Source organism: Excalfactoria chinensis, chromosome 11, assembly GCF_039878825.1.
Source record: "Excalfactoria chinensis isolate bCotChi1 chromosome 11, bCotChi1.hap2, whole genome shotgun sequence".
NCBI classification, from domain to species: domain Eukaryota; kingdom Metazoa; phylum Chordata; class Aves; order Galliformes; family Phasianidae; genus Excalfactoria; species Excalfactoria chinensis.
In genome coordinates, this window is record NC_092835.1 from 12,862,725 (window position 1) to 12,984,620 (window position 121,896).

At 40.9% G+C, this 121,896-nt stretch overlaps 1 protein-coding gene across 2 annotated transcripts; it reads left to right on the top strand.

Moving 5' to 3' along the window:
• The first annotated feature begins 6,785 nt into the window (after window positions 1-6,785).
• Window positions 6,786-114,625, top strand: NKD1 (NKD inhibitor of WNT signaling pathway 1). Of its 2 annotated transcripts, XM_072346799.1 has the most exons (10): window positions 6,786-7,109; window positions 7,250-7,282; window positions 7,475-7,635; window positions 71,524-71,581; window positions 89,849-89,955; window positions 92,492-92,587; window positions 101,105-101,252; window positions 102,293-102,377; window positions 107,577-107,707; window positions 108,425-114,625. In XM_072346799.1, the coding sequence occupies exons 1-10, from the start codon at window positions 7,085-7,087 to the stop codon at window positions 108,997-108,999; spliced, it is 1,419 nt and encodes a 472-aa protein (XP_072202900.1). In that variant the 5' UTR covers window positions 6,786-7,084; the 3' UTR covers window positions 109,000-114,625. The 2 variants fall into 2 exon arrangements, with proteins under 2 accessions (XP_072202900.1, XP_072202901.1); XM_072346800.1 differs by lacking the exon at window positions 92,492-92,587.
• The last annotated feature ends 7,271 nt before the right edge of the window (window positions 114,626-121,896 follow it).

Below are 121,896 nucleotides of genomic sequence, written 5' to 3' on the forward strand. Positions count from 1 at the left end.
TTTATAAGTACTGCCTCAGATAGCAAAAAACTTATGCTAATTTAAAAAAATAATAAAAAAAGCAAAACGAGGTGCTATACTGAACCAATGCCCACTGAATCCAAGCTCTTCATGGTACATGAAAGAGTTTTCCAAAAGCTATGATGCTGAAAATCAAGCTTTGTTATCTGGCAAAATCTGTAGTTTCAATCTGCTGGTTCCAGAGGTGGAACCTAAATACAAAACATAGCTACAGATACTGGTTATTACCTTCTCTTTTCGAAGTTCACAGCTGTGGCAGTGTGTGATAAAGTTTATAAGACTTTACCAGGCCATGACTGGAAACAATAGGACTCTGATCAACTCTTTCCTCTGCTCCTCTGTAGCTGTGGCTCTGGTGCTCTCTCTGTCTGTCTGTAAGGTCTGACTGGTCATTTTGTTCGTCTGTGGGTTATTTTTTGAGACCCTTTTCTTAGAAAGTCAGCAGCAAATAACAAAAGAAAGCAAAAATCCATCTTCTTCTAGTTTAAAAAATCCCTGAGAACATTCAGCAAGCAGCACTGGGGTGGAGGAGCTCAGCTGGCTTGCCTGACAGTAGTCATTTGCTCTAATACAAGACACATTTCTTTTGTCCATGAGCAGAGTATCCTCTAGAATGGATATGGAAAGTAATAGGGAACTGTATGATTTAATGGTGACCCTCCGTGCCATGCTTTGAACAGATCTGTGCTGTCTGTGTTGTCAGCTGTCAGGAGAGGGGCTCTCTTCAGTCATCAAAGCATTTAGCAGAGTTTACAGTCTGCTGTTTACATTACTGGCCAGTACTTTCCTGTCCTGAATACAGTTTAACTGTTCCACCACCCCTGCGATGAGTGTTCTTTTCATTTGGCAGCAGCCGCAGCCCTCACGAGAAAAGCCTTGGAACATTGTTTTTGGACACAAACATACACAAGTTATTAGAACACAAGATCAAAGGAGGTGTCCCACTGTCTTCCTTTCAATGCTCCCATTGTGCTTGTATGCTGAAGCCTGCTAGAGTTAGAACCAGGGAAGGGGGAGGAGGGGGAAAACCTTTGTACAAAGGTACTTGTCACTGAGAGAAGCCCATAAAAGATGATGTGAGAAAAGACACCAGGTGGAGTATAAACCACCCTTATTGTTAAGAAATGCAAATAAAAATCCTCTCCTATATTAAAACTTTCTCACTTGTCATTTCTTAGATGCTAAAGGAGAGGTTCTGATTATTGAAGTCATGGCACTACTTTTCACATTGATTCTTTTCTTTTTATGTGTAACATACTGTACATGATGTCGGCTAAAGTTATTTTTCCACTTTCTCTGTGTACTGTTATAGTTGTTAGCAAATTTTATTTCATAGCAAAATACCCACTGGAAAAATCCTGCAGAAAAATCACACTTCAAAATAGCTCAAGGATTGCCTTTTTTTTTATGAAGGACACCCACAGGGTTTCAGATTTGTAAATAAACTGCAAGTCTACTTCATTTGGGATAGAGCTGTGTTTTCCTTGGGGAAACTTGACAGAAAAAATCCTGGTAATTCTATTCAATCCTTGAATTCTATCTGGTGGCTCTTCTAGTCAGATTCCAAGTAAAAGGCATTTTCTTGATCTAACAAGCATTAAAATCTACTGAAAGATCTTTCAGATTGCTAGGAAAGCATTAGAAAGAGATCTCACAGCATTAGAGTCTCACTTGCTATTAGATCCTATTCAGTGTTGAGGTTTTTCTTCCATCTTGCAATTTTCTGATGAGCTGAAGTCTGGTTTATAGAATTGGATGGGCAAAGTCAGTTGAAAGAAAATTTGCAGGACAGAACAGGAGGCAGTTAACAGGTCACAACAACAGAGCACTTTAGCAGAAAGGCCTTCCAGCTCCATCAATGCTCAAGTCTTCAGTGAAAACAGTAGCTGATGGGGCTTTCACAGTAATAGGCAGTGAGAACAAAGTTGGCATGAGGCTACACCCCCACATCACTGTGAATTCTTCCATTTGGAGCCTTTAGATTCAGTTTCCTGAATGCAAAGCAAAGAAGTGGTACTACCTGAAAGGCGGATTTAGTGGAGATGGCACAAAGGACATCTAGCTGTCTCTTGGTCATCATCTTAGGAAGCATCTTATTTATTGAACACAACAGCTCTTTCCACATGATGGTTTTTCTCAGCTTTGAAGAGAGGTGAAAGAGAAAAAACTTTGATGGTGGAAACTATATCCACAGTAGTATGGACATAGCTTTTTAACAATGATATTTGCCAGAGATTTCTCTATCCCATCATCACAGACTCTCAGAAGAAGTATTATCTTAAAGAATACCTGGAAAAACTTCTCATGGTACCTAGGCAGGTACGATGATATCTGGCACCCTTGCACAGAATCCCTCCCTCCTCAGCAAGTGATGTAGCAAACTTGCTCATTTGTGATAGACACCTTTCTCCTGCATAGGCACTGTTTGAACTTGCTGATCAGTCTTCCTCTCTAGGGTCAGGGCAGTTGCTGACATCCTGAAAAAAAACCCAAAAAACAACACAAAGAAAACCTGTGAAGCAAGTAGGTTTGGAGCTGAAAAGATGCCACAGTGCACATGCATGCCAAAGCTTTGAAGCAATAGGCCAAGGCTGCAAAGTTGCTAAAGCTAGTAGGTGCTGACATGCCAGACAGCAAAAATGCCTGAGGCAGAAGTGCTGAAAAAACTGCCAAGACCTTAGGTACCAAAGGCAAAGACCCAAAAACTGGAAGTGTCTTTTGACAGGCACACCATCTTGGGAATGAGCAATCAGAGCACTCATATGGTCACCCCCAAAATTTGAATGCTATTAAATGGATCCATTGTACCTGCAGCCCCAGGATTGTGACCCTAAGTTCGTTAGCAGCAGGAGAGCATCTGATGCAATTGTTCAAGAGGTGTCATTGCTGTGAGCAATTATTTGTATATGGAGTAACAAAGGAAACTAACTGGAAGGTGGCTGGATGGTGGTTGAGTGGAGTTTGTGCCTCTCATGATTTTGAGAGCAATGGAGATCAAAATTCTGTATCAAGTGGACTCCCAAAATCTTCCAAACTTCTGTTTCAACTCATCACAGGCAATGGTGCTGAGAGCACAAAATTCACTTCATTTTCTCCTTCACAACTAAGCAACCCTTTCTTACAACATTTCTAGAGATTTTTGGAGAATTACAAGCCCTTTTTTTCCACTGAGAAGCACAGGTAGTCTAGCAAGGCCTGCATGACACATCCAAGTGGAAGAGGACAACACACATCTGACTTAGGAAATCCAATGTCAGATTTCTCACAGTTTCCAGCCTGGCTGGAGAAGGAAAAAAAATAGAAGAAGAAGCTGAAGAACTGGAAAGCTCTATCCTATTCTGCTACTGTTACTCAGACATCAGCTGCTTGTATTTGCCCTGCTGGCAGAGGGGTTCATAACTGCTACCTCATCTCAGCACCAAACAGAGCCAGATGAACACTGCCAGCAATGCCAATGGCACATGGCTTGTGTGCTGGGCAGGACTTAGACTTCTTGCTGGCCACAGGGATTTTCCAAGCTTACCAGTTAGGTCTTCCTAATGAGGAGGTGAGTCCTATCAGCTATTTAGGACTATTGTCCTGTGATAGGCTAGTGTGAGAGTCCTATGTGTTCTCTGACTAAATTTACCAGTCCAAGGGCAGGTACATGGTCTGCAAGTTGTGTAGTATTTCCATCCCTGCCTCTGAACAACTGCTTTGGGACACTTGTTTTCAGGACACTTGTTTTCAGGTAGCTTTATACCATGCTTAATTGTCTCTGGGTACATGTTTAATTTGGTTCTCTTACATGCTAGCTTACTTTACTCACCGTACACTAAGTCACCATTTGTTTTTGCTTTCTCTTCTGTAACTAATACACAAAGAAAGAATCAAACTAGACATTTTTTTTGGTCTAATATCATGGTGCAGATGGGAGCTCTAGATGAGTCCCCATTCTTTGTTGGGACATCAAAGCAACCTTCAGTAGTACAGAGTTCCTCTTAATCTAGCAAATGATAAAAGTCTTGCTATTGCAAGTTTTGTCATTAATTTCACTATGCCATTGAATATTGAAAATTAATTCCCAGAGCGGTCTTATGCACTTGTTTCTTGGTAAGATACATTTGTTTCCTATCAACCAGATTGTTTTATAACAAGATTCAAAAAGGTTTTCCATCCTCTGAAAAATTAGAGCGTAGTCAGCACTAATGAAAGGGCAATGAATAATACTCTACGTCATGGCTTTCAAACTTTAAAAATTCCACTGGGGTCACTGGGTTGAATTAGAGACCCTTTAATCATCCGTGCAGTTTTATGAATGGTGTACTTTACTCTGATATTTTACTAGACGTCACTACTTAACACACTTCTGGCTCCATGGAAGGAAAAACAAAAGGCTTTGTGTGCCTCAAAGTCCCTGTAGTTTTGAGAATCGTTATGATTCTACTGAGCCAAATCCTGAGGTTCCCTTTTTAGTAGTCACACCATTCTAACGCCTCCTGAAATCAACCAGAATTTGTCTGATCCAAAACATACCCAGAATCTCAAGATTTGGCCCTTTAAGTGTAGCTAAAACTTTCCCATGTAGAAGAAAACTTCTCACATCCACAGAATGTAAGCAGTCTGCATCTCATTGTTCCTGAGCCCAAGCATCATGACCACAAGCACAATGGATGCCCAGACTGTTTGAAGTTTGGGATTTTGGGGTCAGGTTTGCTCTGGGTTTTCAGGGTATGTTATTAATCGTAACTGAGAAGGGCTTATTTTAAGATCTAGTCAATGCTGCATGTATGAAAGCAATACGGGACAACAGTGACTGTGGTACAAACACACGTCCCTTGGCCTATGCAGTGGTGACACAAGTGGCCCTCTGTACTCTCTGTGAAGGTGGGGGCTCTTTCCCCAACATGCTGGGCTCGAACTTGTGACGTTTCTGAGGCCCCGTTGCATTTCCGTGAGCTGGATAATGGGGGCACCATTTCACAGAAGAAGTTAATAAGGCCATATCCTTATCTGGAGGGCACATCCAAAGCGGTATCCTCTGCTTCTTATAAATAGTGAAGATAAATGATAACCCAAATGAAATGTTTGCTGATGAAGTAAACAAAAGGGTATTCAAGAGTACAGGCTGAGCTGAGGAGGAAATGAGAGTATTACAATTTCAAATGTCTTAATATCCATCAGAGAATTTTTTACAAGTTTTCACTGTCTAGGTGAGGCTGATGCCCCAAGGAGTCTGCTTCATCTAAATCTCTTTCTTTCCCTCCTTCTCCTCCCCAAAATCTTCAAAGGAACAAATATGTCACTTTAAATACGCAACATAAAAAATGGGCCAAATAAATTATTAAAATAGATAAAAAAGAAAGAGATTCAAAAGATGCATGCTATTAGTTATTTGACAGGCAATTGATGCTGTTGCAATGGCTGCATTTCACAACGCGAGCGTTTTCTTTGCTAGACTGATAAATAGCTGAAATAATGTGAGAAATGACTTTGCAGTCATCCCAAGAACAATTTGGCGTCGCATGGCTCATGTAATGGCTTTCCAATGGCTGTGTTGCACAGTTGCTTCATACCGGACCATCACCACATCCACGTGCTTTGGAATTTCTTCTGAAAATGTGCTCTGAGCCTGACCCTCCTCTCCCCATCCCAATCCCATGCAGAAGCATTACTCCATGTGCTTTGAATCTCTAGTTCAGATGAGCTCCCAAGTCTAACTCCTTCCTGCCTGTGTTTGAAACGTATGGATTTGAAAGCACAGATGTGGCCTTGAAGTTTTGGACCAGGTCCATCTGGGTCAATCCCTACATAGCTTTGCTGGTAGTTTCTTGAGTGAAATTCTCAGAAGCCTTCATTTTTTTTCTTGTTTTGAGTCTACTACACACTCTCCTTGCTCCCTTTTATCTTTCCTAGTTCAACTAGAAGGATCTCAAGGGAGACGTGATTTTCATAAAGAGAAAAATAATGACCAGCCAGAGGAAGGAAACAAATTTTTAATGACTGTGAGAATTCTCTTTGTAAAACACCAAGTAGCCTTTTGGTTTACTCTATGTGTAAAAAAATACACCATTCATAAACTGGAACAGAAGGGGAAATGCTTTTAAAGTCTCATTTACTCGATGAAAAATAAGAAGAAAGCAAAGCCATACAGTCTTTGTCTTCCTGCCGCAAACATTTTGAATCGCTCAGAAGCGGCTGCTGATCCGACCCCCAAAACTGCCTTCTGGCATGACCAGAGACTTCAGCCGGATCACTTCCGCGAGCAAAGATGTGTGTGGAAAACAGTTTGCAGGACCAAGTCAATAGAGTAACTGCTTTTCCAGACACGCCGGCTTTCTCCGTAACCGAGCTCCCGCCAGGCAGGGACAGGAATCCCGCACCCGCGTCCCGGGGGTGCTGCCAGGCGCTGCGATCCCAGCACGAGCGGAGCGGACAACCCCGCGGCGGTGCCCGGGCGCTGCTGCCGGAGGGGAGCGGCCGAGGCTGCCCGCAGCCGGCGGGGGGCGGCGCTGCCGGCCGGGCCGGGCCAGCTGGCGGCGGGGCTCGGGGCGCAGCGCTGCGTGCCCGGGGGCTGCAAGGGGAGCGGGGCGGGCCGGCCCTGCCGCCTGTGTGCCTGGCTGGAAGTGAAACGAGCCCGGCTGTTCCTTTTTTTTTTTTTTTTTTTTTTTTTCCCCTTTTTTTTTTTTTTTTTTTTCTTTTTTGGAGCCTCCAAAAGGCTCGCTCGTCCCTTTCATGTGCCGCCGCGGCCCAATGGGAAGGCGGAGGCTGCCTGCAAGTGGTCTAATCTCAATGAGGTGTCAATCATGTTCCCCGGTGGGTGAAGTAAGGTCTTTTGTAACCGCCTCTGTCTTTGGGAAAGAGAGGAGAGAGGAGGAAGGCTGGAGCTGAGAGGGGGACGCCGGACTGTGCTGCAGGAGGGAGCTGAGATTTGCTCTTGCTTGTGCTTTAGCAGGGAGAAGCGGAGCACATGGATTTCTAAACACGCTGGGATTTTATACAGCTACAAAAATAGGAACGACAACAGAACCTGACCCTACCGAAAGCAGTCAAATGAATCGTAATTGCAGATCAATGCAGAGAAATGGGGAAACTTCACTCGAAGCATGGTTAGTTCCTTTCACTTGCTACTTCCTCAGCCCTTTCCCCTTACTCGGATTTTACTTGGTTTGTTGCTGTGATTTTATATTGGTGTCTAACGATCTTCCTTTATTATTTCCCTCACACACTTTCCTGTGGATCTGCCTAGCCGCCGTTTGTAAACCCAGAGAAAGTCCGGAAGGTAGGGATGGCTGCTTGCTGTTAGTAACTTTGACCGCCTTTCGATGCCCGTCCCCGCGGCTGTCCCCGGCCGCTGCCCTCTCCCCAACTTTCCGCCGCGCTCTGCCCGCCCGCTCCGTTCCTGCTGCGGGCTGCCCGGGGCCGGCCGGGCTGTGCGGGCGGCTCAGCGGCGGCATTGTCTGCTCTTTTCTAGGTGATAGTTTTGCGGTGAACGCCTCTCTGGCTCGCAAAGGGCTGGAGGACTGGATGGTGAAGCAGAAATACTCCGGGGGCAGCGGCAGTAGCAGCGGAGGCAGCAGCTCGGGACTCCAAGGCTGCCAGCACCGGGCTGCTTGCGGGCTCTCCAGCGGCAGGGTATGTCAGCTTCCTAGCTGCGCCCCCTCCTTTCTTCTTTCTGAAACAGGGGAAACCAAAAGCTCTTTCTCCATCTCTTTCTCTCCTTCCCGAGGGCCGGTTGTGCAAACGCAGGGGTTGCTTTGACAAAGTGCTGCTCCAGGGACTGCCTCGTGGGTGGTTTCCATCTGTCCTTTGATGAAGTTGGGAGCTGCGTAGCAAACTTGGTGCTGGTACAAAAGCCAGGGGAGTAGAGGGGGGACCTGTCTGCCAGTGTCTGGGCGATTGGAACAAAACCCATCAGAAATGGGAATGAACAGAGAGTCGCTGGAGAGAACCCAGCACCCAGTGTGTGCAAGCTGGTGTGCCCCGATTGGTGCACGAGTTTGTCACACTTTGGCAGAGCAGTTCAGGAAAGGAGAAGTTCCCTATGAGTTTATTGTTATTTACTTGCTCTGTGCTGTTAGTGTGAGGCACCCATCACTTGTCCTGGCTGTTACCACACAGTGGTCATTTTCCACCCTTTCTCTTCCAGTTCTCTCACTGCGCTGGAGGAAATGTTTAAGCTATTTGTTGATATTTTTGTTTGTTGCCCCCTCCCAAATGTTGTCACTTTAAACAAAAAGACATGATGGAAGATGAACAGATGAACAAAGGCAGTTGTGTTCAGATATGGTCCTCATAGTGTTTCAAGGTATGGTCCAGAGTTTATTGATGTTAACTGAAAGACTCCCATTGAATTCCATGAGATCTAGATCAAACACTGAAAGACACATCAATGGAAGAGTAACCTGAGAGATGGGGAGATTGGAATCTGTGCTTCTCAGCAAGGAATGTGGCTTTGAGAGCACAAGCAGAGCAGGGCCACCAGACCTCCAGCAGACTCACCACATTGTTAGCCACTAGTTTTATTGTCAGAAGTCTGCATTTCTTCTTTCTTGGGGAAGGGAGGGGTGGGGGATAACTTGTGAACTGGAGATGAGGCATACTTCGTGTTAGGTGTGGTCTTGAATTGCATGGATGATGTGTGGAGTGGAAAAAGCTAACGACTCTTTAGATTCCCTCAGTATTGTATGTAGGGGAGGTTAAATTGCTTGGGAATCACTGGAAGTGAGATGAGGAGGGTAGGATACTGATATAAGTGCTTGTGAATGATGAACTTGATTGCTTTGCTTGGTGTTCACCTTGCAGGCGTCTTTGGTTTAAAGTGACTTCCATTGTATGTTACTTGGAAACAGTATGTCGACAATAGTAATGGTGCATACATGTATGATATCAGCTGCAAAGAGTTAAAATGTGCTTTTAAGATATCTTTCATTATCCTTGCTTTTTGAAAGTCAGGTTTTTCAGATGCGTGTTCTTCTACTCACATTTTCTAGGAAAGAAAGTTCAACTCACCAAACTAAACAGGGTTTTAAAATATAAATGTCAAAATTGCTGACTTCAGCTTTGTGAAAGAGAACACATTTCATGCTTTCTGGAGAAAAAATATCCTTCATAATAGATAGACTTTGTTATTTAGAAGACTTCAGTTCTGTGACATCTGCTCAGCTGGAACTGACAGTAGAACAGAGTATTGTGAGGTGTCCTTAGGATAGCTCAGCAATTAGCAGGCCATTAACTAAAAATTAGCCTGTGCTTTTTACTACATTATAAAACTGTAAATAGGTTTAAAAATGTTTAAAAGCTCTGTTCCCATGAGGCTTTTTACTGCCATCCTGATAAAGCTGTTTCAGGATGTTTGAAAATATTGGCAATTTATTGCCTGATATATTTGATTGTATCTGTATGCATATATGGCCCACTAATTGATTTGGTTCATCTGTTATCCTATCACAGCCACACTATGACAGCTTCACTGAAGTTCCTTTAAAATATGAACTCTGGGTAATATGGAAGGATGCATTTTTAATCCTGCATTGGAAACAGATGTGCCATATGTACAGTCTTTGACAAGGATTATGGAGCTATTGACTCCTTAGAAGAGAAACAGTTGTGCAGTCTCATTTATGATCTCTTTGATCTCTTATATAATTATACCAAGATTCAAAGTGGGTTGTTGCTTAACTTTTTGGTTCCTCATTCACCTCTAGGTGTAGGAAGGTTATTAGTCACTATTACTAATGGGATTGTGTGTTCCCCCAGTAACATGTAGTTGAGCTTGAATCAGCCAAGAGCTCTTCTGCTTACTGCTTCAAAACTCCTCTTAAGATGTTCAGTTGGCTTGTAAGACTGTGGAATGGAACAGCTCTGTTGTTGTGACTGGAAAACTTGGTTTCTCATTAAAACTTCTTTCCCCTGGAATAAGACTTAATTGCTACCTCTGATAGCCAAAAGAATTAGATCAAACACAGATGAAAATATCTGCATCCAGAGAAACGTTAACTTGAGTTTTAACAACAAACAAGCAAACAAAAAAACACCACAAGAATACCAACAGTAGCCCTTGAAATAATTTTCCTTTTAGAAGTCCTTAACCAGACTTCTGTTGGTGAAGGTTTTGTGTTTCACCTATTTGGTGAACTCCAATGTATAACCAAAGAGCTGTTGATAGAAAACACAGTGCTGAGATGCTTCCATGTCTGAAGCTGATGATTTGGATCATTCTGATTAGAGCTTGAATATGATAGTGAAATTTGATTTATGTTAGCCCATATGGGCCAGAAATTCTGTGTTGGTTGGAGGTGAAGGGCTGGTTTCCTCAAGAACAAAAACACTGAATTGTTTCACTTAGATTTGTCATCCAGAGGAGATGATGCTGAAGTACAGGAAGATTCATGTAGCCTTTTACAAGAGGAATGAGTGACTAACATAGGAAAGCAGTACAATTTCATTTCTGTTCCTCTCTTGACTGATTTAATTTGCATGGATGACTCTCAAGAAATATTTGTGGAGGGCAAGTTTGGTCACAGAATGTTTGACACAAGTAGGGGCTTCAGCATGCAGTACCTGCTACCTTCCTGATCTGAAGGTTTGAGTTTTCTTTGGAGAAGACTTCCCTCATCTGATATATTTCTCCCCAGCATATATTCCCTGGGATATGAGTAATCAGTGTCCAGCTATTGCAAACTGCTGCTGTCATCTGAGATTGATCTCATAGTGGTAAATTGTTGGGTGAAGGCACGAATCAAGGGAGGGGGAGTGTATTTAACACGCACACTTCTGGTGTGTAAACAACTTTCTGTTCTGGACTAAGAGCTCTGATCTCATTAAGCCATTGCCGCCCGCCCAGCAGGGGCTGCTCTGCTCTAAGTGTTTTAATTACTGAGGAGGCTGAGTGCTGGGCCACACCCTTCTTCTCCATCATGGAGAACTAAAGAGGAATTTTGTTGCATCCGTGAAGAGAGTCATATTCTATTTTCAAAGCTAATTGAAACCACCGGGGTTGTAAATCTGTTAGAGCAAGTGAATACACTTCTTTTGCTGCTTTATGAACGAGTTAACTTGTGCCTAGAGATTGAGGGGCTTCCTGACACTGTGGATTATCCTGTATAATTCTTAAGTTTAAATTTATTCAGCGTGTTTATTTTTGCAAGCCGTTTCTGGAGATCAACATTGTTTGCAAATATACATGTGTTTATTTATTTAACTGAGAAGTAGTTCTGTGCTAGAGGGGAAAATGTTAAATATGACATTGCTTAGTTCAATGTATTTTTATCTTCAAAGCCATATGAAATTTTTCAGTTTCTTGGTTGTTCATCTCATTGAGATCAGTATTTGGGACTGGAAAAAAAAATAAATCTCATTTTTAATTAAATTTCAAAGTAGCTCACAGTGAGCCAAGTAGGAAGTAGTAATTTCAGGTGAAATGGGAAAGCTTTTGGCTTACCTCTTGTGCTATAAAGGACTGTTTGGTGCTACTGATCCTCACGTTGTAACTTAACTAATATTAATTAGACTTGAGTATCTGGTCTGGGGTTGATGCATTGGGAAATGCTGAGGCGCATCGCTGTTTCTCTGTTGGGGCCTGCTCTCCATTTGTTCCATGCCTCTGCCATTGGCATTGATGGGCATTCCTTGCACGTCTAACAGGACTCGGGGCCAGTCTCAGCTTCACTGTTCTTCTTGCGTGGTCCTTCTTGAATTAAAAAAATGCTTCCTTATTCCCCACTGTTAAATAGTATGTGTTTGTGTATGTAAAAATGCATAGCCTTATGAGAGGCACAGCTGGATAGGGTATGTATCCAAAATGAAAATAATCAGAAATGAGACTTTTTAGTGGTCTGTACAAACTATGCCTTAAAGGCCACTGAAGTGGAAGATTTAATTGTAGCACTGCGTTGGGGGTCATTTTATGGTAGAATGGCATTTGAAGGACTCTCTTCTTGCTAACATGGTAATAAGATCAATTACAAACTTCCTAAGGTGCTATCTTGTGTGACTGTTTGAGGTGATCCTTCAAACTGAAAAGTCTTCAATGGCACTATTGTATGAATTGTATAGACTGAGAGGTTTAGAAGAAACTACAGACGCAGCCAAGCTATGTATTTGTATGAGTGAAAAATATTCTGATATGTAAAATGTGATGTGTGTGGTGTTTAAAGTAAAATTGCCAAACTTGGTATTGGAAGTGAGAGAGGCAAAATCTTATTTAATGTTATAATTTGGTGCCAACAAACCCAGATAATTTAATTAGTGGTGCACGTAGTCTATCTTGACAGCTCTGAAAGTATTAGTGCCATGGTGATGAGATTAGTGAATTGGCCAATATTATAGCAGAAAGCTGGATTCCAAGGGAATTATCCTTGAATGATACCAGTTGGTGCAATTAAAAGCCACAATTCAGTTGCCATATGGAAAGTGTTAGACATCCTTACGTGGTTTCAAAGTTATGTGCCGGAGGTTAAATTGACTTATGAAGAAAAGCATAAATTAAATATTTTGTGTTATGAAATTAAAAGTTGACTTTGCTCGAGCCATATGGAGGAAGCACATGGAAGATGGTGTATTTCATCAGGGCTCATTTTATAGATATTTTAGGTTTAACGTGGTGCGTTTTTAATTTGAGATGTTGATTGGAAAGCTGAGTAACTCTTGAAGCTTCTGAAAGTGATCCCATTAAAGCAGCTTTATCTAGTAGCTGGGTGAAGTCCTCACCTAAGTGATGCAAGATGGCTGTCTCTTGGGCTGCTGATAATCCCTCCTGGTTTAATGCAACTTGAATCTCTCTGAATGGGAAGGCCTTTGTTATGGAGTAAATTCTCTGTAAATGAGGATAAAAAATAACAATGATATATTATTGAATGACTTAAATGTAAATAATTTAATCCAGACTTTATACTAAAATTTGACTTATAACAAGAATGGGAATTTTGTAGCGCGATTGTTGACATATGGGAATGTTCTTCACAGCAGCATTCATTAACATAAGGTTTCTCAATAAGTTTTGTGAGATCTGTAATAAAACCCAGGAGGAGCTCTGTGAGTGAATATTTGTAGGCATCCTTCAGAACATCTTAGTTGACTTTTATGGTTCCTCTTGCGCTGGGTTAGGAACAGACAAAAGAGAAGTCTCTTGAGTATTGAAACTTTGTAAAAGTTAGGTTTTTTTTTTTTTTCCAAAGTTGGGAAGATAATTGTTCAGTGACTGTGTTCAAATCAGAATGGAACGTTCTTTCTCCTGCTGCAGATGTTGGCCTTTATGGAAATCCTCCTGGATGAATTTTGCTTTGTGAATGTCAGTATCATAACATAATTGCAAAGTAAGTGCTGGATGTCTAAATGTATAAAATGCTTGGAGTGCTTCTTGGTAACTAAGCCCTTTTCTAGTTTGTTAATATATTGGTCTGAGGAGTCAGATGGGAGTTTTCAGACTATGTGATATCTATAAATATCTTCTATGGAAAATGAGGTATAGGCTTAGCTCAAAAATTAATGGGAAGAAATGGTCAAGCAGACTTTTCCCCATAATTTATTTAGTCATATCTGCCAACATTGGCAGCAGAACTAAGCTTGTATTTATTCCTGCAGAGTAACTACTGCTATGGGAGATTGAGCCGGACTGTACTCCATTCAAGAATTATTAACCAGGTTCCAAATGCAAAATCTTCATTGTGTCTGATCTCTGAGCAAAGCATGTTTGTGTTGGAATATCTCATGACAGTTATTGTGCAGTGGTGGAACGCCAGGGGCGTTAGCTGTGGTGAAAAGGCTGTGCTGGACTGGATATCATCACTACTGCCTAACCTGAGTTGGGAGAGGACTTGTATGCGTTCAGTTGCTGCTGTCCTCCATTCTCTTCCAGGTGTGGGGCTATACACTGTATCTGCAGTTTGCTATACACTGTATCTGCAGTTTGCTATACACTGTATCTGCAGTTTGCTATACACTGTATCTGCAGTTTGCTATACACTGTATCTGCAGTTTGCTATACACTGTATCTGCAGTTTGCTATACACTGTATCTGCAGTTTGCTATACACTGTATCTGCAGTTTGCTATACACTGTATCTGCAGTTTGCTATACACTGTATCTGCAGTTTGCTATACACTGTATCTGCAGTTTGCTATACACTGTATCTGCAGTTTGCTATACACTGTATCTGCAGTTTGCTATACACTGTATCTGCAGTTTGCTATACACTGTATCTGCAGTTTGCTATACACTGTATCTGCAGTTTGCTATACACTGTATCTGCAGTTTGCTATACACTGTATCTGCAGTTTGCTATACACTGTATCTGCAGTTTGCTATACACTGTATCTGCAGTTTGCTATACACTGTATCTGCAGTTTGCTATACACTGTATCTGCAGTTTGCTATACACTGTATCTGCAGTTTGCTATACACTGTATCTGCAGTTTGCTATACACTGTATCTGCAGTTTGCTATACACTGTATCTGCAGTTTGCTATACACTGTATCTGCAGTTTGCTAACTTCGGCCACAGCAATATGGCCAATCTCTTATCCCATAATTTGCTGAACAGAACTAATGCTTCTGAATGTGTGAGACTGGAAAGTCCTGTGCAGCTCTTTAAGCAGGAAAATCCAATCTTACAAATAGACTACAGTCACTTAAGCTGATATCCATTGTTTAATAAGAATTGGTCCGTTGGCTTTGCTTGGGACTTGAATTTCAAAGAGGCTTATGTCTGCAGCTAAGTGTCCAGACACATTCTGTAATAGCTTCCTGTGTGCTGCTTACGTGACCTGTTGGGACTGGTGTATGTGAGAAATAATTCTGTCTTAGTCATATAGCATCAAAATGTTTGGGGAAGGGAATGATGCAGTACCTGGGAGGTCCTGTAACAGCTGTGAAGTTGAGTTCCACTGATCTTGTATGGATGGTGTGGTCTATTGTGTATTACAGCATGATAAACATCCCTATTGTTTTAGGCTACTAAAACTTCTGGTGAAGTAAATCCTTTTGCTCCTGTGAAGGCCATGCCAGGGAGGCTGACATGCTATATCTGTGCCTAAGAGCTCCTTGGTGGTCAGTAAGAGGCTAGTAGAAATGAATCTAAGGGATCCTATGAGACTACTGAGCAGGGCTATGGAAATGCCTCCTCTTTCCTAATTCAAGGTTTTTGCTTTTTATAAGGTTTTGGCAAGGTTTTTGTCAGAAGTACAAGCAAAAGAATTGCTGCTTAAATCTGAAGCTGTTGATTGATACAACTCCACAAGGAAGTAGCTTTTCTGCTTTTTCTTTGAGCTCTGACAGCTTGATGTTCTTGGTCTGAAAATTCAGTGGGACTCTGAAATCCATCTGTCTGATGGTGAAAGGATATCCTGCTTATACCTTCAAAGTATCACCTACCAGTCTTGTGTTTGGTTGTAATGGAATTTGGAGTTAAATGCAGGCTCGTGTCTGAGAATGTGAGACTTCCCCCTAAAATGTGGGAAGAGATCAGTAATGTATTGAGCAAAAATTGTAGTAGAGAGCTTTTAAGTGCCATGATTTTTTTCAGCCATGTGTCCTTGGGCTTCAGACTAACAAATGCTGGCAGTGTATGTAACTTTAGCTCAGAGATGGATTGGCATGTAGTCAGAACATTCTCTGCACTGTCCATCCAGAGAAATACTTTGTGTTTTGTGAGTAGGGTGGAATTTAATGCATTTGGGGGCATTACTGTGGCAGCTTTAAAAGGATTAAGTACATTGAGGCTCCTATTAAAGTGATTCAAGATTCACTGTGATTCAAGATCTGTGAAAGAAAATCATGCATGGGTGTTTGATCTTGGGGTGCAGCCACACATGCTGTGAGGCATAAAATAAGGGGATAGACTCAGTAGGGAAGTGACAGAACAAAGTACTGTCTTGCAGGAGAAATGGGATTTGGGAGCAGCCTTGGATCTTTTGATACGTGCTCTGTTGCAAATGATGAATGGTGCAGAGGTGACAGGTTTGTCTTGGGGGAGGAAGGAGAATGGTGGGTAATGTGTCGCACTGCCCTCAGAGACTTTTCTGGCTGATTCCCCAAAGATTTGATGCTGATAAGGGCTAAGCTGCTTCCTGTTGTCCTGTCTTACAAATCTTTTATAATTCTGAGAAGGTTAGTTTCAGGAGGTAGCTTTACAGCTATTACCTTCTTTACCTGTCGCATGTGTTAAGTAGATGTAAAGAACAAATGCCTGTTTTGGGGAGCAGGAATTTTCTCAGCACAGAGTTGCCCCAGTCTCGAGCTGTGGAGTAACAAGCAGTCTCTGTGGCACATAAGATGCTGTGGTTAAGCCTGTATCAGTGTTTCAGTAATAAACCACTCCTTTTTGAAACAATAAATAATAATTTTGCTTGTGAACTTTCCAAGTCTCTCTCTATCCACATAGTGTACGTGTGTATAAACTACAGACTCTCATTCGCCTATAAAGAGAGAACATCATAGTCTAGCAAACAGAATATCTGTCATTCCAGCTGAGCAAGGTCTAAGGCAATAACCCAAAATATCCTGGAAGAAATTCTAAAAAGCATTGAAGAAATCAATCGTCTGATCCTGGAGGAAGGTCTTTGATGTAACCCGGGTAAGTTTATACTGGGAGCCTGCCTGTTTCGTTATGGTCAGCCCTAGACTTTCTATATGAGAAGTGGATCAAATAATTTTATATGCTTCTGCTTTTAAATAAAGAAGAAGAAGAAAAAAAGGTTGATAGTTTCCTAAAGCATACACACTGTTTAAATGTAGATTGTGGCTTTTAGCCGAAGCCCAGGTGGGGAGGAAAGGCTTTTCAAAACAAGTACTTACAGAAAAATAAATAATACTTTGATATTTTCCCATGGAAAAAACTGTGCCTCATTTAGCCATCCTGAATATTTAATTTTATTTTGAGGATAAACTTCACAGGTTATCTCAGCTAAAGCTATTTTTACTTACGCAAAGCTTATGTGCGAGGTCTTGTTCCTGATGTGCTGATGTGGATACATATGTAAAAGACGTTTTTCAGAATACTATAAATACATTTCTTCCAAAGGAATGTTTGTAACTCAGTGCACTTGGGTAGGTCTGTTTAGATCATCTTGAAAACTTCTGCAGTATTTCTCGGAGCGCTTTGGTTTTGATGTGAAAGCCCTGCTTTAATAGACGGGAAACTTCTCATTGCTTTCAGTGGGTTTGAACTGCATTCATTGCCACATCTGTGGAAGAGCAGAGAAGGCTCAAGAGGAGAGACTGATTGTCCCTCTCCTGAAGTTACGTTTCTAGTGGAATGGTAATGTGTTTTCCCCTGCAGATGCAATTTAGGTGATCGTTTCATGATAGGTTTGCAAAAGTTTTTCGCCATCGTATTGCCACTTAAATTCCTACTTGTAATTAGCAGTGTAATTTTGCAGATAGGTTTAAAAACTATGCTTTGAGATACTGTTCCAGAACGCTGCTTAGTGCCCATTAAAATAGTACATCTTTATCGTGTGTAGGCATTCTTTATCTAATCAGGTTGGTTTGTTACAATGCACAGGTGGTTTGTAACTACACCATGGTTTTGTTCTAAGTTTTTCAGCTCTAAGTCTGTTTTTAATAGCTTGCATGGCTGTAGTAGTGTTTATAGTCCAGTAGAAAGCCTTTGTGTGAACTAATGCACAGTGATGAGTTGGGTTGCTGCCTTACCTTTTGTACAGGGCTTCCCTTTGAAAGGCAGCCATTATTGGATTAAGACATGGTATCATGGCTTTTTTCACCTTCTGCCTGTTAAACCAGTATTTGGGAAGGGAATAGTACATCTGTTGATACTACATAGATTTCAGTTTGGTAACTGGCCTTAATGCAGCACTTCTTTCCAGATGTGCTGTTTTAACTGGTTGTTATTCGTTGGTTGTCTTGTTGGTTTTTATTCGATGAAATTATTTAATAAAAAGAAAAAATAATCTGAATGAAATTTGTCTTTCAAAAGCAGTGTGATGGAAGTTTTAAGCAAGGCAGGCCAGAGTTGCTCTGTGTCCTTTATCACATGCAGTTACCCGGAATGGACTGGCTAGTCTGTGCCATGCAAGTGTTGTTGGCATGTGAACATATTTTGGTGTTAAAAGGCAAACCAAACTTATCCTGTAGCAAATTAATGTGTGGCCTCCACTGATTTTCTGCATTCTGAAGACAGGATCTGAAAATGCAGCAGCAAGAAGTCCCCTAGGTTTGCCAATGAATGAGTAATGGCTAATGGTGATGTCCTGTGCAGACAGGCTGCAAAGTCCCCTACTGTCTCTACAGCAGTTATCTGAGCTCCTCAGTTGCATTTCTGACAGCAGCACCAACCATCGTAGAGTCCCTTGCAGAGGGTAAAGAAATACAGCACAAAAATAGGAAAGCTCATAAAACACAGAACAGTTAGACAAGAAAAATATGAATGTCACGCCTCTAGGGATATGTTTTAAGTGAGGAGAGAGTCTTGCCCTGCTGTACAGTCAGAGTGTCTCCTATTATCAGCAGGAGCCCTACCCAAGGACAGGGTGAGGCTTCCTCCTTCCCCAGCCCAGCAGGCATGCCTTTGGTCCCTCTGAATTGCTGTTAGCCTGTATCAGTTTCAGTATCAAGTGGTGTCAAGAATGGGTAAGGCTTCTGCCTTCAGCTGGAACGTGGGCAGGGCTGTGCTGTGAGCTCTGCTGGGCCGGGGCCGTGGGGCAGGAGCCGTGGCAGCACAGCCTGCTGCCGGTGCTGGGTCTGACAGCACAGGCTGTGGGGAGACCGTTCGGGTCCCGCAGCTCCGCAGGCTTTGCCATGCGGTCACTGGGCTGCCTGCTTGCAGTTGGCAGGACTGAGCTGGAGGGAGGGCTCGCTGCGGGATGCAAAGGGTTACGCTGCTGAAGTTACACAGGCGCCAATCCCCTGGCACACCGCAGGTGATCTCAAGCGAATGTTGTTTAAAGCGCCTGTCCCACGGCTTCACAAATGTGCTCTGACCAGAGGATGTTTTTCTAACTTCAAAGGGCTGCTCGGGCTGGCTCAGTGCCTCGCAGGCTGAGTCCACAATCCCTCTCTGCTCGTGATGTGTTCTAACCATGTGTGATTTTTTTGGTATGCGATGTTTTCTTAAAGTGGCATTGACCTGCGTTCAAATGAAACTTGCTCTTAAGCTTGTAAACACAAACTTGTCGTGTGGGCAGTTTTCATCTGAACCTGACAAGTGGGTTGGTTGTTTTTGTGTGTCTGTGTGTTTTTGTTTCTTCTTGAAAGCAAGAATAGACATCAAAAGGAGGAGTAATTTATAGGAAAAGAAGCAGCAAGGAATAAACTTGCAGCAGCCTTCTGAGGGCTGCCATCCTGGGGCCTTTCCCTGAAGGTGGGGGTGTGGGCTGTGAGAGAAGAGCAGCTGCCCCTCAGTGCCAGATCTGGAGCTGGGTGCTGGGCTCGGTGTGCCCCTGCAAGGGGTGGTGGGAAGGCAAGGCGTCAAGGAGCAGTGCAGGAAAGGACCTGGGATGCGTCTCAGTGGCCTCTTTTGTGTGGCTTGGTTTTCTCTTGGGCATGTCTGAATGTTTTTAAATATTAAGGGTTTCTTTTTCTTCTTTAGTACTTTGTAGTGTAGTTCTCTGAAGGAGATTGTTTTCAGGTTAGTACAAAAAACATGCTTTCTACTTAATGTTGAGTTAGATGTTATTGAGTCCTTATGGACCAAACCCTTCTGCTACTGAAGCCCATGAACTCTGGGAGCAAGATTAGACCCTGAAACATCCCCTGAGGTGCACTGTGGGTGCATTTGGCTGTGGATCTCAGAAGATGTTGTGTTCCTCCACTGATGAGCTCTGTTTTCTCCAATATTTTTGCATTCATTAAGGCTGGAAAAGTGGTTTAGCATGAGGTTTTCATGTCATCAGTTTTTAGTTTACTGTTATTACCACTATGGGATGCTTCTGAGTTCATAAAACAAGCGAAAAACAAAACAAAAACTCAACCCCTTTCTCAAAAGAAAAGGAATACCTTACAAGTCAGACCATGATACTTTCTGTGTGATGAATGACAGAAAAGGATCATCTGCTATGGAAATAAAGACGTCTTACTGTGAGTGGCGCACTGTGATCAATATTTCAGCTATGCAATGAGGTTACACTCCAGAGTAATGGTACCATGATACAGCACTTAGTAACTAATCCACATTTCAGATGCAGCTTCGTCCCAAAGTTGTTATCCAGACAAGATCCTGGAGAAGTCATCGATCTCTAGGACCCGAATCTCTAAGAGCAAACAACCCTGCCATCCCATGTCTATCAACAGGATCCATCCAACCACGTTTATTTTGGCTAGTTTTGAAGCAGTTGGCCAGGGTGAATTCTTAATTTCAAAGTCACAGCTGCTGCTTTGAAATTGTGTAAGAAGGGCTTTGGTTTCTTAACACAAAATAACCAAGCTGCTGTTTGGTATTAGAGAGAGCATCATTATTCTGGGAAACGCTCTCTTCATTTTAATCTTCTGTATGAAAGTTGAAAGTTTATACCTCATAATTATAAGGGCAAAGAGCTGAAAAGGTTCCTTGTTTGACTGACAATTGTAAATACTTAAAGAGTTCCTCTGTGATTTGAGTCAACGGAATATTGTAGTATTAAAAGTTAATAGCAATATTAAGAGACAGAATTAATCCAAGAATCTCTTGTTGGTATTAAGTAATTCCTGGGGAGGGTTTTTTAGGGATGACTGTAATATATGGTTTTCCCTTTTTATTTGGTTGTTTTAGCTCATAATCAGCCCCAAAATTTGTCTTTTTCATTAAATCAAGGAAAAAGACTGTGTAGACTTTGTGCCGCTTTCCATTCTGAAGTGAGCCATCTTGGGTGTCTTTCTCAGTAGTGTCAGCAGAATGTTGAATTCTTGTTGCTGAAAGCATTAGAAGAATTCATGAAGGAGTTTTCTAATGTAAGAGAAAACAAGTTGTATGCAAGTCACACAGCATAGTGTTTTCTGGGCCTTCAATCTCATATGATCCCTTGTCACAATAAATATTACCAATAGAAATGAGCGAAGAGCAATTCCTTCAGACTTAAAGAGAAGGTGAGGGAGGGCTAGATAGAGGAGATGCAAAACCAATGTACCTGAATCAAGCCAGTAGCAGAGAATGGAGCACTTCTTCAGCTTGTGTACACAGGCTTGTTAAAGGACAAAATTAGGGGTCATTTGGTAACAGGACCTGGTAAGCGAAGGAATCTAGGCTTCACATGAATCTTTGACATAGTTAAGGGGAGAGGGTAAGAATAGGCATACGGGTTATCTGGGCAGCCTCACCGAGTTAGCTTTTAGCAGTCCAGCCATAGATGTACTACACTGTCTTTGCATCTCAGGTAACTATGCTTTTGTTAACCAGCCTGATATGTGTAACCATTTGGATGTCTGCTTGGTGGTTGGGATTTTCATGGATTGAATGAGAGTTCTGTTGTGCTTTAACAGATTGGATAGCAGGTTAAACTCAGCTTTCGTAAGCACTGTGAATTGCAGTGGAGATAGCCTTTGAAGTCATCTTGAGATTATGAGGCTCCTCTCTGGACCTGGATGTGAAGCTGGCAGGTGTCTGTGATGTGGTGGTCCAGGGCAAATAGCCATTGTTGGGATACAGTGGTTTCTCTAACATTGAATTTGTGGGATACAGGAGCTGTGTATTCTGGTCTATACCCTTGGCATTTGCTGTATATCCTTTCTCAAGTTGCTCAAGCATGAATCTTCTCAGTGACCCAAGATACTGCACACTTAGTCATTTATCTTTTCATTGAAACTACCAATTTTACCCACTCTTTCCTGTATCCTCAGCAGGGAATTGAGGGTAGCCTTTATCCTTTTACCTTGCTACGTTGTTGAGGTAGGCAAAGAAACATTTGAGCTCATAAAGAACTTTGATGTCAACTGCACGTATACCATTTTATGCTATTTGTTGATACACTGCTATGAATAAGTCAGGTATTTGCTACAAATATATGACAGGTATTTGCTACATTCTCCTGAGTAAAATATATATATTAAAAAAAAATGACAAAGAATATCTGAATTTTCCTTGGGATTTATGCACTTCCATGTTGTTCAAGCAAACCAAATCAGACAATGAAGTGAACTAATGGTTTCTTCTTTTGCTCTACAGTAATTTTTCTGAAATCCTTATGGAAAGAGGCCTTTCTGAACTGTCCAGCCCTCAACACAGTGCAGTATCCCAGGACATCTTACTCTAAAAAAGCTGTATTAAATAAAGCTGTTATAAAATATGGAGAGGAGGGGAAAAAAAAACAACACACCTTTTTCTTACCACCCATCTGATTGCATAAGGTTAGGAGGTGGCAGAAGGGATGTGCTGTTAATGCATGAGAGTATCTTCACTGCTTGTGGTGGCCCCTGTCCAAGGATGTGTGTGTTTAAGTGATAATGACAGCAGGCCATGGGTGTCCAGACTCTTAGGTTGCCTGCACCACAGTGAGTGAAGAGGAATTGTTGTGGACTGCATATATGTGGGTCACTCCAAAAGTAATGCCTCCCTTTTATTTCTGTGGAAATAACAAGAAGAAATACAATTAGCACTGTTTGATAGAGCAAATACTTGGCTACAAAACGTCATTTTTCAATGTCGTCACTAAAATTAATGGAGTCATATAAATATACTGAAAAGAGAATTTTTGTACTATCTCGAAACTTGTTCTCAAATTCCTTTACCTCTAAGGAAAGCATGGCTGCATGTTTTTGCTGCTCGCGTGACTGTGTTTAGCCATAAGCCGTAAAATTATTTGCCATCACTTGAGTTAGCATTGTGCTGTTCCCTCTCCTTGTCCTGGTTTTAGCCCAGATGGGGTTATTTACACACAGTGTTTGGTGCTGAGCAATGAGTGTGTGATGGCACAGGGCAGGGGGTGACTGCGTTGTGAGCTGTGCTGGGCTGCAGGCTGGATATGTCTGTGTAGGCTATCTGCTTGTAGCTGTGCGTCACTGTGCATATAAACCCAATGCATGATTAGTTGGAAGATAGGGCTAGAGCATATGGTTAGTATGCATATCAAGCAGGTAAATAACATAAAAACTAAGACTTTTACCAGTTTTACTAGGTGAAATGGACTACACAGACATAACTGAAGAGAGAAGTGATTTGGCTGAAGATGATTTCTGATTGGCTCTCATCTTCAGTCCAACTAGACTTGAGGAAGACAGTGGTTTGTTTTTTTCCCCTGGTGTTCACTTGAATAATGAATTTACCCTCTCATTAAGGTTATTTTTCAGAGCAATGGAGTTTGTACATGAGTGAAAAGCGTGTCAAAATGTTTACAGTGAGCTGAAGTGGAGTGCTGAGTCAAAGCAGCAGCCTTTTGTTTGCACTGGCTTTGTAATGGAGAGCCTTATAATGAGGGTGAATTATGCCTCCCGTTCTGTCTGGCCTTTGTGCCCTGAGCACAACGTGGAGCAGGTTTCCAGGTTAATTAACACCTCTCCCCTCCTTGTGGTGCTGGAGGTAAGATATCATCGCGTTTTGGTTGCTGCCTCTGAAGTCTCTGCTGGGTATGCCGTTTGTATTTCTATGCATTGGGCAGCAGAGTGGCACAGCCAGGTACTGGGGAGCCTCTGGGTGCCCCGGTGGCACAGCTGGCTGCTGGCAGCTGGAGGCATCCCACTGCAGCTTCCCTGGTCATTATTTATGTGATGAGATTAAGATGAATTCTGCCTGTCTAAAGAGGACTTAATGGTATGTTGCAACACATTGTTTTGTATTTAAGGTTGACTTCTCTGCATATTTAATTCTAAGAATGTTTTTAATCTAGTGGTTCAGGTGTTGGGGAGAGTGAGGTTGGTCTGGCAGTTCATTTGTTTGTGCATTAGATTGGGACGTATTTCTGTTAGTTTTCTTTGCCACCTCTTGCCAGCAGATCACACTTTATCAGCAGTTGTTATGTGCTTATTTCTTTGCCTTTTCAGTTCCTGGGATTTCAGCTTCCTTATGTGTCACTTGCATTTTAACAGCTACCACCTTTGCTTTAATTAGATTTAAGTGCTGCTTTGTTTAGGAACTTAAGCCGTTGGGGAGGGAGAAGAAGGCCATGTAGTGGCCTGACTAGTAGGGTACACATCTGGGTGTGAGACACCAGCAATCCTTTTGCTGCCTTGCACACCACACCATAACATTGGAAGCAAGTATGCAGCATGTGTGGGGCCTAAACATACTGTACTTGTGTGTTGTCAAGTCATACGAGTTTGTACATCATCTGTGTATCTTCTGAAGCTTAAAGAATTTCTCCCCAGTTCTATGACTTCATTCCTTGGCTGTGACTAAAGATCCTGTGGAGCATGGCCCAGCTCCTCATGAAGGAGCAGAAACGTTCTGGGGAGAGGACAGTGCAGCAGCACTATTTGCTGCCTTCATTCAGGTGAATGGGAAATGGGGAAGGAAGCTGTGATTCAAGGAGTTGTGATCATCTCCCAGGCTGCTCCGGGGCAATGCACATCCTACTTCCTGCCTTGCTTGCAGTGGAAAATGGGGCCATAATACAGTCATGTTTGCCCAAGCAGAGAAGTAAAATCATCTTCAGGAATGTTCTCTAGAAATGAAGAATTCATCTGTAAGAATGTATTTTTCTTTTTCTTTTTCTTTTTTAATATAGCTTCCTCATTCCAGTGCTTCAGCAGCATATTTATCTCCATAACTTTCATGCTGTGAATAGAGGAAGGCCAAGAAACTTGTATAAAGGGCTTCCTTTACAGCCAATTATATGTGCAGTATATATCCCGCAAAGTTAACAGGGATTTAGGGGAATGACCATCTGAACAAGGGGGGCACCCCTCCAGGAAATGTGTCTGTTTCTGTGTAACAACTAAAGCAATACTATCTGCAGACTTTGAATCAAAGGCTTGGATGGCTAAACAAAGTGCATCCCCAAAGATGTACTATTAAACTCATTTCCTGTCTATGGAGCAAATATTGTAGAAGTTTTGAAAAGCATTTTCCAACTATTGTTAAGAGTTGGGGTGTGAGCTATAAAATTCTGATCTGGATTCAGACTTTCTCCGTATTTGTGGTTTTGTTTTGAGCCTGTCTGTAGTTAGCAGGGACATAAATATGAAGATTCTCTCATGTGGCTTTAGAACTGTGCTGTGCTCACAGCAAGTCTTCCTTTTTCAGCGTGTGTGTAGTTTGGAAAATACTTCTTTCTGCTGGGTTGAATCCTTTCTTTTGGTGAACAAACCTGGCAGGGAAGGGCTGTGTGACAGTTTGACCAGCCCTACTACAGCTGTTGAGTGTGAGTTGCTTATCAAAAATGCTTCTGTTATCATATCATAGTATCATAGTATCGTGCGAGTTGGAAGGGACCTTAGAGATCATCGAGTCCAACTCCCGGGTTTCGAGCCCTCTGTGTAGCGAAGGGGCACTTCTACCCCTGCGCCACAGGGGGGATTCGAACCCGGGCCCTCCAGTGCCGCAGGCAGCAGCTTAAACCGCTGTTTATAATTGTTATAATTCTCTCAAAACAAAAACAAACCATTATTCTCGTAACAGAGAAGAAAGGGAATACATAATGTTATCTTTTTAGGGAAGCGTCTATTTTTTAGCTGCTGTTCCAACTTTGACTTGTTAAGATTTTGTCTCTCAGAGTGGAAGGTAATTGATGGGTGGGAAAGGTTGAAGCTGAACAATGGGCAGCCTTGGTTTTTGAAAAACTGAACTTAAGGTGAGAATGATGAAGGCCAAGAATTGGGTCCTGGAGTGGGCTGGGCTTTTGTTTATTTATTTACTTATTTACTTTGAGCATAAATGCAGTTGGAATAACAGGTCGCATTTTTGCTAAGAGCTGTCTGTCCAGATCTGTTTGGCCAGGGCTGACTGGGCAGTATATTTATGGAGCGGGAGGTGAGGGCACTAAATCTGAATGCTCATCTAGAGACATGATAACTTGCAAATGGCTGTGAGGAATGATTGCCCAAACATGAACAGAACAAATAAGCTAATCACTGAGCAGGCTTTCTCCTGCAGCCTGGTGTGTAGCACTGCATGTAGTTCCAGACTGGCTTCATTCTTAGTACAGTCTGTTCATACGTGGATGTGTAATTGTCGTGAGATGATGGTGAGTGACCCATCATACTGCGTGGTGTATGTTCAGAGGGGATTTTAGTTCCACCTTCTTTAAACTTTGGCAGTCATAATTGTTAGGCAAAGAAAATAACAGAAATAGGCATATGGTCATCCTCACATGCTCCTCACTTTGTCATAAATTGAATCTATTTACAAAATTCCTATACCACTGTTCAAACAAACCAGTGGGCAGAGGCCTAAAACCATTTTCTCAGGCAAAGTTCCAGTTGTTACCAATGAGGTTGGAATTGAAATTAATCACTTGTTCAGAAGCATTTGAATGTGACCTTTAGACAAATGCTCCTTCCTTTTGCTGACTTGTTGAACCACTCATTAGGGTGTTATTGAAAGTCAATAGAAAACTTCAGTGAGTTCAGACAACTCCAGCAGAGTTGTCAATTGCTGTTCCTTTTGCAGCATTGCAGGAGGCATCTCTTCTTCAGAAGCTATTACATACCTACAGTATTGTTCATCTTACTTGTTTCTCATTCCTTAATGACTTTGCAGTTACTTCTTTGTTAGACCTCTTAAATCTGTAGGTAAGAACAGCTGGTGAACATGAATGTGGTTCAGTGCAGGTGCAGAGGCCAGTCCAGGTTCAGCATTCATACAGAGATTTCATCACACAAGCAGAGTGCAATGCGTCTGTTGTTCTCTATTACTATTATGAATGTGCTTTTGTTTCCTGAGCAAGACACTGAGAAGATAACTGGGCAAGCTTGAAGAAGTAACTGAGGAACTAAGGGTTATTGAACTAAGAGGACTGAAAGAGCAAATTATTTGTTTCTTGTCTACACTGAGAAACTGATAAGAAGAGTTCTCGCTATTGAATCAAAGAGTAAAGCAATTTATCAGAATTTATGTGCTTATTTATACAAACTTCTTTCTATTGTGATATGGAGTGTTTGCACAGCAGCTATTCTGGTACACTTACTGCAGTTGTATCCATATGAAAACATGCCAGCAAATGCTAATGAAACAATGACCAAATGAGAATTTATATCATTTGAGGCTTATAAAAGGTTATTTGGAAGTGTAAAGGAAGATGATTAAGAATAAAGAGTTTAATAATTTTGGGTGTAAAGACATTGTAATGAAGATCTGTTCCAGTGTGAAATGAGTGTTTATGTGGACATGTTAGAACACATCCAGGGGAAGGTCGCACAAATAATCCCAGGGATGGAACACTTCTCCTGTGAGGACATGCTGGGAGCTGGGGATGTTCAGCCTGGAGAAGGCTCTGGGGAAACCTGATAGCTGCCTCTCAGTATCTAAAGGGGGACTGTAAGAAGGCAAGGAGCAGACTCTTTGGGGCCTGCTGTGATAGAACAAGAGGAAATGATTTCAGACTAAAAGAGGGGAGATTTAAATGGAATCTAAGTACTTTTGTTTTTTACCTTAAGGGTGGTTTGAGGCACTGGCACAGGTTGCTCAGAGAGGTGGTGGAAGCCCTTCCCTTTGAGGCACTCAGGGTCAGGCAGGATGGAGCTCTGAGCAACCTGATCTTGCCATAGATGTCCCTGTTCATTGCAGGAGAGTTGGACCAAATGACCTTTAAGGGTATCTTGTGACTCAAAATATTCAGTGATTCTGTGATTGTTCTTGGAAAATAGTACAGGTTTTATTTTCTCCAAGAGGTGTCAAAACTCTCATTTTTCTCAAGTGTGCGATAGGAAAATGTCTTCCAGGTTGAGTCCATTGAAGTATCATTCTTCTGATGAAAACATGGAGCAGTCACATGCATCTATATCAGCAAAATTACTGTTTATAGGGATTTTTTATCCTCTTTTGTGAATGTCTTTTACATGGCATAGCAGCCAACAAAGAAACACTCCTACTTTAAGCATTGCTTTAGCAGATTATGCTGACAGCAGTTAGTTTAACTCAAAGTTCTGTTCTTTGTAAAGATTAATGATCCTTGAAATTACAGATATATTGGAAATGCAAAGCCTAGAAGTAATTTTCAATTCATAAATAGAATTGTTTCTCTAACAGCAGACATCTGCTGCTGCTATTCCAAATAATAGAAACGAAGCAACATAAAATACTCGAGCACGTGCTATTGAAGAGAAAAGATCATTTCATGAGGAATATATGTGTGGGGAAGGGCGGGAAGAGGGTGATGACAAGCCATTTTGCAATATCACATTTGGGTATGGCTTATAGGGAGTGTTGCAGAGAGCTTGTAGCTGTTAACACATCTGAGCATTATTGGCTTTTACGCTGGTTGCCATCATTCAGTAGGCAGAAAGCAGCTGAGCAGACACAGGAGCCAAAAGCTGGTCTTTTGTGGGTGGGCATTGTTTTGGGGGAGAACCAGTAACTTTCTTTTAAGTTGGTTACAGTATAAGCCTAGCACTAAATTAATCATGACATTAAGAGGCAATGTATGTACAGACATTACTTCACAGAGTTGTCATAAATCCTGTTCTTGCCATATTTTAATTTCCAAGACTTTTGAATCTCAGACAAGGTGCTATAGATGTAGTTATTAAATTCTACAGAAATATTTTTATTGGGTAGGACGTTGCTTGATGATGTAGCTGTGAAAGCCAAATTCAGAGACTAGCAAAAGGTTCTTTATCCTTGCGTTTGGGAGGAAAAATATTATTTTGTAACTCGCTTGCTATTGAAATACTTGTGTTAAATTTACCTTCTCTTTCCCGAATGAATGAATTTACATATGTTTATAGGAATGAGGTTCATAGGCTTGCTATTTTATTAAACTGACAGCTTTCTTGTATTGTTGAGTACTCTATAACTTCATAGGACTGGTCATACAAGAGAGGAATAGTAGCTTCCCTCAAAAGAGAGGGTGGTGACAATGTTCGTTTTGTTACTGGGACTCCAGTAAGTTGTTATCAATAACACACAGATGGAAACGTGGCTTTGGAAATAGCGGAGTCTGATTCTCACTCCTGCAGCTCAGCAGACAAGTGCTTTTGTAGGGTGACCTGATGAGAAATGCTGCCCTGTCTCAGCTTTGAGTACTCTTGAGAGAAGATACTGGATACGGTAAGAACAAAAAACACTTCACAAGCTTGCAAAATGTTCTTCTTTCAGTGCAGAAGTAGGAACTAAGTTAGATTACATATAGTTGAGATGTTTGGTTCCCTGCTTTTCCAAGATATTTCCTTTACACGCACTGGGGAGGCCCTGTTCTCTGTACCTTTCTATACTAAAACGTGTGTTTGCTAATTATTCTGTTTCGCCTGGGGTCTGTTTTATTTGTCAGGGAGCTGAGGAGGGTTGTCTTTCCCTTTAAGTATATAGGACAGTCAGATACCAGAGGAGCCTTAAAATAGATTGTACTGAAGGTGTGTGGGCAACCAGGCAAAGCATGTGATGGCAAAGTACTGGGAGAGTTGAACCCAGCCTTGTTCCCCTCAGCTCCATAAGTTTGGAGTAGCTTATGCCTCTTTTTACCCCAAGAAAAGGCTGTGATGAGCTATCGCCATGGAGTGCCTATGATGTAGCCAGTCTCAGATCTCATAATGTTCAGAAAGTGGCCCAACTCACTTTGGTCGGGTTATTCAGTAAAATTTCCCAGTTCTTTAGTCATTTTCTTTTTAAGCCACTTGCATGATAACAGCCATATCAGGTGGAGGAGTCCTACAACTCTTCACATATAGCTTGGAACAAAGCATAAGAGGTTTTTAAATAAAGTTTAATTTGATCTAGTAATAATTCATTTAGTGTAAATATGTCAGATATATATTCTGTTCCTGGAATTAAGAAAAAGTCATGTATCTAGACTTCTGCTCTCCATCTTTATTTCAAAAGCACACTTATTCCTGGTTCATGTATAACAGCACCAACAAATGAAGATCATTGCCACAGAGCAGGTGCTTGGATTCAGCCTGCGGTGCCATTGCCGCAGTCACTGCTCTGAGAGCCAGAGCCTGACCTGTCTGGCTAGGCTGCCAGTTGTTGCAAACACCTACTTAAAAGAAACTGCAAATGAAATCTGTTTTGTTTACCATCGTCCCCCTATTGGATAAGAATTTCAGTCACTGTAAGACTGGGCTGGATTTAAACAGCAGCCAGTTGTACTGGAAAGCTCCATTTCTCTCCCTGATCTGCTGAGCCAGCTACTTCTCCAGAAGCATTTGAAAAAATGTGAGCGGAGGGTAAGAACACAACATTTTCCTGTCTTTTTAAATGTGTTTTTCTGTGTCTCATTCTCACACACGCTGTTTAAGCCAAGACATTTTCGGCCTTTACCACTTTGATGCCATTTGGCTTCAATTTCCATGTAAAATTCTTGGAAACCAGAGATGACTCAGAAGGGGTTGAAACCCTTGTCCTGCAAGACTCTTCCCAAAGCAGGCTGTTTTCTTTATGTGGAAGCAAGTGTGTGCCCTGAGCCCTGACATCCAGCCTGGTTCCTCTCCTCTCTTGACACACTAGTTGGACATTTTTGCCAAGGGTTGTACTTGCAATTAAATTAGTAGAAATGTCCCTGATAAGTCGTCATTACTGAAGTTTTGTGGCTTCGACTGTGGAAGCTTGCAAGTTTTGGTTGTTTTTTTTTCTGTGTGTGAAGACTGTTGGTCCATTTATGGTGGTTGTTGTATAAAAATGTGAGTGAGGGTTTATCTTCTCCTTTGAGATGTATGGCGCTGCCTCTGGAATCGCTTCCAAGTTTACAAAACGAGTCTGTGGCTTAGACCTCTCCGATAAACATTTTTGTTGCTGTTGCGAAGTTGGATCAGATTTTTGTTGTCATAATGGTTGGTGCGCTTGGCAGCTTGCATTTTAAGTAATTAGGAGATAAAATTGGACTGTGTTTGAAATCCAGTATGTCTGGTATTTTCTTGCTCTACTTGGCTATGTTTTTAATCCCCCTTTAACTTTGAAGGCTAATGTAAGTCAGTTAAAGAACTGAGGGCTGAGAACTTCTCTTTTTTTTTTGGTCATCTTTGAAACCTAAGTCCAAGCCAGCTTCTCTTCTGCAGTTTTTCAGCCCTGCCTGTTCAGGACACTGAGATGAATCAACTTCTTTCTCAAAGGAGGCAGTCCTTTTGTGGTGGTAACCCCATAATGCTGAATATTTGTTCTAATCTTCAGAGCTGAAACAATTACACTGTGCCCAATAAGCTTTACTTGGGATTGTGGAGTTTTAAAAATATGCTGCTTTCTTAATTTCATTCTAGAATAGCCAGAAAGTGGGTTTACAGCTCAGGTGCTCTGAGGAAAAGCCTTCAGGGCCATTCACATGAAACAGTGGGGTGAACTGAAAGGCCATCATTGTGTTTTTGGTTTGTTGTTTTTTAGTGTGTTTTTTTTCTTACACATGTATGTATTTGCTCTGCTTTTTTTTTTTTTCCTTTCCTTTCCCTTCTTTCTTTGGACACAATGCCATGGGAGTGCTGAGACAGTGCAGTAAAAGAGCAGGACAAACTGAAGAACATTCATCCCATTTGGGGAACTCTTGCTGTGTGAAATGTGTATGTTTAAAAATATTATTCATATAGTTTTGAATGGAGCCACGCCGAGGCAGTGAGGAAAACAATCCTGATTCGTGGTGTTATTGTGCACCTCTGATGAGCTGTTGGTTCCAGTCCTGCCCTAAGTGGATGGATTTTAACACTAGTAGTAGTAACTTCTCTATCGTTAGAATCAAATTCTAGGGAAACAAAAAGCAAACTTGGCCTTGTTAACCCTAATTTGGCAATATGCTTTGCATTCACAAAGGAATAACAAGACAAAACTTGTGACAGTGCAGATTGGGGTGCATCTTCTCTATCCATGTATGGGGGTGTAAAATGCAAGCAACAAAGTCTTAACGATAAGTTTGATTGATCTATTTTTATTTTAAATGCTCTGATTTTACTGAGCAACTTCTTGATGTCAGAATAAATCAAGTGAGGAAAGAGCATGGCTGGAATTCTCTGGTTCATATCCACAAGTGTCATTTCCAGGAAAATGTTTTTTGAGTCCACCAAATATTCCAAAGAAGTGTAGCTGTGGCATTTGCTCTCACTTGTTCTCCTGAGCATCTTCAGACAGAAAGCAGAGGAACTGAGGCACTTTGCGGTCACCTTGTTTCTTTTGTACAGAAGGTCTGTCTCTCAAATATAGACTTGAGTGTGGCAGCATGGAAGAACGTGCCCTTGCTCTCAGCTATCTGTCTGTTTGAAGATAAACTGCCTACTCAATTTGCTTCTTTTCCAAAGAGTCTAGATTCACTTTATTATCCTTACAGGTGATACTCCATAGAGATTGAGCAGCTTTTGTGGGGCAATTGAAATGCACAGGCAGCTGGTAGGTCATATTTGTTCTGCTGGTGGCCTTAGTTAATTGTGTCTAGGTTAATTAACTGATGTGTTTGTTTACACAGTGTTGGGGATAAGGGGAGGAAGTACCTGGAAGCACTGTGCGCCTACTAACTCTTAGGTTCCTGCCCAAATGTGAATAAGAAAATGTACCCTAACTGCTGATACCCTCTTTACAAAAACTTTGGGCTTTCACTGAGCCCTGTATTTGCTTGCTGTGTACACATAGAGATGATTTTGAACAGTGAAAGTAGAAGTTTTAAAACACTGAAGTTTGAATAGCAATAGAGTATACATAAAATCAAGCTGTTTCCTTGTGGAATGTGACTTCAGGAGTGGAACACCCAAGTTTTAAACTTCCTCTCTTCAGAATTTATGGAAGCCTCAGAAACTTTCCTTTTTTTCTTTTTCTTTTTTTCTTGTTTTGTTTTAAATGTTGGTCTGTTTCAGAATTTAACTTAAAAGAAAAAAAAAGTATAACTTCAGTACTTTGCACAACTTGATTTAATGCAGCTCCCATGCATCTTGAATACAATAGGAACTTCTGAAACCAATATTTCTTTAGAGAGCATTTAAGTTGTTTCTTCATGACACCAGTAAGTAGTTCTCTTGCCAAGTAGTATATTGTGAGATTTATTGGGCTCTCCATTGCCCTCCCCCAAGTAACCCAGATTTTAGCTTCAAGTAAAGCAAACATGTTCAGAAAGTACTCTCTAACTTCAGGCTAGGCGGATACAAAATAAAATCCTCCAGGGGTACATTACAACTAAAAGATTCACAAGCCCTCCAGGGGGTTTAACTTTTTAAGTAGGCATTTCACAAGTATTTGTTGCATAAACCATTTTATGCTCCAGGCTGGGGTTCTTGGAGATTTTTTTTTTCCTAATATAAGACATGTAGCAGTAAATGTATTTTGGTGGAAAATAATATCTCATCCTTGCTTGGAAGTGATGATCTGTGCTTCAGAACGTGTGGTATTTTTGGTTTACTATTTTGTATCAGATATCTTGTTCTGTCTTTTTAGCTCATTCAGTACCTTGGGGTGCTACTGTACCAAAAAGGAGAAAATACACTCCATTTAGCTTTGTTCACTCATTTGTTAAAATGGAGTGCTTTTGGTATACTGCATCTCCATCACTGGCATTTGGGAAAACAGGTTTTGGAGTCTGCAAAGGCAAATGGCAGCCTTCATTTATACATTATCCTTGTGTGACTGAAGAGACTGGGTGAGCTCAAATGCCATCAGAAAGGGAATCTACGTAACCTTTCAGATCTAGGAGACCCAGACCTCTTTCTAGATCTTGCAAAGTCTATCTTGTAAGCCTGGACAAATTTTGTTTCTATATTTCACGTGTTGCTCTTCTTTCCCACAAAGATAATTATCTTTGTTTTGTTTCTGTACTTTTAATTTTCAACTCCTGGGGCAGTCCCTCTAGTCTGGTGTGCTGACTGTTATCTGCTGTGTCATTGGGACCTCCGCATGCTACTGAAATGTAAATGATAAATAAGAACATGAGAGATAGAAAGCAAGTAATATCAGTAAAAAAACCAAAAAGGTTCCTTTTAAGGTTGTAACAGGAGGCGATATAAGGAGTTCGATCCAACTCTGAGCCTTCCAGAAGTGAATGATGAGCAGTAATTCAAAGAGATTTTGGAAGAGAAGCCCTTGAGTATTACAGGCTACCAAGTGACAAGGAAGTGTAGGAAAAGGAGTCTTGATTGTCTTTTTAGACAACTTGTTAGTTGAAACATTGCATTTAAATGAGAAAGATCGGTTCTAAGTAGAAGTCGCAATAGAAAGTTTTTAAAGTGGGAGAAATGATGCATCTGTCAGAAACCACCAAGCAGGACAACTTTTGTTTCTACCAACCACCGCTTTCGGAAGTGTAATACAGGATCAAGCCTTACACAATACAGTGTAAATACTTCTACCCTGGCTGCATAGCATTCAGCAGGGTATTGTTCTGACTGCCTGAGGACTGTGCTCCTTGCCTCATAGAAAATTGAAAACTATTCATAAGAGAACAGGATTTGCTCAATTGTGATTCACTTCACACATTGCATTCTTTCTAAGTCTTATTTTGCATAAAAGCATGTGGTGTTAAGCTGCTGCAATCAAGGGGCCATTGCTAGTTGATGTAGCTGACTGGATTTGTGCACAGTGTAGATACGATTGGCTCAGTGTCTGCAGAAGGATGAAACTTCCTGGTGTAGGCAGATGCTGGTGAGAGAGGAAAGAGGTGGCAGACAGTGGTTGCCATTAGTTAGGACATAGATTGATTCCTTAAGTAGAAGCATACTGCTTGGGAGAAATCTTTTTTTTTCCCCCTACATCCTTGCTTCTGTTCTGTTTTACCTTCCATTTACTGGAGGAGTTCATTATGTTAGGAGGCTTATACTTGGTTCTTTATCTTCAAGGATTTGTCTCTGTAACTTCTGAAAAAGTTTCGATGTCTATTGCAGATCTGCTTTGAGGCTGGAGTGTTCTGGCCCTGTCATTTCCATTTACAGTCTTGCATCTGGACATGACGAATTGTATCCATTTGTGTTGTGGTTATAGCTGATGCTAGTTTTCCACTTTGTGGGCCAAATGAAGTCCTTGAATGCATGTGTGCAGTTCCCATTGATTTCAATTATCTCTGTGTTTTATTTATAGCCCTTTTTTCTTCTGACACTCATCATTTTAACATGACAGCAGTGTCCGAATGATGCCATCTCTTAATCTTCTATGGCCTAAATAAACTCAAAATGAGCCAAATTCTTTTCACATTTACACAAACATTGTGCCTCACTTTGGGAATGAGCGTGTGAAAATGAGACATCTGTTCCAGTATGCCTGAAGCTTTTGTGTAGCATCTCTGTTCATACTACTTGTTCAATTTTTGTCAAGTCTAGCTACAGTAATGGCAAAGCAAATTTAATTATTAGGGAACCGTGCTGTTAGTCACATTGTCTGCAGAAGTGAGGCAACTGATAGTTAATGACTAGTATTGTTTCAACTCTTTCTCACTGAAAATTAGTAAAAACAAATGTGAATTTCCTAAGTGAATTTGGTAGAGGAGCTTTAAGGGCATCATTTTTACAAGGTGTCTGGGAAAGAAAGATGTACTTGAATTTGAGAGGGCACATATACTCTATAGTTCAAGCTCTCCTGCTTTGTGGGTGGAAATATAGTATAGCCAACTTCCACTGAAGTACTGCAAATACAGGATCTTGGCTGCTTTTTCAAGCTCTGTGAATGTTTGAAGAGATGGAAGAGGAAGGAATGACCTGGTTCTGGGAGGGCCTGGGGAGAGCCAGGCCCTTTCTATATTGATACCTTCAGGTTCTTGATTGCAGCAGGAGGTCTGCACAGGAAGGCAGTGAGGAGAGGCCTGCTTTCATTGACAGCTTGACGTGTGTTACTCGCTATTCTTGCTTAGTATTTTGTTTTTGTCATTTCCTTTGGCAGATTTACAGTGATTGAGAGTAAGTGGGAATGGAATTTGGGAGGAGAATTGCCCATCTAACTTCCAGTGCAATTGTAAGCGGTTGGAATGAACCTCTGCAGCAGCAAGGTCATCCTCAGAGACTTGATACTAATGTTTTCTGTGTCTCTGGACACTGCTAAATAGGCCTGTGGATAACCAATACAGCTAATGGATTTTGGTGGTTTCTTAATGAGATGAGTTGTGGTTTCTTTTATGGTTTCTGCATTAAAGCTCACTGCTAACTTTTGCCTCATGCGCATGGCTTTCCACGTGTTTTAACGTGTGGATGAGTCATTTTTTCTGCTGGGAGTTGAGACTAGATATAGTGAATTGAAGCCTCTGATATGCAGGTACAGATCCTCCAGAAGCAGTCCGTGAGCCCCCAGCAGGCTGCAGACTGTAGCTGAAAGCCAGTAAGTGAATGGTCATGTTGGTTCCCAGGGATCCCCTGCACAGACCAAAGCTTGTGTTCCAGCTGTGCCTACAGTCAGAGCTCCTGCAGGGAAGACCAGGATCAATGTTGCACCTGTGAGATTTGCAGCAAGGAGGATTCAGAAATTCAGGGGCCTAAAGCCTTCACATTTATTACTTTGTTTGTAAAGAGCAGCATTCCAGAGAATTCTCAGGATTTCACAGTATCTGGTTTTTAAAGTGTTTCTGGAGTAAGTTCTTGCTAGTATGACAGCTGCTCAGCCTGCAGTCACCGCTCTTGTTCTGGGTTCACGCTAACCACGATAAGTGCATGAAACTCCTCCTGATGTGTTACAGGTTTTTCTACTGAGGGCTGTTGTACTTGTTTAGGTATTCATTTCTAGTATTTTAGTCGGCCTTTAGTTTTCTACCAGGTGTTTACAATAAAAAAACCCTAATCAATTAACTTTGCATTTAACCAGGAAAGGGTGTTGTTCATTAAAATCTGCAGGAGAAAACAATGCTGCAAATGAACAGGAGATTTGGAGCACAAAACCAGATTTCTGTCTATTTGAAATCTGTTGGAAATTGAACATGGAAAGAAGTAAAAAAAATTAAAGATAACTTTGTGGTAAACTTCTTGGCTTATGCAGATTAGTTTCTAAACCAGAACAAAAGTAGGATCAATTTGTGACCATAGCAGTGCTAGGATGCTGCTAATGAGGACATAATTTGCTCAGGGACATGATTTAGCAGAGGGTTGTTAGGGTAGTTTGGTTAGGATGTGGTTGGATTCGATGATCATTAGGGTCTTTTCCAACCTGAGCAATTCTATGATTTAATGGCTGATCTGCTTCTCTTTAGCAGAGTTCTCTTGGCTCAGCCAGCCCTCCCAGACAGTGGATGGAAAATCTAACCAACTTCAGACTGCATTCTCTCTTCTTTTGGGCTAAAGGAGATTTGGAGAGAGGCCGAGGTGATGAACCTCATGGGTTTTCTTTGATCTCTTCCTGCCTGTGTGATACGAAGCATTTCCTTAGGACTGCAGAGCAGCTGTCAGTCCTGTGGATGCAACTGAAACTCATTTTTGTGTTGCAGATACCGCTAGGCTCCTTTCTACACTTACTTACAGGAAAAAGGGGGAAGATTAACCTCATTTTTCTGCCTGCATATTACCTTGAACAGGATGGATTGAAATCTGAATAGTGTGCTGTTGAATTTTTGCTGGTTGATTTCTGTGGAGAGCCTGCATGTCTCATTTTAATTTTTCTTCATTTTTCATATTTCTTTTCCCTCAATTCTTCCTTTTTTCAGTCATTTGAAATAGGGGATGTAACTTGAAACTGGAAGCAAAAAATTTGCTTTGAGAGATCAAGAGTCCTTTAAGCAGCTTACTGGATCAGCAGTCGCAAAGTTATCATGAAGCCTGAACTCTTTCTATGGGTTTAATGGCAGCAGCACAGTACTGGAGCAAACATCACAACTCTGTATCCTCAAGGGAGGACTTAGTGCTTTACACATACAAGCAGAACTAAATACTATACTTTGATGTAGGTAGTGTGTTGTTGTTTTTTTTTATTGTTGTTGCTTTCAACCTGTTGGGAGTAAGTTTCTCAGTACTCTTGGTTAAGATTTCCCTTGATGTTGTGTGGATCATGTGTATTCTGTATAAAACTGGTAAGGACCTTTATTGTAGTTGGTAACCATCTTAGTTGCTGTCAGCTGTGGATTTGTGTCAGTGTAAGTTTTGCGCAATTCCACGTATAAAACAGTGCTCTTCATGTTCTGCTTTTATCTCTGATGTCTTATTACGTAGGAAAATATGAGGCCAAGGGGTGCAGTGATCAACTGGGCTGTCAGGGTTGCCCCCATGGTTACAAACAGCCATTACACATAAGTATGTTTAAGAACTAACCAAGATCCACTAAAATAAAATAACCCAACAAAATTTCAGGGATTTTTGATTGCTTTTCTGTTTTGGGGGTTGAGAGAAATAAGAAATTGATCTGTTCTTCCCATTAAAGATTTTCCATAGCCTCTCTACTGTAGATAGGTAGGAATCTAAATCTAGTTTCATCCTAAATTAGTTACCTTGAAGTATAGAAGCACACTTAGCAGTAGAAGCAAAAACTCAGTGTAGGAAATCATGATTGCATCAGGTCACTGAAATACCTTCGTGCTACAGGTCTGACTCCTAGCAGGGTGTGTTTGTCCATAAGAAGTAGATGAGTTAAGCAACATGGATTGCTCTGTTGTGAAAGAGTAAAATTTCCTTTTAGTTTTTTGGGTTTTTTTTGAAGACAGTAGGACGTACTTCTTATTTAATATAATTTATATATTATATGTCTGTGTTATAGCAGCTAAAATTGCGTACATGTATGTGTGTGTTGAGATGACAAGAAGGTATTTTGAACTTTTCCCAGGGTTTATTTGAAAGGAAAAAATATACAGTAAAAATCCATGTGTATAATTTGTGAGGCGCTGCAGTCCTTGCAGTGTAGGTTCATTTCCTGAAGTACAGATTTAACTAAATTGCCGACTGAAACAGGTAATTACGCTGAAATAATAGCAGTAAAGGAAGTGGGGCAGCACTAAAGCTGATTTGGAATCCTACTGAGAATTTTACTTCCCAGACAATATCATTTGTCAAAATGGAATCGCTCATGAAGTTTTATTTCAAAAAATGACACGTTTTCCTTATTTTTTTTCTAATGTGTCTAAGTTGCTGGAGTATCTGTTTTTACTTGTATGAAATGAATCATTGTTTCTCAGGTTTAAGCAACTTTTTGCTCGTGTATTTCATTATAGCAAGTAAGGAAGTAGAGGAGATTGAAACTGAAAACAAATGATTTGAAAACTATCTGAATTAATCTCTGTGTATTTTGAATGAGAAAGGAAGATTTAAAATGAAGAAATAAAAATGTCACTCGTGACCTTTTTAATCCTGCCTTAAGATATATAAATTTTCTGAAGTTTTGGAAATCATTACTTGTCCACTTCTCCAAGGTTTTTTGGCTCAAGTTATTGTGTGGAAGTCTGTGTTTAAAGCCTGCTTTGATCTTGCTTTATATATAGAACTGCATGCCATGAACATTTTATAGCTTGTTACCCAAAATAATTGGGACCTGCAATGATTGCACATCCAACCACATTTTAGTGGAATAACTGAACTTCCCATGTGCAGCACAAATGTTGCCTCAGATCCAAGGATTCACGTGACAGCTCTTCAAGAAGGTTTAGCTATACTTGGCTTTAAAGGGTGTCTTAGCTAATTAGTGTATTAGAGCTCATGGGCCACGGCTTGTGAGTTCAGAGCGTCTGCTAATTAAGTTTTGAATGTAATTTTAGTTAAACTATTAAAGCTTTGTCCCAGGGCTGTTCTCATTAAACAGAACTCCAGCTCTCCTGAATTTTCTTTGTTCAGAGCTCTCTTGCAAGTGCGTGGAGGCACATCTGGTATTGGCTGTGGCATTCACAGGAGTCTAAAACTGCTGCAAAAGAAACAATGCAATGAAATTTATCTGGGAAAACAGTGAGATCACAGCATAACATTTCCCTTGAGAAAACTGTGAACCTTATATATGATCTGGCTTAGTACTTAGAACGGTACTCTTAACCATCAAACTTCAGGGTATATGAAATCCCAAAGGATGGAAATGGAAATACTTTCTTGTTTAGTGAAGGCTAGTGTATACCAAGAGGATGGTTTCATCTCCACCCCCAGAATTCATGCAGGGGCCTGAGCCTGCTGAGAGCAACATAGCCATTTGGCTATGGGATCACACGCTGACCACCTTTGACTTGAAACCTTGCAGTTGTATTTCAAGTGTCATAATATCACGTTGTTTGGCAGCTTTGGGTTTTTAATTAAATTTTACAGGATATTTGCCCACAATATGGATTAGGCCCATTATGTTACTTGGGGGCAAAAAAATAATTATTATCAAACGTGAGGCTTTAAAATTGGCAGTTGTTCAGATTTATTTTTTCTTAAGACTTAATAGGCATCTCCAGATGAACGTGGCAGTTTGTGTAGAACAGAAATTGTCCTACGTCTCAGTGAGAAGCTGTGGGGTGCAGCCCCGACTCGTGCCAGGCTGCAGCCGGTCCCCACAGCACCTCGTGGCTTGGTGGAGCTGCTGGCTGGCTGGGAGCGCTGAGGGAAGCCAGGAATGTGTCTGGTTTGCCACACACGAGCGCCTCACAGCACCTCTGCAGCGGGGAGATCCTGTCGAGATGCTGGCAGATGGTTATCTTTCCTGGGTATGTGGTGTTGCTAGAGTGTTTAGAGGTATTTGTGTGTGTGTGTGTGTGTGTGTGTGGTGAGTGAATTTTGCTTGTGTTGAGTTTGGCTTGGAGTTCCTGGATTGGGCTGACGTCAAACTCCAAACGAACTTCAGAAAGTGCTCGCTCGGCAAGCTGTAGCCCTGGTCTGGGTTTATTTCAGCAAGAACTTGCAGTGCTCAGCCCTCAGCGAGCCCTTCATTCACGTTCAAGTACAACATTTGCTCTTAGACCTGACTCTCAGACCAGGCCTCTCAGCTTCTCGGTAGCAGCACCTCAGCCTGAGCACCCACATCATGTCAGATTCCAGCTCCTTCTTTATGTGTTTCGTTGGCAGCCCTTCTCAAGACTGCGGCATGTTTTACTCAAGTTCTGGTTTTCTTTTTACCAAGGAGAAACCACACTGTTCCCTCAGCTGGCTTGGCAGCCCACTGTGGTGAATTAGTCTGAGGCTGTGTGAGGTTCTGTTGCCACTTGGTTGTTAACCCTAGTGAGATGGGTAAGGGACAGTCCCTGCTCCTGAGGCTGTAAGAGGGCAGGCTGATGGGCTGACTTTGTTTCCTCTGAATTGACTACACTGAGAAAAAATTGTGTGGATGAGGTTTATGTATCTCACCTGGTATTAATATTAATTTTCGCATAGCCTAAGTTAAGCATCTGAAAAAGAAGATAATGGTTTATTGATTTAGTTTGTCCTTCAGAGTATTTTCTTTGCTGTTGCAATGTCTGTTTCCCTTTTTTTCCTTCTCTTTTTGTGGAGCAAGTTTTCGTAACTGATAGAACTTAATGAATTGCATTAAAAATTGTGCTACAAAGGTGAAAAGAACTTGCTGACAGTGAACTGCGGGCCTAGTACCAGGGAGTTCTCCTAAAGCAATGGGATAATACTTCTGGCTGTATAAGGTCTTTGAACTGGTAATTCACTTTCCCTTCTCTCATTTTCTAACTTTTCTTTTTTCCAGCATAGTTTCTAACTTCAGCCTCTGTGAAATTCCTTCTTCTCTTCTCCTTCCTTATCTGCTCTTTCCCCTCCATGTTAGAACTCTGCTCCCAGCATTGCCAAAAGCTGGACCTGAGTCTCTTTTCCTCTGTCTGCCTTATTGGCATAAGATACCAATGTAAGGAAGAATAAATATTTGATTTCTATTTGAATAATGATATGCAGGGTGACAATATATTTTGTGCAGAAGATTTTATTATACTCCTGTAATTGTATACGGTTTAGGATCACTGTTCTGAATGACTTTCATACCAGTTGGGGTCTTCTGCCGAACCACTGTATTTAGGACCTGAAGGTTTCTTAGAATTTTGAAACTGTCAAAATCTAACTGATGTTTTTGAGGTTTGCTTAGTTGTGCATTCAGCTCCATTTCTGCGACCATAAATTTCTGTTGTCGTAGTCATAAAAGGTACTCTCAAATCTCTCACATATTGTATTCCTTTTGCAAGAAGTGGATTCCCTTTAGTATATATCAGATTTGTTTAATGGAATTAACCATCCTCCTTACAAGAATGATTTTGATGACTTAATCCCTATGGAATTTGATAGGAAATGTAATCTTGTTCTTGTATGTAGCACTTCAGTTATGATCTTCACAGCTGTGAACTGGGGTTCCCTTGTGCCTGTCTTACTTTCCATGTCTCGTTAATAAGAATTTGGCCAAGTGTGGTTTATAGTTAGATTTCACGCTCATTTCAGTGTGACATGAACTGGTAGCTTGCTGAAATGGGCATTCTGGAACTTGATAAAGGGAAAGGCTTGCTGGCGTGCTCAAAAAATAAACACTGTGAAGAATTTTCATCATTAGAAAGGGATGAGAACCGTAAACTCGGGAATCTGAGAATTACCTGTGTACAGAACTGAGTAATTAGAGATAAACCAAGGAAGGTGTGAGATTTCAGCTTTAAGTTGTACCTGCCAAGGGTTAATGGGAGTTGCAGTGGGGCTGCTTCCTTTGCCAGCAGTATCCTTTTACATAAATGCTTTTAAAAACCTGCTAACCAAGTACAATCAGGCCCTCACTTAACAACCCTTTCCTAAGGTTTAACTAAGACTGTTTGTCCAAATCTGCTCACATACCATTTGATATCATGTGGCAGAATCATAACTACCAACGGGAGAGGCCACAGACTTATCCAAAGTGAAATGTCTGCCAAGAATCCTTATCCTATGTGACACCCAAGCTGAGGTCTTTATGATTACACTCACTTGGAACAGTTCCTTTGTGACTGTTGTTTCCCTTAAATATGATATTTGTCTGTGGACGTGCCCAAACTTCTATTAATACATAAATAAAAGACAACTCTTTTCCAGAATTTGCCTCTATTTGAAATTTGCTCTGCTTTTTGATTTTTACTGAGGACAATTCATTGCTCATGTCATTGATGGAGCAAAACCAAAACTCAAAACAGAAATGCAAAAGCACACACATTTTTGTTTTTATAATGATTTTTTGTTTAAGAAGCCATTTTGCTGAATGAGGGCATAGATTTGTCTGTTACAGCTTTCTTCTATGACCAAATTTCCTGGAGGCAACGGTTCTCTTTTAAATCAGATTTGGGAATGAATATCATAATTGTTGAGAAGAACTGCTGGCCAAATGAAAACTGGCTTCTAAAACTTCTGCGGGGCTCTGCAGGTTCCCAGGTGTGAGTTCATGTCTGTCCTGTGTGACAGGTGTAAATGGCCATTCAAACCAGTTTGAGGAATGTTATGTACAAATCAGTCTTGTTTGTTTGTAGTTTCAGTGGTGAGTTGGGCTCTGAACTCTGTTACTTTGCTGCACGTGCCAGGAAAACAAATAGTGCCTGAGTACACATCTATCCAAAGAAGGCTGAGACTTGCTCCTCCTTTCTTGTTTTAACTAACAGTTTTTCTTCCTAGATTATATAGCACTTTTCTAGGCAAAAATAAATAAATAAATTGCTCAATGTTTCTGAAACAGTTAGAGATGATTTGACTCGTGCCTTTCATTTAACCACAGCAGATGCTGCTAACCATACTCTGCTTCCCTGTAAGGTAGTTTACCTTGAAGAGTGGAAATATATTGTTTAAGTAGCCAACTTGACTGCTCTGAAATGAGGGTGACCAAAATGAGATGATGATTTGCACCTTAGGACTAGACTGCTAACCAAAGCTAACTGTACAGTAATATCAGTAAATGCTCTCTGGGAGATTCATAGCTCTTTGAACAGCCTTTCTGGAGGAGATAGAAGTTTCTTTTGCTTTTGAGCAAACAGACGAGTTGGGTTAAGCAGTAATGATGGTGGTGTGAATGGAAACCTGCAAAGCTACTGGAAGAAGTCAGGAATGAAAACAGATGGAGGAAACAACAGAGGACCCAAAAAAGGGGCTACTGGAGGTTAGGATGAAAGCCAGTGAATAACAGCGAAAGACAAACGTGCTGCATGTAACATAATACAGAAGATATATTTTTTTTTTGTACTCATGGCTTACTTGAGGGATGAACTGTTCTGTGAATTGTAATGTGAAGTGTTCAAATGCTCAGCTTGGTCAAGGCGGTGTCAAAATCTGCAGTGACTGTTCTGATAGACTGCCACTGCAGCCTTCTTCTAAGGCTTCTAGCTTCTACAGCTTGGAAGTACATTACTAATTTAATAATGTTTTTTGTCATCTTATATTAAATGGCCATTGGAAAACTTCAGGATCTTGCACTTGATACTGCCATGCAGATCCTGCATTTAATCTGTGGCTGTCATTTGTCTTCTTAGTGGCCCTTGACACAGCTGCTGAGCATGCAAGGGTTCTGTGCTTGCCAGGCCTTGAGCTCAGTTCATCTCAGCTAACTTTAGATGTCTACAAGGTAGATGTTGACATCTGAGCTGGTCATGCAGTCTCCCACCAACACTGGAAAGAAACAGAAACTTAAGTGAGGTCAGTTTTAGCACTTGTGACTGTTTCTGGTAAGCCACATGAACAGGAGTGTCTGTTTTGCTACTTGTGTTGCACGGGCAACGTGAGGCCTTGTCTCTAGGTGGCACTGATATATATAGACCCTGGGTGAGAATTTTCTTATAGCATTGAGAACGTTGTTATTTTTGAATGTATAGTAAGTAAAGTAAAGTAGGATTAGCTGCTCAGAGTTTAGCTGCTTTGAAAGTTTACAGTTAGTTGTGCTATTTTAACCAGAGGAGACGTATTGGGTTTCTGTGGATAGACTCTTGTCCTTTGTATGTGCTGGAAGTTGCTGCTGTGTCCAAAGCTGTCACCCTCTCAGGGAAAGTGGAGAGGGAGGGGGGTGAGGGGAAAGACATGTGAGAGGATAAGATTGAAAAAGGAAAAGGATAAGGGAAAGCTGTTGACTCCCCTTTATTCCTTGCTGCATTAAGGAAGGCCACTAAGATGGAGAGCACATTGTCATGTCATCAGTGACACCAAGCATCAGTCACGTGTATCTGAAAAAGCGGAGATTTAGGAACCTTTGATTGCTGAACTTGGCCTCTCTTGCACTTGTTTGAGTGTGCATGACTAAGGGAAACTGTGTCTGTGCCTGCATGCATCAGAGGGAGAGAAAACAGAGGCACAAAGACTTCTCTTTACAGAACCAGAACGTGACACCCAGTGTCAACAGTGGGTACATCTCCTTTACACATAGAGTATTTCTATCCATTGGTCATCTTGTTCTGTACATCTTCATTGTTTTCCTGTGTGTCACAAAACTGGCTAAGCATTCACAGTACTTCTCAGCCTTGTGCAATGGCTATGACTCAGTCTCCATCTCCTTGTATCTTTTCTAAAGATTGAGCAGATTGAGAAAATCCTCACTTCTTACCCAGCAGCACAGGTTGAAGTAACAGCTCCATTCTGTTAAAGTAAGAGAGGGGTGAAGGGGGGCGTAATGTGAACAGCTTTAAACTCTGATCTTTTCAGAATGGCTCTTTTTTCACCGTGTGTATAACTAGCATAAGGAACAAAGAATAACCCCATCACTCTGCTTTGGAATGATTGTCGGCACCTGGCAACAAACAAGGTGAAGTTAGAAGTTCTTGGTCTTTTCATAGGGTCTTTTCATGTTCTGCAACTTCTGCATGCTATGTTTCATTGGCCTGGATTGATCTTTAAAATTTTTCAACCATTGCATCCCATAGCATCCTATCCCCTGCTGTCACTGCTTCCTACCACAACTACTTGTAATACCTTCCAAGGTTCTGTTAGTGTCCGTAAAGCAATTTGTACTTATTTTTGATAATAGATTTCAATATTTTCTCAGTGTCTTCTCAGTGGCACAGTATTTAAGAAAATAATTGTATGCTAAATAACCTCACTCTTATGTGTCAGGTGTAGCAGTGCTTGAGACTGTCTTGAACAAAAGATGATGTCACCTTGCAGGAAGGAAGAAGACTTGTCTGTATATTAGTGGCACAGATAAGGGGGAAAAAAAAAATCCCTCCCTGAATATTTGTCCTTGAGAGAGAAGAGCTCCTATCACTCAGATCTTGAATTGCTTTGTTGTAGCCTGGTCTTCCTCTTTGATGCCTTTTTTCTTTTTCTTTAGAGACCTGCAGTTAGTTATCTCACTTGATTAAAAGCAGAATGTCCAAACTCAAGGGTCACCACACTTGGGAAGTCTAGATGTCCCATGTAAAAAATAGGCATCAGCACCTGATACGCCTTTTGAAGACAACGGGAACCAGTCCTGCATGAGCTAGCTAAATATAGTAGCAGCCTTGCCACTTGCTGGAGAGTTTAATAAAGAGAAGAAATTCCATTTGATTAGGTAGGGTGCAGCAGATCCAGCAGATCTGCCATCTGTACTGTCTAGTGGCCTGGGTTCATAGTAAGAGGGAAGTTAGTACTTGAACAGAGCAGAAATACTTGAAAATTGCCTTTTTACTTTGCAGCCACTTGCAGAGATCCACCCTACATAGAGCCTTTACTTAGTGAAATTACAAGAAACTGAAGTGGTCCTAACTGCATGGTGTACCTTGACTCTGTGTTTCAACTGTCCTTTATTTTACTTCAGAATCTACTTCTGTTTCATGTAGACCCGTTACTTTTTGGGGGGGTCTTGTTTGAATTATTTTGTATTGTTGACATCAACTAGGAATGACTGTGAAGTTAAAGAAGCTGGACTGATAAATTACTCAGTCTAAAGTTTAATAATGCAGTTCTTTTTCTTGTGTTCCCCGGTTTAGGTGTATGTCTTAAATCTGTAAGAATTGGCAGGCTGGAAGGTTTTGATATATGTTGACTTCTACATATGAACACAAACCACCAACTGTACAAAAAAGGAGAAAATAATCCTGTGAAAAGACCAAGATCTAAACTGAGAAATGGACACACTGAGTAAGAGTGGAAAGGGGAGAACACAGACAAATTGAGGACGTAGACACAAACTGGCTTTTAATGTGCTTATACTCCACACAGTGATGCTCTCTGTGTAATCCATACATCCTCTGAAGGAAAGCCTGAAAGGTTTCCCTTGCAGCAACTGAAAGGGGCAGTGTTGGGGTGTAGCATTGTGAGTACTGCTGATTGTAACATCCTAACATCTGCCATAGTCTGCAGGCAACACCAGCGCTTCTTTTTGCTGCTACAGTGCTTTTACATTTTGGAAATGTGAACAGTAAGTGTCCAGTACCATTTGGAACAGCATCAAACAGTTTTCTGCCTCAGAGAATTGTGTAAATTCTTTATAAGTCACTAAAGGTACAAAGTAAACTTAGTGTTGATCAGATTCCGACACATAATGTGAAGCCATAGTCTACTTCCATGCTTCAGATTAATCTAAAATCAATCAGAGCCAACATAAGAGACAAGAGGCCCTGAAAAAACTGCCAGAGACAGTTTAACCCTGGCAGTCTGGTACCTCACATAACTGAGAAAGAGAGGGCTGGCTGTTTACCATGGTGCATCTGAAAGATGGTGCTTTTGGTATCTAAAGTAAATTTTCGGTCCCTGTCGTTTCCAAAGATCACAGACAAGAACATGAATGAATCTGGAAAGACTGGGAGAGGAGAGTACCAGGGGAGGAGACTGAAGAGCCATCACATGGAGGTACATCATGACCTGTAACAGCAAAAAGAAGGCAGGGTATGTTTGAAAAAGGAGTAGCAAAACAGCAAGATGAAGCTGTTGGGATAGGTTTTGCCTGATGTAGGACCCAACAGATTGCATGATTATTTCCTTAATAAGTTATCTAAAATACTTGCATGTGGTTTTGGATCAACTCTGTAGTAGGTCTATATTTACTTTGCCAAGTATATTATTCAGCAGTTATTAGTGGATTTGTGAATAATAGGATTGTGTTATTTTTCTCCTGTTAATCTTGGTGAAAAGAACCACTAGAAATATATTCATCCAACATCATTTGGTGCTATAATTACATTCAGTGTACAGTGAAGAGCATACAGTTGCCAAGTGCTACCTCAAATGCTAAAGCTAGTTCCTTGGGAAAGCATTATATCTGAAAAGGAAATTTTTAACCTTGTTTGGTAGACTGGGCACTTAAAAGTGTGTGGTATGAATAAATCTTTCACCTTATATTTGTAGATTCTTTCATCTCTTCTCCAAAAATCTGATATTTAGAAACATCTTCCTACTGCCTGCGGATCTTCTGATCTGGGCACCCTCTTTAGGTAATTATTTGGCCTCTTTGAACATAAGAGCATTTTTTTGTTTGTTTTGTCTGTAGACTAATTGAAGCTGAAACAGGTGTCTGACCAAGAGGGCATGCTGATGAATGCCAGACTCTTTAAATACCAGCCAAAGAGGGAAAGAACAGTCATTTGAAAGTGCAGGGAAATAGCGCTCTGAAAAACTGTATACATGGTCATAATACACTGAGAATTATTCAGACAAGAATAAAAAGAAGGTGGCACTTCTCTCGGTGAGCTGTTCTGTGTTTCCATTCAGTGGATGTGATACAGGCAGGCAGATCCAGCCTTCTGGGTGAGGCTGAGAGACAAAAATTTCTTTGCTTTTATTTCTGACCACAGATTAACAAATGGCAGTGTTGGTTCCTGATGGGAGGTGTTTACCAGTGTCATCTAACTCCACATAGAAATGCTGCTGTTGATCAAATATCTTCCTAGTGATTTTAAAAAAGTAAAAGTTAGAATAAATGATCCAGAGTTATTGTTGTTTTATCAGTGCTGTTGCTAAAGATGGATGATTTCAGCCATTTCCTTGAGAGGCTTGGGGTATGGATGAGTACAGCAACTGAGAGGAGGAGAGGCTGAAAGAGACCATGGGAACCCATCAAACAGCCAACACCCCTCTATAAGAAGACCACAAAAGCACTCCCCTGCCTCTCTGCCATCAGTCCATTCTCTATTAATTCCTCTAGTGTGGAAAACATACTCTTTCTAACAATCCTTCTGCATTAGGTGAAAAGTAGACATATTTCTAGTATTTCCACTGCTCTGTCAGTGTCTGTTCTCCAGGGAGCCTCATGTAGAGCTGCTTTTCTCTCAGATAATCTGATCCAGTTAAGGCAGGGTAGTGCTGATTCCCAGGGGAATGCTTTTTGGATGGCATGACAAGGAGAGAGTCCTAGTCAGGGCGAGCACGGTCAGTGTCACTGTCAGGATGCTTGTACAGAGGAAGAGGTTTCAGAGTGTTTGCCAGTGACATCTTGTCAGTTACTTAGTCTTCTTTTTTTTCTGTGGTAGTCACAAGCTTTCTTCCTTTGTGGAAATGGGTTACGTATTTTTGTGTCATGTGTTGATTCTTGTTTGTAAGAAAAGAAAGAGAACGTGATTGGAAGTAATATCTATATACATTTCACATGGGCCTGGGTGGTTGTTATTCTTCTAAGACAGTGTCGGCCTTTCCGATGCTGTCATACAGAAATTATTACTGTCATGCAGAAATTATTTAAAAACAAGAAAACCCTATTTTTTGAGTTCCCTTGAAACCATATTGTTCTTCTGTGACCTTCTATTGTGTTTTCCTCAAACACAGTCAACTCTGACGTATTCTGAAGTAACAGAAAGCTATTTTTCAGGTGGCATCTAATGTTAAGACCTTTTCTGTTGTTTGTGCTCCTAAAAACAGTATTTTCATTCCTGAATGCTTGAGCAGCTTTTGTTTCTGCTGAAAATAACCTGGCTAAGATCAGATTTTAGAGAACGATTAACAAAAGCAAGGAGATAGAAGTTGAAGAGAAAAGGAAAATGTAATGGTGTCTCTGGCTTTAAGAGTGTTTTGTGAAGAAGCCCCATCAGTCTTTGCATAGGCTGCACTCTTGTGCATTTCTAAATGTATTTCTCATGAATGTATGGTTCGGAATCTGTTAATTACTTTAACAGTTGTTTATTTCCTTGGAGCTTTTCCCATCTTTTCCTTGGGTCCTAAAGAAGATACGTAGAAGCTTTTGGAAATTTGCAGCATTCCCCTATACTTTATGGAACAGATAGGTAAATCCTGATAGACCAAGACAAATTACATGCACTTGCCTGTCTGAGAGAGACAGTAATAAACTGGAAAAATACTTCTCTGCCAGCACCTTTCCCACATTGATTCATCTTGTTCCAGCAGCTTAATCATAGCCATTTGAACGTGCCATTGCAGATATTAATTCGGTTTGACACATCCATTTTCCATACACTTGGGAAGGAAATCTCTTTCTACTCGTTCCCTACATTAAAGCACAAAGCAAAATAAAATAAAGTAACCACAAAGAAACGTTATGTGGTTGGTACCAGAACCAGTTGCTTTATTGCTTTGAAAGTTTTTGTGAGTCCTTGTTCTTTTTTGAAATAAGCTTCAATGGCAAGAGAGGCCTTTAGTTAATCTGGAGGGGATATAAAGAATGTGCTTTGTTTAAACTGAGCAAAAATAATTGAGCTTTTCTGTTGCTGCCTGAAAGCCACGTCTTCTGTTTCGGGGACCTGTTTACTGTGTACTGTACAGAGCCTGCAGCCTTTCAGCAGCGGAGTGGGACTCCCCTAGCCTTTCTGCTGTTTCCTTTTTTATGGTTGGGCTTCTAAGCAGCACTGGTATGCCCCAAACACCTGCCAGATTTGCATATCATTCTTGCTTGGCTTGAGCATCCACTGCAGAGTTGGCACATGAACTGTGGAGAAGCAGGGCTAGTGTTTTGATTGTACGCCAGAGCCTGATACTGAAATAGGCAGTGGGAAGGAATCCAGTAATTGTTGGCCTCTGATCAATGAAAACTGTCGTTAGGCCAGTAAATCGTCGGTATGTGGGCTTAGTTCTATATATCTTCTTTGGGCTGGTGTCACCCTGACTCCAGGACGAGAACATTATCAACATGTCATCAAGTCTGCCGGGAGCTTTTTATTACTTTTTCTCCTTTTGATTTATATCCATTCTCAAATTTCACACAGGTCAGTTTCGACAGCGCACTGAAGGGACGTTGAGGGGATTGTTGCTTTGGTGCAGAAATAGATTTGCCAGCCCTGTCTAGCAAGGAGCCTCTCCCTCCGTCTCCCTCTCCCCGCTGTCTCCTTCCCAATTGCCATGGCAGGAAGCAGAGCCATTATCTTCACTCAGACTTCTTGCAGGGTTTGCATTGAGGCAACTCCTGATTAGCTTTGGCCTTGTCACACACGGGAGTGGCACACCTTCACTTTAAATAAATTGCTACTTGAATTTGAACTGAATGGTGAAGACTCCATTGCAGGTATTAAGGATTCTGGCTGTCTTCAGTTTTGTTTGGCTTAAAGTGATTCTGAATTGATCAAGCTACATAAAAGCAAACCACACAAAAATAAATTTCTGCATAAGTTTTTGCACTCTAACTCAATTTAAAACCAAGTCTCCAGTTTCAGTGCAGCAAAGCTTTCTTCTGCATAGGCTTGTACCACCTGTAGTGCTGTGGGAGTAATGCTGGTAAGCCCTGCTCTGGACCAGTGGCAGATGCACCAGCTCTGGCAAAGCTCTCCACTGTTCCCACAGGGACATTTTGATCTGTTCTTGCTGAAAAAGCCCCAGCTTTTCTGGCTCTCCTCAGAGTTCTCTAAACAGGTAAATGTGGATGGTCACTGCTGTGTGTGGGTACAGAAAGCTGTTAAGGCAGTAGCAGAAGAATTCCAGTTAGGACAAAGACCTAAAGTTGTTTTAAAGGAAAGCATCATTTTCATACTGTAAATAGTTGACCTTCTCTTTGAGATTTCAATGGAGAGCTTGATGGTCATTCTTTTTCTTTGTGCCTAACAGTACCATGTAATTTTAATTATTTCTCGGCTACTGCTTCTGAGAGTGGTAAGTGTGTGAAAGTATCCAGTATATGCAGCTAAAGCCTATTGTAGCCAAAAGGTGTAGATTCAACTCCTTTTGAATTCAAGTAATATGATTAGAATCTGGAGAAGATCATAACTGAAAAGAATTTGGCCAGAAAATATCGGAGTTGCCTGTTGGATTACCAAAGCAAGGTAGCATGTTCAGAGCTAAGGCTGAATGCACAAGTGGCTGTGATGTAAGGAGGGATGGTATGCTGCTGCCCGCTGCATATAGGTGCAGCAAGTCTGGATGTGGCTGAGAGTCCAGGCCCCACATTTAGCCAGTTAAAAATAATGTTTTGTAATTTCCTTCCTTGTATGTAGGATAGTTTTATTTGAAGGCCAAATTAAATGAGAAGTTGCTCATTAAGTTGCATGGCGAGCATTTTACAGACCGAGTGGTTTTCCTGCAGATTTTTTATTCTAATGTGTAAATCCTCATTAAAGGGACACTGCTTAAATCTGATCGTGGCCCCATTTCAGCAAAGCACTTACTGTGTGCTGAAGCATGTGGGAAGTCAGTGAGATTACTTGGATGCTTAAAGTTAAGCAAGTGCAGTACTGACTTGGGATGTTCATGAGCACCAGATTAGTTGCTACACAAGTACAGACCTTATTACTCAAAGTTAAATATTTTGGATTCTTTTTTTAATCTTCTTAATGGGAAAGTGAGTAGGCTGCCCTGAAACTCCTTTCTTGCCAAATTCCATTTCTTAAATCAAAGCTCACACTTGAATTACATGACCACAAAAAGCATTATAAACTAATAAACCTCTGGATTTGTTTACAGTTGTGTAAATTTAAAAACAGACAAACCAGTTCAAGACTTCTTTGTTCTTATTTTTTCCTTTTTATTTTTTTTTTATTATTTTTTTTTAAAGTATTTACTGTCAGACTTGGGCCTTTGAACTGGGTTCTCAGCTGCATTGTGCTTGTTGCTGGCTTGAACCAGCGTAGGGGCCAATGACAGCTGCCTGTACCTAACAGCACAGCCAGCCTTCCTACCTCTGTGTGCAGAAACCCTCTTCAAAGGAGCTACTGTTTTCTGTCAGTGTGGTGTAGTATGTCCAGTGACGTACCTACCTGACCCGCTCTGTTATCAGAAGGTTTAAATGCAGCCCTGATCACAGAGGGCTGCACAACTGCTTCTAAAGCCGCAGTGTGGTGACTTGCCCTGTGTATAATTAGGAACCTTGTGTTCTCTCCCATTCCTGTGCTGCTTCAGTGAGAGGAGCAGAGTGCACGCTGTAAATGGAGAGCTAAGCCTCTGTGTGGAGGGGCGTAACAAAAATAAATCCAATGATAATACACAAGGAGAAGAAAAAACATAGAGCAGAGGTCTCTACACAAGCTTTTGTGTGTTATCTCCAGTGAGCTTTATAAGAGAACTCGCAGCGTGAATTTGTGTATGTGTGTGATTGTTGGCTTCAGCATGTAGTCTTTAAAGTCTGGTACAAATTGTATTTGTTAGTATTGCCTCTTGTCCTAAATTTTATCCAGAAAGTGAGATCTTGACGCTATGATAGTTTCCTGTTCCATTTATTTATTTATTTAAAAGTCTTCTAAGTTTGTTACTCTTAAATGTAAAAGACACCAAAGCAGAGCAGAAGGAGCTCTGCCCATCAAAACAGGCCTACGAAAAGATCCCTAGCTAAAATAAACGGAGCACATTTAAGATTCGGTCAGGATGCAAAGGGGTGCCCTATCTGTCTTAGCTACACTTGTCATAAAGTTTGCTTTGCAGGCATTGTGTGAGAGATTCACAGACTCAATCTGTTAATTGGGATTTTGCTACCATGTTATGGTTGGTAAATATTGGGTATACATATTGTTTGCCATAGGAGCTGAGAATGGTGAAATAAAGTACCTGAAAATAGTACAGTGAGAGCAAGTAGAGACTACTTTACAGCATGTGCAAAATCCATGTACTGCAGTCTTAATGCAACCTTATTCCACTTTAAGGCAGGGACTGCCAGGATTTGAACTGCTGTGTGTACTAAAGCTAAACCGCTGTTGTTTTTTATGATCTGAATCAGGTTGCATTCAGGTTTCCTGAAGACAAAATCCTGTCACATAGTAACAGATGCTGTCCCACTAGGCCGTCTTCCAGTATTTGAGTCTACAAGATGAACTGGTTGAAACGAGCCAGAAACCTGTGCACAGCTCTGATCCTGTGCTCTGGGGACTCTGCTGGGCCTTGTTTGCAGAGCACATGGGGCTGCAGCAGGTGCCCTTTCAAGGGATGACACCGTCCTCTAGCTCAGTGTGCTGTGGTGACTGTTTTGGCTCTGCAGACCCAGGAATGATTATACAAATGCAGTTTACAGTCAACATTTGAGCGTAACATTTTGCTGTAAACGTGGTGCAACTTTAAGGACTTTTACTTGTGTTGCTGTATGTATTTTCCTAGCCTATTTGTGTGTGTTTTCCCATCTCTCAAGTTTGTGGTTTTTAGTTTTATTTTTAGAATCGTAAAACTCCCAAGTTGGAAGGGACTCACAAGTATCAAGTCCAACTCCTGACTCCACACAGGACCACCCAAAATTCAAACCCTATATCTGAGAGCTTCTTGAGCTCCAGCAGTTTGGGGCTGTGCCCACTGCCCTGGGCAGCCAGATCCATGTCTGCTACCCTCTGGTGCAGACCCTTTCCCTCACCCCCAGCTGCCTATCCCCCAGCACAGCTCCATGCTGCTCCCTTGGACCCTGTCGCTGTCATGCAGAGTAGAGCTCAGTGCTGCTCTCTGCTCCCTGTGCTCTTGGCTGCACAAACTGAGAGGCCTCAGCTTCTCCTCATGCATTGTGCCCTCCAGACTCTGCACCACCTTTGTAGCCCTTCTTTGGGTCTATATAGTTTTATGTCCTTACATTGTGGCATTCAAAACTGCACACGGTGCTTGACTTGAGGCCATGGCAGTGCGGAACAGGGTGGGAAGACATTTCTGTATGGACCACTGCCTTTGACGTGTTGTTTGTGGACACGCTTCTGAGGGGAGTGTCAGTCTTGTAAACACTGATGTAAGAACTTTGAAGATTGCTTTATAGTGGTCACTCAGGTTGTGCACACAATGCTTTGGTAGCAGGTGCTGAGATTAATCTACATCACTGTAGCATAGCTTTGTATAAGAGCTTCACTTATTGACATCATCCACAAAATTATGTTCTTCTTTACACCCCATTTCTTTTGAATTCTGGATGTTTGTTTTTTTTTTTTTTTTTTAGTGCATGCTGGTGCTGATATGTAACTTCATCTTTACATACTATCTGAGTAAAGCTCATTTACATGTTAAAGAAAATTTTCTCACGGAGGCAGTGTTAGTGTTCTCTGAAGTGTCAGCCAGCAGCCCTGCTCATTTCTGTCAGGTAAGCAGTAGAACTTGCCTATAATTTCCCAGCAATCCCAGTTTCCACTGGGTATCTGTCTCTGCGTTGCTCCCCATCCAGTTGTACTCTCAGCAATTAATTCTTGCTTGGAGAAAGCTGTGGCTGTTGGAGCCATGCTGTAAGAAAAATGCTGCCCTGCCAGGAACTGTGAGCTAATGAGTGTCTGCTGCAGATGCCTGTGTGTCCTGGGTGTGCTCATTCAGATGAGCAGCTCCTGCAACTCCATATTGCAAAGTGTCTTTAGGAGTTAGACCCAAGGCATTGAAATTCAAGACAGTGGGTGTGGCACATTAGTATTTTGATCAAGTGTTAAGTATTTGCTGGATATGGTCCTAAATAGATAAGAGGTAAAGACAAGTGGATGTGTTCTCTCTCTGCATGCATTCCATTTCTTTCCTGATGTAGTTCTTGTTTTTTTTGCCTTATTTTTACTTCAGCTTTTGGTTCCTCCATTCTCGCTGCATTTCCTAGTACATTCCATAGCTGACTTTTTATCATTGCTTTTTACTAGCCTATATTAGCATTCAGATTTTTTGTCCCAATTTGAGGTTTATTTTTAATGAGGTATAATTGACATTAGTTTTAGTCAGATGCTGTGTTTCATATGCTGTTATTCAGTTACTTATTCCCTGTATCCTTATAAATTGTTTTTAAAGATTTGTTTTAAATGTTTGATCCTGCAAACTCTGGAATCCTGTGCTCATTTAAGTGCTCACCTTGGTTCCTAAAGAACTGTTCATTGGAGTCAGGTTGTGTTTTTGCAAATATTTCTATGACTGAGTGCCTTTAATTTCTTCCATATCTCTGTTCTAGTTTTCTTATATAAGTAAGCCTTGCCTATAACTTCTCCCAAACTCAACATCTTTCTGCATTAAAAAAGAAACAAGCAAGAAAGCAAACAACAACCCAAAAAACCCTCAAAAGCAACAAAACCTTTGCAACATTTCTTATTCTTGAAATTGTCCACTGTTATCACCACTTTGGTTCTGTGTGAAACCAAACTGTTCCTTCAAATGGAGACTGTTGGTACTTTCCCATGTGAGCTGTAAGGTAACTGATAAAGCAAATAAGACAGATAAACAGAAGCTTCCTTGTGATAAAGGCAATTGAGATCTAAAATGAGAAATGTAAAGTATGACATATGGTTGAGGATGTTAATTTGCAGATGGCCTATGCTAGGCAATGGAAATAAGGATTCCTTGAATTAATATCAATTACAACACTTCAGTTTACCTTGTGATAAATCCACAATGTGTATGCTTTATAATTACCCACATCAGAATAGATTGACTCAGATGCTCAGACTTCTGTTTTGACTTTTTGAGGGAGGGAGGTCTTTTGCACAGTAAAATGATTGAAATAGATAATGAGATAAGAAGTGTTTCAGGCAATTTGAACTCTTTCAGCCCTGGTGGGGAAAATTGTTCAGTCTTTGTGCTTCTTTTCCCATAAAACACTGAAGGTTATGCATTTGCAATATTGAATTTATATTTTGTGTCCATCTAAAACAAATCTACATTTAGTTGAAAATGGTGGATATCTTTAATTGGAGTGCAGTAACCTTTCAGTAACCTTTGTTGAGATTTATGAATGAATTTGTATTTTAAGGCAGTATTTTATTTAGCTATTGTATATGATAACAGCCTTGGTAACAGTTAACCTAGCAGTAATAGCTGGGACAGCTGTAGTAAATCTCAGTACCATCAGTGGGAAAGATTAATCAAAGCTTCAGGCCTTTTTCAGCCTTGAGTTTCCTTCTTGTGTATGAACAATTTCTTACTCTCCTCCTTCTTTTCTCTTTGATTGCCATGTTTCTCTTTATGGTTAAAGAGGAACTGTACCCCCCAAGAGGTGCAAGGAAAAAGTAGAAAAACTCTTCAGTTTTTACTGAGTAGTGTGAGCAGACAACTATTTAGATAATGAGGTTATTAAATATGGTGCAAATAGCAGTGCAAATGCCTTTGTCAATCAGGTGGACCTTTTAGAAGGCTTTGGAGCCAGAATATTTCCTTTCATCATTGGGGCTTTGCTGAGGTGCACTGTTGATTAGGAACACGAATGTCAGACTGTCAGTGTGCTGAGTTGGGAGAGCGTGTCTGAGCAGACTCTCAGCAGGAAAATCACTGAGCTACTCTTAACAGGTGAAATAAGGTGGGAACTGAGAGAGAAAACCACTGTGAATAGAAGGCAGTTGACTGAGGAGGAATACTGGCAAAAATCCTCATTATTATTATTTGTTTCATGATAGATGTCATCTTTTCTCACTGCATAGTAAGCCTCTTCTGAGGAAAGGCAGTGCACTGCAAACTAAAAGTTCACTTCTTACACCTTCACTGCTACTTTGCTCTGCACTAATCACTCTTGCAGGCATTGGGATGCACAACAAAAGCATTTTTGCAAGGTTATTTTTCTTCATTGTGCATTTAGCTGGTAGAATGAATGTCTTTGAATGAATGAATACCAATTAGTGCAGAGGTATCCATAATATTCTCACTATCTGGCTTCTCAATAATTACCCATGAAGAAAAGTCCAAGTAATGCAAGCTAACCAGTTTTGATCTTAAAAGACCCGTATTTAAAAACAAAAACTCTGTTATATGGCATTTACATGTTTCACTGTGTGTCAGAAATGAATGACCCACTAGCTATAATGGTTTCTTAAAACAGTTGTCACAGTTTTTCCTAAACCAGGGTCATCAAAATGCAAACCTCAGTATTGAGTCCAAGTGGGATGCCTGCTGTCACTGCAATTGTTCTGGCTGTATGATGCTGTACTTAAAGACTGTAAGGCTCATCTACCCATGGCCAGCAGAGCACAGGCTCCCAATCTAGTATTCACCTGTGCTGCCACATTTGTGGATTGCTATGTCATTGGAGGTATTGGCTTATTCCTCAAAGTGCATCTGTTTTATGTAATGCAGTTGGAATTAAAATTTGTGCTTGCACTTGAGTTAGAAATGTGTGCTATTCCAAACCAGATCATGGTCAAGTGTAGCTTCTGCTAAAATCTTTTATGGGATCTTTAAAACAGGTGTATTAGTCTCCGCTTGCTTTCATCTGATTGTTTGGGTTGTGTTGGCCCTTATATACACTTCAGGTGTCATCGTTTCTTAGATTACTAAATAACAAAACCTCAAGTGCAGACAGGGACTTGAGCCACTGGGCCATGTGAGTAGTATCTCTGACTGAACATAAGCATGCAGAGGCATAGCAGGTAGCATAAGGTCCTGGCTGGTCTGGTGCTGGGTGCAGCAGATGTGTTGTGCTGTGACCACAGCCACAAAGCAATGCCAGGATCACGGTACCAGCAGTTCCAGCAGGACCAGTAAGATGGGCTGCTCCAAAGGATGAAGGTTCATACGTCAGTTTCATTTTGGAGCACATCATGGTTTTGGCTTTGTGTATGTTTAAATAGAACAGCTTTATCATTTAGTTCCTAACCCTTGCTTGAATGGTCTTTAGAGTAGGGTTTTTCTGTGTGTTGCATGGTATTGGATTGTGGTGTTTTTTTTCGAGTGTTCCTATTTACAGAAATGGTTTTCATTTTCATCTGTTCTTCCCTGCCTTTTTTGTTGTTTTTTTGTCTTGTTTTGTTTCGTTTGTGACTGAGACATTTTTTCCTTCACAATTTGATTGATCTGTCTTCTTTCAATTCCACATTGGCTGGCTGCATGTGGAACCCCCCTTGGCTTTAGCTGAGACAAAATCGACTGCATACAATTTCCCTCTGACAGCTTGTACAAGAGCAAACATTTCCGAAGAGCTGAAAGTCTAGAAATTCAATCAGCGGAAAACCTACTGTGTGGAACAGCTTTGCTAGTGCTACAGCTCCCTGCTGGGTAGAAAGGCAATCCAGTTACAATAAATCCTTAAGAGTGGAGTCATTTGGGTAAAAGGAAAAACAAAAGCTGGTTTATACAAACTGATTGAAGTCAGACGTTTTGACTTCCCATTGAAAAGGGAGTCAAGGCCCAGGCTTGCTTGGTAATTTAAAGGGGAGATTGGTTCCTTTCATCTTTCTCTAGGGCAGGTTCTTAATATTTTGCTTGTGGAAGAAATCTTAAGAGTTTTCAACATAAGTTAAAATATCTACTTTGATATTGATACTGATGCTTTAGCTAACTATGAACTGAGCTGGTCCTGAGTGCTCTAGTGAGAGGCGAATGCACAGTTCTCATTCCAACCTCTCTGATTTTGTTTCACTGCAGTTACAGAAATGTGAAACTAGGCTAAAACTGGGATCCAAATCAAGGCTTACATGTCCTGCCAGGATGGCTTGAGCAGCAGTGTTTGTACTGCGCTGCTGCTGTGTTGTGAGCTTGTGAACTTGTTGATGCAATCTGGGCTGCCCAACGGGCTCTACTAACTGAAGTTAAGAGGGAGAAGATATCTGCTTTGTTTGTGTTAATTTTCTTTCATTCTTTGAATGCAAGCAATTAAAAATTAATGGCATTAAAGACATTTGACATTAAATAACAATGTTAACTGAGAAGTCGGTAATAGCAGTAAGTATATATTTAAAAATTATAATGAAGTAGCTTAGGGTAATAAGGCTTCCTAGTCATTTGCCTTTATTTTAATAATTATTTGAACCACTCCTCTGTATACCTTCCATACTGAAGCAAACTAAACAGACCAACGGGCTTGAAGGAGAAAATGAAGGAAACGATCTGCTGTGAAGTGAGCAAAGTAAGGTGACTGGAAATGCTGAGGCTTTCTTTCTTCTTTGCCCTTCAGGTGTTTGTGTAAGAGTAGGTAAAACTTTTCCAGTCGAATGTGAATTTTAAATGCTGCTGTCCCTTTTAATAGCTGCATGGGGCCGGCCCAGCCTGCTGCTGTGCATTTAATCTGCATTTGGCTGTCATTCATCTTCCTCCCTCCTGAATGTGTCTGATCCTCGTGGAAAATATTAATGATTGTATAAACATCGTTTAAAGGATTTCAACTGGCCGTTCTGTTTAAAGAAGTTGTCAAGAATTGTAGCAAATGAGTACAAAGCCTTGCCACCAAGATGGAGCTAAGTAGGTTTAAAAGAAGAAAGCCAGACAGGATGGTAACCTGGTAAAATTTGGGTTGTGTCACTTATTAGTCACTTCCCAAGGAGGAATATGTTGTGTGGACCTGCAGAGTCCAATTGCAGCTGTGACCCATTCTTTATGGGAAGAGAAGGACTGGTGGTGTCAAGTTTGTCAGATCAGCTATTGCTGGTTGGGGAGCTGTGTTTTCTATGGCACCAGCAGTGGCCTCTGCTTAAGTAGTGATAGATAACAGTGAGATCCATTCGTGGAAATAGTGGAATGCAGAGAAAGTATTTTCATCCGTAATGATTCAGAAACCCAAGGCTGACTGTCTTTGTAAGATACATTTCTGTGTTTCAAGTTAAGGAGCTGTAAGATTTGTGTATTTTTATGTTTTTATCAGTGTTTCTTGAAAGGAAACTTGATCTTTAGCAAAATTTATCTTTTTTTTTTTTTTTTCCTTAAAGTTTCTGTTCTCGCAATGTAAAAACAAACAAGCACATTCCAAAACCAGAAAACCAAACACTTCCCCTGAAATTGTGAAAAATAGACATAAAAGCTCTTCTAAGGTCTCTGGATGTCCCTTGGGTATCATTCTGCCCAGTTCAGGAGACAAGCCATACTAATGGCCTGATATTTGTATTTATATCCAGCATTTGGATGTCTGGAATGTCAGAGTTGCTTCAAGATGAGGATCTGCTCCATCCTGGCAGAGTGAAGGCGGTTTTTCTCCCATCTGTAGCATGGTTTCTGTGTGTCAGCAGAAGTCCCGTCTGAGGAAGAAACACACATCTGAAAGAATTCTGTCTAGACTTCTGGAGTTCATGGGGACACCATTGAAAATGCATGGGTGGCGATATCTTTGACATGCTCGTATTTTGAGACTTCAGTTGCCGTGCTTTTAGCTCTCAGTAATGTTCTCTGTTCTGTACTTTTGTAGTCCTGTTCCTTCTGACTACACCCACCTGACCCCACTCCGGCACTGTGGAAATCTCCATGTCTACAGAGTAGATTTAAGCTATTTGAACAGCTCTGCTGTCTGCTCTCCTGCTGAAGCTTCCTGCTACCCCAGAATGCGGTGAATGAACTCAGCAGTGAGGTATTTTGTTCGCAAATCCCACAAAGCTTGAGGATGCCTTCCTTGTTACTCCCTCGAGGAAATTAGCCACCCCTAAACACTGAGGCAGGAGAGGTAACAACAAGGCATCTTACCAAGAACCACGTTTTGTCCCGAGCAAATCTGATACAAGATTTTATTTCTGGTTTTCCTAAGCTGTTTACTAATGTGTTCTGGGGAATTCTGGCAAAAATGTGAGCAGGGAGTAGCAGCAGCTGAAGTGGAGAAACTGCTGAGCTGCTACACAGGACATTTTTTATGCAGATGAAAGTGGATGCAAAGTGTGGTGTGTGGAAATGAGCAGCAGTGAAAAACCAGCAGTTCTGCATGTTGTGCTGTGGTACTGTGGCTTCAGTGTGAAACACTGAGATACGAGGCCTCGCATTGTTGTGCTGCACAAGTTGAGCTGACTGGCTCTGAGGTTTCCATGTGTGGTTTCTCTCATCCATCGAACACTGAAAAAATACAAGTAGAACACACCTGCTTGTTTAAAACAGTTTGATTATTAGATTAGAGATCCCTACACTTCCACCCCACACACCTTTTCCCCTCTACAGAAATCCTTTCTTGTTGTTTGTTTGTTCTGTGGGGAGTCTCCAGCTCATTGGTAGGAACTTTATTCGGACTTCTATACATGAACTGCGGTTGTGGATTTGTAGGAGTTCGTGTACAAGGGGGAGAAGGAGTTTGACATTGCTATTGTACTTGTGTTTGTTTTGATTTTATATCCATCCCATCGGAGGGGAGAAGCACCACTGAGAGGTGCTGCCAGGTGTGGCTTCCTACTGCTTTCTAATTCTGTGATCACAGAATGCTCAATTCTGCAGTCCTTGCACAGACAAATCTCCCACTGATTTCAATGGGGAATTTGCCTGCATCAGGGATAAAAGAGCGGGCCCCAAGTTGTGTACAATGATGCAATCTGATCCTCCTGCTGTGGAAATTGATGTAATTGCATTCTCGCCCTCCCCCCTTTTCACAAGTCCTCTCTCCACCAGCCCGTGGTGACTCCTGGGGGGCTTCTCACCCAACAGGAAGGATGCAGCTGTGTGCCAGAGCAGCAGGGGAGGGGAGGAGACCTGCTCAAAAAATTTATGGAGGGTTGCCTCCTAGATGTAACCCTAGAAAATGGCTGAGGATACGGACCTGCCTGTGCCAAAAAAATCCCGTCACCTGCTTTTGCTGAACGAGCAAACACTACCTCTCTGTAATTCTGCCATACGTGACATGTCCAGTGCATATTTTGTAAGGCTGATTTCAAAGTGTTCTGTGAATTGAACAGTCTCGTCACTGCCTGCATTCATCCAGTGCGGAGGGACAGGGGTAGCTTTTTTTAGGGCTCTGTATTGTTGTTGTTGTTGACAGTCTGTTTTCAGCAGTGCCTTTGTGCCCTGGCACAGCGCAGGTTGCTTGGGAATATGGAACCTGGAGAATGCTGTCCTTTGTTGCTGGCGAGCGGAGCGACCTCTCTGCTGCTTCCTTTGCTTTGCCATTTATGTGGGGTTTGGCTTTATTTTTTTTCCCTTTGGGAATTCTAGGCTCGGCTGAATTTGTTCTGTGTTTTGCGGAAGAAAGAGCTTGTTAAAGAATTCCCCGATGACTTTGAAGTGAACTATTTATTTTCTCTCAAGGGTTATTCAGTGTAGCCATTTGCCCCCTCTTCTCTGTTTTTTCACCCCAGTGTTTCCTGAGCTACAAACATTCTTGGAATATATTAGTTGTAATGAGTTATGTGGGCATCAAAAGTTTTCTTTGAAACTATATGGCATCAACATCTGTTAGCTCTTAGAGAACAGAGATGCAGACAAAGGGGCTGGTGGGGGGGAGGGAGGAAAAAGATATTAAATTCTGGAGTATGAAGTCTCCGTCTCAAAGACTCAGGGGGAGGGGAAGGGGAAATCTGCTCAGCTCTGCTGCTTTGATGTGGTGCTCTGGCCCTGGGATTCCTTTTAGGGGAATGTGCGTGGCAGACGGTCCTGCACGGCCGTTGGTCTGTCCGGGGGCCCTGCCTGGTGCTCCCAGCCACACCGGCAGCCCTGCTGCTGCCTTTGGTGCTGCTGAGTTGTTTGCAAGGAAAATGCAGACTGCCCAATTTTCAGCTGTCGGGATGGGGAGTCAAAATTCTGAATAATAAAGGTAACTTGTAAGAAATATTTACAAGCAAACATTTTTATTTGCTTGTAATTCTAATGACCCTGTAAGTCAACGTGGAACTGTTCATCTGAATCAGGTTTTCACGTGGTGTGTGTCTGTTTTTTATTGCCTGTAATTAAAAAACACATGTCTGTTTCCAGGTATGCAGCATCAATCAGCATTCAGGCGTGATTACCGATGCTGTGCTACTTACAGGAATGTGTGGGAATGGGTTCTGCTTTCTCTTTTATCTTCTTTTCTGCAGAGCCTCTCAGTGCTTGTCTTACATGCCAGAGAGGAGAGGAGAAACCTCTGTTGTCTGTCTTTTGCTCTGTTTGGCTCCATTTTTAGACATAGTGCTTGTGGCATTGTGCTTCATTGTGGCTTCCTGGCCCGTTAAAACCCTGACCTGTTATAAAATGATTAGTTGACATACCTGGGTTCTGGGGACAAAGAGGTGGTTTGAGAAGGAATGTGAACCATCTGTTTTGCCAGCACCTCCTGTTGACAGATTTATGGATCAACATTAGCATATGCGTCCAGGGTCACACACCTGTGCTTCCTAACAAGGTAATATAATATATAATAATATAATAATAGCAGGGTATGTTTTCGTCCAGCCGAAGGATTCAGAGCTCTCTGCAAAGGTGGGCATCAAGAATTCCATTTTACAGTTGAAAAATGAAGGCACAGGGAGATTTAAGTGACTTACCCTACACCACACAGTGAGTCTGTGGTGGAGCAGTTATTGAAACCAGGTTTCCTCCAGCTGCATAAATATACGTCATCCATTAGCAGGAAAAGACTTGGAGTCATAAACATAATAGAGGAGCATTGATTGTCATTCTAGGGGAGTTTTAAGCCCTTGTGCTAGGAAAACCTGCCGTGTAGGAAGACACGGGCTGTTGTCACAAGAAAGGTTCAAAATGCCATGTGTTAATTTTGTAGTGATCATTGAAGGCAGTGGAAAGAGTACCCTAGTTTTCAGTCTTAAATTCACATCTTAAATTAGTTATTCTGTAGCCAAGCTCTGAAGCTATGCTCTGCCTGCTGGTTTCTCAGCGTATGCCTGGGTAAAATCACCTTGATGCACTGAAGTCGAGTTGTTAAAGAGTTTCTTGGTAAGTGAATCTATTGCAAAAGGAAGTTGAATAGAAAACCAGATTTAATATGTAGCTACATCCATCTGTCTGCCATAAAGGAGAAAGTAGCCCAGAACAAGCAATTTGGAGGAGTTACTGTGATTCTCCAGGCTGGAAGTTAGATGAAGATTTGTCTTCTTTCATTCATGTCCTTAGACTTGTTCATCAGTGTAATCAATATTGAAGAAGTGTTCTTAGGGGAAATGGGACAATTGATTTTGCAATCAGGAAAGAGGCCAGAGGATAGCTAGAAGAATAAAGCAAAGTAAATAGCTGAATCTGTAGAGTTCAGTTCATTTGTCCTTCTGAAGTAGCTTCAAAGTGAATTTAAATATAGCAGAATGGAGTCATTTCTTGATTCAGTCCATTTCATCTCAAAAACTCATGATCTTTTTTGGCTGGAAATGGCTGGACCTTTCAGTTGGAAAGTAACTGCTGAATCCTTATATCTGCTCATTCATATAATTGCTTTCTATTATATAATCTGCAATCTGACAGAAGTTCTTGAAAAACTGGGCCTCGCCCTATCACCTTGAAAAGAAGCCATAATAGTTCTAAAACTGCAGTAATCACGTTAATGGAATATGTCACTATCCAACAGCTAGCAAGAGTTTCTGAACATCCACAGAATACAAAGGTCAAAGCATAAGGAAACATTCTTGAAACTGGAATGATCTGAAGCAGACTGCCCCCGAGGTGGATCTTCTAGATATTTACAGGTTTTAACACTGGATAATTTTATCTGTTGGCACTTTTTTTTTTTTTAAATTTTTATTTTTCTTCTTATTCTGTCTTTCTTTTTTTCCATCCACTTACTGACTCACTTGCCTTGCATAGAGCATAGGAATCTTATGATTCACGTTAAACGTGCTGCTTGGTGGCATTTGTTGCATGCACACCAAGTGACTAGCCGCTAAAAGAGAATGCCCATTTGCCTGCTGCAACAGAGACAAAAAAGCTACCTGCAAACAGCATGTTTCAGTAGTGCTGCTACCTGATTTTCATAGGTTAAAAAAATATATGTATCAAAAGAATAGAAAAAAACTTGTGTTTCATCCTGATTAAAAGCCTTGTCCAGGCATTGGACTGAGTCAGAGAGGTTCCCCTGCATACTGCAAACAGCCTGGAGCAAAAATTACCACATTCACCTTCCTAGTCAGGCATCCTTCTTGAAGGCTTTTGCGTGAGTATCCTACTGCTTCCACTTCCTTGCTCAGCCTCGTGTTCCTAACTATGGGGTATCTTTAAAAGTGTATGATGCACCTACTTGTACCTGTTGGAGGGTCTGTAACAGGATCATAAAGATGTTAGGGATATTTCTTGCATAAGAAGTCTCTGGTAGCTCCTGGTTGCTTGTGACTGGAGATTAGGTGTTCTTTTGGTCTTTGTCTTCACAGCATTGGGCCATAAACAGGAATTGTTCTGTAGTCACCATCTGTGAGGTGAGCCTGGGAGGCTTCAGTTCTGGCAAATGAGTGGATTTAGATGTATCGATTTCAAACATTATCTCTGTGTTATTGCAACTGGGAAGTACTGTTCTGGAGCACAGGCAGCCAAATTGAATGCATCTGTGTGTTTCGCCATTTCATTTTTGGGGCTGGCTTCTTAGAGTGAGCCTTTGTGCTGGGTTCTAATGGGGCAGTTTCCATAGCTTTGTGGTACACTCATTGTGTTCTACTGTCTCTACTACGAAGACACTGACTTCAGGCACAGAGGCCATATTGACAGATAAGGCAGTAAAATCCTAAACCATGGCATCTTAACCCACTCAAGATCACTTATCAGAGATGTTAGAGGAGAAATCTGTTTTCTTAACATCTGTACCTGCTGTGATCATATAGTGAAGAAATTTTATCTGAGAGAAGCTTCCATGCATGTAGAGGAAGAAAAACCCATCTGTAATGGATCACAGAGCACCAGGTTCATATTTCAGAGGAAGAAAACATTGCAGAAATTGAGCATGCTGCTTCATTATTGCAGTTGTTGTGTGTATCTTAATGTTGGGCTATTTTGTCTCAATTTCTGCAGGGATGAGCTGCTTTACATTTTCTTTACAGAAGGCTGAATCTCAGTGAATTGCCTTTATGTTGTTTGTGTGAAAGACCAAAGGCCATCCTTGTTCTCTTGAACCTCTGTTTCTCAGGATCGTTTTTCCATCAGGAATTGAAGTTTATATTAGGTGACATAGTGTTCTCATTGGCAGCTGCCTTAAAACTGCTCAAAGATCTACTCCAGCAAGACTTACCACATATCTTATCCCTTGCAGCTCTGTTGTGAAACATCTTTCTTCAACTTTGCTCTCCCAAAAAGTCCTGGGATTTTATTGCATCAGTAAGAGATTAAAGAGAAGACACAATACATATTTCTTTTAGACAGGCAAAAGTAGGGAGAAAAGTTTTCTGGCTGTACAACTTGTCATTATACGTGTGTTTTACTTGGGGAAAGTGGTGGATATGGCACTTTGATAAGAATTTCACTAAAACAGGAAACGTGTGCATATTTCTTTCAAAAATTGTTGAAAATTGCTTATCTTGGGCTAAATCAAAGGATTTTAGTGAAATGTTTTTTATACTGGAGAAAAGCCACAGCTTTTTTGAAAAATATGAATTAACACAATATATATGTGGTGAAATACAGGGAGGGGGGAGTTATGAACTTCAGGAATGTGCAGGTTGTCACAATAACCCACCCAAATCAAGGGTTAGCCTTCAATATATCTGATATATCTATGGATGAAGCTGTCCCTTCTTACACTAAAAGCAAAACTGTGTTAATCACTGTCTTAGTCCAAATGTGTTTGCTAAGATACATGCTCTATTTTCACTCTTTAACTTTGGCTCTTGTGTTCTGGGTTTTGGGTATTGCAGAAAGCAGCAAGAAAAAGCAGAGCCAGGACAAACAGGCAGAATTGGGTGGTGATGAGAATTAAAGGAATCAGTGAGCATGGGGGCTGGTAGATGTGAATGCAAGTACAGCCATGCAGAGCCTGGAAGGTGAAGACAGGGAACCTGACCTCAGTGTGAAATGGAAAGGGAGCAGAGGCATGGAAAGAATACAGTATTACGGGCAGAATGATGGGTGAGGCTTTGGCTGGCAGCCTTAGGGAGCATGGGAAAAGGACGTCAAAAGTTGAAGCACCAGAGTGAGTGCCTGGCCTTCAGTCTCCAGAGACACGTGTTGGTGAAAATACTGCGTAGGGTGGTCAGGGCTGAGGATAGGATTAAAAAGATAAAATTCCCCCTGAGTTGGAATTCATTGGAGTCTGATTGCTCAGAAAAGGTGGGATGTGAGTGACAACTGCCTGACTTGTAACTAGCTGAGCAGGAGCCCTGGGAAGTGGGAGTTTCCCACGAGTGTTTGTATTCCTTGGGTACTAATATACTGCTCAGCATTTCTGAGGGAGTTGCACTAGTTAACCTTTCCCCCACCCTCCTCAATCTGAGCCCCGTACAGCAGCACCAACCAGAACTGGACATGTGGGACATGAGGTCCTTTTCATCTGGGCCGGGCAGCCGGCTGTTCTTAGCTTTGAAACAGATGTTTGAGCTGAATTTCAGTCGTTTTGTGTGATTTGTGTTTGTAGCTGGTGGAGGCCAACTTCTTTAGCAGGGAAACTCCTGGTGAGGTAGAGACGCTTACTCTCAATGGGTTCCTGTTTAGCAGCCTCTAGAAGTGGCATGCTGGAATAATCCTACGTAAACGTTTCTTCTTTTTCTTCTTTCAAGTTCTCGCTGACCTCACTTATATAGTATTTCACAGGGTACATCTGGTTTTGGTTGTTTCATGACTCAGTGCTCCAGTTTGAAAATGCAGTGTTGTGATTTAAAACACGGTGTCAGGACAGTGATGTACAGCTACCTATGACCCAAATGCTGTTGCCTTTGCTCTACCCAGCACCGCTCCTGCAGCTGTGCAGCTTGTGGGGAGCCTTTGGGCATGGCTGCAGGAGGCAGGGACAGTGCAGGTGGTTTTGTCCCACCATGCCTGCCCTTCCCCTATGCTTGGATATGCTTCTTCCTGGCCCTATGATGCTCTCTTCCCACTAGAATTGGTTGAGCTGTGAGTTGCTTTACACATTTATCCTGTCCTATTGTTCCCCTTCACTTCCTGAATTAGACTAGCTGGTGGTAGATGCACTGTTTTGTTCACGTTAAGGGAATTGTTGTGGTTTACTGGGAGAATAGTTCTTCTGCACTTCCAGCTGCAGTCAGGATTGTTTTCTCCAATACTGGCTTAGTTTTTGTACTTTATTTTTGGATGTGAGCTTGCATAAACCACCCAGAATCCTTTACTCAGTCAGGTTCACTTTGGTGTTTTTCCAGCTTGTCTCAGTAGTGCTAAAGACATCCTTGTTTTTTCTCTTGGGTTTTTCAAGAGAAGGATTAATGGTAATAAGATGAGTGATAAGGTTTCTTTGTCTCTTTTAATTTTCCCCTCCTGTAGAATCTTAAAGAGTTGCCCACACCTTTCTCACCTGCTTATTAAAGGCAGCGCAGATCACAATCGTACTCTCACAGAGCACATATGAGTGGGAGTTGAGGAATTCTGTTTAAATACAGCCCTGCCTGTGGCAGTGGGGTTGGAATTTGATGTTCCTTGAGGTCCCTTCCAACCCAAGCCATTCTGTGACTCTACAAAATAAATCACCAAAACGTTCTAATGATACACTCATTTATTTTGGGATGGGTTGTCTGTTTCTGTGCTGCTTAACGGTAATGCTGTGGTTCAACACCATCAAAACACTTCTGTAGAATTCTGTGATTTATAGTAATTTGGTTGAAGGGAAACTATTCAAAATTTGCTTGCATTGAGTTACTACTTAAATAACTAGGAGCTAGAGAACAAGTGAAACTAGACTTGAATATGAAACATATTGTAATGATTAACCATGTAATGATTAACAGTGAGAAACTAAGGAAGCTTGCATGTAGAATATTAATGCTTTACTGCCTCTCTCCTTCATCTCCATTCATCTGCATTGAGTTACTTGCTGGTACCTTTTCCATCAACAAATACATGCTAATTTGTAAGTGGCATCTTTTGAAAAAAACATAAAAATCAATGACTTGTGACTTTTGTAGTGGTTGAAATTAATGACAACATTTTGGCAGGCAGTGTTTGAAACCCAGGTGCACCGTTTGCTTCCTTAAAATGTAAAGAGATGAAGGCTAGCAATTAGCTCTCTGCTCAGAGGAGTGTCATTATTAAGATCATACCTACTCATTGCAGAGTTGCTGATCAGAAAATCAGAAATAGTTTACCAAGAGAACCAAAAGGAGGGGGCAGGAATTCTGGCTTCAATAACAAAAGCAGTTATTAAATACTTGCCATTGTGGGACAGAGCAGGAGGGCCACGTGTGCTCCTGCAGTGACTTGTGCGTATCTCATTGTCTAGGAGAGCAGTCAGGCTGTGCTCTGAGAGCTTCCTGGAAAACTGATGACATGGAGGAATTTTACTAAACAAAAGTATGTTAACTTTTGCAAGTTGCTGGAAAGACCATCTTCCTTGCAGAAACGTGATTTGCCATGCCAGCATTTCCTGGCTTTTTTTTTTGTTCATGATGTCAATTTCTTCCATTATTTTTAAGTCGGTGATAGATATTAATTAGCGCTTGTTCATAAGGGGACTTTCCTTATAGAAGTAAAACTCAAATAAACAAAATAGCTTTTGTGGATTTGCTTCTGACAGCTTTCATAGCAGTGTCATGCTATGCTAAATCCCAGCGTGCTCTACCAGGTGACAGCATTTCCTAATGCTGTCAGATTTATCTTTAGGCCAAATGTCAGGGTATGGGCTTGTGAGGAGAGCAATATTTTCAGGGTCTCTGGCCTAGTAACCCCTAATCAAATCCCGCTGTTCGTGGAATTTGATTTTTAAAATGCTTCTGCAGAAACTAGCGCTGAAGAGTTCCTAAGATGTGCTTTTGTGGCTTAGTTACTTCTGGATAACTAATCTTGAAGAATAACATTTAGGCATGTGCAAGTTAGAAAAGAATCTCTGTCAGCTTCTTCAGGAAAAAGATGAACTGCATTTGTCATCATAAAACCGCTTGAACACATAAAGCTGTGAATACAACCAGGCATTCATTTTCACATTTTTTTCTCTTATTCTCGCCTTATGCCAAAAGCTCCCTGGTTTCTGCTTACAGTCCCCAGGTTAATGCTGAGAATGTGGAATCTGTGTTCCTGATAGGTTTTTGTAGGTGAGGCTGACATAGCTGTGAGTGCAGCGCTTGAACTTTTCAAGGCCGTATCTTTCTTCATCACCATAAATATTTATCAGTGGCAGAGAGAGTGTTTGTAGAAAATCTAGGGAGACTGACTGTAAGGTAAGATCAGTGACATTATGGTAATGCTTGGAGTATTTGGAATGAATGGAAGAAGGCAAAATAGAAGGCTAGTTGTGATAGATTACAGCTTAGCTGTGGTGGAGAGGTGAAGTTGGAATGATCTGCTAATTGGAGCATAAGGATACTCTTCAGGATCTTTATAAGTGGGATTAGCTGCAAATCCAACTGATGCCCATTTATTACAAGTTCAACACCATTAGAGAACTGTTTTTTGGGTCTGAGATAAAATCATCTGAGTATAAGTGACCTCTGCTTCTGTGTTCCACTAGCCATACTGGGGCTGACAAAATTTCCTTAGTTCCAGGACAGAAGTATCAGGCAGCTCTTCAGACTCTGGTATCTGCTTTTCTTGGGTGACCTCTGGCACATGAAAGTTTTCTGTTTGTTGGTGGAACCAAGTGATAACATTTGTCTGTGGGTGGTGAAGGACTTATTTCTCCTTTATCATTTCCATTCACATATATATATATATATATATTCAATTTTATATAGTCAATTTTTGTCTTAGAATATGTCCAGAACATTCTAAAATAGCACCAGATGCCTAGACTTCTTTCCTGGAAATTGACATTAATGCTTCATTAAATGTTTTTAATTAATCCTAGTGATGACATGTGTATCTTCTTAATACCTTTGTAGATCATCATTAATTTTTCTTCTCTTTTATTAACAGGATTTGTCTGGAGAAGGCTACAGAGACTCTATTGGTGATGAGCACTTTCATCTAGAAGGTATTTAAAGAACAAAACTTCGTGATTATTATTAAGGGATATTGGAATAAGTCAATGAACAAGTCCAATATAGGAATGCATATTTAACATTTCAGCTCTTGATATGGTGATGTTTCATTTGCTGGGCAAAGCTGATGTGATGGTAGTAAGGTATTATTTCTGTATTGCATATCACTGTGCTCCTGTTATCAAAAAAGCCAACCGGTTATATCATAGAGACCCAATATATTTGTTAAGGAGCTCAGCATTTTTGTCCAGGTACTTCCATTGGCAGCGTAGCAGTGGTAAACATTACTGTATCCAGCAAAGGTGGTAAATGTAATCACTGGAAATGTTTGCGTTCAGTTTTGCGCTATGCCGCTCACCCTCCTGTGATAAATAGACCAGGTTTGGAAACTACTGCATTAATTTATAAAAGATCAGAAAATCTTACACAATTCACTTCTCTTGAATATGAATGGAATCATCACTGCTTCAGATAATTCCTTGTCTCCAAGTCTCATCTCATGCCTTCCACTGTGACCAGGCCTCTCCTTGCAATGGGGTAGGATCTCTGAGTGGGCAGGGCATTCTCAGACCTTCAGTAAGGTCCGAACACACTGCTCAGCACACCAGTTGAGCTTTTGTTCGACAACTTGGGGTTGATGAATGGATGAGATTAATTTGATGACGTTGTTAGTCATTCTTCCCAACAAACAAGGAAATGAGCCGACAGAAACTCACTGAGTTTCTCTCTCTAGCATAACAAGTAGTTGCACAGGCTGTGTGCTAGATTTATACTACAGGTTAGTGGAAACAATTTGCCTAACGCATTTGAAGCAGCAAACTATGCCAGGCTTTACTTGGAAAGTGTTCTCCTTTTATAATCAAGTTGTTTGCTCCTGGTGGTAGACAGTTCTGTTGAAATGATGACTGGAGTTGTAACAAAATTATTGTAGTCTAAATAAAGGGGGACAGAGGTAGTACTTAGAGAGGTCAGGAAGACTGTGTGTGTAATCATGTGCTGCATATTCTTTAGCAGATTGCTCCATACCTGAGGAAGAGTTTGCTGTACTGAATATGCTTACAAAGTTTGGGTGTTAGGTAGGGTCCTCTCCTTTTTGTGTACTGGCAAAATCCAGTTGCCAGAATCAAGTTGTAAATTTTGATCACAAGTTGTGACAGAGATGTTTTTTGCCTTGATAGCCTAGTAGTCATACCTGGCTTGTACAACATGAGTGGGATTGTGTCTGTTGGTGAAACTGCAGATACCAAAAATATTTCTTTCATGTCAAAATAAATGGTACCTGTAACTCTGACCTCATACTCATTGTTACTACTATTTTTATTATGTACTAAGTTACTAACATCTTCCCTATATTTCCTTTGAGCGGTGAGCTTGTGACATTAGTTACCTTTTGCTTCCTTCTCTGACTATAAGTGAGTGGTTTTTGGAACATCTTATTCCATAATATTCTGCTCTCGTGTTTCTTTCACGGACTACTGATTGATTCGTAGCAGAGAAATCTTTAGCAATTGTTCTACATTGCTTATCTGTGATCAAAAAACATTGCTTTTACCTGTGATCAAAAAAGGATGCAGAATAGCAGTGCTTTTAAGGTAATAGTAGTGTAATGTCATTCTTTGGAGGTTGCTGAGACTGAGCTGAAAAAGTCCAAAGAGCTGCTGGTAGGAAACTCATTTTAAGCACCAGACATTGCAAAGGTCATTTTTCTCACTGAACAGGTTTCAGTGAAATAAGGAATTGTGCCTGCATCATCTGCGTTGTAAGCTAAGGCCATGAAGTGTTTGTATGTATTTAGGATATGTTGTGCATATGTGATAAACCACATCTGTGACTTCAGAATGTGGGGAAACAAGAAAATTGAGGTGCAGGCAGGACACTGAAGTAGATCTTGAAAGATTCTCCACATTAAGAATGTCTGTTGTCTGCCTGTGGAGACTGCTTAGACACTGGTTGGTGGTAGTGAGCAATTATTATATGCATATGTATATATATATGTGTGTGTATATATATATATATATATATAGTTGTAACTATTTTTTTCCCCCTCTTCTCTCTATTAGTAAGTAGTTTTATCTCAACCCAGGAGTCCTGCTTGTTCAGGTTTTTTATTTATTCCCTCCTTCATCCCACTGGGAAGAGGGGAGTGAGTGACTGTGGTGCTGAGCCACCTGCTGGGTTAAATGACAACAAAATGTTTCATTATTAGCATCACTGCAGTTTTCTCTTCATCTTGGAGTAGGCCATAACTGTACTAAAGGGTCGCTTACTAATTTTCAGAATGTTAGCAGAATCTACTTAATACAGGATAGTAAGTTCCAACAAGGTGAATAACTTCATTTTTTTCTATCTTTCTTTTACTTACCTCTTATTATTTCCTCCTTGTTGTGAAGAATAGTCTTGCTTAGCAGTCAGAACGTACAATAAACAATATTTTTAAACCAGTCAGCAGCAGGACTGTATTTATTAGATTTATTTTTAGGCTTTCCAGCATAATACCACCAAGAGCAGTTTTACATTATTACTTCTGATGCATCTAATTTCTTATGAAGCAGCTGACATCACAGTCTTTACATATGTGCAGGTGTAACGTGTGTTTTGTATATATACATTATGTCATCCAGAGACAGGGAGATGTGACACACCAAGAAAAGGTTAACTGAGCAGCTCTCACAAAATACATGAGTGGAAAAACAAAGACTTGATCCCAGCTCTACCAAGTATCAGGCAAGCATCACTGGACTATATTCTGCCTTTATAAATACACAGTAGGGGTGGGGACAGTTAGTTTAAGGGAAAATAAATAAATAAAGATCTCACATTAGAAGTATTATGTAGTATTAATTACTTGAAATGATTTATGTCCCACCTTCCCTCTAAGCTGTCCCATCTGATTCCCAAGTACAAAATCATTTTCCTCTTCTCATGATACTTTGACCTACACTGCTTACTTTATGTATTTATTTTTTAAATCAGGAGAACTCCTGATGAAAAGGACACATTTCTCAGATTTGCAAAAAAAGCACAGCAGGTGCAACAGTTCTTCTGGGTGAAGGGAAAGCTATAGCCTTCACACTTGGAGACCTTATTGGAGAATAAATCCGAGTTCTTTAGAAGACTCACTGAAAAGACAAAGTGGCAATAAGAGAAATAATTGAATTCCTTATTTTGTTTTACATAGCCAAGTTCATTACCTTTTTTTGCCTCCCTCTCTTTTTTTCATCTCTTAGCCGTCTGAGCAGTACAGATAAAAAGAGCTCTCTTTGCTGGATTTAACTTCTGTGTTGTTATGTAAAGCTTGATCAAATCCTTTCGTCTTAACAGACTTAACTGGCCAACAGCAAAAGGCTCGGGATTCTGGGATTAAGATTGTATTTGGTAAGAGGACTGGTGCATTAGTGCTTTCTTTTGAACTATAGAAAGAACAAAGTAAACATCAAAAGCATTAAGCCATGAGAGCGGATTGTTGACTCAATGTTGCTGCATGACAAGAGGTTAGAACTCAATAGTGGCTACTCTGTTTACTGAGTGCTGTGCAGAAGAAACAGTTTGACCAATATACTGTCCGTTATATCCAGCACCTGCCTCTGATTTCACTGTGGGGAAAACTACTGTAAATTGAATTTTTAATTTTCTCTTACATGGTCGGTGATTCTTCTTGATAGGAAAGAGACTGATGGAAACGTCTGTCTCTTATTATATTAGTCAGTTGTATTCCGATCCCCTTCTTCCTCTTTCACTAATAATTCAAAAATAATTCAATTAGAAACCGTTTCTGTTGTGGATGTATTTGCAACATTCATCCCAACGTTACCAGTGCTCTCTCTCTTAATTTCAGAGACTTTTGTTTGTCAGACTGAGAGTGCTTGTGATGTGCAGTCTGCCATGGCTCTATATACACCTCCCATGCTCGTTCTTATAAATCTGCTATCCAGCAGTATCTGCATGGAAAGCATGTGCTTTACTTTTCCTAGCTAGGAGATAACTAAGAGCATGGATTTTCCTCATCACTGGTTAGAATAGTATCTCAGTAGAACTGAATTGACCGGGGAAAGAAGTTGAAAAGACTGAAAGAAGTTGTACAAAGAGCTAGTAAGGATGTTAGGAGATGTTTTTCAGTTTGTCTCAGTGGGGAAGCCAAAATGGCGGGCAGGTACAGAAAATGGTGTCAAATAGCAAGTCCCTCTCCAGTCATGAAGATTACACAGGTGGCTCAAAGTTATCTGCTTTTTCAGTTCTTAAGGTTTAAGCACGCTTCTTAATGAACCATTTGAGAGACCTGCTCTTTCTTTAGAACGTTTCTCCCCTGAGCTTTTGGGGAATGGTTGCAGCTAAACTTGTGGACCAAGAGAGTTTTCTTACCTGACCACTCTGTGTCTTTATGAAGCGAACTGTCATCTGAACATCAGAAGCTTTCCAGGGCACCCCGTTTTCACTGTGCCTGTGATTTCTGAACCAGTAGCAGGAAAATTCCACTCTGACTGAGACTGATCACAGAACAGAGGCAATTTCCTACTTTTGGCAATACAACCTCTTTAGAACCCGGTGGGATATAGCTATCAGTCTGCATCAGCTGCCTTCTGGAGTTGAAGGTGAAATCTCTAAGCTCAGGAGACACAAAACTTATCGCTCAAATTAGGTATGTGGTAATGTGATTTCTCATGTCACCATTCTCCTGAAAATGATGACTTAAGTGTTTCTGCTAACTAGAAATCTTACACGTCTGTCAGATCAGTCTAGTCCTGTACCTGTCAGAGGAGCTGCCTCAGCTGATAGCAATCTGTGCCCTGTTTCATTTGTTAGTCAAAGATGACATCTTGATTATTTTTCTCTTGACAGAAGGCTGGAGATGCACCAAGCATGCTATGGAAATGCTATTTGCATGCAATACACTTTTTACTATACTTTGTTCTTCTTAGTTGCAACACCTTTGTGTAATCTGCTAGGCTGGCTGATGAGATTGTAAGAAAAGGCAGTTTTTTTGAGCTGCATGCACCTTCCTAGTTAATGCCTTTGGTTATGATGTTTTTCGTTTATTTTCTAAGGCATAAATATTTTCCTATGTATTTTCATGAAACATCAATTTATCTATAAAAACACACAGACTGCATCTTGTACACAAATGAAGTTGCTTTCTCTTTGTACTGTTAGTACTCTTAGTACTATTGATGTCCTTTTCCTGTCATGCTCTTAAACCAGATACCTGTTCACCACTAATACTGCTAACAGGGCAAATAATTCTACCATCAAAGTGCTCTTGTGGTCAGCCTGGGGTGGTTGCTATATGTGAATTCAGCATTGTAATGACTTGTTGCTAATTCTCTACTCTTACAATGGATTTGCTGTGCACAGGTATATGTGATTGCCTCTGAAGAGCGTTTGCTCACTGGTTGTAGTTTTTTCGTGTGTCAGAATATTTCCAATGTACCCATTGCTACTACAGAAAACAAAATGAAACAAATCTGAGAGATACCTTCAGCTTCAGGCTGTCCCATTGGTACCAGCCACCCGTGTCCAACACACAGCCAGTTCCTGCTGGACTGGCAGCTGATAAGCTGGTGACCGTGAGCTGGAAGAAGTACCAAAGAACACAGAGGGAGGAGGGGAAAGGAGCAGTGAAAAGTGCCAAGAGAAAACTGCTTAGTTTGGCAGTTAGAATAAAAGTCACCAAAGAACATGAGACTGGTAGGATTAGCAGAAGTTTTCCTGTGGTCATACACAGATCCAGGAAATTATAAAAGCAGGTAGGCTGTTTGCCATGAGTGGGAGGAAAATCTTACGGCATGAGGCACTTAATTTTTATTTTTTTTTAATTGTACAAGTACTTCTTAACATTAGCTGTTCCATTTGAGGGGGGTTGGTATTTGGATCAGAAGCTTTTGCTTCTGGAGCTGCTGTTTCAAGTGCAGCCAGGTCAGTAGTGATGAAAGGCTGTTGCCATCCAATGGCTGTCTGTAGTTGCATGCAAAGAGTTAGTGGTTTCCAGGTATTTCCAAAATGGCCCTCTGTGGTGTCTAACAGCTCCTGCCCGTGCTGGCAAGAGGGGTGCAGAATGGGCTGTTCTGTCACCTCAGAGGTGAGCCTGCCCCTTGTACCGAGCCACTGCTGTGCAGGGGGAACATGCTCTGTTGCTCTGTTCCCTGTGCATAGGTATCGTTCTCTGTAGCTGCCAGCCCCCCACCTCCTTCTGGTGCTGCCTGGTTGCTTTTGATGAACGGTGTGTTTTGTTTGTGGTTTGAGGATTTTGGTCTGGTTGTTAATTCTTTGCAGTGGGCTTACTTGCAGTAAGTAATAGTTCTACAGTGATCTCTGTATTCAGATCATTCAGCACTCCTGGGAAGTTGTTATTCCTGAATGCAAGGACACAATGGCAGAGCTGAGAACAGAGCCCAGGATTTCTTGCATCTGTGCCTGTTCTCCTATCCCTCAGAATGTTATGGAGAGAGGATCTGAAAATGTACTACACGGTAAAACTTTCCTGAGTTACAAGTGGTCTCTGTTCTTTATGGTGACTGAAGAAAGCCAGATTTTAATATTAATTTTGTGTGAAGTATAGAAAGTATTTCTGTAGAAAACCAAGGTAATGAAAAGGGAAGTGAACGAGTACTTCAAGAAGCAAAAAGCTGACACTTAGTGAACACCTTACACATGGAAAGCTTTTAAAATAACATTATATTTGTGTTTGAGCATTTATAACAATATTAGTTTTCTATAGTTTTTCCTTTTACATACGACGGCAACTTTTCCTACTTGCGTAGAGAAGCTAATGCTCTTTCTGAGTTGTCATTAAAAATGATCAATTAACAATGAGTATATTCATTCACTCACAGCTCTGTGGCAATCATGAACTAGTTTTCTAGGAGACAAAAAGTCTCCTGGGACTGTAGCTGGTGAAAACTTATGTCTAGATGTCAGTTGGATTGCTTCTCCTCAAGGATGCATATGAGAAGCAGGAGAATCAAAGAGCAAAAGGTAATAGCTTTTAGGAGATCTTATCAAAGAGAGGGACACTATAGCAATTACCTTCCACATCCCAAAAGTGAGCTTAGACCATGGCATCCAGCTGCTTGTTCACACCACTGTGTGAAGCCTGAGGGAAGCTCTGTGTAGGACTGAGACAGGGTCAATAAACAGGTACCAGTGTCGTGAGACTCAGACTCTGTGCATGAGGAATTTAAGTTCTGGGCCTGAGTAATCAGGACTCACCAAATTAGTCTGGGACATTGACGTTTTTCTCGAGCTGTCAATATTGTGATTCAGAGAAGGAGCATGTAGAGGCTTATCCAAGTGAGCTCACATAGGTTGGGTAGCAATCATGGTGCTCACAGGAGTGCATGCTGGTGCACAGCTGGCTGCCCACTGCATGGGTAGGGCTGTCAAATAGTCATCACCAGCCCAGGTGGCTGGGTTACAGCTAGCCAGCTCTGCTGGTCCTGCTCCCCTACCTCAGCTGTGGTGATGGCTCTGTGAGGCTGGGTATTAGGTGCCAGGTATGGCATCAGGTACACATGACAAACTGATGAGCTCAAGAGCATCTGGGAGAGATCTTATGTATGGTGCAGAGGTAAAGGTACATTACTGTACGTGTACAGCAGTGTAAAAATGAACTTTGCCCCAGGACGTACACCACTGAGAACAAAGAATGAAATATGGGAACAAGTCAGTTTGGAGTTTGAAAACAATTTCTTTGGAAACATGATGAATACCAGTGGTTTCATTTATTCTACTTGAAGAACAAAGATCCTTTTCTACTTTTAATTTCCCAGCAACGATTATTACCAGTTATTTTTCTTGTAGCTTTGACCACAGTTCGTGGAGGTTTTATTAGACATGTTTTTGAAAAGTGAGTCAAAATGCCATTCTTCTCTGACTCTCTTGTGACTCTCTCTTTTTTGCTCATGTGAAACTAGAGCATATTTCCAGGCAAAGATTTGGGGCCAGATAATACTCTCATGCTGGTGTTCATGGAATTATTCCAGATTTTGCTCATGTAATTGAAGTAAGTTTTGGCCCTTGCTATTTCAGAAGATAATATATTCATTTCAGTCCTCTGGCTTTTACGTGAAACATAAAATTCATCTTACAAACCTTGAATGCTGTATTCAGTAGGCAAGTACCGCTTTAACTCCAAGATATTCCTAATATTGCCCATTCTCTCATGCTTCACTTGACCTTGACATAGGCTGCAAAGCAAGTTTCAGAGCACTCCTTTTGCTGAGATTTTGATAGCTTTCTTCAACAGGCTTTTGTTTAGGTCCCGTGTGCATGCTCCTTTAAGGCCCTCCTACCTGGAGGGGTTTCCTATCTCTGTGTGCCCAATGGGAGGGTATGGTTTATGGCAGGATTAAATAGTTCTTGTATTTCTGTCATGCATTTAAAAGTAGTAGTTATCTAGCTGGCATTTAATTCAGGATCCGTCAATGTATACAGATGGCTAGGTAGCTGCCAAGCTAGGGAACTGCCTGAACCTTAGCGCTGGAGAGCTGAGACACAACAACCTGTCATCTTCTGAACCTTACAAACACACAGGCATGTACACGCAGACATATAGAGGCAATTTCAGTGAAAGGCGTATTGCTTTTGCCCGTTGCTGCTCCAAATTCAAAGTGTGTATCAGTCAGGGTGCTTTTGTGTGCTTCAACTCCACTTCTGCTGCAGTAGCTACAGAAACCCAAAGTTTTACCTCACCAGGCAGAACAAGTGCCCTTTGTTACCTAGACAGATTACAGCTTTTTCTAAAGTCTGCTCTTCATAAAAGCCCAGCTTGAACAGTGGAAATTCTGACTTGCCTCAGATACTGAGGAGACTTTTATAGTTTCAAGTAGCTCCAGGGTTGTATTTTAAAAGTTGAATTTCATCACATGTTTCAAGTTTGGTGGAAAAAAAAAAAAAAAAAAAAAAAAAAGACATGATATTTTTAGCAGAAAAAAGTCCGCCCCACACCTTTTTTCTTAACAGATGTTTCATCTCAATCATATCCAAACCTCAAAGCACAAGTAGCAGTCAACCTTATTCTCCTGTGGAGAGAAAGATAAAATGTAATTTGTTTGGAAGAGCGTTGGTGTGTTCTTTTTTTTTTTTTTTCTATCTTTTTGGTGTTGTTTTTTTTTTTGTAACCACAACTGGTTTGTGAGTAAAAGCAAATAATAAATGCAGCACTGTGGGGTTGTGGAAATGAACCCGAAGCAACGTTTCTGCTCTTGAAAGAGCTCCGAGTCCAGCTGCTCTTGTTAGATGGAAAGTCCCAACCCCCAGCCTACCAAAAAAATAAAAAAAAATCAGATTTTTCTTTTTTTATAAATCTGATCCAACAATCCAGGTCCTTTCACTGGTAAAAGATGTTAGAGAAAGTGCCCAGCTTTGTACTGAAAAGGATTTAAAACTGTCAGGGCAACAAAAAGTGAGAGAAGGAATTGTAGCTCTTAAAGAAACCAGAAGTAGAAGAGCTGCTACCCAAGGAATTTCGCAGGGCAGCATGGCGGCTGGGCATGGGGCTCAGTGCTGAGGGGAGCCCAGGAACCCTGAACTGCACACACAAGAAGTTTATTTAGGGGAAAGTTGCGGTCCCTCTTAAGGATCTCTAGGTGAGAATGCTGTGTGGTACTGCAGACCCTTTTATCATCTGAGTCAATAGGAATGTGAGTCAGCAGTGGGCCCTGGAAGCTGGCAAGGCCAAGTGTACCTGGGGTGCATCCAGCACTGCCAGCCTGGTGAGGGAGGGGGCTGTCCTGCCCTGCTCTGTGCTGGGGGCAGGTTTGGATATCACAGTGTAAGGACATGAAACCATTGCAGGGTGTACAAAGGAGGGCTACAAAGGTGGTGTGGGGTCTGGAGGGCATCATGCAGGAGCAGCTGAGATTCTTCAGTTTGTGCAGCTCAGAGCTGAGGAGAAGCCTCATGGTGGCTGCTGCTCTGCACAGGGAGTGGAGGGCAGCTCTGAGCTCTGCTCTGTACTTCAGGGACGGAGCCTGAGGGAATGGCATGGAGCTGTGCTGGGGAAGGCCGGGGGTTAAGGAAAGGGTCTGCACCAGGCGGTGGCAGGCATGGAATGGGCTGCCCCAAGGCAGTGGGCATGGCCCCAAGCTGCTGGAGCTCAAGCATTTGGATAAGGCTCTCAAAAAATGTTTTTATTTTTTGGGTGGTCTGTGTAGAGCCAGGAGTTGGACTCAGTGATCCTTGTGGGTCCCTTCCAGCTTGGGAAGTTTTCTGTAGAGTTCTTACAGAGAAAGGAGCCATCCAGGTGCAAAAGGATGTTCTTGGCAAAGCACTGTTGGGATAAAGACTGCTTCCCATGCCTGCAGCAGGACATTCAAGGAGCTCCTCCGAGCACCCATCGTGCCTGGTCCAGGCTGCCAGTGCCATACAGTGGCTGCTGCCTGGGCTCTGCTGCAAGTTGTGACTGCAGGCCAGATTTCAAGACATTATGTCTGAACTAAAATTCACTATGATGCTGTTTAGGAGGATATTGCAGAATTTTCTACCAAAAGGGTAGCTGCAGGGGGAAGCTGACTCTTGGGCTGCGAAACACATGGACTCTCTAGAACAATAGGATGGGCTGGTTCACCAGTAAGCATGCTCCAAACTGTGTCCAAACTGTGTCTACTTATGCATTTTGAGCAGTGTGCAGCACAGCAGATTTCCATCTCTAATTCTGATCTTTGGGCTGTCCAATGGTGATTAATAATAGTGTATTTGCTGTGTGGAAATAATTTCTTGTTATGAGATCCTGTGTGCCCTCTAGACGTTAAGTAAGTTGGTGGTGTGTAGCCTAGATAAAAGTTTATTTCTCTGAATGTTTTATAGAATGTGAGGTATCACCACAGTACCATTCCTCACCCACATCTGAATATGACAAGGAGATGCTTGTGCATGTATGTGTATTTGTGGGACTGTTAGTTAATATATTGCTTTCTATTCGGATGGTGTGTTGTGGATAAATCCCCATTTTCCCCCACCTCTTGCAGTGAAATGTAGGACTCTGCAGATGGGAGCACCAAACCTGCTACTGAATATTAATTATCAGAGAGCTTTTCAGATGTGCATCTGATTCAGCATAGCCAAAATAATGTTGCAGTACAGGTCCACAGCACTGCTCTCTATACAAGACTAATTTTGTGAGTCAGAGTGATGTTCTTCATGGGAAACATTTTTGATGAAATGAATCTTACAGCTCAAATACCTTCAGAGGCCCTGTTATCATAGCAAGGTGGAAACAGGATTTTCCCATTGAAGATCTGAGTTAGATGGGAACGAGTTGATATCAAAGCCTGCATTATTAATAACATTACCTACTCAGTCTCCATTTGAATAAAGGGTTATGTAGTGTCTGTTTTTTTCTTCTTGTTCTTCCTTTGTGAATCTCAGGGGGAAAAAAAATCTGAAGAGACAAGAATTTAAAGACAGAACAACTTATGTGAACATGCATATTTGCAGCTTACGCTGTGAAGGGATTTTAAAAAGCAAAATTATTACCAGTTACTAAACAAGATCACTGCATAACTGATTTTAGAGAAGAGAGGTCTGGCTTCTTTTGCTTTAAGCTACAAATGATCACCTGGTGTCCCCATCTGTCACTGTTCAGCAACAGAATTTAGCACTTTGTAGGCCCATTCAGGGCTCCAGGGACACATAGCACTGTTAGATAGTGGTAAGCGGTCCATATGACAGTGACAGTTTTCACTTAGGTACTTACCGACATTAAATGGCACGTCTAGTTATAGCAGATTGAGTTCTGCTAATGTGGCTTTTGATATGCTCACTGATCAAACACAAATCTTGCTGCTACAGTTGTCATCCTGAACTGTTCTGACCGGAGTTTATAGATTGCCCCCCCTCACCAGCCTCCTTTTAGGTAGAGGAGGGGTGGGAGAAATTATCTCCTTTGATCTCCAATGAGGAAGGGGAAAAAAAAAAGACAGTTCTGTTCAGGCTTTTGGCTAACACAACAAACAGTGTTTAAAATTTAACTTTGCTTAATTAATTAGTAATTCTGTTTAGTGCTGTCTGATCTTCATCCAAAAGGTATTTTGAAGCTTGAGAACTGAACATCAAAGTGTATTAGGTGAAGATGGTCAAGTAAGGCATTTAGTCTGGCAGTTGCTGATGAAATACAGCCAGTTGGGGAACTAATTGGAAATGGGAATCATAATCTGGCAAAATTCAGCAAACTCCCTCCCTTCAGCAAACTCGCTCTAGAGAGAGTGCGAGAAGTCTGTGTTTAGTGTTTAAGGCTGTATGAGTTACATGCTAGCTAGCAGAGGAGAGAGACTTTATTGTCTTTTGTGCCTGAATCCTTGGTACAAATCCTTTTTTGTGGTAGGAAAATAAAAAATTTCCCCTCAACCTGATGACCAAAACAAGAGACCAGAACTAAACGTGTTTTTGTTTGATGATTCTATATTGAGCTTTGTGGAGTTATACATGTGAAATTATCAGGGATGATGTGAATTGATGCTTTGTGGGAGGCGGTGTTGCTCAGACCTGTGAGCTACTTATTCATGAGACAAAATGCCTTGTGATAACATCTGAGTGATCTTCAGCATAGCAATTCTGAGATGTCCTAGTGGTGACTTGTCAACTAGAGTCTGATGCGTGAATGATTGAAACATTTTGGGTTGTTGTTTTTACGCAAGCCATCACATGTTCTGAATCACCATTCCTCTGTTCTGTGCTTAATGTCTCTGTCCAGTTTGGCGCTGGCAGCAACATTGTGATTTATTTTTTTTCTCTGCTCTGTGATGTGTAATCAAACCCTTAATTTGTGTTGTGACCAACAAGTAATGCTGAAACAGAAGAAAATGGCTTCTCTCCATATTTTCAGGTTAAAATACCTATCCTTGACTAGTACGAAGCACTGCTGGTACAACTCTTGCTAAATTGGCTTTGATTTGTCCCACTGGACTTAAAATGGACAATTAATTTCCCTACAGTAAGTTTCAGAGAAGGCAGCTTGATCTTTGTTGTTTTGAAGGGTGTGCCTAATTCATCAGCTTCAGCTTTCAGCCAGAGAAAGCTGAATACATGCTTTTGGCAGCGACCCAGCACGAGCCTGTTTTTCTATGTATTCGCTCTTCTGGTGGCTGTGGAACAGGAATGTTACTCACTACTCAGTCCAGTTCTGCTTATGGACATTAGCCACTGGAGAAGAGGACCTTCACTCAAGTAAAGCTATCTCCACCAGGGGTGTATTTCAGTCAACTCCTATGGAATAGAACCAACACGTGTGCTTACTGGGGATGATATTTCTTAATTCCTGGCCTCCAAGAGAATCTAAAAATGAAATCTAAATGTAAGTTTAAGTGTTAACTATGGGACTTCTCAAGAACTATCAGACATAGTTGTTACTCCTCTGGTTGTTGTGCATGCAGTGAAGAATGTCAGTTATGTTTGTCAAACCTGATTGGCAATGACAAAAATGTTGAAGGACCCAGATAATTTAGACATCAGGGACTTCAGGAACAGCAACACAGTTGATTCTCTTTCTATCCCTTTGGTCCTCTTTGTCTGACTCTTCTGCTGTGTCTGCTACATCTGTATATTGGAAGCGAAACCCTTGCCTTGTTGGCATCAATAGGAATTTTAGTACTGAGCTTGCTTGGACAATCAGTTCCACCTGTCCAATACTGCTACTGAGGTTCCATTTGAACTCTTACCAAACTGCTTGTGACTTTGTCTCTTTGCCTTGATATTGTCTATTTACTTCAACATTTTCCTTTTTTTATCCTTCTTCCTCACAAGACTCAGATTCTAGAGAGTGGTTTGTTGTTTCCCACTGTGCACAGATAACTCTGTCCCATTGTTTCTGCAAGATTAAAGAATTGCTTAGAATCCCATCTATCCAACTTGAAGGGAAGTCTAATAATATTTTACTCTAAAAGATTTTGTCTCACGTATACCAGATGCTGACTTTCATAGGTGGCATTTTTGTCAGTTCTCTGATTTTACCTTTGCTCTGCTTTCTCTCAAAAATTACTCAGTAATGACCCTGACGTTAAGATAATAGTTACCTAACATCCAGTCATAATTTATCACTGTGGAATTGCATAGTATCTCCCATAGTTCTGCTTTCAGAGTTAAGGCCTGCGATCCATCAAATACCTTTCTAAATGGCTGTCATCCCAAATAGGCTCTGAAGTAGTTTGAATTCAGCCTGGACTCTCATAACTGCTGTGTAAATTTTGCCTTGGTAGCTGTCACTTAGCCATGAGCATTCATCACAGTTGCATCCTTTTTTGTTTCTGGGCACAAGATCTTCCTAATCCTGATGATTAAAATGCTTAGTACAGTTGAAATACAGAGTGAAGTTGCCCTTACTTTGAGGAAGAAGATAATCTGCACGGTGCTTTGCTCAAATGAGATGTGGAGAACTCTGAAATGGCAATCCACCCGAGTGAAAATTTTAACAGTCACTTTTTGACCTGAGTGCAGCCCAGTTTTGGCTCTCTGTTTTTCCCCCTCATATTCTAAGATATGAGATGGAAGTGAAGGAGGAAAGCTTTCGCTGCCTGTATTCGATACTTGGTGCACTCAGCACAGCAATCCAGGATTTTTTTTATTGTTTTCTGCGGATTCCTAAGGAGCAGTTGGAATTATCACCCACTGCTTTTCATAGAAATAAATGCATCTTTGGGAAAAAAAAAAAAAAAAAAAAGAAAGAAAGACTTAATTCTTCAAGGATAAGCCTTTATACCTTTAAACTGGTGCTCATTCTCTCCCTCTCTTCCTCACCCCCTCAATTATGAGCAATTGTGTGGTAGTAATTAACAATCTTAGAGAGAAACATCTGCTAGTACACTTAAGCCAGTCAGTTTGTTTTTCATGAAAGAATGGTATTTCACAATTTTTCCAAGTTAATATTTTTCCTTTATTGTCTTTCCAATTTCAAATATTGTCCAGACGCATTTTTATAGTGTCTTAAGGTTATAGAAGTGAATACAAGACCATTAATAATGAACAAGAAAAGAGAACATCATAAAGAAAACATATGCAGTATTTCAATTCATGAAAGATTCTGTTAGGGAACATTGTTTTTGAGAGCATATGGTTATTCCCACAAGAAGCAATAAATATATATTTTTTTTCTCCGGTTGTGGATTTCCACAACAACAGGGTAGGCTTCTCAGTGTATTAATCTGCACAGAGCATTCTTTCTGTCAGGACTTGTTATCTGAGTGGGGAGGTAGGTAAGTATTTTTGCACAGATATCTCATATGCGGACCTATTTTTGATGGCCTAGACTTTGGAAACACCAGTCTATTAATTCTCCATGCTCCTTTGAGATAGCAATCTTGTCTGGTCTCATTTGATATCATTGGCAGAGCTGAAAGGAAGTTCACATTGTGAATACAGCTGAACCTTGGCATGCAGCTCACTGGTGGATCTCTGTTTACAGGCTGCCAGTTTCAACTGTCCCAGGAAGACATTCTCATTTCACTTATAAGTAGGCTCAGCATGTGTTTGTATCCTTCATGAAACTGAGAGCGTGTCTATAGTTGAAACTAAGTATAGAGGCAGAATACCAAATATTTTTTATCCTTGGACAAAACAGTCGTATTCTAGTCTATATATTTTTAGATGTTCGTTGGATTTGGATATGGCACACAAGGATATGCGGGCAGACACATTGGATCACTCATAAATATCACTTTAATACCTCCATATTCTCCTTTAAAATTTCCTCATTTAGACTTCATTTTTCCATGCTGAATGAAACTTGACATCAGGATGAGATCACCAGATTTCCCTATTTCATCTGAGCTCCAAAATGAATAACTGATTTCAAAGGATAATTCCCTGGAGCATCAAGGCCAATGAGTTCTTCAGATCAAAGGTCAGCAAAGCTCAAAGAGGATAATTTCTGGCATACAGTATTTAAACTCTCTCAAGGAGCGTACTGCAAGTATCTTCTCCTTTCCCAATAGTTGAACTCTTGTTTTTTGAGATGACTAATTTGTCAGAGCACATTTTTCCTCTGTTACATAAATTATACATTAAAGTGAAAGCTTCCTATCTGAACACGCATACTGTACATCCAGAAAGTTTATTAAACTTGCCAGTGGAAGGGCTGTTCTTGAACCCAGAAGGTAACTCTGTGCCCTTGGCATCATTCCTCTCTGAAAAACCCTGTGGCCTGGAGAGCTCTGGTGCTCCAGGCACACACAGGTGGCTGTCAGAGCAGCACAAAAGCGTAGTGGTGAATGTTCTGCAAGATGCTTCAACAGAAAAAAAATACATATATAAGCAGAGCACTGGGGCAAGGAACAGTCACCTTGCACAGGATCTGCTCCTCAGTTCTTTTAGCCCAATGTGTGAGATGCTGCTGTCATTTAAGATGCTTGTCCCTTGTGAGTTAAAAGACCCTTGTAGAAGTCTTTTGGACATTACGTATAGAATGTGTATAGAATTCCTTGTAGAATTTAAGGTATTTGTGATGTGGTGGTTTTTTTTCTTCAAGTGGTTGTCCAGTGTTCCAACAAAACTAAGGGCCATACCAGACTTGTGTTCATTTATTTCATATTCACTAGAGCCAGATTGTGAGGGATTGTAAAAGTCCCTCATGCAAGTGTTTCTGTTAGGTTAGTTAAATCTGTCCATGTGGGGAGCTGGTCACTCACACAAAGGAGCCACTCAAAATCCAGGCACCCATTTAATTGTTAGGAAAAGCCACTGTTATGTAACTGCTCTTTATGAATGCCCATGTTACATCTTCATTTCCTGTTTTTGGAATGAAGCAACATTGCTGACTTAGGATAGATAACCAAATGTTCTTTTGTATTTGTCTGTGGTATTGTTGGTGTATGTGTATAGGGGGGGGAGAGAAGGAGCGGGGGAGGGGGGGGGCATAGTGTGGAATTTCCAGGAATCTGGAGATGCATTTATGGACAGAGTGATTGTAAAACATATGGCCCTTCTTCAGATATACTCCAGAGTTCTGTATTGCACATAATGTTTATCGTATGCGCCTTCATTTTGGCAAGCACTTTACAAAAACCTCCTAATAAACAATCTTTGCTCATCTGATAATACCAAATTAAGTGGACGGGGAAACAAACTTGTCATGATGTGAACTTTCTTTTTATTTCAGCTGACCTTCCCAGTTAGCTGTGTTTGGTGTAGGGAAGTAGAAATGTGGTGTCTGGAGTAGAAATTAAAGTCTATCAGTGTGTGAGTATGTGTATAATGCAGTCCATGCCTGCAGTGTGGCAGTGTCACTGCTGAGGCAGAAATGCTAGCTTTTGGGATTTCTGAGAGTATAAATTTAAGGAAGGTTAATTTGAGGGATTTTTTTGCATGCATGCATGCAAATGCTGCAGCACAAGAGAAAAATACTGACTTGCAGGACCACAGTCTAGCAACATTTATTTGGAGGGGAGAAAGGAGAATTACTGCTATGCTTAATGAGGTATGGCCATAGCATTGTTGGCAGAAGTGTATGGATGTAAAAAAGTATATCTGAAAGGTTCCAAAGTAGGATTGAAAAATCTCTGTATATTCCTATGACTCTAATTTATGCAGAATTCTTTTTTTTTTTGAGATTGAATTTTATCATGTGCAGGGCTGAGTTCCCCTGCAGGAGCCAAAGGTACAGCTAGTAAGTTCCTGGACATTTGTCTTTTAATCTGCTTGAGAAGCATACGTGTCCTGCTGATGTGATGCGTTGTGGTGTGTGTCTGATAGCTGATTTTGGTGCTTCTTCTGAGTACTACTGAATTATGTAAGTGTGAGAATGTTTTAACTTAAAATTTAGGTGAAATAGGCTTTTCCATGCATATTTTTAAAGAAACCACGGCTTTAACCATTTTGGCAGGTTATTGTTACCTTTTTGGAAAGTCATACAGCTTATGTGTATTTGAAGAGGGAAACTGGAGTGGAAAGAGGACTTCATTTCAGCTTCACTACTCCAGTCGCTGCTGGTGAATGCAATGTGTTTTGCAACATGTCACATACTTGCAATATTTTGCAAAATTATTCAACTTATTTACAATAACAGTTCTGCTGACTTGTATTTTCATAATACTCTGTTTGAACCTCCTGTGACTCTGGTGATATTTGTAGGAGTGTCTGTGTACCAAAAGCTGTTGCTAGATTGTCTGCTGAAATTATCCTAGATGTGCAGTGAACACAAAAGCAAATCAAGTATAATGATCCTCTCACACGGGTTTGCTGAAATCAATTTCACCCTATATATGATGACAAATTTGCAAATATAAGACTGCTTTGACATTCCCTTATAAGTGTTTTTTTCTTAAATATATTTTTTGCAGTGGCTTTGCCTCCAGAGAAGACAGATGGAGTTTGCAGTGGAGATGAAAAGAAAGTAGAAAAAGAAAGTGACACACGCACAGGTTCCAAGAAGCAACTAAAATTTGAAGTAAGTTTTCTGTTTTCTGAAGTTTCTCTGTAGTGACATAATTAAGGTAGAAAAATAGCTTGTAGATCAAACAGTGCATGTATATAGCTCTTTCCAGTGGTAATAGGTAAGGGGTGGAGTAGAACTGGTACAATTCTCAGTGTCTTAGTGTTGGTGATATTGGTCCTTTAGATTAGTATGTTTTATGTCCAGGTTTAAACGGAATGATGATGATTCCTCGGTAGGCTCTGAAATGTACAGTAAGAAGAGGTGTTCATTTTAATCCTCTGTCTGCGATCCTTTTAGAAGTAATTTATTATGCCACCTCCTGTGTTATGAGATTGACTTGTGTGGACTGTTGCACTTGGTTGAATCTTCTTGACGTAGATATTTGTGAAAGCTTCCTTATCCATCAGCCTCCTGTGGCTGGGCTTCCAAAATGAAAAGACCCTCACATGCTACAGTGGATATCCACCTGATCAGATGGCAGAAGGACGAGGATCCTGGGGGCAATAAGTTGGATGCTCTATTTTCTTGCAGACACACAAAAACTGGCAGACATTGTGCTCAGTTGGCAGGTTTTGTTTGTATGGGGAGCAATTTAATAAATATGAGTATTGAAACGTGCTGTCATCCAGCTTGAGGGTTGTCTGTCTTGGTGAACAGAAGGATGCTCTGGTACTGGCAAGAAACAGCATGAGTTTTCATCTCTCTACGCTCCAGCAGACATGGCAGATTTCTACCTTTCAGTGCTGTCAGCCTGTCACAGTAATGAGCTTTGCGTTCCTCAATTGTTATTTAAAAGACCACGCAGCCACCGTGCAGCATGGCTGGGTGCTCATTTCCTTCTCCGGAGCAGGTTTAGTAGTCTGGTACAATTTATTTTTTACTGTTTTAGGCTGATTAAAAGGAGGCAGCTCAGCTGTTGCTCGGTGCTGGTGTGCCTGCAGGGGGAGTTGACTTTCCTGCCTTTTTTTTTTCTTTTGCAAAGCGATAACTCTTTTTTGTAGGCACATTTTATATTCTCCTTTGAGTAGCAGATATTTGCAGACAGGAAAGGCATGATAAATTGCAATTAACAGTGCCTTCTTATTTGAACGTTGGAGGACACCTGTCAACATGGTTGGTGCCAGTATAGCTGGAGCTCCACCGTACCGGCAAAGTCTGTGTTTGTTCCCAAGTAGTTCTTGGCATGCCATAAAGGTTAGCACTTGGTACCAGGCTCCATGACTAATGCAGGGAAGATTGCCATGGCTCTTAACTAAGCAGAGCACATCCTCACATAAAGATGTTATGTTAGGCAGTGAGGGACAGAGAAGGATTAATGTGTGGCAAGGAACCAAGTATTGATATTTTTTTCCCTTGTTCTAGAAATGAAAGTTTTCTAACTATGTAAGCTAGGGGCTGTGCGATTGGTAAATGTTTAAAAGGTGTAAAAGAATCAGAAACGTGAGTGCTGAGACAAGGGGTCTAAATGTGAGGTGAACCCGATTTGGCTTTTAAAGGTGCTGGAAATGTTTGTGTAATATGAAACGGTGTTTCCACAGTAGAGTGTGGGGCACTTGGCAGCTTTCAGCCGGGCTTGTTACAACGGAGAGGAGCCTGCCTTTGAACTCAGCAGGGGACAGGGAGACGGGTAACTGCTGTAGGGAATTGGTTTCAAGTCAGAAGATCAACCAGGTATTTTGAGCTCTGTCATGCTGAAGCTATTTGGAGCTGTTTATTTTACTTGTATACAGCGGCTTTCATTTTAATTGCACTGTAACTTTTCTGTATTGCCTTGTTGTGGCTCTGGATAATTCTAATTGCACAGGTCTTGAGAGAAAGCAAACCATTTGCACCCAGGTGACCAAAGTCAGTCGAAGTGCATCCTTTGTTCTTGACTGAAGGCTTGGTTTTGGTTTGGGGATTATTTTCCTTGAACAAATTGATTTGTTCAGGCTTTCCCCAAGTCATGCTCACTAGCAGAAGCACGGCTCAGTAAGGGCCAGGCTCCCGGTTTGCTGCTACCTGCCAGCCCCTGGGCAGGTTCTGCATCAGCAGCTTTGTGACACCAAAAAGTTTGGCTGCACCAACTAACGACCTTTGGGTATCAGGCTTCTGACTGGTCTCACTGGTGGGGATTTGTGCCATTTTGTATTAATGACTGCTCCTGGGGCTGTGACGTCCTACATCATATTGTGACTCTGATTCTGTTTTCTTTCTCTTCCTGACTTGAGCAGAGTTTTCTTCCTCACTTTTCAGTGAGAAACCTTATATTCTAATAGCTTCAGGGACCAGTTTTCTTGTACTTCTTTGTGTTTTCTACAATGAAGTAGAATGTAGTATCTTGCAGATTGCTGCAAGCCTAGCTCAAAGGAGTTAAGATTATCATATTACTGTGATGAGACTTCTTCTATGCGGTGGACAGAGGACTCTCTGGGACATATCCTGAAAGCTTCCTCCCATGAGAGAGGGAGGGAGGGAGGAAGAAAGCAAGTAGCCTCCTTCTACAGAGTCTCCTTTGCAAACAGGCCTTTTGCTTTAGGTAATCAGCTGCTCTTTGCATGTTTCTTAGGAATTGCAATGTGATGTGTCTGTAGAGGAAGATAACAGGCAAGAATGGACCTTCACACTGTATGACTTTGATAACAACGGAAGAGTCACACGTGAGGTAAGCACAGTATAGCTGCCCCTTTGTGTGCAGCGTTTGCAAGCAAGAGGAGTGTTTTATAACAGGAACATTCTTTCTTCTATGAAACAGAAGCATCCTGCCAATGTAAACAGCAGTTTCCTTGGACCCTTCCCTCCTAGAAACAATCCCACCAGCAGCTTACTGTTTTATGATGAACTGTACCACTTTTGAAGCTGGTTGTTGTTTAATATCTGGGATTAGCCTTTTAAAAAATAGTGCTGGCATTTGGAGGGGAAAAATATCTGAAGCAACTGAACAACTAAACACATTGTCAAAATAAACCCCTGCAAATGTATATTGTTCTGGCTTCTATCCTGCTTTTCAGAGTTAAGCTAACCAAATAGCAAGGTTCCTTTCTGAAATTCTTTCCAGTAGGACTGACTATACTATTCTGTTGTTTTCATGAATGTTAGGCTGATCTTTGCTTTCTCTTTCAAAGTACAAATAGTGTTGATGATACTTGCTGCAGTTCCATAGTGGATGAATGCCTATCAAAGCATACTGTGTGTATTTTCTTATTATCAGGATGTCTTCAAGTTGTATGTCATGAGAAAATAAGAGGCCAAATCAAAGTTTGAATAGATTAGGAATAGATTAGAGTACGGTCCTTTTTCCATCCAGGTTGAATGAAACTTCTAGAAGAGTGTGTTTTATTGAGATTTTCCACATTGTACTGACACTGGTTTTTGTTGCAACCTGTTTACTGGCTCCCTGGCCTTTAGGTAATCAGCTGAAAATTGACAGTTTGTCTTTGTGGGCACATATGCTGGTATCTGAAAATTACTAAGAAATGATTGAAAGGAATAGGGTAATACTGAAAGTGTACTGATATTTAAAAAGGGCAGAAATTTTGCCTAGAAGACTAAAGCAAAGCTGTTCTGGCATTTATGAACAGATTGCTAAATGTGGTGGTTCATGGTGTGTGAGCATCATTTCTAGCTTTCTGTTGTCTCTACTCTGATAGTGGTTTGAATAGTCAAATAGAATCTGAGCCCCTCATACAAGACAATGAGCAGAAAGAAACATTACAGGCTGACTCCTGTTTCCAGTGAGAACACAAGCTATGGTGAGGGGGGGGCAAGGAGAAGAAAGGAGGAAAAAGAAGAAAAGAAAAAGAAAGTATTGTCTTAGTTAATGTATGGAACTGAACGCAGAAAAGTTAAGTAGCTTGCCTGTAGTCTCACAAGAATCTAGTGGCAGATTGAAGCCAGATCTTTTGAGACCCAAGGCTAAGTCTTCATTACAAGATTATCTTAACTGTCAAGAAAGGGGAAGAAACACAAAACACAGCAGAACCAAAACCCACACACATGGGTGTCCTTTACATTCAGGCATGGAATTTCCATTAACATTAGTGGGAGTTCCATGTGCTGAACATAACGAGAATATGCTTTTAAGTATGCATACTGTAATTATGTGTGATCATGTGGTACACCAAAGGGCTTAATTTGACTGTACTTAGAGAATATGTTACAGCCAGATTCTGCTTCTCCCTGGTACAGGAGCAGGCTGCAGCTTAACTGAAACAAAATCCATGCAGGGATTGAAAATTATACTATGCTGAGGTCTGGAGGTTGCTAGAACCTGTGCCAAAAAAAATTCTTTTAACCAAGGGTCCAAATAGGTTGATAATTTTCAGTTCTTTGCATGTGACTGAAGATAGTAACTAATAGCATGCACCATTGCCGTTTTCCAGTTGTTATGTTCTTCTTTTGCAAGCTGTTCCACTGTCATTTGTAGGAAACATCTTGTTTGGTTTTCCTTTGTTGAATCCAGATGCAATTTAAAGAGCTGTTTATGCAAGAGTGACTAATGATAGCATCTCATCCACAAAAGAGGAGTTTCTGTCTCTTCATATGATATAGAATTGCTTGCTCTATTAGGTTCTGAGACACTGACACTCAACATTGTGGACTTGATCCTGCAGCCTGTTAAACAGTTCTGCTCCTGATCCAGCAAAGGGCTTAACAATGGCAAATGTAAAAAATATGAACAGTTTCAATTAAAATGAATGGGACAGATGCTTTGAGTTAAGTGTGCAAGGCTCATTGCTGGATCAGCAACAGAACAGACAGTCTGAGGAAGAGAACTGAGTTGTAGCAGTGCCATTCAATGAGCTGATGAAATTGCTTTCCGAACCGGTCTGCTTTTCTAAACAAAAGTCCAGTGTTCTTTTGAGAAAAGATGAGTGCAGACCTTTTCCTGTCTTTGAAAATTTCACTCATCTGTCTCCTGGATTTATGATGGGATTAAATACTGAGATGAAATTTCTTGTTAGTTTTCTATCTGCAGATCTTGATGTGCTTTAAAAAGTGAAATCGGTGTTATCATCCTTGTTTTTCTTCTTGGAAAAGTGAGGCACTGGAGAAGGAAATGACTTGCCTGCCCACATCCATTTCATTTGATTCAAATGTGTTCTTTAAAACCTTGGACTTCATGTCCAGAGAGTTTCTAAAGGATATGGTGTAAATTGAAGTTTGTAAGAGACAAGTAGGTGGGGTGCGATATTGCAAGTGGACTGAGTGCTTTATTCATGAAAGCGTCTGAAAATTGTAAATAAGAGATGGGTTCAGTGACTGGATAAAGTTTCCCTTGGGTTTTACACCATGACAAGAGCATTCAAATTCCATCTTGGTGAAATTTATTCTGGATCATAACAACATTTTCAGAACTTAATACTGCTTTAATTTCCTTCTAGAGTTTTCTGATTTATTCCCCACTCTTTATAATTAGAAGCTCACATCTAGTCATGCTTCTTGAAGGGATACACCCATGGAAGCGTAATTATTGGGATGGCAAATTAGAAAATCAGCAGTAGTTTCTGTTCTCAAAATACTGTTTTTTCTGCCTCTGGAGATGATCATTTTTCAGTCTTTTTGGCGTAGTGAGAGATAATTTTTCCTGTTCTAATATGTATATGACAAAAGTTGGCTAATAATGTTTCCCTTCATTCCATAGACCGTTAGAGGACAATTCATTATGTACCACAGGTCCTTTTAGAACTGACAGCTGCACTATAATTATCTTCATATGGATATTTGTAATCGGACTTGAAACTTGGGTAATTGAACTAATGTGTTTTGATCCGTGAGGTTTTATACTGAGCTCTCTGAATGTAATTATACTTCATAAACACGGAGCGTTTGTTTTTTTTTGCAGTCGGTTCTTTGTTGGGAAATATCATTGCTTTGGTGAATAGCTGCAGAAATAGGCGCTCCAAAAAAGTTGCTTGTCTGGAATGAAAAAGAAAAATAAAAAAAACCATGGGAATGTCTTCTAGACTAGTTGTTGAACAGATAGCAAGTGAAGCTCCTTTCAGCCTCCAAATAAGGACGATTCAAAAATTTACACGATCAAACAAAGCTGATGCTGCAACAAAAACATCCTGCTGTATGTAAAAATCAGACTACAAAGGAAGTACAGATGAGACATTTGTACTTTTCCTTTTTCTCAAGGAAAGGTAATGAACTCATATTGATGTTTCTCTTCATACATTTTTAATGCTGAAAATGTTCTTTGCATTTTACATTAAATACCTTTTTTTTTTTTTCTCTCTTCTGTTTCTTTCCTTTTTTTTCCCCTTTTTTGTTTTGTTTTGTTTAGTTCTGAGTTATTTTTGCTTGTATCTTTCTATGAGTGAAAAAGTGTGAGGTTATTTCTGCATTCAGAACTCAGCACCAAATCTTTCACCTGATGAAGGATATTGGTTTTTAGGGCCTAGCATTTATCACCCCGACACTTCACTTGAAATTAGCTCTCTGTGACCATTTCATTGACTCATGATAAAGCAGCGATTGAACAAACAGATAGAGAAGTCACGTCTATCTGTATTTGAGAGGTCATCATTTCAACCTCTTAAATTGGTGGGTTAGCATGAGAGAGAAATGTTAAGAAAAAATGCTTTCAGTTTTCATTTTGAATTTAGACAAAGGCAACACTGGACTAGAAATAGTTATTAGAAGCAAAAAGTGAAAACTGAGAGAATCAGGACTTGCTAAACAGCATGAGTTCCATTAGGAATGATGAATACTTCAACATAATTTGCTCTTGTTCATTCTTTTGGACCCACTAGTTTCTCTGAAGTTACTAAATTCCTGCTAATCTCCTACCTTAGATCAGTAAAGAATTCTGCAGAAAAATGTGTGAGTGCACCATATATGTGTGGTCTATGCTGTGTGTTTCTTAGTATTTCTAATGCAAGAATTTCTAGCTATATATTAAAGTTTCTCTTTTTAATATGTGTTGTTACTAGCTGCTTGAAAAAATAGGATGTGAAAAACAAAGATTAACACTGTTAAACCCTTCAGCCCTAGAAAAACCAACTGTGGTGTTCAATAGTCAAGACACAATTAAATCTGACTGTGTCATTTGCTGGTTGTTTGGATACTGCCCAAAAAGCCTTTGTTTTTCTCTTTATGGAAAATTATCACAGTTTCAGCTTTCTTACTTGATTAAAATAGCTATCCCAGCAGAAATACTGCACACTTGCAACCTTTCAAAAGTCATTTGGATTAGCACAGCCCCACTAAATACAATTGGTTTGCTATAAAGGAGAGAGGGCTTTTTTTCTTGTTCTCATTTCTCTTTACTGTTTAAAATACTAGATTATAAATCTACAATGAGTTTTACAAAGAAATGGTTGAGAAGTACATTTCAGCACAAAAAACATATTTTTGGGAAGGTGGGAAACAGTAAAAATATTTATTTTTCATGTAAAAAATGCAGATGTTTAAGGCATGGGCTGGAACGTTGTGCTGGAGGTGCTGTGAATGGTGTTAAGGAAATCATATGACTAGTAAGCACTGCAATACACTGTGTGGAAAAGTTGGATTCTGTGGTAGATGATCCTGAGATATGTTGATCAGCCTACCAGAGGAGAGGGAAATTTCTCTGGGTTTTATTCCTGATTCTTGGCACTGATTTTCTCGATGGTGAAAAGCACAAACTAGAAGGTACAAGTCAAAGCTTTATCCATGGGTTTAAGCAGTTCTTTAGGAAATGTAAATACAGATGATATTTAGCGGGACAGGTTTCAAGCAGAGCATAAGTCACCCCCATCTGCCATAAGGCTTCTGGAAGATTGCAGTTATCTTGGAGGTAAATATTTGTTAGTTGCCCAAAAAGGGCTAGGAGATCAAAACTCATTCCTACCAGATCAGCACCCTAAGGAATTTGGAAGCGAAGCACTAACTAGAAAGCAGCACGAGGCTCAGGCTGCCTTGCAGCTTGTACCTCCTCAGTCAGGACTGTGATCGATGGTGAAGCAGTGAATGACCCAAGCAGACTTGACCAAATCAGAACTGTCAGTTTGCTAAGACTTTCAGCCCCAAACTAGGACCACAAGTAAGTGAATCCTATAATACAAATGTTATTGTTGGTATTCGGAAGATCAACATAAGCATTAAGTGGTTACTTATGGATATCCCTAACCTCGATCTTGGTATATATCCAGTCTAACGACCACATTCATTCAGTGCCAAAATGCAAAGCAGTTCAGATTGTTGTGGAAGAAGCTAAGTATTAAACATGTAATGAAATGCTAAGGCAGCAGTCTCTATGGCCACAAGATGTCCTGATCCCTTTTGCAGCCTCTTAAACTTCTGAGTGCCTGCATGTTAATTTGGATTGACCCATGTCTGTTTGGCTGTGAGGTGCAAATTGTCCTGATGAGATGTGTGAGCGTGTATTTCTGATTTGCCAAGTATGTGTCATACAAGCACTGCATCTGGCCTTCCTTGCCAGTGTTTGGGAGAGCTTTTAAAACTGCTGAGTCAAGTGGCTTGACAGACCCTCACAGAATAAGCGGGACAGACTATATGCCAGTTAGCAAGTTAAACCTCATCACCAAGGGTGGAGAGTAAAGACTCTTTGCTATTGAATTCAAAAACAAAGTAAATGATAAGCTTGTACAAACACCTGGTGTAGCTGAAAAAAGGGAGGGAAATAGATTGTTGTGAATGAAAGAGTTGATAATAATCTCCTGATAATAGTTTTGCACAGAAAGATGCCCTGTTGGCTAACCAACAGTTGATAAGGAATGTATGGGAAAATCTCCATTTCCCCAAGGTCCTGAGCGTGTGAGGCTCCATTAACAATAACTGTGCTGCTGTAATATTCTGCCAAAGAAGAGGTTTGGTTTGTGGAGGTGTAGGATTCTAGCAAAAAGCTTCTAGGATGATATTTATGGGGAGTATACAGAAGACATGTATTTTGTTTGTCTGTGTTCTTAATTGGTTGCATTTTTCTTTTAGTTGAAAGAAAACCTCAGCCCTTCTATCTAGGTGCCAGATATGACTGTGTCTATCTAGAGGTCTGGATACATTTCAGTTTAGGGTGGATGTGTGAGGAGTGAGATGCGTTAAAGAGCTGTTACGTGACTACTAGACTGTCACTGAGCAGTCTTCCTCGTTCAGACTTTATACAGTGATTTTTGTCAAGGGGATGGAAAGTGGCTATTGGTATGGCAATAACAGCCCATTTAGAGACTTGTGGTGAGAAAAAAAAATGTACTGCAGATTCTGCTTTTTATGAATATGTTGTCTTCAACTCATACATCTGGGGAGATTTCACTGAGTGCAGAAAAATTTTAGAGCATACAACTTAAGACAAAGTCTGGACCTTCAAGCATCTAGCTTTTGTTGTGCCAGTGGATGGGGTCAGCACAAAGGTCACAGACACCAAATTAAAGAGGTATGTTTATCTTTATGTACACTTAAAGCAATGAGAATAAGTGAAATGATACAGCAAGAATAAAACAGAACAAGGTACCACACCTCTCCATTACTACATAAGATCGGTTATGGTGATTAAGAAAAGATACATCACCAATTGCCCTAATACTTTTCCATCATCCAGATCCACAGTCTCTGGGGAGCCCTGATTGCAGTGAGGGTTTGGAGAGCTTTTTCTGGCAACTGGGAAGTCCTACACAGTGAGTCCACTTGTAGGAGAGGTCTCCAACTTCGCTACAAGAGGGTCCAGCTTCTGTATTTGAGCAAACAAGTTTATGTGACAGTTAGGCTTGTCATCAGCTTGACACTATACTTGTAAACAAGGAAAGGTTCAAACATTCTCATAACAATTTATCTGAGCTGCATCTCCTGCAAATGAGACGTTCTGTCCAAGATACATATTTCACTAATGATCATACACATTTCACTAATGATTGGATGCTGATAGTGCTTGGTTGTGAGATTCATGTAGAGCTCAACTTTGGTTTGAGGCCTACTGTTTAGCCCTTAGTACTTGAGTTATTCATTCAGGCTGCTGATCTAGAAGATTGTTTACTGTAAAATCATTTGTCCTGGACATAAATGAGTATTTCTTTAAATTCTGTGTGAGCAGAAATTAGTATTTCTCTATCACCTACAAACCTGGTTAGATAATGGGAACTGTGTGATATCCTGGCTCCAAAAGTGGTGTTTCTGCTGGGGGTCCTTAGGGCAAACTAAATTTTAAGCTGCCATTGTTCTGATAATGACTCCAGAAGAAGACTGTGGAAGTGAAGAGTTTGAAACCGGACTCTTCAGTCTCCAAACCAACTGTTACATTTAACCAAGAATAATTTATGTACTTCTTTTATTCTCTCTGACATCTGTAAAAAGCCTTGGCACTAGGATAGATGAAGGAGTAGGAGGACCAGCTACAGAGTGGGGATGGCAGTGTTTCTTCTGTTCGAAGCAACAAAAATGGCTAGTGTTCACTCTGATATAGATGGACATGTAAGCATTTGTTCACGCCTCATTGCCTTCAGAGATGTGCACAAGAATGTTCTGTAATAGACTTGAATGGATAATCTTTGCTATTCAAAATTCAGACCTGGTACAAATTTTGCAAAGTAAGCTAGGTTACAGTACAGATACGGTTGAGTAAGAGATAGGCTGCTTCCAAACCTGATATTTACAGTTCTGTCACATTTCTTACTAGTTTTCCTCTGTATAATCAACCAGTTAGGCATGCAAGAAGAAAAAAGCAAGTAGTAAGATTTACTAGGGATATAAAAATGTCAAATTTTTCTTCAGTTGCTGTGTTTGTTTTGGTCAAGTGAACTCAATTTTTAGTACAGAATGAATAATTATCCCTGAATTCTACTGAAACCAAAAGAAAATAAAGGCAGAACACAATTTCTTTCATTCATATCATGTTTTGGAAGCCTGAATACCTTGTATTTTAGTTATTGTTTTGATTTGGTTTGCCCTCTTTCATAAATTTTACACCATTTGATGAAGAAAGTGTATGGATCAATTTGAATCATTCCTTCTGTGTCTGTCAGATCCTTTACAGTCTCTGTTGGGGAAAAAATGGGTGTTAACAGAAGAGAAAATATTATCCTTTCATGCAAGGTCCTGTGCAAGATCAATTCTTCCGAATTCTGTGACTTCTGAGGATATTTAAGCATTTACTAGTCTCTGACCTAAACTAGTCCCGTTTACTGAGGTTGTAGGTTTCTTACAGTTTTCACAATATTGTATCTTTTTGTGTTTCAATCCATCATAGGATATTACCAGCTTGCTTCATACCATCTATGAGGTAGTTGATGCATCAGTAAACCATTCTCCTAGTTCCAGTAAAACTCTGCGAGTGAAACTTACTGTGGCACCAGATGGCAGCCAGAAGAAGAAAAGTATATTGTTAAATCATACTGGTAAGGATGTACGTTCAACAGCGGGGAAAAAAAGGGATCTTAAATTTCCATCTTCATATTTTGTCAGTACAAATAAATGAATGTTTAAGGCAAATAATTCTGTGGGTATTTTAAATGCTGTTAATCTGATTTAAGATCACAGGTGCAAAATTGCCTACATTTCTTTCCATGTGTGCCTAGAAAATTAGGGTTTCATTTCCGATTGACTTTTTTCTCTTGGCAGCAACAAGAGGAAAAATTACATGTTGTGTAATTGTGTTTGCATACTGAAAGGCAGATTTAAGGCCTTTTCTATTTGTGCCACTCTAACTGTGCTGTTATTACAGCATTCAGTTTGTGTGAAAACAGGTGTGGTGTAAAAATTCTTCTTGCCACTACCTATCACTGTTGCTGGATAAAAATAAACAATTAAGCATAACCGAACTTCATGAGGCTTTGTGTAAAAACTGCACACGTTTTTTTTAATACTGAAAGGGCATGCCATTATAAAATGGCTTATACTGCGATGGATTGTTCACCTTATATTCACTCTTAATAATAGCTCTATGAATGTAATTGCTTCAGTAGGTTAAGAACTACTAAATTAGAAGACTTACAGTATTTTGTGTAATACTTAATAGAAAATGTGGGCACCTTATCCAGGGGAAGAGCCTTGATATCTGGATTTTAATATAGACATCTACTCAGCCAAGTGCAGGCATCAGAAAATTTGCACTGCTGGAAAGCTTTGTCATGCATTAGTGCAAGACTGAAATCCAAACTACCAAGCCCTCCTGAGGGACAAGCTTATCAGTGTGAACGTGGCCCCATTTAACCAACCAAGTGGCTCTCAGCCCAACCCTGACGAATGTTCTACAGCCAAAGTTATGTCTGTTTAAAATCTGTCCTGTGGGCAAAAGCACTTTCAAGAAGGCTTTATGAAATGATGCATCACATCTTGATCTACAGACTAGAAAAAATGTATTTGCCATGTAGCATATTAGTTATACTGATTAGGAAGGACAGCAATGTGAAAATAACATCCTTTTTCTTGCTGACAGATTTGCAGAGTGCAAGGCATAGGGCTGAAAGTAAAGCCAATGAAGAGTTAAGAAGCTCTGAAAAGAAGCAACGGGCTTCTCTCAGGTAAGGGAAAAGAAATGAGTCTTCTGAGAGATGGTGGGTAGCTTTGAGGAATCCTCTACCATTGATGAATTTGTATTTATTTATTTATTTAGAAATATTAAAGCAGCAGCATTAGAGTGTTTTTTCTCCCCAGAGCAGACAGCTGATAGCATCAATGTGTGAATATTTCATACAAAAAAGCAGCTATGAAGTTTTGATTGCATTTTAGGTCTCTTTCTTTCAAGTGTGAAAGTTCTTTTGTTGTGTTTTTGTCTTGTCTGCTCCTGAAAGGACATATAGTATCTGTAGATACTGTTCCTATTAGTGAACTTCAAGCAATGCATCACAGCCTTCTGGCTAAGGGTGTCCTGAAGTCTTTTCATCTTCATAGATGCCAGCTCCTACCTGTCCCCATTCTTTTTTCAGCCCATCTTTTTCACTGGTCAGTTCAATTAGATCCAAGCTTTTTTAATGCATTCTTGCTCAGTGTACCATAACCACTTCTCCTACTGCCCTTCCTCCTGAAGGAAGCAGCTTTGGGCTGGCACTGGAATGTTGAGCAGAATGAGGGGAAAATGAAGCTTGTAGCTGAGGAGCAGACAGAATCAGCTATGCAGAAAGCAGTCTTCATAGAGCGTGTCCTACAGAGTATTCAGCAGCCAGAGCTTCCAGCATGCTGCTAGCTTCATGCTCCCTTCTGCTGCAGTAGTTCTGGTTACAGCAGCTGTGGGTGTCTCAGCCCCGCTGGCAGTGTATGTTTGTGCGGTTAGTAGAGGAAAATTCACCTCACTTTGCAGAGTGGCTTTCTCTGCTGACTCCCACCTGCCATAAATCCCTCTCCCCCACTTCCATATCAGGTTCTCCCTTACAGAATTAGTTATTAAGTATCACCTATGTAAGAATTAGCCTGCTGACTTAAAACCAATACATTTATTGTAATCTTGAAGGAAAACTAGGACCGTTTCATTTTATCATTATTATTATTTTAAATTTGTAAAATTCAGAAAATGTTTCACTCCTTGAAAACATACCTGTTTGTTGTTTATCAATGGAATCCGGCCTGCATGACTCATACAGAATCACAGAATGGCTTGGGTTTGAGAGGGCCTTAAAGATCATCCAGTTCCAGCCCCCTGTCATCAGCAGGGTTGCCAAGTGCAAGTTCAGGCTGCCCAGAGTCCCTTCCAGCCTGGTCTTGAGTGCCACCAGAGATGGGGCATCCACAACCTCTCTGAGCAGCCTTTTCCAGCACATCACCACCCTCTGAGTAAAACATTTCTTTCTAATATCTAACTTAAATCTAACCTCTCTTAGTCTAAATCCATTTCCCCAGAATGCATCCATTTCCAGTAGAGTACGAGCACAGTAGTTTCTTTTTTGAACAGCTGTAGGTACACTTGCAGCCATCTGGAGATCAGGCAAAAAAGGATTTTTACTTCTTTCCTAACAGAATGTACAGTATTATTTTGGATGCCAGTCCTGAGCAGGCCTTTTTCTTCTGGAAATGTGTATTCATGCCTTTTGCAAGGCTGGCAAGAATATGTATCTACCCTGTTATTGTGGCTTCTTTCTGGCACTGAACTTCAGAGTTTGTGTTAGTCATTTGCAATGTATTTTTCAAGTGTTAAATTTTTTACAGCTAGGAAAAATGTTTATCTCTCAAGACAAGTGTAGGTGTGCTGTTCCTTTTCTAAACTGGGTATTTTAATGGGTAGAAAAATAAAACAAGAGCAGGTGATTCTGATACATTTTGATGTAGATCTGTTGCTCCAAGTAGGTCATTTCAGTGTATAGTATCAGTTTCATTTAGGATTTTCTACTTCATGCTAAGGAAGAGAAAAAAGCTTACAGAAATGCCATAGTAATCATATTGCATGTGTATTTGTTTCTTCCACTGCAAAATAAAAACCAATTCTGGCTTTCCTTGGATTTAGGGATATTTATCCAAAAGAAATGTATTGAGTTTAGTGCATTTATCAGAAGGAGGAACATTCAGTTTTATTAAAAATGACAACAAAAATGTGCCTCCCTTTTCCAGACAGAGTAACAATGTTAATGAGTTACACCATGGTGTGAAAGGCAGCTGGACTAAATTTCAGAATTAAAGATGAGTTCTGTTAGTAACTCTGTTCAAAATAAACAGCACTGAGTGTAAAGTGGAAGTTTTTGCTTACTGGTCTAGAAGTGGTCCTCAGGTTTCCACTGACAAAGGTTTACCCTTTAAATTTAATGCACTCTTTGATAACCTGCCTCAAAAGTCCTCTTTCAGTTTGAAGTTTCTCTCTTATCCACATTTAAAGTCCTGTTTTTGGAAATGTTTTAGGAATGGCACCCTTTTCATTCATACACAGAGGCATCAAATACTGGGGTAGATGCTTGGCCCTGCCGCATTTGTCTTTCTCATCCTTTTGGTAGGAGGCTTCCTAGAGTGGACAAGACTGTATTCTTTGCTGAGCAGCATCAGGCAACTGTCAACATCTGACATCTCATTAAGTGTGGACAGGACAAAGAGTCTGGCTGCTGTGTGTGCTGCATTGGTATTGGTGCACGCTGGCTAATACTGCTGTCAGGAAAGCTGAGCCTCATCACCATCTCATGATATTAGCACCGAAGCTTCCCCTCAAGAGCAGCAATGAGAACTTGTGAGAAGTGCACACATTTCACAAATTCAGTCACTTAGGAATTCTAAGCAAGATGTGATTAATATTCAAGATAGAATGGATAGGAATGTTTTTATCCCGAAGGTGGGAGATAAATGGGTTAGATTTTTCAACTGCTGGAAGCTACAGGCAGGAGTTTTCACCTGTAGGGCTGATACAAGTATCAAGATCAAGCAGCTACATTCATAGCTAGCTTGCCTGGCATGTGAGGTAGAAAATGGTGGTGGAAGAGAGCTGGCAGGCAGCTCTGTGAGCTGGATATCCTAATGCCACCCTGGTTTGTTTGGTTTAGTGCAACATGGAAAATGTGATGCACACCAGTCTCTAAACTACAGATGCACATTCTCTCCTACTCTTTCTTCCCAGCTTAAGTGACTTATCCCTGCCTGCCCTAAGCTGTATGTTATCTGTGAGGTGGCTTTCAGGCAATGTCTCTGCATTTTTCTGCCCAGAACTCTGCCACCACTCTATTCCATTTACCCACTGTGTCGCTGTATTCTTACCATTAGAATGGCAGTCCTGTGCAGGAATTTTAGACAGAGCTTTCATACACTCCACAACTCTTAAGCAGATGCCTTTTTTATTAAAAAGAAATAATCATAGAATCATAAATTAATAATCATAATCATAGAATTCAAAACATAGAATCACAGAATCCTTGGAGTTGAAAGGGACACTTAAAGGTCATCTAGTCCAGCTCCCTTGCAATGGACAGGGACATCCGTGGTGAGATCAGGTTGCTGAGAGCCTGGTCCAGCCTGGCCTTGAAAGTCTCCAGGGATGAGGCTTCCACCACATCTCCAGGCAACCTGTTCCAGTGCCTCACCATCCTCACTGTAAAAGACTTCGTCCTTATATCCAACTGAAATCTACCCTCTTTAAATTTGAAATCAGTAGCAAAAATGTGTATTCTTACAATCTGCATGTGATGCATGCTTGATGCATGCTTGATGCATGCCTGGATATTCCCATATACAAACAGAAGAGCACTGTGCGGCTGGGTGCCAGACGGCTCCATTCTCAGAAGTACTTTTAGTTCTCTTTGACAGTGGAGCACATCTCTCATCAGTGTGTAATTGCTTTGCTGTGTATATTTGTATTGCTGAACGTCATCTTGCATGCAAGAAAGCTATTAGAATGGAGGGCTGTGGCAGTACTGGCATAGCTTTTCTTCAATATCTTGATGAGAGATGGATTTTATTACAAAGAAAAAAAAAACAGGTTCCCTGTTAATTTTGTTTTCAACAGACAGTGCTGCGTGCAGTGTTACTTAATGTGCTGGATCAAACCCAATGGTGTTTTTTTGAGGGTTGACTGTGCATTGTCTTCAGCACTTGTGTGCAAGTCCTGATAGTTTCTATCGGCAACTTAACCTGGCAGCCATGTTCTACTCCAGAGATCTCTTAAGTTTATTTGCTAAAGAGTAACAACCTTTAAAGGTGTGTCTTTGCAGGTAGGGTACCTAGCTGGCAATCTATGTAGAAAATTAAAGAACACCTGGACATTCCCTCTTTTTTTGACAGTACCACATGTCACTTCTGAAATCTAAAGCTGTCTCAGTCTTTACAGCTTAGCTGCTTTCCAGGAAGGCTCTCCTTCATTCAGGAGACTCTACATCTACCACAATAGACTAAAGACAGAGTGCCTGCCACCATACAGAGTGGAACTTGTACTTAGCAACTCATATAAGATACGAGGACAAATTCCAGTCATAGTCTGACATCACTGCAATCACATGGAGTGTATGAAAAAGCAAAGTGTCTCGTGGTCTTGGAAGTCAAAGCATCTGAATGACAGGCAGTTCTTGTCCTGTTTGTTATATTGAAGATATATTGCTCGTATCTGCAAACATCCATTTAAACTGCTGAATTAAATTGCTGGGCAACTATAAATCTCTAGCTGACTTTTTTTTCTGTCTCATAAATGAATGGTATTTCAGATATTCATTCACAGGAAATAGTTCTGCTATAAATAAAATTGCAAAGCTGAGCAGGAAAAGGAGTTGGGATTCTGAAGCCAGTGGCTGATCTGACCTTATTATTTGTGTATTGGAAAGCAGCGTTATCTCCAGGTGTCCTGCCAACACCTCTTCTTCTCAGGTTCTCTCTAGTTACTACACCTGCTGCTTGTCTTTCTGAAGCAGATACACAAGTGTGTATCTGATGCAAGGCTTACCCCAGTGCTCACACTCCCTAGCAGTGGAGGGGACAGATGTGAACTGAGCAGCAGGCATGTCCAGATCAGAGAATCAGTTGAATGGGTTGGCCCTAAGACAAAATGTAATAAATCCTTGAAGCATTTTTATTTGGTTTTGCATGTGTGATGTAATTGGAAAGCCTCCTTTGCTTTGCAACATCAGGGTCAATTTATATTAGAAGAAAGAACAGTCAGTTCAGGCCTATCAATTTAGCAGATCTGGTCACCCAGAATTTCAAGCATTTGTTGTTTGTTTGTGAGTCACTCCTGTCACTTCAAAGGGGCCATTAGTTGTTGATTTGCAGATGGTGATAACAACAATAAAGAACTTCTGCTGAACTGTAATTTTGCTTTCTGCTGACAGATATCACCAGAGTGAGAACAATCCAGAGCAAAGTGAGTGCTACCGTCATTGTGTTGATGAGAACATTGAAAGGAGAAACCACTATTTGGATCTTGCAGGAATCGAAAACTACACGTCAAAGTTTGGGCCAGGTAATTTGGTAGTTTGTCTCAAGCTTTTGGTCTTTTATTTCTTTAGTTGAATGTTCCACATCAGGGCAAAGGAATTTTGAAGGAAAAGAACTGTATGAATGCTGCAAGGTGGAATCACAATGGAGTGGCTAAGGTGCTGCAAGCCTGCTTTGAAGTACTTGTTTGTGTAGGTAAACTTGGAGGTGAGCCTAGGAGAACAATCTTTGTATCTGAATTATTAAGTTTAGTCTATGGGTGAGGTGAGGACTGATTTTTGGATAGCAGAGGTCATTCTGAAGATGATGCCAGCGTGTATTTGGAGGGGATTTTCTGTACTTGTTGCAGGCCAAAAAATCAGAGAAAGTGGGTTTATACCTGGAATTTTGCTTCTGTTCCCCAGTTAAAGCGACTTGGATTTCCTCCTTTTCCCTGTCCTCTGTCAAGTTCTTACTATTCTGCTGGCAGTTATTTTGCTGCATTTCAAATAGATGAATGAAAAAGAATGAAATGTAAAAACTTTTAAATATATGTAATGGAACATATGTTTACATATGTAGATATATATGTGTGTATTATTTACGAATCAAAATTATTAAATGCAATTAAACTAGACAGCTATAATTGCATTTACTTCCTTAGGAAAAATTTACTCTGCTGATAATGCTGTCCCTGCCAACTGTGTGCTACTAATTAAAACTTTGAAATACTAGATGACTAATTCAGCTCATTATTCTGTAGGATCTCCTCCAGCAGCTCAAAAACATGACCCACCAAGCAGAGTTGTGAGTCAAACTAGATCCCGTTCTCATGAACCTGAAACCTTCCATGCCCACCATAGGAAATCTCAAGTGGTGGATCCAAGCCACGTCAATCTGGCTGAGAGTTCTTATGCCAAGATTGCAGAAATCCAACAGAGGCTCCGGAACCAGGACTCAAACAAGCACTTTGTGAGATCTCCCAAGGCGCAGGGTAAAAATGTTGCTCCTGTGCATTCTGGAAGGGCAGTAAGAAATAAACCTTTTCAAGGAGGGGCCATACCACTGGCTTCCCCAAGTGCACGGGTGGGCCAGAATCTTCCTTATCTCCCCTTGCAGTCTCAACAGGTTCACAAGAAGCATAAGCAGAGGGCAAAGGAGAATCACCAAATGTGCAAAACCTTCCAGTCTCCAGGGACAGTTGTGGAAAAGGAACATGTGAGAGACCTGCCCACAGTCATTCTATATGAAGGTCAAGTTGGACAAATGATACAGAGACATGAACACCACCACCACCACGAGCACCACCACCACTACCATCACTTCTACCAGACATAAAACAGATCCCACCAACATCCTCCAAGAATCATCCCATATGAAGGAAGCACGTTCTTGTGACACCAGAACTAAGGCATTACTGATTAATATTATTGTTACTCCATTAATATTCAGCTAGCATTTATTTTAGAGGTTATATGGAACTCTTGAAACTTACCCTATTTATATGTCGTGGAACTGCATAGCTTACTTAAACAACTTGTGGATTTTTTGTTTTTGTTTTTAAGTGGCTTGTAAAACAGCAAACAGCCATAGCTTTTTGAGCTGTGATTTAATGCAGGTCGTCAACGCACTTCTTTACAAGTACTACTTCCACTGTAGAAGGAAAGATACTTCAAACACTATTGCAGACATCTAGCTTACCAGTCTGCTTGCTGTATGTCGGCTGATCGCACACAAGCCTTTTATCAGGGGAGCAATGATCGAAGTTTTGGACTCCAGAGATGCTCAGAATAACAGAAAATACAAACAGCTGCTACCTCTAGTATTATTCAGATTTTATTTTCTTTTTATTGATTGTAATGTGCTACAGGGGGAATTTTAATATACTGCATTGGTGTAGCCTGTTTGTGTTCACATCCTTTCAAATTATCTTAACTACATGGAAACATTAGCTATACTTGTCAACAGAGCTACATTTGTACAACTTACACTTTATTTTCTTTGAGATTCTTCACTGACACAAGTACAGTTTGTTATATACTGGGTAATATTTAAATATACCTTTTTTTTTCTTTTTTTTTCGTATTGCTTACTCTCCATTCTGTTTGGGGTAACTATTTGAAAAGAGGAGGATGTGAAATGGTGTTAACAAAACCATCACTAAACTTTAGTGCTTGGGCCATAAGTGATGGGGGTTTGGGAAGGAGAGGGGTTATTTGGGGGGGGGTTGTTTTGTTTAAATCCACAGTTCTTTGTTTTGAGAAAGAATTGAGGAAAATATACTTTCTCACTTTAAATGTTGGCAAATATATATAAGATATAAATATAAATATATATATATAAATATGCACACTCTCAGGTACATTTTGTTGTGTTTTAGAGATCTGTGGTTTGAGTATTAACATTATGATTTTTTCAATAACAGTGACATTATGAAACACATAACGTGGCATTTTCATAGGTGCCTCCAATTGAAATTTCTGCAGCACCTACCAATTTGCGCTTCTCCCATTTTAGAGACAATTCAACATGTAAAAAAAAAAAGATCTTTCACAGTCATTCTGGCCTCTTCTGCTTTTTTCATATCAAAGAGCTTCCTTTCCACGGGGGAGAATGAGACCATGCTCACAAGACCTCACTGGCTGCTGAGAAATTTAAAAGTCAAAAGTAAATTGTAAAAGTGAAAAAAGAAAAGGGGTCAGTACAGTCAAGATGTACTTTCTGTGGGGCCCAGCTTTATGGTGCATTCGGTTGGGTTTTGTAAAGCTCACTACTTTCCAGGTAGAAAGTGACTGAAAAACGCCTACGTTGCTTTTGGTACTTTGAGGTAGGGAAATCCTCACGTAAAAACATAAATGTTCTATCAAATGTATTTGCTTTTGGTTTTAATTATTTTCAATGTTGTGGTATTTTGTCTATAGTATATATTGTAAAATGTAACTATCCCACATTGTTATAAGCCCTTCATGATTACCTTTTTTCTGACTAGAGTTGATCAGTCCAAAAAGGAGCCCTGAGCAGCACTGCTGACCACTTTCAGAGGGATGTCGCCCTTCCTAAGAACGTGGAGGCGTCAACTTTTAAACAAAAAGTTGAAGGCTTTGCCTTCTTTTGGAATGGGAGTAGAATCGCTGCTTCTTGGTAAATAAGTCCATCTTTTGTCTCCCTGAATCAGCAGCTGTTTGGGCTTCTTGTTCTCTTTAAAAACAAAAAATCTGTTGGTTTTTTTTTTTGTTTGTTTGTTTTTTTTTTAAAGCTGTCAACGGTGTATTCTGTTCGATCTACAGAAATGTTTTGGAAGTGTGTTTGATCTGTGTGACAACTGTTCTGTTTGTTTTTTAAATTCCTAAAGTCCAAAAATATTTATATTCAGAACTCTCTGTATTGAAAACGTGAAAAGGCCACAAATTTGGTTAGTTACCACTGAGTTGTTCTAGTCTAAGCCTTTTTTGCTGCTTGTGTATCATTCTTTTCAATGTATATATAATTATGGACTGCAAGAAAAAAGGCATTTATATGTCTAGTAGAAGGAATAAGCTTATTTATATTATAGTGTTAACAAAGTCTGATGTATTCAAGTGACTTACGTTATACCGCATGCAAACACACGAGTGTACATTCCATCTAAGGAGGGATGCCATGCTATTTGTCTTGAAAATATACTTAAAGCTGTTCTCTTTTCAGTGGAGCATATGCCAGAAAGACTGGGAGGTGGGAATTATTTCCTCCTCAGTTTTTCCAGTGCAGGCCATTGCCGAAAACCAGAAAACGTGCAGGAAAACTAGAATGCTCTCAGAGCTGTGGGTTTTTCTAACAGAGCGCTGCAAAGGGGCATTAAAACCCTCTCACTGAAAGATAATTTTGCTCGAAAAGATAACAGCACCAATAACAAAAATCCATCTGAATGAAAAGTGTGCAGTACTAGCTGTGCAAATGAGCTTTGGAATGTAACACAACTGGCCATGGGATGGATACAGCCTTGCATTAATTTGTTTGGTGTTTTCTATTTGGAGATTCAAATGACTAATTCTGCCTTGTTTAGATCCTGTGAAATACAAAACTGTTAATAACGTGGCATCCCCATGCTAAAACTTTACACCGGCCATGTATGAACATACAGTATCTAAGTACTGTTTTGCAGTTGTGTTACGTGCATTAAGTGTGAATAACATGTAGCACAGTTTCTTTTCACAGAACCCGAACTTTCCGTATCTTTTAAAACATTTGCTTTTCAGTATTTTGTATAGTAAATATAGATGGTTTTGACTAAATGCTTTATTTATTTAACAGCAAAAACTGTGCCAAGAGAACCCCCTGTTAATTAAAGTTTTACTAGTTCAGAAAGTATATTTCCTTCTTCTTCTTGTGGATTTCAGGGGCTTATTGCAATTGCTGTCAGTGCTTGCAGATCTCACTGATGAAAGAGCTTGCGTTAACGTTTTTGGGAATAGGATCAGACCATGAGGTATGGACTTGGTATGCTTTGGCTTTATAATTAAAGTGCTAACTTTACAAATTGCTTTTCTTGTTCCCTACTACTGTCTTTCAAACATCTGCCCATCAGTTTTTTCACTAATAGAAACTAAGGCCCAGTTCTGTCCATGGCTGAAGCACGGGCTCTCCTGGTGTAGCAGCAGACCACCCACCTCAGGCAAACCCAGCAAGCCACGTTATCTTTGACCCCTCTGGCTGCCTTCCTAGCCTAGTCACCATGAGCACAGAACAGCAAATACAGCTGGAGAAGTAACTTAGAGGAAGTGATATGTATATGTTTGTACTAAAAGGTATCCTCTGTCAGAAGTTAGTGAATGCCACAGCACATACTCGGGCAGAGGTGATCTCTTACTAATGGGTAACTACTGTGTTTGCTCAACAGTCTAAAATGTTGCCACATAATTACGTAGATACAATGAATGCTTACTGTTCTCCACATGTCATTGTGTACCTCAATTATTGAGTGACAGATTTCATTTGTATTCCAATTAACAAGAAAGTTAGGCCCCTTGGGGCACACTTACACTTGGGAAAATTCATCGTGCTAGAAAATCTGCAAAAACATTTAACATAATTTTTGCCTGGAGTGTAGGCAAGAATCTTCATGTTTGGAAACGTGTCAGCTAATCAGCTCTCACCTTTAATTACCTTGATGCAATTCATCAAAATCTGAAAATGCTTTTTCAAACACGATTATGGTTTCAGTGGGAACGAAGTTGTATTCGGCACCATCTTCGTTATCAGACTTCTTTTTTGTTCTACCAAGCAGAAACGTGTTAGGAAACCCATGAAATAAAAATGGAATGTAATGTTTTCTGCATGGTTTTTGGAAGAAGATTTCTTCTCTAATGCACTTAGCTGCAAAACCACCCACAATTTATCACATAATTGATTATTTTCCTTGCATACTTAACAACTGTTTAGTTGATTTTACTTGGAAGGGAGATGTTTAGGATATTTTTTACTTGTATACATTTAAAATATGCTAAAAATGGGCTAAAAAACATTTAGAAAAGCAAGTAACATCCTATTGAAATTATTCATTCGGCATCATACTGCATCTTGTTTGCAGTTTGGATGCTAGTTGTTAAATAGAGAGGTTTTCAGTGATGTGTTAATTTACTTCTGTATTTCTATACGGTTCTAGATAATTCAGTCTTACTGAGCTAAAATGATAGAAATGATATCAATGAGTTCTTCTAATTTCTTTGTTTTAAAATAGCAGGACTATACGTATGGATTACTGTGAGGGGTAGAGCTGTGAAGAAAGACTGACAAGGGAAGGATGGAGAGATTTGTGAAGTGTGAGAATAGCAAAGAACCGTCTACCAGTGGAGGACAAAACAGCAAGGAGGCAGGAAAATACTGTATGTAGAAGAAGCTACATTCATACTACTTTTTTGAATCTCTTATGGTACATTTGTTGCTCACAAAACAGCAATAATAGCTCATAGAATGCCTTTCACAGGGAAACTTGAAAGGCTTTCTAGAAGAGGTCAATCTCCAGTGCGCAGTGGGAAGTGCAAGGCAGGAAAGTTGTGGGTAATCACTGGGGCTCATTTGCATGGCAGAGTGAGAAATTGTCCTGGGTTCCTGAGTACCAGACCTAGTCGAGAGAGGCTTTTGCATTAGCTGGTGTGTTTCTTCTATAGATGTTATTGATAGTCTTTAGTACTCACCTTGAATTAGAGCATTAGATCCTTCTCTTCTTGATTACAAACAAGTTGGTTAAGTGTTGCCCAAAGCTTCCATGTCTACTCTGTTTTCTAACTGCTAAGCACTACCTATGCCTTGGAAGTCTAGCAACAGAAAGTCTAATCCTGGTGTCACAAGAAACTGCAGACTGGATCACACTGATTGTCTCATTGGCCTGATATTTCAGGGTCTGGAGAGTAGACAGTTCCAGAAGTGTCATAAGAATGTTGAAGACAGTGTTAAAGGGCTTTATAAATATGGCAATGGGCAAGAATTAATCTAACAATATCAGGAGTACTGATAATTATGTGCACTGTGCTTTCTGGGTTTTTGTACGTTCTGTTTTGCAAAGTACTTAGGAAGTGGAGTTCATGTCTTCCTTTGAGTGCCTAGTCCATATAGACAAAGCAAGCCTGTAATTGCTCCTAGCTAAAAGATGCGCTGTTTTGGTTAGCTTGTACTTTATGAATGAAAACCGGGTTCAGATCCTTCTGGTGCTGAGTGCTTATTTGTGCACTTAATCGTTCCCATTCTGTTCTATTTGTCAGTGAAGCATAATTAAGGCTTTGTGAATTTTCTAATGAAACACCTAATTAACTGGGCCAAATTTGTCTAGCTTCACAACTGGAAACCAGGAGAACCCCATGCATGTCTTTGAATTTGGACCTTCAAATGCAGTTTGCTATATAAGTCATCATTTTTTCTTGTACTAATTTCAGATATTTGATAAGCTCTTTTTATGGTTTACAAGTTTAAAAAGACAAATAAAACTTTGTAGATTAAAATGCTGTTTTGGAGCTTCTATTTTGTCTGTTCTCACTGGAGTTCTGTGAAAGGCCTTTTTCCATGGGCTTTAGTTTAAACCTGCAAAGTGACTTTGGAGTGGGTGTTTATAGTTCTTTGCTTGCTTGTTCACAGGATAAGACTGTTGATAGATGAATAAAGTGCCACTTGAGGTTGTTAACAACCAGGACTGGTAATGCTAGTTCAACTAAGATAAACAGTGAAATGCCATGGCAATTAGCATTAAGGTCTCACTTGGCCAGTGCTGATATTTTAAGTCACAGATAAAGTGCTTTACGGATACCCGTGGCCATAGGGGCTGGAGGTATTTATTCCACCCTTGCTCTGACTGCTGCATGCACATCTGTGTACTGCATGCCCAAGGCATTCCTGCACACTCATCGTGCCAGTAGGAAGCAGGAGAAGGAAAACTGTAATGTTTCAGTCTGCGGCAATTAACCCTCTCACCCTGCAAGGAGTGGAAGGGAGGAAAAGCTCAATTAAAGAGACTTGGAGTTTCCAGTAAGTGCAAAAGTATGAAGGGAAGCAAAAAACAGCACTGTGGGGCTCACATTCCTCCTCTCTCTTTACAGCCTTCTCAGGGAATATTTTTTACTTTTGATGTCTTTAATCACACTCCTTGCCGTTTGGCCATGCCATCTGTTAAGGCCATATCCCTCAATGGCTGTGCACATGTGACTTCTGTGCGTTTCAATGGAAACTTTGTGCGGCTTAACTGGATCGGCAGATGTAAACAGAGGTACTTCAATTTATGCTTTCTTGGAATCGGGGCCCTGGGGCACTCACAGCTTGCACTGATCAAGGATAGGTTTTTATAAGGATTTTCCTGGTCCAACAAATGGATGCTAAAATCAATTAAAGATTAGAAACTCGACAGTTTAGGAGTATGAAACTTGGAGTCATCTTAGCTAGAGACAGTGAATTAAAGGAGTAAACCACAGTGTTTCCAGGAGTGGGGCAAGACTTTAATTTCTTGTCCTGCTAAAAGCATCATACCTGCAACCTAATCCTTGGTAATTAAATCGCAAATTAGGTAGGCAGCATTCACAGAATACTACTTATGTGGTTGCTGATCTTTCTAATATGAGCTAAAGAAGTTAATTTTACTTAGGGCTTTTGTTTTTTATGTAGGTGCTGTTTTTAATGTCCAGAGAGTCACAGTGAGCTAAGTCTGCATGTCCTGTTAGCCACCTCCCTGAGGATGCGTAGGATGGAATAAATGGCCAGAAATTTCTGCTTCCAGGCACATAAGAGGTACTTTCGCTATGTCTGTGACTTCAGCAGAGAAAACTGAAGAGCAAAAGTGATTCTGAGGCAAGTAACTGTTCCTTTTCCTTAAGAGAGGCCGCAGCATCTTGTTACTGCCTCACTATTCCCCTAAATGCCATTATAGTGGGTTTCTGTGGATGCTCTGGGACACGTGAGAAGGGAATGCTCATACTCAGTATAGCCTCAGGTTCCAAAATGCTCTTCCATCTTTTAGGAAATGCTTGGAAGGATCTCACTATGAAAGGAACAAGACAATCTTTTTTTGCTGTTGACTCTCTGCTGTGCCCTTTCATGGGTTTAAAATCCACTTATCTGAAAGTGTGCAGTTACATTCTGTCCTTTTTCATCATTTAAATGAATCTTCTTGATCTGGAAAAATAAAAGCAATTTAAAAAATTAAGAGATTTTGTTTTCATATGTGCTGCCAAGTCTGATGCTGCAAAGTAACTGCTGAATTGGCACAAGCAGTTTGAGAGAGCCAGCAGATTTAGGAAGGGAGAAGATAAACCTTATTATGTTTCTTTGCCAAAGGAGAAAAGAAACGATATTGACTTAAATGTGGGAAATTTAAAAGGGGCCATATGTTCTCACTTTGTGCTTTGTTTCTAATAGATAGACAGAAATCTTTGAAGTGTGGATTGGCACAGTAGGGTGCATGCTTCTGTAGAGAAAAGATGCTAAATGGGGAGGATGTGAGGGGGCACATGAAACTCTATTAGCCATGCAACAGCAAAGAGAGAAAGGCAAATCCAATGATAATGTACATCTGTTTCAGGGAATTTATAAGCTTTGAACATTTTTTATGTGCAGATAAGTGGATCCTTTTCTTACCATAACTTAGAACTTCAAAGCAGATTGTGTGGATAATGCAAATTGCTGAAATATGAGATTTTTCTACAAAGAGGTTTCCAAAAAAGAAAAAAAAAAAAAAAAGAATTAAGGCTAATTGATGCCACAGTCTTTTATGTACAGTGTAAAAACTCTACAAAAATTGATTTTTATGAACTAAGAAATTGATGAAAAAAATATTGAAGTCTGCTGTTTGCATTCAGGGATTGCAATTTGAAACTGAGGTTCTGTGAATTAAACATTTGTCTCCGATATCACTACAGCAATATAGTAAAATAAATTAAGATATGTAACCGAGCTGTAATTATATCAAAGTCCGCCATGTCATAGGAATGTAAAACTCATGAGTGAGGCATGATATGCAGCACCTGACGTTGTGTAAAACAGGAATTTCTAGGGCACGAGAGAAGTGATTACGAGAGACAGAAAATCATGGGGAGGAGGCAGGAGTTGGAGGATACTTGCATGGTAAATCTTGGGAGTACAACTTTTAACTGCTGAGAAAAAACCCATTTTTTAAACCATTTTTTATCTGAGCTATGGGCTTGCTGCTGGAGCTGGGGATGCTGCCTGCATTCCAGCTGGGAGATACACATGTTCCCCTTCAAAGTGCAAGGCTATTTAACACTCTGTGTAAGAAAGGACATGTAAGCACAGGCATTGTGAAGAATCTCATCTACTGCACGTGGTGCAGAGCTGCATTGCCTTCCTCTCTTGTCAGCCTCGGCCTATATAAAGCCCATTTTCTATTTCTCTCTGAGCTGTAACGTCAGCAGATCTGAGTGTTGGGTGCTTTTGCTCATCCCAAAGCTTAGCATGTAGGCAACCAGAAGTGGGAGCTCATGCCCCACAGCGGAGACACCGCTCAAGTTGGGCTTCAGCTGGCAGCCCCAGGAGATCCTGCTTTCCTGTCTGAGCAGGACACAGAACCCTCCTCATCTCAGCCCTGGATTTCTCCTCCCGTCTTCCAAACCCTTGCACAATCTCGCTCACCAGCTTCTCCAGACACTCAGCAATAAATCATGGCAAGAGATTTTCTGGGGAAAGTGCCAGGCCTTGATACCTTGCAATAAGGACTAGCATTGCTGCTCAAGATGAATGCCACAAATGCCTTTCAGAGGGAATGAACTTAATCAAAAGCAAGGATAGTCTTTGCAGAACAAAGATTCAAGATGAGTCTTAAATCCACTCCTGTTCATTTTTCTTTCATTCTTTTGCAACATGGTTCACATCCAGGCCTTGCTCCTCCTCCTTCAGATGCACCTTTGCATTTCCAGAGCCCTGCTCCACACACCTGACAGGGCAGCACCCAGCACAACCCTGCCGGTCTGTTCAGTTCATCAGCTCTCATAGCCCACACTCAGTGGAAATCCTCAGCACACCGACCCTTCAGCGGGTTTTCCTCACTCTGGATGGGCATTGGTGTTTTTGCAGAGGGAGGGCGTTCCAGAGGCACACCGCCAGCCACTGTGCTGGCAGCAAAGACACCGCGGAGAGGTCTGTGGACCCTAGCAGGTTCCAGAAGGTTCCGTGCAACCCCCGGCACTGCTCCCGGGAAGCCATGTTTGTTCCAGCCTGTAGGATCCCACAGGGGGCAGCAGCTCTGCCCGGCCACTGCCTTGCAATGCAAGCTGAGGAGGAGCTGCAGCGCTCTGCTTCACCCACTACACAGGTATGGTTGCAATCAAGATGATGAGGGTTTTTTTTAAGCGTTTGGATTGAGTTTTGCAGCAGGGAGGTCTGGTGGTAGCACCGCGTGGCTTCGGAGTTTGTCCTGCACAGCCTTCGGTTCCTGCTGGGGATGCAGACATGGCGAGCCTCTTTGCCACAATCAGCAACAAAGTAATCCTGTAATCCATGCAAAAATCAATTCACTGTATCTTTTTAAAACCACCTGGGCCGAACCTATTTCAGGCAACAAACAAGGGCTCCTCCTTTAGACCACCTTTCCTCGATGCTGCTTACGTTAATTCAGCAGGTAACGAAGCTGCCCAGCGGCAGCAGCAGCAGCGCTCCCCCCGGCGGCCCGGCGCCCGGCAGCGGGCTGAGGGAGGCCGGACACAGCGCCGTCCTGCCGGGCTGCAATCCGCAGAGCTGCCCCGACGGCAGGGAGAGCGCAGGAGGTAGCGATGGCGAAAAGAACAGCTGTATGCCATCAGGCTAAAGATAGAAACAGAAAGCATGCAGACTAATTAAGTTCCCAAGTGGCAGCGCACAAAGTGTACAGACCAAACGGAGCAGCGCCTTCTGCTTGTTTTGATCAGTTCCGTTTCTATCACTTTGATGAAAATAACCAGATGATTTGTCGTTCCTGTGGCTGCCAGGGAATCCCTCGTACCTCGGTGTTCTCTCCCAGCCCGAACTTTGTTTTCTGGCTAGCTAGGATATTAGATGTTTTCACCCGAAGGGGGGTGAAGCTGGCATGCTCTGAGCTGCTCAGCCTGGCAATATGAACCTTGGTTTTTGGTTTTTCCCTTCTCTCGTGTCTTTCAGCCATTTCCATTTTCCTTCAGGAGGCCCAGCTGACTCGTTGGGTCAGTGGTTTGTAGCTTCTCACCTGGTTTGTAGCTTTGATAGCTTCTGGCATAGACTAGATAAAGTATTTTTTCAGAGGTCTGAGTGGAAGATTACTTTAAAAATGACGTAAATTAAAAAGCTGCAGCTGAAAATCATCTTCCTCAAGGAGAGTCAGTGTGAGGTGTTTCAAAGTCTCATGCTCTGAGAGGAGGCAGAAGGGCATTCTGTGCACTAATCCCACAGACTGCTCAAGGATGTTGAAGAGAAAGTCTTGGCTCGACCGTAGTTCTGCAGCAGGTTGTAAAGCTGAAGGGCTGTGACAGGTGTGAGTTCTCTGCTTGTAATTATGCTCAGAGATTGAAAGATGAAAATGCTCGGTGTGAAGAGCTGCTTTCTTTCCTCAAAGTGTAACAGTCGGCTCTAAGAGTGCGTTTCTAAACTACTTCAATTAGAAGCATTGGGCTGACTTGAGGTTTTCTTTCAGTACAGCTTCCCGTGAACTCTGGGATTTAAATTGAACCCTGTTTTAATTCCAGATTTAATCTTCCAGCTGAAACCTTGAGTTTTCTGAAAGTAGTATCATTTGTAGCTATTTCATGCCTGATCAGCAGTAATTAACTTGATTATCTGATGATGAGATACACGCACACACTTTTTTATTGTGACCTTCCTTTCTAAAGTGTTCTTGCTTTAATCTTTTAACAGTCCCATTTTTCATTCTTTGGGATCTAAGTGCTTAGTCTGCACTTGTTTAACACTGCAATCCACAATTATGAGCTCCTTGAGGGAATTATGAATCAACAAAGCTTCATCTTCATGCACAGGAGACCCAATGCCCTGTAAGCTGTCAGGCCTCTCTGTAACATACAGAACGGGTTGTCAAGACGACTGCTGTGTTGTTGATAAATAAAATGACAGCTATTCTTTACAGTGAGAACCTAAATTGCTCATGTATTTCAGCGTGATTGCCATGAGTTTCGCATCTTTAGTGGTAGAGGGTTAGACCCAGTTAAGTCTTTAATCATTTTGTATGATATAGTGGTGGTTTAATTAGCAGTTAAACTGTCAGCTCTAATTTGAGGAACGGTCCACTTGCAATAGATTGATTTATTTTATTTTTCCTTTCTTTTTGTCTGTTGCTGAAGGTGCTTACACTTCTGGTTTCTGCTTCTGAGCTCCTCAGGTAAAGAGACTTGTCTGTAGGAAGTTGATATTTTTAGATGGAGAGGTGTAATAGTTAGATGTGCAATGGCACTTCTTAAGTCTCTAACAGTACAAGAATTGCTTTTCTCTCTTAATTGCAACAACATGTGCAGCTGGGGGCAGACAAACCAGTTTGACGTTACAGTGGTGCAGTGTGCAACAGATGTAGTGCCAAGCAAGGAGAGCAGTGTGCCCATTGGTCGTGTTACCGCTATGTAATGCTTGCTATCTGCTGCTGTGGAGGGAATGGACCGCTGTCCTTAACCAGGATCTCCAGCTATATGATACTGGCTAAGTAGGCTAGTAATGAACTGGTTTGTTTATGAAATTTACAGAGATGGTGATGCCTCACAGAGGTTCCAAATCTGCACTGAGTATTACCAAAATAGGCAGTGCTGGCAGGTACTTTGTTGTAGCATTACAGTGCACAGTGTGCATTTAAGGGATGAGATGGAGCCTTCAGCACTGAGAAGCTGCTTTTGCAGGCTCCTCAGAGCTCTCTCAGGGCCTGCAGCAAACAGGTGATTCTGGCCTTCCAGAACTCCCAGATCCTCAGTCTGGATGACAGCCTAGTGATGGCTGCTGTCATTCTGATTATTCTGTTTGCTCTTATTGACTGTACAGTATTTAGTCTTCTGCTTTTGTTCTTGGCTGTACTTGTGGGATTTCAGGGGCTGCTCCTCCTGTGGGGGGGCTGCAGTGGACTGTGCTGCAGTGAGGTGCTCCTGCCATGGCTTTTGGCTGCCAGAGGCTGCAGTGGTGCAGAGGGAGTAAAAGCTGCAGCCAGAAGTTCTGGTACTGGCTGAAGCCATGTCTAAAAATAGGACTAGTTCAGAGTGGGCAAGTTGCTGGACAAGTGGGTACTGGTGCAGAGATGTGCTGCTGCTGCACCCAAAGGAGTAGTTTGGGCTGGGTATAGCATCTTAAATGAGCATAACTGCTGCTTGGGAAACTGATCTACTTCCATTTGCTTTCTATCTCTACTCTCCTGCTACACGGCTTTGACAGAACTAAAAAGGGTGTCCTGCAGCTGAGTTGGAACTGACAACTATTTCTTTAAGAATAGGCTAATGCTAGTGGGAATATTTATAGAGATCTGTGACTTGACCAGGGCTTGTTTTGGGTTCAAGAAGAAAGGAGGACAAATATGGCTTATAGATAATGTGCTTTTCAGTGTTTGGCCTGGACATCAAAGCAACCGTGCAGCATTTTGCCTAGTTAGTCCTTGTGCCTCTACACAGTACTCTTAGGCAGCATCCCATAGGCAGCCTGGAAAAGGTGCTGGGGTGCATACCTGCAAGTGAGGTAAGAGTGTGGGTGCAAACTATTATCATTAACACACAGCAGAGCACTAAATTGTGGTGTTTATATTATTGTCATATAAGTGCTATAAATAACCTTGTG

What these genes read in the sequence shown, in the direction of transcription:
- NKD1 (XM_072346799.1), top strand. Translation starts at nt 7,085, where the DNA reads ATGGGGAAACTTCACTCGAAGCATG. An exon ending in AGAAGCAACTAAAATTTGAA is followed by an intron (nt 89,956 to 92,491) that starts GTAAGTTTTCTG and finishes CATGTTTCTTAG; the next exon opens with GAATTGCAATGTGATGTGTC. An exon ending in TATATTGTTAAATCATACTG is followed by an intron (nt 101,253 to 102,292) that starts GTAAGGATGTAC and finishes TCTTGCTGACAG; the next exon opens with ATTTGCAGAGTGCAAGGCAT.